Raw genomic sequence first — 118,594 nt, 5'->3', positions numbered from 1 at the left:
AATCCTCACGAGCCAGTGGATAGGTGCTGGGTACCCTTTTTAACCTTTGGTTACGAAAAAGGAGAACAAAGGAATTTAAATTTTCCTGTTCTTACTTCTGGCTAAACTACACCATAAACTTGGGTTTATTTCTGGTTACAGTAGTTTCTACCTGGAGCTCCAGAGAAGGGACAGGAAGCTGAAGCAACAACGTTTAAGAAAAACTGAGAGACTCGGGGGTCAAGCCAAGGGGTATCTTGTTTTGTCGTGTTGTATGAGGAGAGGGCCACTGTCCCTCCCTCCACAGGGAACCCCACGGGGCTCCGGCATGCTGGGAAAAGGGGCCTTGGCACCTAGTCCTGAAGACAGAGAGGGCCTTGGCATGGCCATGCCCAATGGAGCAGCTCCTTCTAGAGCAAGCTGGCGGCAAGGGCGGTTTCGCTCTTGGAGAATCCCGGAGCAACGTGTGAACCAGACAGCAGCACTCCGGGCCTCTCAGGAATACCGAGGCCCTTTAAGCCATGGCCAAGTTCCGGGTGGGTGGGCAGGTGCTCTGGAGCATCAGGTAGACTGCCCAAGGACTTGCCCTGGCTCTAAGGGTTTCCCTCTGCTGGTGCACCTGGTGGCCAACAGCTCATCTCAAGGGCCAACGTGGTTTCGCCTTGCCTCCTCGGCCATGCCGGTGCAGCACCTCACTCCCTCTCTTGCCTTCGTGGCAGGCTCCACACTGCGGATGGTGGTTTTCGAACTGTCAGCCCCTGTTTCTCTTGGGAAAATGTTCCACAACTTCTACCCCCACTGCTCGTGAGTTTCCCCAAGGTTCTCCCCCAGGAGCCAGCCGACAGGCGTGGCTCTGCCTGTTCCCAGCGGGCCTGGTGCCTTGCACACAGGAGGCACTCAGGCCAGTAAGGGAATCCAGGGCCCACCCCAGACCCTGCACTTGGAGTTGGGGTCAGAGCCAGAGGAGGAAGGCTACCCAAGGCCCCAAAGCAAACGTATTCTCTGAGGAGAGGTGTTTCTGAGCGGGAGGCACCAGGTGGAGCCTGAACCCTAGCTATGCCACTGACTGGCTGAGGGAGTCCCAGCAGATCACTTCTCCGAGGCACAGCTGTGAAACAGAGCTGCTGCGGAGACAAACGAGGTCATGCACAGGGCACTTAGCACCCAGGATGGCATGGGTGGAGCACGGAGCGAGCCCCCAGCAAACGTGCTTGCCGTCAACCACGACCACCCTCGTCTCATAGCTCACCTCACAGCCTGTGAAGAATGGAGAAAAAATAACAGTGGCCCCAAAAGACGAAGCAGTTCACTCGTGAGAAACGAGTGAGGAACGCCGGGCACCGTTTCTGAGCGGTGTGCAGGGCCGACGACATCTGAGGCAATGCCCCCCGAGCTGCTATCTCTGGGGGAAGACAGGCAGGGAGGCCAGCAATGGCGCAGGGTGGAGTGCTCCAGCACAGGCCCTGGGAAGCCCGGGGTGACACAGGAGGGCAGGAGCGTCTGCTCAGGGGACAGTCATAGAGAATGAGTACGGACTCTCCTGGGGGATCGGGACAAAAGGGCAGCCTAGGGGCTCTGCACCTTCTAGCTGGGACTTAGTTCAGTGGTCCTCCTGGAGCCTTGGGGGCAGCTGGCCTGGTGAGTACCACTGACACACGTGAGCACTTGCTTGGCCTGGCTCTGAGTGACCCTGTGGACCACTTCACGCTCACTGCCACCTTCATGGGACAGCATTACTGATCTCCACTCCACAGGTGGGGATGGAGGCACACAGTGGCCCAGGGAAGAGCCCACAGTCACCCCACTGTCTGGTGGGGGAGCTGGACTTCAGCACCTGTTCTCCAAGGCCCTGAGCAGGTTTCTCAGGTCAGTGTGAAGAGCCGAGTGGCCCGCAGAGTAAGCGCTGACCACCTGCTGGGATGGGGCGCAGGCTCAGGGAGCGCGAGCAGGGCAGTGTGGCAGACAGCAGCCCGGGGCCGAGGCCAAGCGAGGGGAGCAGCAGCTGTGGGACGCCCCTTCAGCTTGGAAGGGGCGCACTAAAGTCTCGAATCCCTTGACCAAATCACCACAACTGTACAATCTTTTTGATTTAACTGAGCCTAATAAGTGGATTTTAAAATATTCAAACAGCATGATGCTCAAAGTCAAATTTTTGCCATACCTCAAGGTGAGAACTTCAATTTTCAACCAAACTACAGGGGACATAAGTAACAATTTTACATGACTTTTATTTAATAAAACCACATATTTACAATTCAAAAAGTCCTAATTTGATACACTTTACTAAATAAAATTAAAGGTTAACTGTACAAGCAATTAAAACATGATATGTAGCAAGTGTTATCAGGAGTTTTCTATCAGCCAACTATTTAAAATAGTCAAAAACTGAGCAGTTAAAAAGTACCTTTTCAAGTGAAGATTGTTTCTAGATGAGATTTCAGGGATGGTGGGGACGCAGCTTTCAACTCTAAAGTGCCAGTTGCACAAAGGTCCCAAACCTGAAGTCCTAGATTCTGAAGTCAACGGCACGGGAAGTGGGAAGTGCAGACTTCCAAGGGGTGCAGCATTTCCACCTCTGATTCCAGTTTTCCTAGACGACAGCGTCAAATAGAGAAGCACAACCCTCTGCGGAAGGGGGCCAAGTGACGCTGGACAAGGACTTAGGACCTCTTGGCCTCTGAAGCGGAAGCGTCAAACCGGCCAGACCTCATGTGGTCCCTGAACAGGTCAGGAAAACCTCTTCTGCATTAAAGATTTGCTAAGTATTCCAGATTGGCATGGAATCCTGTTTAAAAAACCTAATGCATAAGTGGTACTATCCAAAAAGATTTACATCAAACTGTTTGACAAAAATATTAAGGGCTGGGTTTTAACTACACAAGTTCCAAAAATGCATTCTGAAGGACGTGCACACCGCCCCTTGTTGCATGGCTTTCTGTCATGACTTAAGGAACATCTGTATGTACAGTAAGAAAATATATACATCTTTCAAGAACAGAAAGCCCATTTCATGGGACAAGACGAAGTCCATCTGCGAGGAACGGTGTGACAGGGCCCGGCAGCCTGGTTCCCAGGCCTGGCTCAGTCTGGGTTACATTCAGCATCGTGATGTCAGGGAATGGCTGTGTCTGGAAGGTGCTGAGACCTCAGTGAAGACAGAGTGCCTCCTCCGAGAGGTGAGGCAAGTCAGCATTTAAAGGCTGAGGCAGGTGTTATCCATGATGTTCGCAACCTCCCTGGAGAATTCAGTTAAGAACATAAGGGAAAAAAGGCAATTCCAGGAATAACGACACACGGAACAGAGCTGGGATGGAGGGTATGAGGACAGCCACTGGCTTGGCAACTTGCTATTGCACCTAGAAGTGTCATCAGCAGATATGGCAGATAGAGAAAACCTATAAAAATAATGCCATTTTAGGCTTTATCTCCCACCCCACGTCTCCACGCTGCATGCTATATGCTCAGAGCCAAGGGCGCTCCCAACACCAGGTCAACAGTGGGATGCTCCCTGGGGTGAGAGGTATGGCTGGGAAGGGCTGGAGAGCACCAGACCACACGGCAGCACTTACCATACAGCTAACGGTGCCCCAGAGCCTGGTCTCCCCACCCACAGACCAACAGGCCACAAACTACACGTGGGAACCTGTCTCCACAGAGATCTGCCCGTCTTTTTGACTGTTCTGTGCAAAACTGTTCCTTTCTTTGAATTTGGATAACCAGAGTTCTTAATACAAAGTCATCAGAATCAGTCAAGGAAAAGTTAGAACAAAGTTGCTAATGAACTTGAGGAAAACTAGGCTAAAATGGGGAAAGGCTGATGGTACACATATTGAGAACTCCGACACATGGTCTGGGCTGTGGGGTGTGTGCTGCTCGGTCCTCAGTCCTTACAACAGGCTGTCTTTAAGCCAAATGCATGAGGAGGGAATCACTGCCACTCAGAACTGCTCCTGCCGTTCAGGCGACAAAGGAAAGAGGAGCGTTCTGTCAGAGCACAGGAGCAGCTTCCCCACAAGTGTGTTGTCCCCCAGCCTCCACAAACCAAGCAGGCTGCAGGAGAGGGTAGGTCTTAACATCCTTTTCCCCTCCCCTCTGACTTAAAGGGAGGCTGTTTCCATTCTGTGTTCCATCAGCTCTTAAGCCTGTCTCTGCTGTCACAGGCCTTCTGTGTGAACAGTTCCTCCTGCTCAACAGACGTAGGGAGCAATCTCTGGGAGAGCAGGGTTCCCACTGGAACATAAGCACACATTTTCAGCCCTCCTGCTATAATCTTGTCAGGACAACACGTAAAAACATCACCCTGAAGGTCAGGTCAAGTCCGGGGAACTCGTGAGCACTCATGAGCGACTATCCTCAGAGAGCCTGTTTTCCTTTAATGCTGTCTTTGGTAGGTGGGCTTTAAAAACACAACCTCAAGCTCCGGAAAGAAGTCTCATAACTAAATCAGCCATCCCTTTCTTATGTAAAATATGAAAATATGAGCCAATAACATCTGTGAGGTCTCCCAAATAACATTTCTCATGCACCTTGGCTAAGAAAGAGTGTAATGTTCTTTCCAGCAGTTGACATGAAAGCATTACGATTTAATTACCTTTTGCTGAGTTAAGGGGGTGGGGGATTAGCCACTGCCCAATTTTTAAACCATGCAGAATATGCAGTGGTCAGCCATGGTCAACACTAAGTCATCGTTCCACTGAGCTGCTTAAGGCTAAGCCTTGGTTTAAGTCTTTAAAAGTTTCTTTGTTTTGTTTAAGGCCAACTCCAGTGTTAGGAATCAAACATGAAAAGAGCCCCTGTTCTTCTCAGCGGCCAGCCCGTCCATCTGAAACCACACAGGTGCTCCTCGGAGATCTGCTCCGGTGCCTGGCACGAGTCCGCCTGCCGCCTCAGTGTCTGAGAGATGGGCTTCCTTTCTCCATTTCCCGGCTGTCCTTCTGCAGTGCAGTCAGTACCTGGGAACCACAGGGAAGATGTCTGTGGGTGATCTGCAGCACACACTGAACACAGATCCTGACAGGGGTGGTGACGGGACCGCGGCAGCCTCCTGACTGGCGCCTCCACCTCCCCACAGCTGCTGCTCCTGTGTTCCATCTTCCAGGCCTGCAGCCAGACTCATCGTCTATCATGGAAATCCGACCACGCCATCTCTGGGATAACGTCCTACGACCACCTCCCACCAGCCACAATACCAATGTCAAGACGTGGCACAGGGCTCTTCTCCTTCCACAATCTGGCTCCAGCCCACGCCCTTGCCAGCACCAAGCCAGGCTCCCCCTCCAGGAAGCTAACAAGCCCTCCTGGCCTTTACTGCAGCTGCACCCGCTGCCCTGCCCCTCCTCTTCACCAGCAAACCGTGCACCCTCTTCTCATGCCTTCCTGAGCTTTCCCGGAGTAACTCAACTCCCCTTTCTGTGCTCTCTCAGCTCTTGGTGAACACCTTTACTTTTTAAAATTTTACATTCTACTGCGATTGCTTACTAACAGTAGTGACAGTAATAAGAGGCTCCAAGCAGAGCAGTCCTCCAGGCACTTCACGCACAGCATCTACTCAACCCACACAAGCAGCTCAGGAAGGTTAACAACCCACTGTGAGACCCCTGAGCAACGCCGCCCGCTCACAGAAACGACCTGCTCTAAGTCAAACAGCTCATGCGGATTCAAACCCAGATCTGTCTGATTTCAAAAGCAAGAGAATCTTTGTGGAACCAGTGCTGATCTACTTGGGGCCAGGCACTATGCCACTTTAACTGAATCACAAATTACAAGGGGGAAGGCAGAAACATTTTATGCAGGTTTCAAATAAGTTGCACAGAAGGACTAATGGTAGATAAATGGGACTGCCAACCTAACTCAAACATTTACTTGTTGTGTATAGCTCACCAAGGTCTTAACCTTGAGCACAGCATTTAAGAGAAACGTGCGTGGACCACAACTCCCATGGGATCTGGAACTGCAAAAAACTCACTGATGCCCATGCCTCACGCCTACCGTCAGGCTAACTCCTTATCACTATCCCATTATTAGAAAATGTCCTACTATTCAATAACCTCTGACCTAGCTTTTTTTTAATTTTTAATTTTTTTCTGAGGAAGAGTCGCCCTGAGCTAACATTCGTTGCCAGTCCTCCTCTTTTTTTGCGTGAGGAAGATTAGCCCTGAGCTAACATCCGTGCCAACCCTCCTCTATTTTTTTTTTGTACGTGGGACACCTCCATAGTGTGGCTGGTGAGTAGAGTAGGTCCGTGCCCGGGATCCGAAACCATGAACAGGGCTGCTGAAATGGAGCATGCGGAAACTTCAACCATTTGGCCACAGGGCCGGGCCCCCTCTGACCTAATTTTTTTTTTTTTCCTGAGGAAGACTGGCCCTGAGCTAACATCCATGCCCATCTTCCTCTACTTTATATGTGGGATGCCTACCACAGCACAGCTTGACAAGCAGTGCCATGTCCGCACCCGGGATCTGAACCGGCGAAGCCTGGGCCGCTGAAGTGGAACATGTGCACTTAACCACTGCGCCACCGGGCCAGCCCCTATGACCTAGTTGTAACCAATAATTTTTACCTAGTCCCTAAAACATAAGAAGTAAAATGACAGATCTGGGCTTAATCCTTCCCTCTGTGTGTGTATGTGTGGATGGGGGAAGCACCAGTGAGACGGAAAGGAGGCTCAGCAGACCGGTGACTGTATTAGTCGTCCGTGTTGAATAAAGGCCACTGGGAAAGGCCCTGGCTTTCTGCAGCTGCTTCAGAAAACCGCTGTAAGCAACCAACTCACAGAAGATCCAAAGCACACCCTCACACACAGGCCAGCTTCACGCGCGTGCCACCTGGCAGTCACCCAGGGCCCCGCACTCAGAGGGCGCCACGCTTAGCTTAATGCTCCGCAGTCACCATCTTGAAGTTCTTAATAATTCTGAATGTGCGGCCCCACATTTTCACTAGGCACTGTCCATTTATTTACCAGAGAAAAGCTCCTCTCTCTTGCCAAATCCTTGATAATTATATAGCCAGTTCTGCTTACACATGAGCTGAATGTATTTTTTTAACGGCTTTATTGATATATAATTCACATACCACATAATTCACCCATTAAAAGTGTAAAACTCAAAGATTTTTAGCACATTCATACATATGTGCAACCATCACCACAGTCATTTTAGAACATTTTCGTCACCTCGAGAAGAAATCCCACATGCTCTAGCCCCCACCGCCCTGCCCCCATATCGTCCTGTTCCCTGGCAACCACTCATGTGCCTTCTGCTCTAGGCTGCCCTGTACTGGGCTTGCACAGGAATGGAGTCATAAGGTACGTAGTCTTGAGCATCGGGCTTTTTCACTTAGGATAATATTTTCAAGGTTCATCTGTATTGCAGCATGTATCAGTACTGCATTCCTTTTCACAAACTAAATGTATTTAATATTTCAAAAATGCACCTCATATCACCCTAGGCACAAAATAGTGCCCCCTCCCCATAAAATGAGGAGAGTATTTCATGGTATTACCCAAGGGCCCATCACAGCAATTGGGCTTCTTTCCAAAAGACCCCGACAGGAAGGGAGCATCACATAATGGGACAGGAAGAAGAGAAAGGACCAGCTGGGGAGGCAGGACAAAGTCCCAGATGAGAGGGAAACCTCCCTCTGGTTAATAAATAGGCACTTTTAAAAGGGTGAATTTTATGGTATGTAAATTACATTTCAATAAAGCTTTTATAAAAACAAATAAACCGCTAATTAAGATCAGAGAGAGAGAGAGAGCCTGATCACCCATGAAGTAATCTGGCCAAACATAAAAACTCGGAACCTGATCAAGCCTTTAGATCTGCCAATTTACAGGAAACAGAGAGGACCACGTTAAACACCAGCACAGGGATATGACCAGCAAACCAGACTGTGGGAAACACTGGAGGACAAACGACCTCGTTTTTCAATAAATAAAGAGGGGGAGGGATCAAAGGAAAGGTAGGGTAGCCTATCTATTTAAAGACGACTTAAAAGATCTTTCAACCAAACGCAATGTGTGGACCTTACGTGGATCATGATTCAAACAAAATATAAAGTCATTGATGACACTCGAAACAATCAGAAATTTGAAAACTGACTGGATATTTGACAAGTGCATGGAGGTTCGTTATTCTATGTTACTCTATTTTGTACGTATTTTAAATCTTCCACTAATAAAAAAGGTAAATCAGGAACAAGCATTGTTTGGCAAATATAGGAAGTATAAGCCTCCACATATATCAACCAATGAGGTCTGATGCTTAGGGAAATTTGGAGCATACGCAGGATCAAGAACTAGGGTTTTATTTTTTCCTTTTAGCATGGTAAGGACTTGGAACCAGACAACACTGGCCAATCCCACAGGAGACAAGCCCTAAGAGAGATGACCAGAGGAGACGAGAGCAATCTAGAAGCAGGCCCAGCTCAGCTGCTCCACTAACTTAGCCACTAGAGGGCCAGAGCAACACATCCCAGGGAAGGTGGGCAGGGCCTTTGCTCTGGAAGCCATCCTCCCACCTCCTCAAGTGAGGGCTGAGAGCGCACAGTTGCCTTTCTGGGCCTCCTGTGTTTATCAGTGAGATGAGGACAATCCCTGCCCCAGGGCACACCCGTGGTGGGGGGAGGGGGAGCTCCGTGAGTGGTACCCTTGCTTTCTGTGTCTGGAATTTAAAAAAGGGGTGGGGGGAGGGACTTGGCTTACAAAACACTTTCTAACACGTGGAGGGGACCTTGTCAGCAAACTAGAATTTCTCCCCTCTCAACGCCAGCAGAATGGGCGCGAAGGCCTTTATTACCCACTCCCTCCATGACAGAGACCCAAAGGTGAGATGACTGCCCGAGACCCCTGTGGCAGGGCCAAGCCCCAAACCCAGGTCTCCTCACTTCCAGCCCAAGAGCTACTTTAGAGATGGCTGTTTTCTCAAAGTGCGCTCTGAATAATGTACCTCCTAAATTACCCTGCTGAGCCAGCTGCTCTATGGAAAAAGAGAACAGAGAGACGCCTTTACCTGAGCCCACTTCTTGTTCCGACTCTGCATCTGAATTGTAGCAATGGAAGCAAAAAATCCTTCTGCAGCCAAGTCTTCAGGCAGCCTCGTTAGGAACTGTGCTATGTGAATGAAGTCCATCTTGGTCAGGATGTCTTCAAACAGCTTCAGGATGCCCAGGGCCGTGCGGAACAGGAACTCTTCCCCATCACGACAGAACACATCCCATATACGACAGGCCAGATCAAGGGGCAAAGACTTACTATATAAAGTAAAGATCCTGGGAAAAAAGTGTGATTTTTTCAGATTTTAGATGGCACAAAGAAAGAACTCTGAACTCAGATCTAATCCATTGAAAATGCTCCCCGAGTCAGTCACTTTCACACTTAGATACGTGGGGGGGGGGGGGGGGGGGGGGCACTACGCCCACATTCACGCTGAAGGTCAATTTAAACATTTTATAAAACAGCATTATCAGCTTTCACATAGAATCTCAATTTCTCCATTATTGATACCAATTACTTCTATATGCAACAGATATTTATCGGGCACCTACTGTGTGCGGACTCTGTGGCAGGCGCTAGATATGAGGTTAATAAGGCAGACAGAGCTTACTGTCTGGGGGGAATAAAAACATTAAACAGAAATTTACAATCCAGTGTACACCTGTACATGTCACTTCTAAAGAGTACTGTATATTTTTCTCCCAGTAGCGGTCAGCAAAGGAACAAAGTAAATCTTTACAGATAAATTTGATCATGGATTATAAGAAACTTACACTTAACAATGCAAACTATCATATGAAAAAGTGAAATACAAATACGTAATCCCTTAAAAAGAATGTGATAATCAAAATCCAAACTACCAAATGAATATAATCCTGAGTGATCAATTGTGTTACCAGGTATAATAATTTCTAAGCTGGAACGTGCCTATGTCACAAAGCAAGGTGAGTCCAGGTTAAGACATAGTCCAAACTGATTCTCTGTGAATCCTCCTTCCTCAGCTGTGAGACGCAGCCCGGGTGCCATCTCCAGGGTGTCTCCTGACCCCCAGACTCAGCTGGATGCTCCTTCCCGCTCTTGGTCCCTCTATCCTGGTTCTTGTCACAACGTGCTGTGTTTGCTTGTCTTCCCCACAGAGATGCTCAAGAGTAGGGACCCTGCCCAGGTCATCTCCATCCCCGGCATCTACGAAGTACCTGGCAGTCTTTGCTGAAGAAGTAAATGAGTGGACAGGTTCGCAATCTGCTCTAGATGTCAGAGGCGGTAATTTTCTCACTACCTTCTCATCAGTGCTAGAACTCATTACAAGTGGTGATTCTCAGCTGGTGAGGGACATTTCCTATCCTCCTGGAAAATCACTTGTCCACAATTTCAGTTATTTCCTTAGTGCCTGTGTCAGCCTGAGAGACATGGGGGCCCACGAAGGCACCTGAGCTCAGGTACTGGACTCAGACTGTGGGGCTGCCTTGGTCAGGAGGTAATATTATTTGCCATAATAGATTTCACCTGAAAAATTATCCCATCATGGCAAATCTGCTCCCAAGTCTCATGGGCAATTTACTCTAAACCTCCCCCCCTGCAGAGCGCTCTGGCCCAGAAAGAGCCTTTCCTCCAGGACCCAGAGGAACATGCACGCAGTTAAGGGCACGCACTCAACACAAATGCTAATTCAGACCAAAAACGTTCAAGGCTATATACTGTCAGTGCTTTAAACTCTAAAAAATTCAAGGAAGGCATTTTGTTGTTAGCGCCATTGAGTCAATTCTGACTCCTAGCAGGCCTGTGGACAGCAGAGTGGGACCCTGCCTGGTCTTTTTTTGCACCATTCTCTCACCTTGCGGCACTATGTCAGACAATGCTCTGATGCAACTCATAGGGTTTTCATGGCCAGTTTTTTGGGAAGCGGTGGCTTTTTTCTTAGTCTGCCTTAGTCTGGAAGCTGCAGTGAAACCTGTCCACCATGGGTGCCCTGCTGGATATCTGAACTCCCAGGGGCGCAGCTTTCAGCATCACAGCAACACACAGTCACCACAGTACGACAACTGACAGGGGGATGGTGTGGTTCCCTGACCAGGAAACAAGCCTAGGTCTCAGGGGTGAGAGCCTCAAATCTTAACCATTAGACTACCAGGACTGGCTAAGACAAGCATAACAATTTAAATTTCATTAAACTCAGATGATGGACTAGGGAGACAGATGTCACAGAAAAACTCTACACCATAAAAACAATGACAGCTAAGTTTAGACCGAGGACCTACTCTGTGCTGTGCACTACACTGGGCATTCCGGAACATAGCTCATTCAACAGTCAGGACCACCCTGTGAGATGGATTCTTTTATCTCATTCTACTTGAGGGAACCAAGGTTTAGGACGATAAGCTAAACCACCACAGGTCCTGCCGCCAGTAAGTGGCAAAGCTAGCCTCGGAGGCCGGCTCCAATCCCATGCCCTGACGCCCAGACTGCGGTGCATGCCCTCAGCAACACACCCCAGCAGCCCTGGCAGGACACGTCATTTTTAAGTCACAACAAGCCTTCACATGAGCTTCTCACTATCTCAAAAACAGAAAACCATTTGATCATTCGGTCTAGAAAACACAGTTAAAGAGAGATCCAAGAGATCTTCTGTTTCTAGTCTCAATCTAGAAAAGATTCTCAATTCCATCTGGAGGAGACGGTTATAACGATGGAAAAAAAAGTGAAAAACAACTGACCTCATCCATGATACTGCTTCCTATCTACCAGTTCACACGTGGAAATCAAGCTCTTACGTTTAAAAGCAGTCTTAAGTAAGAAACGATCGGTAAGCAGAGTAGCTAAGGGCAAAGAACAGGGAGAACAATAGCAAAAGAAAGTTCTTCAACGCAACAGTCCTGAGTGCAGATCTGTGTTTTGAACCCTATAAAATTAAGCCAACATCTGAATGACCAAGAGTGCGAGAGTCAGTGCCCTGATGCCCACCTGCTCGATCTTCCCAACCATCCTAGGCATTCCCATTTCTCCATGAGATAACTGCCTGAGATCTGAGCCCTTCTGAGTCCAAGCAGGTCAGTGCATTCATCATCATTATTTTTTGAGCCAACTACTATACGCTAGTCACTGCTCTTTGGTGATGAGGATACACAGCATCAAACAAAACAGGCAACACCCCCTGCCCGTGGGGATGGAGGGGATAATAACATGCACAGTATGTCAGACGCTGATTTAAATACAAGCAGGGCAGGAGACAGAGATTGCTAGCCTGGGTGTGCACATGTGTGAGTGCAGGCACATACACACACTTCTAAAAGGGACGGTCAAGAACACATCACTGAAAACTGACATTTCTGTAAAGCCCTGAAGAGAAAGCTGCAAGCATGAGGAAGGGTCCGGAAAGCATCCTGACAGAGGAAGCAGTGAGTTCACAAGCTCTGAGGCGAGAGCAAACCCGGCACATCCGAGGAAGAGCAGGAGGCCAGCGAGCTGAAGCCAAAAACAGCACAGGGGAGAACACAGGAAGATGCCCTCAGAGACCAGGGCCAGCACGGGCATGGCCTGGACTTTAGGTTTCATTCTATGTGAAACGCAACACTCTTGGAGGGTCCCACCAAAGGAGGGTCCTCATCCACTGTGCTGAGAAGCGCCCGTTGAGGAACACAGGTTTCACCAGCGGCCACTGAACAATCCACACCAGGTTGGAGCAGCATGGTATCAGAGGAGGTGGCCAGAAGTAGAGAGACTCTGGACAGGTTCTGCAAGGGATTTCCCTCGCAGAAAATGCAATAGAGGAGTCAGGGATGCTGGGTTTTTGGCCGAGCAATGCAAAGGACGGAGCTGTCATTTAAGGATACGGACTCTCTGGTTTGGGCAGGAAGGTCAAGAGCTGAGTTTGAAGACACGTTCAGTTTAAGCATCAGACATCCAAGTGGATAAATGAATTACAGTGGAGGTCAGGGGAGCGCTCTGGACTGGCGACAGTTTGTGTACAGGTGGTGCCAAATAAAGGAGGTACTCTAGGATCAGAGAGAAGAATGACAAATGCTGCTGAAAAGTCAAATAAGACTGAGAATTGATCACCAACCATGTATTTCATGTAGAAAAGTATAAGCTGTGCCATATTTTATATCATTTGCTATTTTTAATGTACTGAAATGGAATTATTAAGAACTTGAATGTTGTTCTATCTCAAATAAAACGTGGTTCTTAAAGAAAAAAAGACGTTTCCATTTTCACCTGGCAAACATCTACTCATTCGTCTCAGCCTAGAAGACCTCTGGGAGGGCTGCCTCCGGGCCTCAGGCTAGGCCAGGCTTCCTGTTCAGCGTGTGCACTGCACCTCACGCACCCCTTTCCTAACAGTTATCACATGGGGACACACAGCCCCAGCTACCTTCCCTCTGCCTCACTCACCCTTCCCTCCTCGGAGCCTTGCAGATTCCAGCAGGCCTTTCGGCAACCAGCTCCCAACCCCCCAGGCTCTAGTCCCGCTGGCCTCTCCAGCATGTGCTCCACCCTAAGAGCCCAGTGTCACTAAGCGCTGTCTCCTGCTCTGGACTGCCAGTGCCTCAGGGCAGACGCCCCTGGGGGCGGTGTGTGCAGTCTCTGAGCAGTGAGGGGATTCTCTGATCTCCTGCGAGTGGGACTGCTCAGATGTGCTACATGGTTCTCATGTTCCCTTCCTCCCTCCCTTTCCTGTCTCCTCTTTCACTTGAAAACCATTCATTACCAGCAGCTTTCAAATGCTTGACTGTATTTTAAACCACATTTAGATTCAAAAACCAGCTGTGAATAGGACATGAAAACAATCCTTCCTGGTTTCCGCTCAGAAAAGCGGGTAAGCAGCACCATTCACGCAGCTGAACAGCTCACTCAGCTCCCGTGGGGCTGAGGAGAGCCAGCCCCAGCCCTGGGCCCTGGAGGCTGACCCGAGGTTCTGTCCTGATCCCACAGAAGCCCTCCTTGGGATCGGGACCACTCCCATCACAGCAGCAGGAACAAGAGGGCTGCAGTCCACAGGGCCCTCCTCGGCTCAAGCCCTTCAAGTTTACTTGGCCCAGGACACAGGGCTTCATCCTGCTCCAACCAGCCTGAGTGTGGGAGAAGCAGGGACACTGGCCTTCCTGGGACTGCCGTGGTGTGCTTCCCATGGTAGGAAGAGAGGATTCAAGGACTTGTCTCCCCCAAGAGATGCTTATGTTTTTCTCCTCTGGACCAATGCATCTTATTGCACTGTATACGAAAAATGGTAATTTTAGGTACAAATTCAACTAATGCAAAATAATGTATTTCTATGTTGCTAAACTAATGAAGTGGCTACAGGCTTATAAAAGGCTTGCAGAAGACACCAAACACAAGCTGGGTGTATCTATTTCCCCCATAATGTGTGTGGGAGGAAGAAGACAGTTTTTTTCCTGTCAAACTTTCACAATCTCCAGAACACTCTCTTATCTGGCTGTGTCTATTCTAAGCGCGTGTCTGAGTTTACAGGAAAGCAAGGCAGCATGGTGGGGGAGGGGAGGTCACCACTTCTGAAGCCAGCTACGGAGGCAAAGGCTCACGCTCAGAACCCACAGGGAAGGACTGACAGCCACCCCGGACTATTCCTTGAAGCCCGGCGGGACACAAGTGACAGAGCTGACAGGGAGCACCTGTTCGTGCTGGGCGCTGCTTTGCATGCTTCTACCTGGACCGTCAATTTAATCCTTGCTACAACCCCATTGGGAAGTACAATCACCATCTCCGTGCCACAGATGAGGAAACTGCAAATGAGGGGAAGTTGTGGAAAAGCTGATTTTAACCTGAGGTGAAAGGGTAAAGGTCATCTAACAGTCTCACTTGTTGAGAAGCTACAACCAGAGACTTGGATCTTCAAGGCCTGATACCAGGCATTTCCAGCTGTGCCCAAATTTTCCCATCCTGACTCGTTCCTAAGATTATGAGCCCCCATAGCGGGCTTAGGATGTGGCCCTGAACCCCCCGTGTCCTGAAGAACTCAGACAAGCAGTTAGGATAGACACTGCTACAGAAGAATGGAGGTACTTCTTAGGCCCATTAGATTCTGTGAGGATTAAATAAAACAACATTAAACACCCAACATAAACTGCATTCACTAAACACTGGAGGCAGCTATTTAAAACTCAGTTCGAACTCAGTTAACAAATGCAACCTCCACCCCCAACCCGATCCTGGAGGCAATTAGATCCACCTCTGTGCCCCCAGAGCACCTTCTCATTTGAGCCCAAAGATACTCTCACCTTATGTCCCAGCGCCCAGCAGGGGCCAGCAGACACTAGGTAAAGAGTATGAAGCCCCACGTTAGACTGCAGGCTCCATCTCAGCCAGGGCGGGTGCAATGGTGATACACAGGCTGTGCAGGCCATTCCTGCAAGCAGGTTTCCCGCCTGCAGGCTCAGAATCCTCCTCCCTCCACATACACACTTGTGAAGGCCCCAGTGTAGGCCACGGGCTATCCCGGATGCTTGGGAACTCAGCAAGACAACTCCTGCTCTTGAGGGGTTCTTAGGCAGACTCGTAACCCAAAAGTTAAAAGCTATAAATGAATGTGTGCAAGATGCGATGGAAACTGAAACCTTCCAACAGTAATTCACCTTGAACTCTTCCTTTAAAGTGGAGATTCAGTGTAATGACAGTATCTCCAAGTATCACTAAAGATCATTTCAAGAAACATTAATCATGATCTGGAATGCACTGCTTGATTCTTCTATTAATTCAAGATTATTTATTACAAAACCCACTCATGCCTCCACAAACCCTGCCATTTGACAGCAATGGGAAATATTTTGATAAGTTAAGTGCCCGCATGTCAGTCCTCTCACAAAATGTGGATACTCAAAACTCTGTAGAAGGACAAACACAGTTGGTAAGACCCTATTCTGACCCTCACATCTCCATGTGAGCAGAGAAGAGTGACAGGCCATACTAAATAAGGTCTCTTGCCAGGAAGGCAGTATCAGCAAGTAAATCTAATTCTCAAGTGTGAAATCCCTGTAACCCACTGGGCAGACAACATCCACAAGTCCACATGAAGGAGTGCCAAGCACCGGAGTGGGCCTCAGGCTGGAGTCTGCATATTTTAAACCCAGGAAGGAAGCCCTCGGGAACAGGTGCATTGCTTGATCTAGGCAGGACTCTGAGCCAAGCACTAGGGACACAGAGGTGACAGGCAAAGCGAGGTCTATTACAGGAGCAGCAAGAAACAGACGATGTGCTCAGAGTGGGTCAGCACCGTGACGGAGAGAAGGATAAGCTGTCAGGGCAGAAGGGAGAGACAGCATCCTGGAAGAGTAACTCTCAAACTGTGCCAGGGAACGCCCTATAAATCTACAACGTGATAACCCATAGGGCAGAGAAACTGTCCTCGGAATGAAGATGGAACAATGCTTAGCTGGCCTCTGGTGGGCAGACAGGGTGGCAGGAAAGGAGATTTTGTCATCTTATTTGAGCACCCACACAGCTCACCCAGGACACTCAGCTGGCCAAACCCCACGGTCCCCTCAACTCTCTGACATGGAGCAGCAGAAAAAGGCTTTGCTGCCCAAACAGTTAGTTACTGGAACCCTAGAATGTACCATGTTTTACACACCACATGCACAGCACAGATCCACCATGCATATGCAGTTCGGAAGCAGGCCCAGCTCTCAGAGGTGTGAATGTGGCTTTTGGGGAGGGGATGTGACAGAGCAGAAAAAGCAAAGGTTCTGGAGTCATTCTGATCTGGACTGAGCACTCGGGGCGTGAGAGTGGGTAAGGGGCCTCAGTGGCTTCCTTTGTGCTAAGACATATATACACCCGCTCTAGACATTGTGAAGATGAAACAAAGCAATGAGTGTCTCTGAAATGTCAGCTTCTAGGGCAGGCCTTGAGGAAATCCTCTTCTTTCCCTTGCTTCCTCCCTATTGTCTACCCGACCCTATTTCTGATCTGAGCTTTTATCTAACATCAGCACCCAAACAAAAGCCTGAATCACTGCAGACCATCTATAAACATGAACCGCAGGGAATAAATCGTGAATGCATGGTTTTCCTGTGCTTAACTCAAGTTCAGAATTTACTAAGGACTTACAATGCGCCTAGCCCTGCGCTGGGACTGCAAGTAGAGACAATGTTCTACCTGGTCCTTACTCTAGAAAGCAGTCAAGCACTTCATCAAGGATAAGCCAACAACAACCTTTACACTCAGTATCAGATTTAAAAATAGGAAAGCTCAAGTAATACTACAATTAAAAACTCATGGTAAAAATAAAATAAAAAGCCCACCCCTGCAGAGGCCTCCTCAAAGCACAGTTGGCAGCATCCCCAAGGCCTCAAGCACCAACCACATCACGTCATCGGGGTCTCAGCAGTGGAAGCTTTGGAGCTTCCTTTTCATGCAGAAACCCTGTCCTCCGCTTCACTTTTCATCAAGGACAAGCCTGACCCATATTTTACACTCCCCAAGCATCATCAGCATGCTCATGCTACCTCTGGAGCCTGAGCTCTGGGACCCTGCCTCGTGGTTATGCTGCCTGATAACAAAATCCCTCAGAAAGGACTCCATGGGAAGTGCGCAAGCTTGGGAGCAGGCAACTTGAGTCTGAATACCAGCTCCGCCATTCAGCTAGTCGCATGCCCGTGGGCAAGTCACCCAGTCTCTCTGAGCATCTGTAAAACAGAGGTGCTCCGATTCATTCCCAGGAGTTGTTCTGAGGGGTGAATGAGATCATGTGTGAAAAGAACTGGAGTCCACAAATGCAGGCATTACCCTTGACCTTTGCCCCATCTGGATCATAACCATCTTCGGACTAGAACAGCCAAGAGTCGGGTATCTTCCAGGACAGAGCTTTTCACACTACCTGTTGTGACCCAGTCGATGGTTAGTGCACTGTGAAATCAATTAGAGTGGATTATGACCAGCATTTAAAAAAAACAGAAGAGGAAATTTCAGAATGCTTTCCACATAGTGAAAGCTAAGTACTGTTTCATGAAACTTGTTTCAGTCACATATACATATTTAGTTTCTGCACACACAGCCATACACTGGGTCACAACATAAAATTTATTTCCTTTGCGAGACAGGGTGAAAAAAGTTTGAAAGACTCTATTCTAGGACAGTGCTTTCCAAACTTCATTTTTAGCCTGGAATCCTAAGACTAACTGGGACGCCTAAAATAGGTAAAGTAGAAGACAAAGACTCTGGTCCTGCCTGATCCTCTCCTAACACCCTCCCCCCGTGGTTACAGACTCCAAGCCCGGGAAGCTTCGAGGTCAGAGTTCACAGTCAAATGAACAGTGTGGGTGCACGATGGGGGTGCGGAGGGGCAGCCTATGCAAGAGCTGCGTGTTCACAGTGTGGAGAAATCATTGTTTGTTAAATAATGGTGCTCTGTAAGGCAGGCCCCAAACACTTCCACCCAGACAGCCCAGCCTGGCATCCCCACCAGAGGCCAGGTCATGGCCTGATGTTTACTATTCTGCAGTGACACCAGGACTCGTGGCTTCAGCTATGAGTGCCAACCTCCAAACTCTTGTTCCCAGCAAGAATTCAGCCGAGTCTGAGAAGTCTCAGGGTTTAGGACAGAAGCAAAACATGCCAAGAATCCTAAAGGCTAGATCCCAAGGGTGCAGAAGTCTGCTTTACTTAAGGGACTGCACCTCGTTTCGGATGATACTCAGATGTTACTTTCTAGAAATAAGCCTTTGCCTCCTGAAGAAAGTGAGCAAAAAAAATCAAACCAGTTAACTGTTCCTAGCAGTTTTAGGTTTACTAAGCAGGTTAGTGTTGAAGCCTAGAGGGGCCTTTTTGGTCAAGTGACACCTTCTTTCCTCCTGCAGAGCCTGTCTGTGTTGGTGGGGGCAGGGGAAGGGGTGCTGGGGAGTCGCCTTACAATGCCTTGCAAGGTTGAGCATTGCAGTCGCAGATGAGGAAATGGGTTCAGAGACTTACCGCCTCACCAAAGCCATGAGGCAAGTAAGGGAGAGGGGCTGGGGCCTAGGCCGTACTGCAGGACTCCAGAAGCACACTCGTGCCACCACACTGACCTGAGAGACTGCTCACCGTATTCCTCCAGTCTACCAGCAGCCTCCTCACCGGGCCCTCAAATTCCAGTGCTCTCTGGGGTAACATCCCACTTCTTCCTCAGGTGACCACATCCACCTCTGGACGAAGACTGGTCTGGTCTACTGCTCCATCCCAGAACTCTCGGGAACCTCCTCCCTGTATGTCTGTTTGGATGTCCAGTAAGTACCTCGAAATCACCGTATCCAAAACCAAATCCATTAACGCCCTGACAAAGCTGGCCCCTCTGTGTTTCTGATCTGAGCTGGCGGCACCAGCAACCCCTTCACCAGCTGGACACTTGAGAGCAGACAATTCTCTGCCTTCTCTTGCACATCCACAAAATTTTCACTGGGACCCACATCTTTCCTCTCTCGAACATCCCTCCAGCCCCTATTTTCTACCGACTGCTGAACGCTCAGCTCAAGCCCTGGTCTCTTTTCCTTCATTTGTCTCCGCCTCCAGGCTCCCCTGCCTCCCAAGTGACCTAAACCTCACTTCTAGACAGAGCCCACCCCTCTCTTCACCCAAAGCAAAAGCCTTCAAGTGTTCCCTCTGGCCTCCGTAACCCTCCCCAAGCTCCTCGGCTTGGAATCCGAGACCCACCAGAGCCTGGCCTCCCAATCTCTCGCCTACCATTCTCTGCCCTTTTCCTCTTAGGCTCCAGGATCACCAAATGGACTACTCCAGCCCTAGTAATTCTGGACACCACACGCTGCTTCTCACCATCATGCCTTGGCTCAAATTCACATGTTACTTCTACGTGCTCCGACTTTTTCTTTTTTTAAAGATCGGCACCTGAGCTAACGACCGTTGCCAATCTTTTTTTTTCTTTCTTTTCCCTGCTTTTTTTCCTCCTCGAATCCCCAGAGTACATAGTTGTATATTTTAGTTGTGGGTCCTTCTAGTTGTGGCACGTGGGACGCTGCCTCAATGTGGCCTGAGGAGCGGTACCATGTCCGCGCCCAGGATCCGAACCGGTGAAACCCTGGGCCGCCAAAGCAGAGCGTGCGAACTTAACCACTCGGCCACGGGGCCGGCCCCCAGCGTGCTCTGACTTCTAAGCCCAAGTCCAGTTCCTCTGTCCTTCTTCCCCTCCTTCAGAGACAGCATTTATCAAACGCTGTCCAGCTGTCCATGGACATGTCTCTCCCTCTAGACAGGAGCTCCTGACAGGCAAGCACTGTATCTTGCGCACCACCCATCTCTGGATCCTAACAGAGAGCCTAGCACAAACCTGGTGCTTAGTGACATTTTGTTTAATGAATAGATAAATGGCACCTTGAAAACAAATAGGTACCAGATACCATTTGTTCTCTTAAGGGAATTCAGCAGTACCAGCTAGAGAGTCATAGATAGTAATAAAGAGAGCTAACAGCACTGGGCAGATGACGAGCAGTGCAGGAGCTAGAAAACAAAGGGCAGCTCGAGCGCAGGGCGGCCGGGTAAGCCTGTAAAGCAGGAGGTGGGAGCTCAGCTGAGCCCTGAAAGAAGGTGGCAGTGAAACATGGGGGCAGGAAGATGAGAAAACACTCTGAAAACACATGCAAATGCAGTCTTACCAATCAATTAGGTAGATGTCTGGAGTTAAGTTGTTTTTCTTGAAATGAGCAAATAATTTCGGCAAATTTTCTTCAAAGAATACCTCAAATGCAGCAAAATAAGTCAACATCTAGGGAGATAATATGAAATATACTAATAAACTAATTATCAGCACATGTTTCTAGTACATAAAAATGTCAATAAACTTAATACCTTTAGAATCTACCAATTTTCTTCTTACGTAAATTTGATTGGCAACTCGTTGCTAGGCAATTTCTAAATAAACACAATCTCTAATCATCACTCGCTACATCTTCTTATTTCTTCAATTTAAAGATAAGAGAACTGAAACTCAGCAGCGACATGACTTGCCACGTAAGGTCAATCACTAGTGTGTGGCAAGGCTGGGACCCGAACCCGCACCTCTCACTGCAAAGGCTGAGTCTTTAAGGGTCCATTCTTTTCTAAGAACCAGGAATGAATTAACTGTCTAAAATGATCTGAAAAACCACGCAGGCTTCACTCTCAACCCCTAGCACTCCCAGAGGGAATACAATACCAATATCTGAGGCACAGGCAACACCCTCTGGCTGAAAAGCCCAGCCCTTTTAAAGCAGTTAGGGAGAAAACATCAAAGGAAAACGAAGCAGTCACAGCCTGCATTTCACCAGCACATGCTTTTCAACTTCCTACAGAGTTTGTAGGAAACAAAATGCACAGAGCAGGGGAGCAGTGCTGACGGAGAAAGAACAGCTACAGCCGGATTCATCTGAGAGGTGGCCCAGTTGTCCCCCATTTGCCAGCTGCGTGCGTGTGGGCAGACAGTGCTCTCCGACGACGTCTGCTGTCGTACGGAGGGGATGGACTATAAACCAGTGGTTCCCGACACGGAGCACTTCGCCTCCCGGGGGACAGTTGGCAATTTCTGAGGACATTTTTGGTCATCACAACTAGGGGCGTGGTGCTACTGGTATCTAGTGGACAGAGGCCAGGGATGCTGCTTACACAGCCTCTGATGCGCAGGACAGCCACGACCCACAGCTGTCTGGCCCCAAACGTCAACAGTGCTGCTACTGAGAAACCCTGATGTAAATGAAGGTCCCATTCAACAACACGATTCTATAATTTTTCCCTAAAAATATAAGCTAAAATTATCAGATATGCTTCCAAAGAGGAAACAGGGGTCTTATCTTCAAAATTAGGAGATATTTAGATACAAATCATTTCATTATATATAAAAAGTTTTTCCTATGAAAGTAGCATCTGTGATGCTCACTGTAGAAACTTAAGAAGGACAGAAACAAACGAAGACCATCCAGAAACACGTCTGATGCTGCAGAATGCTTCCTTGTACTGTTAAACGTGACAGCTATTATGGCATATGTTCTATTTTATACACTTTTGAAAAATTAGCATTATAATCTTAAATGCTTTGCTACAGAACCGTTCTTCACAAACAGCACTTTCGCACTGGATAGATTACCAGATTTAAAAGAACCATTCCCCTAAACCTTTTTAAATGTTTTCATTTTCACAATGAAAAATAATTTTAGTTATTACATAGTTATAAATAATTGTGTAACAATGATCTTTGTGCATAATGCTCTGTCCCCATTTGTGACTTCTTTATAATCAATTCTTACACAATCACACACCAATACCATTTACTGATACTAATACTTAACACGAAATTGCCTTCAAAAAGGATTCTGCCAATTTACACTTCCCCTAACAGCCACCAGTTTAACAGCAGTTTTTTAAATACCTTTTTTTTTTTAAGGTATGTACTGCCTGAGCAAGAAATACTCAAAGTCCTTAGGATATTAAGGAAGAAACAAAGTCCTTAGGATATTAAGGAAGAAACATTCCCTACCTGATCTAAACTATTAGATCACTTTGGTCTTGAAATACCAAACGGTGATAATTATCAGCAAATCAAGACAACGTTAATTAAAAAGCTGACGGATTTGTTCAATTCTGGGCTATGGAAAGAACACAGGCTTAGGAAGGAGAACGGGTGCAGATCCCGGCTCTTCCACTTACCTTGACCGGTCACATTATTCTGAGCCTCGCTTCCTCATCTGTGCCATGCAGAGGACCCACGTCCAGGAGCAAGTGAGGGGCTTCCCCAGGGCAACTACTATCAACTCCTTCCATTTATCCAGTGTCTACAGCGTTATTCTGAACACACCGCTGCCTTTGGTCAAATGAAGGAGCTGGTCTTAAACACGTCTCCTCTCCCATGAGTGACGCTGCATGGAGCAGAGCCTCAGCATGACAGTGCGCAGCCAGAGAATCCAGCTACGCTGCGTTCTATTTGACAGACCCCAATGCGGAGACAGCTCTTAGCTTTTGCTTTGACACAAAGTACATATGTTTGTGCAGGAGCCTCCCCTCCTCCCTCGTCTAAAGACTATATTTTCATTAATACTTTCTGAAAGAATGTATTAAGAAATACACGCATATGGCTATTAAATACGTATTTAAAGTTCAACACAATGCCCAAATAATCCTCCACCTTATAGAGCGCTACTTATTCTAAACATCTCTTAGTGGAGGGAAATGTGTTCTTTTCCCCACCGCAAAGACAGAATGATCAGGCAACTCTTGCTGTGTGAAGACACAGCACCCAGGGTGCATACACAGGGCATACTCACAAGGCCATGGTCCACTCGGAAAAACGCCATTTGACAGGGTTTATTCAAAAGATTAGAAAAAGCAATGAAGGCATCTGCAGTGTCTAAGTTCAGGATCAACACTGCCGCAATGAAAGACATGCCCTGAACCTGAGAGGGGGAGAGACGGCGTTAAACAAACGGCAGCCACCGCGGTCAGAACTGCAAAAGAGGAACCCAAACGTCCTCATGCTAGACGGGCCCACACAGCTGCCCACCCACCCACCCACTGCCACCCCCCAAAGGCTGAACTGACAGTCTCGTTGACTCTGACCTGCCCTTCCTTGGAACCATCGCTCCGCCCCGTCAGCCACCTGTCTGTGCTCCTTCAGTCCCCCACTCCAACCACGTGGGAAACCATAAACCAACCCCTCCTTATGAATTTGGCATTTGAAATATACTGTCCTCTAGAATGCCTAATTTCCTGGTGCCATAGAAATGTATGCCTATAATGTGTTAAATCTAAAATCAGGCGCACACGCATCTATTAAGCCGCAGAAACATCAGCAGCACAATTTTTAAAATGCTTACTGCAAAAAGGCATTTTTGATTTAACACTGAAAAAAAATCACATGCAAAACATGAAAATCAAATCCAATTAAAATGTGATTAACGTTAGAGAGCAGCCGTGTCCGCTCAATTTCTTTACAAGGAAACTGAGGCAACTCATTTACCATGAGCCTTTTCATAATCCTCAACAAAAAAGGGAAGGCATTCAACCTGACTGCAGCTAAGATGTGCTGGGCAATATTTTGGCTTTCCTTTTAGATGGTAAGATTATAAGATATTGAAAACGTTCACTTACATAACCCACATCCGGTCGGTAACAAGTATAAGCGCCCAAAATACTGTGCAACATGTCATGATATGGACCACCCTAAAAGGATCAACACACCAAAAACAACACACGCGTAAGTTTGTTAGTGCTCAGAGTGACATCTGATACTGCTGCTGGCGCTGCCTGTCACACTGCTGCCCACAGGGGAGGAACTAGTCGCCAAGCATCATGCTAGCAGCTCTATGCGTATGACGTAATGTAACAAATTAACTACCAATCCACAGTTCAACAGGAGTCTGCAGCTCAACCTACAAAGCTGCTCTGCAAAATGCCACTGGGTCAAGCATGAGCACTACAGTAGAACAATATCCTTAGTTTGGCCCCTGCTATGTAACTATATTCACCTTCAAAGTTCAACAGGTGACCAGGTACCCCGGCTTCTTCAAAGCAGGTGAGTGTTAACTGTCCTTCTGACTCAGCCTCCCCGCTGCCTCCCGAAACTGACTAGTCTTCTTGCCTCCTTTCCCCTGCCCAGCATTATCTTTTGTTTCTTTTGTGTTTTTGGTATGGCAGGCTTTAACTCTAAGTCTTAAGTCCAAACGGATACTATCTTAATCCAAACAACCTCCCAGCTCTCCCCTCCCTCCGAGATTTGTGTTGGAATGTTTTTTTCCAATTGAGCATAACAGGGAGCGCAAAGGGGCCTCACGCTGCTGTTAGCATGTCTGAAGACACTGTGGAAGGGCTGGCTTGGTCCAAATCAAACACTTACTGTCCATATCTACCACGTGGCTTCAGTTAACACAACGAATAAAAAGCACACACGGTGTGTGACTAGCAAGTCACTCCACTGGTGACTACATGCGGCTTACAAAAGAATGCCATGGCCCAAACCATCACATTCTAACAGATAAAAAGAAGAGAGATTTTCAAATTAAGAAGGTACAAAAGAAGGAAATACAGCAATGGGAGGGTAAAAAAAGACAACATCCAGGACTAAGAGGGTAAGGGCAGACAGGGAGGGACCTCCATGGCAGCACCAAATGCCACCTGAGGAGGAGTGTTGACTACTACCAAACGGTATCTGGTCCAAGGCCAAATGAGAAAAACAAGAATGCCATACTCAGCTTTTCTTTTCTTTTTTTTGTGGTGAGGAAAATTGGCCCTGGGCTAACATCTCTTGCCCATCTTCCTCTTTTTGGTTGAGGAAGATTGTCCCTGAGCTAACATCTATGCTAATCTTCCTCTATTTTGTATGTGGGATGCTGCCACAGCATGGCTTGATGAACAGTGTGGACGTCCACGACTGGGATCCAAACCTGTGAACCCCAGGCTGCCAAAGCACAGCACACAAACTTAACCCTACACCACCACAGGCCCCACTCAACTGTTCTTAAAGCTAATTGTTTTTAACCTAAAAGAACTTTCACCACTGTGATGGTGTCCTCCTCACTTTGGTGCTAAATGTTCTTTCTTTGATGAAGAGATGGTGCTAGTAGATAATAGTTCCTTATTTTAAATGCCCTTAACTTGTTTTGGCTGTCTCAAAGTTCCCCACACTCTCCCCTCCCACTACCCTTTGTGTTTTTAACATCAGCCATTTATGAAATCCAGAACTTTGGGAACCACAGACTGAGGAAGACGCACCCAAAGGAACCCAGAGGGAGAGACCTTGGCTTCAGCAGGGCATTAGCACCCTCCCAGACCCTGTCCTGGGTTTCTGGCAGTCTTTCTTGGCTACACTGCGAGCACTTTTCAAAGCTATGCCCTCACACCCCGCCTCCTCCAGAGCAGGGACCATCCGCACCCAGTTCCTAGCTCAAACAGAGACGGCAAGAGTTAGTAAGGAGGGTCCATGGAAGTGAACTGTATCCTCTCTGGTCCCTCCTTTAGCAAGGTTCTCTCCCAAAAGGAACTGGGGACGCCCTGAACCATGAGCTGTTTGATGCCTCCATTGTAGTCCTCCTACTACCTGGAATGTCTTTCCCATTTTCTGGCCAGACTCATCCAAACCTGGTCCAAGCACAGCCCAGAAGCCACTACCCCAGTGACACCATTCTTGACCCCTCCTGACCCTCCCCCCATGGTACAACCAGGAGAGTGACCCATCCTCCTCTGTGCTGTCAGAGGACCTAGGACACACCCTCTTCTTTGCACAGCCCAGGGTGTCTGATCTCTACATCTCGTGGCTCCTTCCAGGCTGCCACGTAACCGATTTGTTCTAATTTATTCCACTGCCCTTTACTGATTACCTAATGTGTGCAAGCGCACAATGCTAGAAACACAGGCATGAAAGACCCAGACTGGGGATTCTGAGGTTACTCTGGAGGCAATGAAGTGACTAGATGGAGGTGCAGGAGGCCAGGAGAGATCTGCAGAGGCTGGTGCAGCGATCCACAAAAGATGAGACTCTGAACTAAGTAAAGGCAGTGGCAACAGAGAAGGGACAGACTGAGAGGGATTTCAGAAGCAGAACCAGCAGAAACCACGGTAGACTGGATAAAGCAGGGGGGGGGCTCAAAACGAGACTCCCGGGTAAATACACACCTGCTGGCTGATGAAGAGAAGGTCTTCAGATACCTCTGTTCCAATCTGGGGGCCCGGAGCCCTGCCTGCACTATACTCAGATGCCCATGAGGAAGCTCTCCTTTTCTCTTTACTGCCAGCCAAACGAGAATATTTCATCCTGTCACCCACAGCTGGCTTCTGTGCCCAGGGGAGTCACCATTCTCCTAGTCCAACTGCCCAGAAACCCCACCCTCACTATGACCAAAGGCTGCCAAGATTTCCCTCTCTCCCCCAGGATCAAGCACACCTTGATCATCTTCTGAGTGAGTGCTACTGTGTGTAATCCTGAAAACATAAGCAGCATCTAGGAAAGCTCTGACAGATAGAGTGGCACACACGGCCCTTCTTGTGCCAGACCTAAATACATTTGATACGTACATTTCAAAAGAATGACAGAATTGCCTTTAAAAGCAGAAATATGGCCATACTAAATATTTGTTGGAAAGGATCAGTTACCCTTATTTTTAAAAGTCTAAATGCATTAACATAAGACTTGGGGCCAGCCTTGTGGCCGAGTGGTTAACTTTGCACGTTACACTTCGTGGCCGAGGGTTTCACCAGTTCGGATCCTGGGCGTGGACCTACCACCACTCATCAAGCCATGCTGAGGCAGCATCCCACACAGAGCAGAACCAGAAGGACCTACAACTAGAATATGCAGCTATGTACCAGTGGGCTTTGGGGAGAAGGAGAAAGAAAAAGGAAAAAAGAAGAATGGCAACAGACGTTAGCTCAGGCCCAGTCTTAAAAAAAAAAAAAAAAAAAAGACTTGCCTCCACTTCCCAAAAATACCCAGGTACTTTTCAAACTTGATTACAAATATATGCAGTTTGGCATCCATGAATTTTAGACAAAACATACTCGAAAACAACAAATCACCACCACCTACCTGCTGGAAAATGCAGAGATTAGGAAAGGTTCTAGAAATGTCCAATTTAATAAGCTCCAGACTGGCTTCTCTGTCTGCTGCTGAAAAACCGGCATCTATTGAAAGACCAAGAGTCATCTCACCTCTCAGAGGCAAGCATGTGCAGTAACCACGAGGCTCTGAAGTTTCTAAGAAGGCAGTTCTTCGGAAGAACATGGACCTAATTACAACTTGAACCAACCAACAGGGTCCACTTTCAGAGTTCATACAGTTTGCAGAGTTCCTTCCTTTAAGAGCAAAAATCTCCTAACATCGTCTAATGCCAGGTCGTCATCAGATATTCTCTAGAGTCTGAACTCAGAATCTAATTTGACATTACCTTCCATCCACAACAGTCAGTGGAAGTAAGGACAAGTAAGGGAGTATACACTGATGAATTCCAGGCACAGAAAACAACAAAAAATCATTTGATCTAAAACATCACTGGTATAAACTTAGAATATGTGGGAGTTAATGCAATATAACACTCATGTACTATTTCTAATGAATATTTATGAAAACTCATTTTATATTTTTTTTGAATTCCAGTACCACAGACAGTACAAAAAAAGATCAGTAAAAAAGATACCACTTAACCAAAGAAGTAATCATTCTTATGTGTTATGGGAAATTCTAAAAGCATCCCCTAGCAAATATGCAGTGCTCCTGCCTCTTTGCAGGTTCTGATGCTCCTCTATAAGCCACCACTCAAGTAATCCTGGGGGCCAGGCTACTGTACATCATGTGAATAGTGGATAAAGGAAATGACATGGGTTACAAGTGGCCCTCCAGCACGTTAGGACACAGACACCTCTCAGGAACTGGGATGTTCTCTTTCTTATAAAAGTGTTTTTCTTTAACTTGTTTGCTCTTAAAAAATCCCTTTTCCCATGAAGCTTTTTATAAATTTGTACCAATCACTACTTCAGTTAAGCAAAGTTTCTTTGTTATGTAATAAATAATGATATACATAGTTGACCAAAGTATCCACTAGTTTTAGCATCATATCTACCTTCATTCTCCACTTCAGAGCCTCCCGTGCTGAAGGACCGCCACCTCTCCTTGGCTCGGGCAAGACAGATGTCAAAGAGCTCTGGAAGACAAGCCTCCGGGTAAGTACCAGGTGCACAGGTGAGTACATTTCTTCCAAACACCAGAGAACACACTAGCTTGCTCACATACTTAATGACAGACGGCATGCTTATTAAGGCTACTTAAACAATTCCCCCTACTTGGCCTGAAGGTATTTCTATTGTCTACAAACATCACCGTATACAAAGAAAGAACACACCAAATACCACTATGCCTGGTATTTACTTCTATTACACAACCCCCCCATAAACCATTTCGCTCGGATTTGTCTGTGAGTCTGTCGCCTCTACTAGCCTGTGAGGGTCTCCCATTTCCATCTGTATGCAGAGCCAACAACACTGGGACTGACACAGAGTAATACCATCAATGAGTATCTGCAGGGAAGGGAGGGAGAGACAAGCAGAAAACCCATCTGGTTCCAATTAAAGACGAGATGGAACTCCTACGCCATGGCCCAGTCTTCCCGATCGTGCTGCCTTCCTGGAAGCAGGGTAGGGTGCAAGCAAACAGGCAGAGGTTTCAAAAAGTAAGGATTCTTGCTGGGAGAGGCTGATCAAGATAGGTCTCCCACAAGACAGCCTCCAAACCTCCTCCTCATTTAGGACTTGTTTTTCCAATAATTCTCCTCTTTGAGTAGTGTGGTAATAGTGAAACGACGCATGAGCAGAAATTTTACAAGGCCAAGGCTACAATTATGGGATAAGATGAAAGTCTTATAAGATTTAAAAAAAACAGCCTGTAAAGATAAAAATAACAATAATAATACAAACCCTAGCTACACAGAGAAGATACAAATCCATCTCATAGGGCCTCCAACAACGTAAAAATTGTCAACATCGACTCCACAAGCATTTCCTGGGCACTAATATAAAGAAGACCAGGAAAGAGTTCCCGTCCTCTGCAGCTTAGACTGCAGACGGAGGAAAAAAGTAATGACTACAATTTATTAAGCACTGAATTGTAAGTCTGGGAGCTCCTGGCACTGAGTTCACTCTGACTCACAGCCTCACAGAGTGCTGGGCAGAGTGGGAAGTGAGGCCAGCGAATGCAGCTGGTAGAGGAGAAGCACACACAAACTGAATGAATGCACAGGGGAGACAGCCCTAAGAAAGGTGAGCACGGGTCTCACCTCCCTTTCAGACTGAAGCTACTAGAACCTCAAGGACCCAGTCCGAGCACAGTATGTTGTCCCTCTAAGATGCTTATATATAATAGCTGCCTGGGGAAAAAACGCCACAAAAACACCAAGAGTACCCCAGATACCTTCACATAAAGAAACGCCCGCCTCCCTTCCAGCTTCATGTCCTGATCAAGGCTTCCTTTCTACAGGACTTTGCGAAGAGATCCTAACATGACTCAGCCCACTGATGCTTTGAGACCCATGTGGGTTACCCTGTCGATTCAGGGAAGATGACACGCATCAGGAAGAAGGTAGGCGTTTGCTCCAAACTACTAGGTAAGTGAAGCGCCTAAGAGTGACCCCAGGCTTCCGCACTGTCTCTCCTCCTAGAGGACACACTCACCTGGCCTCTCAAAAGACAAAGCTTTACGGCAATGGGGTGCCTTTCTTCCTAATGGGGCAAACGGGACAGGAGAAGCTGCAGGATCCAAGGAGTACATTCCCCACGCAAGCCACTCACCATGGGTGATGTTTAGCTCGTTGCCAATGGCTAAGCTCCAGACTTTGCCTCTCACGCTGGGAGGGATTCCCTGCCACCACAGATCTCGAACTTTTCTAGAGCACCACCTGCACAAAAACGGAAACGTGAGCTTATCACTTCGTTTTTTTTTTTTTTTGAGGAAGATGAGCCCTGAACTAACATCCACCACCAATCCTCCTCTTTTTGCTGAGGAAGACTGGCCCTGAGCTAACATCCATGCCCATCTTCCTCTATTTTACATGTGGGATGCCCACCACAGCATAGCTTGATAAGTGATGTGTAGGTCTGCACCTGGGATCCGAACCAGCAAACCCCAGGCCACCAAAGTGGAGTATGCAAACTTAACCGCTGCATCACCAGGCCGGCCCCTATAACTGTTTTCAATGAAGAAATATCTGTCCACCCGTGTGCCTGGCCCCAAACCGCAGGAGTGGGGGATGCACAGTTGTGTGTCACAGTCTCCACCACAAGGAGCTTACAGTCCAGTGTTCCAGAGATCAGGAGATCAACAACCGCCTTCCACTGGGCAACTACTGTGACAGGTGTGCCAAAGGTGCTGCATACACAGGGAGGGGCACCACACACCAGAGGGCCCGGGGCACTATTCTGGAGCCAATTTAAGCAGACGAAGGACGGGAAGGACTTTCTCAGCAGGAAGCACAGCAACAAGAAATAACAATAACCTGGCCTGCTACAGGAACTGCAAATAGCTGGGGATCGTGCAGCAGGTGCCAGGAGCCCCCACGCAGAGCTGCAGGTGAAGGGTAGACACCGGGGGCCTCGGGAGGGAAGCCCCAAGAGCACAGCCACCCAGTGCACTGCTGCACAGAGGGGAAGCACTCAGATAAGGAGGGCCAAACTCGAGGGGCGGAGGAGAACTCTGATTGCGCAGAACATTCTGAACTGCACGAAGGTGATGAAGTCTGCTGGTCACAATGAACAGCCAACAGACTGGGACAGATGTAACGGTGCCACACACTCCCCTGGTGCTTCTCAGTGCCGCAGAGTGGGGAGAACACGGGCTGAGGCTGCAGAAACCAGCTCTGCACCCCGATTCCACCCTTCCCTGTGGAACCTGGAGCAAATTACTTCTCCTCTCTGAGCCGGGATCCTCCTCTCTAACTTCAAGACGATGAAACCTTCCCCTGAAGGGCCGCTGTGACAACTAAGTCGGATACAGCACAGGGGCAGCCGGCGCCCAGCTGCTGCATTCGGTGACAGCTGTCTTCTGCGTGGTGCATCTGGACCACACCAAGCATCAGCCAGCGCAGGAGCGACCAGGGGTGGGGGCTGCAGCCACACAGGAGGACAGCCCAAGGGTTCTGGGGACCTCGACCCTTGTAACTGGGTCCATTTTGAGGAGAAGTTTTTCCTCACCAGGTCCAGCCTATTAAGGACACTATCCAGAAAAGCAGGCTCTGGGAACAGCTTGTTTTCCTAGTGAAGATACTCAACAGGGCTGTCTGACCCCCCTGTAAGGAGCCTGAGGGACACCCAGGTAAGTGCCAGAAGCAAGTCTCCAACATCCTGACATACAGTTCAGGCGGAAAGGGACAAGGACAAAAGCAAAACTGGCATCCAAGCTCCCCAGCAAGTCGTGTGATGCAGGGAGGCCCGAAAGAGCTGTGGCCTCTGTGAAGGGCCTGGTGCTGACGCTGCCCACACGCTGCCCCTCCCCATTCTGCGGCCTCTGTGAAGGGCCTGGCGCTGACGCCTGCCCACACGCTGCCCCTCCCCTTTCTGCAGATGCAGCAAGAAAAGACCTACAGCTGCCCCTTAGATGGAAAGACGTCAGCAGCTGCCAGACTCTGCTGGACGTTGTCATCAAAGAAGACACAGTGCCCACCCTCAGGAAGAGGACAATGGAAGCCTGAGCAGATGGATGCAGTGCACCCGAGGGAGTCTTCCACAGGCACCTGGGCAGCACGTCTTCCCCAAGGAAGACTGCGCTTTAGAGAGCGAAGAGCTAGCTGGATGAGGAACTAGAGGGCAAGAGCATTCTAGGCAGAGGGAAAGGAACAAGCAAAGGCCCTGGGGCTCCCTAAGGAGAGAGCTCCACCCAAGTGAAGGAGAGACGAAAGGTGAGGCTGCCGAGAAAGAGACAGGCTATCTCATAAAGGCCGCGTCAGCTAAGCTAAGGAATTCAAATTTTACACTGAGAGTCACAAGAAGTTACTGAAATTTTAAGCAGGGAAGAGACGGACTCAGGCTTTAGGAGATCCCTCTGGCTGCTGAGAAGATGATTTGGAAGGGGTGAGAGAGGGCGGCTGTCACAGTACACAGGCAAGGAATGACGAGGGTGGAGCCAGAGCAGGGAGAAGGGAGACTGTGCAACTTTAACTTATTTGGTAATTTCACTGAAGGCTGTGATATGAGCTACAATTAAGACAGCTGCTTCCTACAGATACCAGAAATAAATGATTTACAGTCCAGCAGGGCCCCTTATGTCACAGCTTACATTGTTTCCCAGTTAGGCAAAATCTCGTTATTCCAAGTGAGGACAGCATTTCCAATGCTTTCTTCTAATCTGCATCTTTCTTCCAGCTGCTTTTTCCTCCGCTGGGCTTCTTTCAGCTCTAGAAATCGCAATTAAAAACAAGAAGAAAACATCTACTAACCGATATCTACCATTTTCAAGCTAGGTGACTTTTCTCAAAGAATCATGACGCACAAACACCAGGAAAATGGCACAGAGGTAGAGCAGTGAAACTTCACCTCCCAAGACGCGTTTCATACCTTACGGAGTTTAGAATGCATTACCCATCTGTCAGCAAGCTTTTAAAGTACAACATACATACAGAAAAGTATACAAAGAAAAACACAACTCAATTATCACAAAATAGACAAACCCAGGAAACTACCACCCCAGTCAAGAAACAGACCCTAACCAGAACAGCAGAAGCCCCACTTGTGCTCCCTCCACCCAGTTCCCTTCCCAGTGTAGCCTCTATCTTCATCTCTAACAGCCTGAGCATAACTCTTAGTGGACAAGTAGCAACTCTGCGAAATATCATGCATTTTCATTTACATATATTTTTGTATTTTTTTTATTGTGGTAAAATCCACAAAACACAAAATTTACCATTTTAACCATTATTAAATATACAATTCAGTGGCTTTAGCACATTCACATTGCAGGGCCGCCATCCCCACCATCCATCTCTAGAACTTTTTCATCTTCCCAACTGAAACTCTGTGCCTATTAACCACGACCTCCCCATCCCCCCTCCCCCAGCCCCTGGTCCCCACCATTCTACTGTCTGTCTCCATGAATCTGACTATTCTGGGGGCCTCATAAGTGGAATCATACAATATCGGTCCTTTTGTGACTGGCTTATTTCACTGAGCATAACGTCCTCAATGTTCATCCAGGTTGCAGCATGTGTTAGAATTTCCTTCCTTTTTAAGAGGCTGAATAATATTTCATTGCATGGAAATACCACATTTTGTTTATTACACATACTTTTTGAACATCCTAGAATCATAGAGTTTTTAGGCATTGCGAGGGAATTTTTATCAAACCGCAGGACATCTTCCTGTAACTAAGGAAGACCGAGCCCAGAAGGCTGACGCTTTCTCCAGGCTAGTAATTTTATCCTATAGTCTCTTTCCTCACGTAAATTCAAAGTGTTGTTACCCTGACTAAATTACCAGGAATGGATAGTAGAAGCATACATTTTTGATGGAAAATTATACATTTCAAAAGATTAAAGCATTCACCAAAGTTCACGTTCTACAGCTGCAAAAGGTAAAGAGAAAATATCCGGAAAGACAGAAAACATTGTGCTGCCTTACATAACCCAACACGTGTGGATTCCATTACCTCGTTTTTTGGCCTGAACCACCATTTCTTCATACTGCTGTCTGTGTTTCTGAGCTTCTTCGGCTGGCTTAGCCGGGAGATTTCTTGATACAAAACAAATGATTTTTCACCATTACAAATATCAAGTAAGTCTCTGAGAAACAAAACTTGAAGCATCATTTACTAAAAAATGAAAAGCTCAAAGACCAAAAACTATGTTTGTTAAGATGACAAAAACACAGTTCTTTCATAAACTAAAAGTATTTTCTTACAAAAGTAAAATAAACTCGTAAAAAATTTCAAGTATTAGTAGAAAGAAGAAAATAACAATTACACATTTACAACTACCCAATTACCCATAATTCCAATAGAGAGAAACACTTAATCTCTTGGTGTTTTTTCACCCCACTCTCCAAAGAAACTTTGATTTAACCACAATGCACTAATAATTGTCCACAGTTATCCTTAAAGCAGGGACCCTAATGGCACATATTACATACATGGATGAATACTTTTCCTGGCCAGTTCCTTTTTCGGTTGAGGAAGATTCACCCTGAGGTAACATCTGTTGGCAATCTTGCTTTTGGTTTAATGTGAGCCACCGCCACAGCATGGCCACCGACAGACAAGTGGTGTAGGTCCACACCTGGGAAGTGAACCCAGGCCACCAAAGCAGAGCACACGGAACTTAATCGCTCGGATACCAGGGCCGGCCCCGGCCAGTGTTCTTAAATGAGCAGCTTTCATGTTAGCTGTGCAGTTCAGCTGTTTTGTTTCTTCACACACAAATTTATACCGTAGTTCTAAGCATCTAAATATGGCATGCAACTTCAAATCTTGTTACAAAAATAAAATGCATGCTCTCTTTGAGAAACATGCTGGTGAATTTGCTGGCCCTTGAAAACTGGGAGGGTGGCAAGGTCTGGGTGCTTGTGCTCCTCACACAGTGTAACCCACCCTCCCCTGGATGCTCTGAATGACTGTCGTTCGCTACAGGAGAACAGGGCACAATTCCCCAGTCCACATTTCAGAGCGCATTACAAGGACTGGACCTCACAGGGTGGTCCAAATCTCCATCTACCTTTTTAACCCTCCATTTCAGGTTTCTCTCCTATCTACCCACTCATCTACAATTTCTAAGGACCAAGAATTAACAGCAGAAGACACATTTCTTCTTTAGATTTTACCAATTTTAAATTTCAGGGCTAGCAGGGACCTTTGGGATTCTAGCACAATGTTTTAGTCTTTTTTTCCCTAAAGCAGTGGAATCTTTTGATTCAAACACAATGTTTTATCGAAACTCAATACTTAAAAAGAGGTAAGCTTTCGTTTGGTATGAAGGAGCAATCTCTTTACCCCACTAAGGTCTCCAAACACAATCTGTAAATCAGCCATCTAAATCCACTTCCTCAGCACACAGAGGAGGGACTTGCTACGATCACCCAGACTGTTTCCTGCAGATCCCAATCCCCCCGGGAGGCTGGGCCAGGAACTGTTCCACAACACGGATGCCTCCAGAACGCCCAGTCTAGAGCAGACTTCCTGGTGTTGCTTGTAGTTGCAAGCCAGTCTATAAGTTACAATACCTACTTAAATATTTTTAAATGCTAAATTAAAATAAAAAATCATTAGTTGTTTACATCATTATGGAACACACACAGATACAGGGAATAAAGAGGAACTCAACATTTTTAGTAAGTGACGGCTTACTACACTGCTTCCCTCTTGTGACCCTAGTTGTTTTCTCATGACAAGGGGATTAGCAAATTGTACTCATCCACTAAAGCAAACATCTCTGTAGATCCTTCTCAAGACTCACGCTGGTCTGTCTTCCAGGATGAGTGCGGTGGTGGAAAGTGGCTCAAAATCAAGATTCTTCCTCACATTCTGCTTTGGAGACGGTGGCTTGCTGGGTCGTCCAGCCTTGTCTTCATATTCCTAGGACAAAGAAACGACGGATAACGCTGGGCCCGGCCAATTCTGATATTACGAAGCCCTTCTGAAAGCAATAAAGTTGTTTAGTCATAAAGTCTTTTAGGTTGATTTTGAAGATGATACACGGAAGATATTTCTTGCTATTCAGAAGGAAAAACTGCCAATGAAAGAAAGGGATCCCACAGCTCAGCAATTCATCACTTTATTATATGCCATCACTTTATTATATGAGGACTGGGGGCTGCCTATATTGGTGGGGAAGTCACTAAGGATCTCATCATCCTAGCTGCCCCTTTATAAGGGCCCAACAATACTATCTCAGGTCTCCTATGCTTCTCCTGGGGAAGTGGCAAAGGATGTTTTTCCTGTCCTCTGGACAACGTAAATTTTAACTGATTACTGCAGTGGCCACGAGGATGCTCAGAGCCAGAGCTTCAGCCAATTCTAGCATTCATCTGAGCCCCCCCAACTTCATCTCCTGTACCCACTCCCATCCTAAACTTCTAATCCGTTTCCTTTTATCCCATGGAATTTTATGTATTTTGTTAGCCCTTCAAATCTTTTCTGAAATGAGGAAGGGGTTAAAAACCTTTCCCATGAGGATGATTAAAGCTGTTTCATTTTCTTAAACCAGAAACATCAAAACAGAAATTCTTTAACATCTCTGTATGAAGCCATCGCTATAAGCTGTTGCATAAATAATTGTGCCATTCCCTGGAAAGCTAAGAGCAGCCTCCACACTACCAGGTCACTAATTTGTCCCATGGACGGCAATCAGGAAAGCTCAGTCACACCTGGTGACCCACATTCCAAAGACCCAAACAGAAGAGTTCAGGAGAGCCAAGCAAGTTGGTGCCAAAGAGTCCAGCTTCTGAAATTATGTGTGTGCGTGTGTGCATGTGCGTGTGTGCCCTGAGCCCCTCTGCAAATTAAAAAAATATATATATATTTTCTTGTTGCCTATTACAGACAAAGCTCTTGGGACCCTCCTTTAGGAGAAGATAACCTAATAGGGAAGACAGGACAAACAAACCAGTGGTTAACCTACGATTTAAACAACCTCTCCAGACAACAGAAGCAGCATCATGAGTAGAACGTGATTTGCTAAATGAATTTTACTGACACTTGCTGCCAAGAGGGGTGTTACTGGTAAAATCATTTAGCAAAAAATTACTTTCTCAGCCAGAAAAATCTATAGAGGTTTCTAAAAAGAGGAAAGGAAAGTTTATTTCCTAAAAAAACAAAGGCTATGAGAAGGGTGTGTGCCAAGAAGCACGTGGGTGGGGCAGTTTCTGTACATCTGGATGCACGAGGTTAGATGTCTTAACACCGTTTACCCTGACACTTAAATGGTTCCACTCAAATACTACAATGACCTCCACATACCCAAGACTGAGAGAACTGACTCGCATTTTCAATTCAAACATCTGAGCACCTGCATGTGCCAGGCACACAGCTGTGACTCAACACAGCACCGGCCCTCAGGAAGCTTCCAATCTAGCACCTGGATGGCAAAATCCTGAAGTTTACAGGAAATACACCAAAAGCTGTATGTGAGAAAGATTCTGAGGCATGCTGCATTTTAACAAGAATTAGTAATTACCACTACTCACTGCCTCTTACTGCTGACCTTGGTCTAGTGAACTATATGCCAAGGCCAGAGATGTTGACCCCCAAAGTTAGAAGCCCCAGAATCTGGACGCCCATTTTCCATTTTCTTTCATGTGCTTTACACATGTTGTCCCACTTCATCCCTGTAACAATCTCTATGGCAAGTGGCACCCCATTTTACAGATAGGGTAACTGAGATTCAAAGGGAAGTGACTTGCGCCTAAGTACACAGCCGGCAGGGGCTGAGCTTGCAGGACTCTCCACTCTGAGCTGGCCCAACCTCTTTTGTGGATATGCTCAAACAAACAGGTGTGGAGTTTGAGAGGGAAAAGGTTGAGTCCCACACCGGTTAAGTGGGGCCTCGGGAGCCAGACAGGTCTGGGAGCAAATTCAGATCCACCACGAACCAGCCATGACTTCCAGCAAAGCACTTACTTAGAATCCCTGAGCCTCATTTCCACATCTGCAAAAAGGGAAGCAGTACCCACCAGAGAGGGCTAAGGAATGGGGAGAGCCTGGTGAGGCAGGGCGCACAGGCCTGGGAGCAGAGGAAGCGTCAATAAAGGGTAGCCCTGGATGCCGATGCCATTCTCTTCTTTTTCCTAAGACCTGAAATAACTGTATAAGGAAAAAAAAAAAGACTCTAGGGCCAAGCTATCAAAGAGCCCTGCAAAGTCTGCAAAAGCTCAGATACGAAAAGGAGTAAAATGAATTAAATGCCTTGATTCATGACCAAAAAGGTCAGACCTCTTCAGTTAGAGCTCAGAAGCTCTACTACTAATAACAAGCGGCAGCAGCTGACATTAACAAGCCAAGCACTTCTTGATGCTTTAGACAGACCAAATTAACTCAATTTCACCTTCACACTAGCCCTCTGAGGGAGGAGATGCCATCGTCCCCATGTCACAGATGGAAAGGAGGAGGCCCAGCTGCGCAGTGGAGGAGCTGGGCTCAGAAGGCGAGCATTCTGGCTCTGTCGACACATTTTTCACCAGACTGCCGCCCTCTAGAATCCGTGCCAGCCGCTTGTGGACATGATGCAGAAGTAACAGCTACTCATATTCAGTCCACACAAAGCCTTCAACCACGACAGAAACTCGTAACACTGAAGGAGCTGCAGATGCAGGGCAAATACTTATACTTTAATCGCAGAGAGCACTACATGATTTAAAAAGAAAAAAAAAAAAGAAAAACAGAGGCGGCTTGGCCTGCCCATAGTACTTGAAATCTTAGGGAGAGCCTCTTCAAAACACGAACGGCAGTGGGAATTGTCACAGGTCCTGCTCTGAGCCTCGGTCTCCCACAGCTACGGAGAAATGTCAACAGTAAGCTCATCTTCCAAACCAGACAAACCGACCTTAGAAACAACAAAGAGGACTATTCACTCTAAGGATCCCCTTTTTCGGGGGGGTGGGTGGAAGCAGTGGTTAAAAAGTCCCTGGAAAAACAACTTTCAGCTCTGAATTATCAACATTGGGGTCAGCACGTGATGTGGCAATGGCTAGGGCTTTGGAAGGAAAAAGACCTGAGGCAAGTCATCTTGCATCTCAGTCTGCCTCAGTTTCCCATCTATAAAACGGTAACAGCTGTGAAGACTATTATCCTGATGAGATGAGGTGATCTATATTAAATGGCTGCCCACTAAAGCGTGAGCCCTTTCTATGTGCCAGGCAAACATCAGAGTCATCCCAGCCTCAGCCCAACTTGTCATTCCAAAGTTTCTTCTCTCCTTGGGACCCTTCTGGGATCAAGTTTTGAAGTCTCTGAGTCTAAACACAACGCCATTCATCAGAAGCCCTGCATGCTAATCGGTATAAATCACCCATTCAAGTGACCGCTACAGACTCCAACGCCCTGTACAACCGGAGAGGGAATTCAGAACAGGGTTCTTCAAAGTTCCAGTGGCAAATCCACTTAAGTGGTCATGGCAGCTTTTTAAACAAAATCAAACAATAAAAAATATCAGAGTGCACATGGCAAGGAGTTTGTTTCAGTTCTATACCTAGTTTTACCTCCGCACTGAGCCTCAAGTGTCTAACCAGGGAGTCATGTCAAAAGAGTCTGCAAGCCACTAATTTAGAAGCATAGTAGGTCAAAGTCCCTGCCCTGAGTAGTTTACCATGTTCCCTGCTGGGAAGACAAGACCAACATCAATGAGACAGCAGCATAGAAACCTGCTGCACCTAGGCAGGGGCTGAGCTGTGGGCTGTGGTCTGATGACCAGCAAAGGGTCAGGAAAAAAGCAGTAACCCAGGGCAGCTGAGCACAGCCTCGGCTCCATGCAGGGGCCACGAGCAAAACAGATTTAGCAGGCAGGAGGAAGAGGGAAAGGGACCACCTGAAAAAGAGGAAGCTCATTTGAGAAGGGACCACAAGGGGCCCAGCTCTGAAGGGCTCACTCTAGTAGGGGCGGTAAGATGCTAGCAGAGGCTAGGAAACCAGGGTAGATAAGGAAAAATGCCATGAGAGGGCAAACCACATGCTGTGAGAGCCCTGAGGACAGGACATCTGTGGCTGGGGGGAATCAAGGAAAGTGTCTCATAAAGGGTGTCACTTGAGTGGAAAAGGACAGGGGAGATCTGGGCTACAAGGCATGAGGGAAAGGCATCCTGACAGCACAAGCAGTGACCGAGAGACACACATGAGCACTTTAAATGGGAACTGATGCTGAGTCAAAGCTGTTTCGCTCTATATTTTATGGCCTCATCAACAAGCTACCTAGAGCTGGTGGGACAAGCCCAGAGAGAACAAAAGCGGGCAGGGGGAATGAGCTAGACTCAGTGCAGAGACAGAAAGTAAACAGTGAGGCGATGAGCCGCTTAGACGCACCTGACGGCAGGGTCTACCTTATGTGTACGATCTAAACAGTGGTAAGGGCAAGGATAAGGGCATTAGACTCTTGAATTAAGAGTATAATTTGCCAGTTAAAAAAGAAAAGAAAAAAAGCCTAATTCAACAGACATTTGTTTTAAGAGGAGGAAGAAGAAAAGATCAAGATTCTCAAACAATGAAAAGAAAGTATTCCTGCTACAGTGACAAGAGGGGTCATCAATGCCACTTACAGAACTGGAAGAGTACAGCAAAGATAGCCAGTTATGCCAACAATCTAGCCAGCAGAAGCCCCCTGGCTTCCTGGAAATGTTTGTTAGCTAGGAGAAGAAAGGGTCATCAGTGAAAACCAGCGCTCAAGTCTCTGACTCAACTGTATACAGTGTCAAGATGAGCCCTCTAAAATAAGCACTAAGGGTTTTGGAGGGATGTCGGGAATAAAGCATAGCAGGTTACCTCATGTGGTACCTATTAAAAGGGTGACATGAACCAACACCAGTGACAGCACAGCAACCACATCTGCACAGGCTGAGGACCCAGGCAGCCTGCAGGGGAAGCACCGGGGGGTGGCAGGCCTGGGTTTGAACCATCCCTGACCATCGCCACCAGCAGTGTGACCTTGAGCACATTCCTCCATCCTTCCAGGCCTGTTTCCTCATCTCTTAAATGAGGAGATTAAATAAGAATGAATTAACATACGACACGTAGCCACAGCAGTGCCCAGAAAATGACAAGGAGGATTACTATCATTGTACTGCTACACAATTACTTTTCACGGTATTTCCCATTAAGACGGGTATTAACAGGGTTGTGGTGAAGACTAAACGAAAGTGCAGAGCCCGGAATACTGCAGCTGGTTTCACACTTTGTCACTTATAACAAGCAATTCTGGAGGAGAGAGGAGCATTCCTTCAGAATTTGGAATGAGACTTGTTTTGCCATTTTTAGTGGGGATGCATGGCTTGTGCAGGTCTTACAAAGGCTCAGCCTTCCAAAAGACAGTCCTAGTGACCGCTCAGGCTTGATCTCACAGCAGGAGGGACCCCCTTAGAACCCCTGAGGCCTCCTCATACTTCAGTTCTCTAATCCACATTCCCCGCAGTATTTTCCCAGAAAGCATTGTCTAAGTTACAGGAAACGTTGGCATCTGGGAAAACTACTCTCAGGAGGCCTTTTCTAATTGTCCTATTCCTTACAAGACACCTAGAACACAAAAGTTAACCTGTGAACCGGTGAATGAAACGTATTAAAACTGAGCCGGGGGTGTAACACGCCTGGTTGCTGCTGCAATCTGACCACCCTATTTGGACCTAGAGGAACAGGGTGCAGGCTGATCTTCACACAAAGGCTTCCCCAGCACCGCGGGCGAGGCCGTTCTGGCCTCTAGAAGGGGGCCTGGCCTGGACTGACCTGAATCTGAAAAGAGGAGGCAATCACATTTTGGCGATAACAATTAGGACTCAAGGTCGCGCGGGCTCTCTCTGTCTCTCACTGTGCCGATCAACCTGAATGCTGTTAGAAAATCATACGGAATCACAGACACAAAGAATGGCAGGAGGAGAAAGGCGCAGCACGACGGCCACATGCAAGCTCCGGCTCGTCGGAACAGACGTATGTGACACACATGCACCCGGGCACACCCACGGAGGGCCCCCTCCAGGCCGGCGGCAGGCCCCTCGGAGGGCGCGGGCGGCGGCCCCACTCACCATGAACGCCGCGGGGCTCAGAGGCGCGCGGCCGGCGGCTCCATGCCCCAGCGAGCGAGCGGGGCTCCCGGCCGGGCCTCGGGCGGCGGCTGCGGCGGCTCCGGCGGCTCTGGCGCGGGCGGGGGCGACAGGCCGCTCAATCGCGCGCAGATGCCGCGCCGCCGATCCGCATGCTCCGGCTCGGCGCGTCAGGCCTGGCTCGCAAGGACCCTGGGCGGCGGGGAGGGGAGACCCCTGCTCCCCGAGGTCCTGGGCTTTGACTGGCCGGCAGCTAGAGGAGGTCGCGGCGCCCTCTCTACGTCGGAGCGTGGCGGTGGAATTCCACCCCCGGTTACACTGGGCCGGCCTGAGTGCTCACACTAAGCAAGTTATGCCGCGTCCTCAGCACGCAGACATCATGCTGGACAATGTGCATTCCAAGACGGAAGCAGCCAACACCAAACGTACGGCAAAGCTCTGCTTTGTAAGACTTTTTAAAATAAGAAATGTATATCACCAAAAGGAACTAGGTAAAAATGTTAACACTAGTAACCTCTGGGCAGTGGGGTGATTCTGAGCAATTTTTACTCTCTTCTTTATACTCTACTGTGGCTCGTGTTTTCTACAATAACATTAGTTCAAGCAAAATGTCAGGGTACACACAAAAATACACATTGATAGAAATAGGACTAGTGATTGCTTCAGGGGATTGACTGGGGAGGGGCAGTAGAAACTGCAGGGTGACGATGTTAGCTTGACGTGCATTCATCAAAACGAACTGAACAGTACATTTCAGATGAGAACACCCACTGTTTGTAAATTATACCTCAATTTAAAAAAAATCTTTAAAATCTGAATAGGGTCAAAATTATTCCTGGTCTGCCCATGGGTCCAACGTCCAAAGGCTAACACATCCAGCCTGAGACAATACAAGATTCTCCTTCCACGATGCAGAAGGCCCATGAGCACCAGGCTTTGCCCAGCTGGTTTTCTGGATGACAGCGTTACCAAATTACCACCAGAAACTTCTTCACTCAGAAGAAGCCTATCATGTCCATCAGGCTGTAATCAAAAAGACAGAAAATGACAGGTGACAGCAAGTATGTGAAGAAATTGGAATTTTCATAAGCCACTGATGGATGCAGCTATTTTGGAAAAGAGTTTGGCCGCTTCTTATATAGTTCACCTACCACACTTCTAGGAAGCGACCCAAGAGAAATAGAAAAACAGGTCCACAGAAACGCTTGCACGCAAATATTCATAGCAGTGCTATTCATAACAGTCCAACACCAAAACAGTCCAAAAGTCCATCAAACAAGGAATGGCGAACAGCACCGACACAGCGATGAGCAGGAAGAAACTAGTGATGTGCGCTACTCCAGGGGTGAATCTCAAAACACTACCCTACGTGGAAGATGCCAGACAAAAGATAATTTGCATGATTCCACTTAGACAAAATTTCTTTAAAAGGCAAATCTCTAGAGAGAAAGCCTGTCAGCGTTTGCCTGGAGCTGGAGGTGGGACCTGAGATCCACTGCAAAGTGTCATGAGGGAACTTTTTTGAGTGATGAAAATATTCTAAAACTGGATTGCAGTTATAGTTGCATAACTCTATAAATTTATTTTAAAAATCACTGAACACATGACTTTTATGAGTGAATTTTATGGTATAATAATTAAACCTCAATAAAGCTGTTTTTGAAAAGTAATAGGATAAAAGGGGAGAAGTCGATGCTGGCTGGAAGAATTAGGGAAAGCCTTATTAAGAAGAATTATTCAAAAATTTGGAAATAAGAGAAAAGCATGGGGGGATGTCCTTTCAATTCACACCTGGGCATTTTTAACATGCCTGCCTGAAGTTTATTTAATTCTCTAGGAGAACATGCCTATGCTATTTATTACTCGATTAGAGCCCAGAAACTGTGAAGTGACATATTAACTTGCGAATTTATGTCCAATAGGAAAGATTACTCTAAAGATTATGTTTTCTTGTCCCCACGAGTTTGTTTGTTTAAATCTAACCTAGCAATCTTATTCTAATTTTTTCTTGTTTTTATGTCTATAAAAACCTAGTTCTTCAAGTGCCCTTGGAATCAATTTTACCATTTAACTCATCTCAATGTGTTAAATGAATCTTTGACCCATGGTCGTTAAAAAAAGAAAAGGCAAATGTCATTTAAAAAATGGTAAAATAACTTTTATATTAAGAGAATAAAGGGACAAATAACTAAGGGCAATACACAAACCTGACGGGATCCTGGCTCACAAAGAACAGCTTGGTGCGACTGGGGAAAGGAGAGCATGGTCAGGTCACGGACACGGTCACGGTCAGACGCTATTCCGGAATTACTGGTAACATTCTTAGATGTGATAACGGCTCCATGGTTATGTAGGAGAATGTCTTTAGTCTGAAGAGCTGTATGCTGACATATTCAGGGATAAGATATCATGGTATCTGCAACTTACTTTCAAATGGTTCCATTTTTAAAAATCAGAAACAGGCACAATAAAATGAAAATGGCAAAATGGCAACAATTATTCAATCTAAGTGGAGCACATATGAGTGTTCATTAAATCATTCTTTGAATCTTTCTGTGGACTTGAAATGTTTCTTCACAAAGGGAAACACTAGTAAGAATGCTGGTGACAGATCTTTCAGGCCTCATCTTAAATAACCATCCCCACACCACTTCCTGCCCGTCTAAACTACAGCAAAGCCCAGTTATTCTCTCTCCTAGCATCAGGTCCTGTTTCCTCATAGCACTTAATCACCACTTGTAATTACAGGATTATTTGATTAATATTTATTTCCCTCAAGGGACTGTAAAACCTCTGAGAGAAGGGACTTGAGTGGTCTTCTCACCACTGAAGGCTAACAAGGCACATGGCACAGAGGAGACACTCGGCATTGTGGAATCCATCATTTTTCCTTCCTTCCACCCATCCATCCATCCAACAAGCACTTCCGGTGCTCGGCCTGGCCTTAGGAATGAAGATGAACAAAGTCCCTGCCAGAGTTGCTCACAGACCAGCAGACAGATAATTATACTACATGGGTGGTGCTTGGGTGCTATGACTGAGAGAAAACTCTGAGGTTTCCAGGAGCCCCAGGAGGCAGTTGACCCAGCCTGAGGGGTTACTGGTGACTTTCCGAAAGCAATTCCTGCAGCTAGCAGAGAGCTCACACTGTGAAGCTCCATTCTCACAGAGAGGAGTGGGTTCTTAGCCCCTTCACACCTCCTACCAACACCTACTGCCACACACACCAGAAGTCAGCCAACCTGAGCCTACGGGCTCACTAAATTTAAATGAGAGAGATACACATTAAGCATGTGTTAAATATGCATTAAGATATGCTTACCAAAACACATTGCTCATCTCTTCCAGCAGGTTGTAACCTGCAAGTTACTTTAACAGTAGTTTCTATCACGTATTTTAGAACTGAATACTGTTTACAAAGTTTTAACTATATATTATACCATGTGATGACTTGGTTAACTTTTACTAAATTTTGAAACTTAAAGCAAAAATTAACAGAGCCTTTTCTCCATCTCAGTCTGGCATTAGATTTCAAGTCTATCTTAATCTACCTGTAAAGAATTTTTCCTCTTGAAGTTTTCCTTTTTTTTTTAAAGACTGGTACCTGAGGGGGCTGGCCCCGTGGCCGAGTGGTTAAGTTCGTGTGCTCCGCTTTGGTGGCCCAGGGTTTCACCAGTTTGAATCCTGGGTGCGGACATGGTGCCGCTCACCAGGCCATGCTTAGGTGGCATCCCACAGGCCACAACTAGAAGGACCTACAAGTACAAATACACAACTTTTTACGGGGGGCCTTTGGGAGAAAAAGGAAAAATAAAAATTTTTTTTTAAAGTTAGCTCAAACAACTGTGCCAATCTTCTTTTTTTTTTTTCTGGTTTTTTTCTCCCCAAATCCCCCCAATACATAGTTGCATATTTTTTAGTTGTGGTTCCTTCTAGTTGTGGCATGTGGGATGCCACCTCAGCATGGCCTAGATGAGCGGTGCCATGTCTGCACCCAGGATCCAAACCAGTGAAAACCTGGGCCACGGAACCGGAGCACACGAACTTAACCACTCGGCAACGGGGCTGGTCCCCTCCCCAAGTTTTCTGAGTTAACCAGAGCTCATTCCATACAGGCTTCCTGTATTTCCACCAGCATACTAGATTTATATGCTCATCTGATTAATCTGTCACACCGCTGTCTCTACCCTTTGAGGTCAAGGAGGTAAGACTGGCTCATTCGTCCACTATAGCATCCTGGCAGACAGACTGACAAACCCAACCTCGCTACAGACCACTGGTTTCCATAGGGGTCAGAAGGTTACTGAAGGAACAACTTCAGTGCCCCGTCTAGGAGACCGGTTAATTAAATCATGACACAGCTGCACAAAAGACCATTACTTACTGAGTAAATGAGATCACAGAAAAGTATTTAAGGATATGGGATAATGCCTACATTGTCAAAGAAATAAGAAGAAAACAGTCCACAAAGTAGTATGTTTTGAAATTTCGACACTCATTTATCCTTTTAACAAATACGTATTAACCATCCACTAAGCTGGATACTATTCTAGGCGCTGGAGATAAAGCGATTGACAAGCAAACGAGGTCTGGGCCTTCCTCTCACGAATATACATTCTAGAAGCGGTTGAGAGGCAGTGATACAGAAGCAAACAAACAGGCAAGAATTTAAGGTGGAAAAAATACCCGAGAGTCCTGTGACAGAGTGATGACCAATGGGGGAATGGTGAGTGGTCTTTCAGACTGGATGGTCAGGGAGAAGCTCCTAGAAGACACCGTCTCAGAGAGAGCATCTGAGCTGAGACCTGACAACAAGCAGTGTCATTCAATCCTAACAATCCCACAAGGTAGGGACTGTGCTAGGCTGAATAATGGCCCCCCATGTCTTAATCCTGGGGAACTGTGGTTGTTGCCTTATGTGGCAGAAGGGACTTTGCAGATGTGATTAATGTTATGGACCTTGAGAGGAGGAGATTATCCTGGATTATCTGGGCAGCCCCAAAATAATCACAATTGTCCTTAAAAGATGGAAGCAGAGGGAGATGTGACTACAGAAAGGGAAGTCAATGTGTCAACGGAAACAGAGACCAGAGTGATGCAGTCACAAGCCAAGGAATGCCAGCAGCCTCTAGAAGCTGCAAGAGAAGGAACAGATTCTCTCCTGAAACCTCTCGAAAGACCAGCTCTGCCAACACCTTGATTTTAGTCTGGAGGACTTAGGAGAACAAACTTGTATTATTTTGAGCCACCAAGTTTGCGGTAACTTGTTACAGCAGCAACAGGAACTAATACAAGTATTATGAGCATCATCTCCCTCCACTTCTTTTTTCCCCAGATACAGCAACTGAGGCTGAGTAAGTTTCCTAGTTAAATTACAGATGGTAAGTGGGAGGGTGGGATTTGAACCCAGGCAGTCTGACTCCAGAGCCACTTTCTGTCAACTCTTCTGATACCTGGCCTCTGAATTAAGATTTCCATTTCCTAAATTAAAAGTTAAATAGTGCTCCCTTCATGGCCCTAAGGCCACATTATCTATCAGACACAAGCATAAGACCAAGGAACGAATGCAACGCTTGCCAATTAATACAGGAAATACCGTGGAGTTTCTAGTGCCTATGAGAAAACTCGATCCAAAGTGCTTCCATACACCGACGAGATGTTTTTAAGTTCTATTCCGAGTTCAACTTAGAAACGTAACTTAAAGGAAGGTGTGGAAATAGCCTTACTCTCCTCAGGTCTGATGTTTCTCAAAGTCCTATGCAGTTGCTTGGGAAGGGGAACAGGATATACTACCCCAAAATATGCCACTTCGGCATACTGATTATTTTGAATTAAAGTTACTTGAGAAACAGCCGGTGCAAGGGCATTCTGACCCTCCTTTACCCCTCTGAAAGCAGGAGATAACTCTCCCATGTGAAAGGTACCCTCCCTGCACTAGGAGGGTAGAAGGCATCCTTATCACCAGAGATAGAGAATTTAGGGCCAAGACGGCTATATAAAAAACCTTGTTACTTCATTAATTTACTACCCCAAACCCCCTTTGTCTTGTCAAATTTTCACATATTTATTGTTTCCTCTAAAAGGTATAAAAGCTTCCTGCTTTGGTCACTTCTTTGAGTCTCATATTTTTATGGGGATCCTGTACGTTCAAAATTCTTCAAGTTATGTGTTCAGCAAGTTTCCTGGGTATCTAGTGAGTACATACCAGAGAGAAGCTGCACAACTCACCTGGCCTATGATTCCACCATATAAACGTATTTATGCAGGTGAAATTGATATGTATGTGACCTGGCTCCCGCAAAGGCCTGGGAGAGTAAGCACCAAACTGTCAAAGATTCCAACCAGGAAGGGGCTGTGCAGTCTTGGGGTGAAGAGGGCTTTCCTGTTTTAATCTGCCCTCATCTATCATCTGAGTATTTTCCAGGTATTTTTTCATGAACTATTTTTATAACTTAAAAAAAATTTTTTTAAGCCATTTCAAATGGAATCCTAGATTCATGGTGTCAACTGCAATTTCCAAACCACACTAACCATTCCTGCAGCAGTTTTTTTGTTTTGTTTTGTTTTTTACTGTATCCACCCATGAGAGTGAAGGTGTGGCCACGAAGGGAGACCAGAACAAGAGAAGCCACGGGCCTTTACTGAGCTCCCACTGAACGCCGACTGCTATGGCAGGAGCGTCCCGCACTTTACCTTACTTGACCCTCACGAACACAGGCAAGGGGGACACTATCTTTGCAGAGGAGAAGACCGAAGTTCAGACAGGCGAAGTTGCTGGCCTCAGACCACAGAACGGCCTGTGAACGACAGAACCGAGAGGCACACTCAGGGCTCTCAGACCCCAAGGTCAGAGTCCCTCCCTGGCCCCCTGCCTTCCGAAGCCCAAGACCCCTCTGACCCAGCACTGCCAGAGGTCCCAGTGAAAATGTGTGAAAGAACAAACGTGTGTTTCCTGTTCGCAAATTCCTATTTCTTCCTGGGAGCCACACGTGTCAGACTGAAAGTGTGTCCCGAACACTGCCCTCTCAGACCGAGGGGGAATTTGTCACTTCCACATGAAGAATATAAGCAAACCTTAAGAAGCACTATGCATAGAATTTCAGTTTATATTGTTTACAAGCATCTGAGGCAGAAGAGTTACATTTCTCAGAATAAATTAACTGTTACCATGACAACAGTAGGAGACAATCTGTCCAGTGAATAAAAACAAAGTTCAAATTAAAACAACCACACTGTCACTTCCCCTGCAGAAACTTCAGATCACTTCCCTTTTCCCCTCTTTTCCAGAAAGGCATCAAGTAGAAGTTTGATATACAATTAACCTGCTGCCTCTCTACAACTCAAAATTAATGGGGCTCAGACACTTGGTGAAATAATCTCCTGACAGGCTCACCCTCCACCAAAAGGCCCCAGTCCCCCACACGTGCCGTCCACCACCCTGACAACCCAAAACTTCCAGAACAGGCTCAGCTTTCTACTCTGGGTCACCATCAGCTGTATAATGTTTCCCTTTTTGCTCTGGCCTCTAGGAAGCATTGTGTCAAATTTGTAGTGTCCCTCTAGGAGTTACAAGGGAACTGGTGAGTTGTATTTTGGGAGTATCCATTTACCTCTGGCTTCATTTTGCTGTCCTTTGCCCAAAATTCCTGGACAATTTTTTCTCTATCATTTGGCACATATTTTTAAAAATTACTTTTTAGAGCAGACACGCACACGGAACAAAATCCAAAAGGTACAAAAGGGTATACAGAGAAAATAGGTCTCCCTCCTATCTCCCACACACCTCTCCAAAGCAATTTTATCATTACCAATTTTGTGAGGATCCTTCCAGATATAGTCTCTGCATTTACAAGGACATGCATATATCTTATACACACAGAACACACTAATACAAGTGAATATTCATCCTGCTTTTTAAGGTCTGCACTGTATTTCATTTAGGGATTTAACCAATTCCCCACTGCTAGAATTTAGATAGCTTCCAGTCTTTGTGCTGCGGTCATTCTACCTACACACTCATTCATCTGGAAGATACAGTCCTTTAGAAGTGGAAAGCCTGGGTTAAAAGTACCCTAACTGATGGATTCATTCATTCATTCATTCATGTTAGTTTTATGTTTTATTATTTTATTATTATTTATTTTGTTATTTATTAACATGCAGTTCGCTTTTCTGGTGTATGCAGCTCTATGACTTTCAACACATGTTGTCTTGTTGCCACCACCATCACAATCAAGATACAGAAGAGCTCTATCATCCCCAAAACCTTCACGCTTTCCCTGGGTAGTCACACCCTACTCCAATTCTGGCACAAGAGCTTTGTCTTTTCAGGTACGTCTTATAAATGGAATCATACAGTATGTAGCCTTTTGAGACTGGATTCATACACTCAGATAATACCCCAGAGATTTGTCCAAGACTGTTAATATGATGAATTACACTGATTATTTTCAAATCCTAAACCAGCTTTGCATTCCTGGGATAAATGCCACTCGGTCATAAATGCCTCTCTTTTTCTTTGTCAGTTTTGCTAGAGTTTGATCAATTTTGTTGATCATTTCAAAGAAGCAGCTTTTGGTTTCACTGACTATTATTCCTCTGTTTTCAATTTCATTGATTTGTTTTCACATTTGTTATTTCCTTCCTTTTGCTTATTTTGGGTTTACCTGTTCCTTTTATAGTTTCTCAAGGTAGAAAATTGGATTATTGATTCGAGAACTTTCTTCCTTTCTAATATGAGCATTTTAACACTATAAGTTTCCCTCTAAGCACTGCATCCCACAAATTTTGATAGACTGTAATTTTGTTCAGTTCAAAATATTTTCTAATTTTCCTTGTGACTTCCTCATTGTCCCATTATTTATTGAGGAGTGTGTTACTTGTTTAATTTCCGAGTTTTTGAAGATGCCCTTGTTATCTTTCTGTCACTGTTTTCTAGTCTAATTCCACTGTGGTCACAGAACATATTTTGTATAAATACTTTCAAATTTTTACAGATTTCTTTTACAACGCAGGTTATGGTCTATCTTGCTGAATGTCCGTGCATGCTTGAAAAGAATGTGTTCTGCTCTTGTTGGAGGGTGGAGCGTTCTCTAAATGTCAATTAGTCCAGCTGTTGATGATCAGTTCTTCTATGTCCTGGCTGATTCCGTCGACAGCTCTAGATTACGGTCTAGAGAGGCGTACTGACACTCCAATTATAACTTCTTTCATATCTGTTACATCTGTCAGTTGTTGCATCATGCATTCTGGAGCTCTGTTATTAGGTACATATGCATTTAGAATCACGTCTTCATTAGGTAACATTCCACCTTATCCCTGGTAATTTCCTTTGCTCTGAAGTTTACTTTTTCTGATATTAATATATCCACTCCACCTTCATTTTGATTAGTTTTCATCATATATCTTTTCCCATCCTTTAATATTAACCCACATATTTTATATTTGAAGTGAGTTTCTTTTAGACAACACATAGCTGGATTGTTTTTTTAAGCCATTCTGACAATCTGTCGATGGATACTGAGACACACAATTGGTATGCTCAGATCGTTCATGTTAATATAATTATTGATATATTTCAATTTAGACCTATCATCTTACTTGTTTTGTTTTCCCTTCCTCTATTTCCTCCTTCCTGCTTTGATTTCAGTTTTTTAAACCTTTTTTAGAATTCCATTTTAATTTATTGTGTTTTTGACTCTTTCTATAGTTAAGTGGCTGATCTAAGGATTACAATATATATTTCATTTTTCACAGTCTAATGCAAATCAATATTTTACCACTTCAAGTGGAATGTAGAAATTTTACCACCTATCCCTTCCTCCTTTATGTTTTGTCTTACCTATTAAATCTACATACACTGAAAACCCAGACATTACAATTTTTGTTTTCAACCAAACATATTTTAAAGAATTCATTAAGAGAACAATGTATTTATCTGGCCACTTAGCCCTTCCGTTCCACTTCCTTGTTAACGTTTCAAGTTTCCTTCTAGTTTAATGTCCCTCTGCCTGAAAAACCTGCTTTAGCAATTCTTTTAGATCTGCTGGCAACAAATTCTCTCGGTTTTCCTTCACTGAGAATATCTTTATTATCTCACCTTCATTCCTGAAAGGTATTTTTGGTGGATATAGAATTTGGGGTTGATAGTTCTTTTCTTTCAGCACTTTAAAAATGCTGTTTCACTTCCTTCTGGCCTCCACGGTTTCTGATGAGAAAATCACAGTCATTCAAATGGTTGTTCCCCAATGAGTAATGCATTTTCTCTGGATGCCTCTAAGATTTTTTGTTTTGTTTTCAGTAACTGGTTGTGTGCCTGGGCATGGACTTCTTTGGCTTTCTCCTGTCTGAAGTTCACTGAGCTCCTTCCTCCTGAATCTGTAGGTTTATGTCTTTTGCCAGATTTAGGAAATATTCAGCCACTATTTATTCCAATATTTTTTTATGCATCACATTTTTCTCCCTTCCTTCTGAAATTCCCGTAACACCAATGTTAGACTTTTAGTATTTTTCCATGCCCCCAAGGCTCTGTTCATTTTTTTTTCCAATCTTTTTTCTCTGTATTGTTCAGACTGGATTATTTCTATTGATCTGTCAACTGAACCCAAGTTCCAACCAGCCTTCTATGAGCTGTGGTTCCAAAGTCAGTTGAGTTTTGAAAGCCTTCCTAGCACTTGTTGAATCTGTCCCACATGTGCGCCCCCCAGTGTCAGTCTGGGATTTGTGTGGGGTCTACCTCGGAGTTCAGTTCTGCAAGTCTGCGTATGCTGTTTAGGGTCAGATGCACGTACCCACAACTTGGGGGTAAGCCCAGGAGTTCTTAGCAACCTTAAAGGGTCACATTCCTAAGCTCCTCCTCTCCACAGTGCCCCCAGTACTTGCTGGTTCCCTGGGTCTCCCCTTTTCTGGTTCTCTAGCTACATACTTCTGACAACTATGTCTACCTTAGGGCCAAGTGGTGGGAGAAGAGAGAGAGAATCAAGCATCAGGGGTTTGCCCCACCTTCTTGGGAACAAAGCTCCTCTGATCAGCTCCCCTCCCTAAGAGTTTTAGGCTCCTGCCAACCCCTATTGCTGTGCCATGAGACTGCTTGGGGGCTGGAGTGCAAGAGAACACAGGGGGAAAAAAAGGAAAAGCAGGGTTTCTGCATTCTCTGAGTGATAGGAGACCCAATCCTCAAACCAGAACTAGAGAGCCTCTCCTAGTGCTCTCTCTATGTTAACATCAATTTTTGGGTTTTGGGCTACCTTGAGTTCAGGCTGGGGAATATCAGAGGGGAAAAAGACGGTAAACTCAATCAATCCAGAAGTACTTGAATTCTTGTCTTCTTCTCCAATCCACCTGCTACTACTTACTTTTCAGAATTCTCGAATAGCTGCTCCATGTATTATGTTCAAGTTTTATAGCTACATTCATTGGGAGAGACGGGTTCGAGTGTGCTTACTCCTTCTTACCAAGAATGGCTCTTTTTTGTAAACTAGTTCAAACTCACTTTCCAAAGGAATAAGGGATGATGAAAATGAAGGAAGTTTTCTTCTTCTTGTCTTAGAATTTACCTGTAGGCCTGCCACCAGTTACCAGCACTGACCATCCAGGCTTATCCTTTCTGCAGTCTGTGATGATTTATGATTTTCTGAGTACCTAGACTTCCTGGAACACAGAGTCGAGAAGAATGGATATCACTTTAAGCTGAGCTGAATTTGTCTTCTTCTGGGATTCTCCCTTTAACGTCTAAGAGCTGACCTGAAATTCCAGAAGGCCATCCAAGACATTCCAGGTTATACAAACCCAAACACATGTACTCACCTTTGCTCACATGATAGTGGTTTATCCAGGACAGTGAGATCCACAAGTCCCTTCCTGCAGCTATCCTTACCACAATCGGCAACTGCCTCAAAGCCCAACTAGGACTTAAACTTTCTGACAACAGTGGCAATTCTTCAAGTCTATACACGCAGTGTTCTAGCTAAAAGAGTCACACGCTGTTCTAAAGCACCCCCAGTCTTCAGCCCTGAGCCCTTCTCACACCTATTCAAATCATAAAGACTCACTTTCAACTTTTTAAATGGTTTTTTCTTTTGAAAAAAATAAAAAGTGCATGGAAAAATTACTGAAAGGAAAAATACCAAAATGCAAACAGTGGTTATTTTGGGGCAATAAGATTTCAGGTGTTTTCTTTTTCTTAATTTGCTAATATCTTATACATCTTCTACAAATTAATATAATCAGGAAGTAAGTATTGTTAATTTATCTAAAAGAATACATTCCCCATTTCCCAATAACTCAATCAACTGGGGGACCAGTAAGCCATAACCATCTCATGCCAGGCTATACCCATAATAAGATTTCATCCTCCTTAATATGATTTCATGCACACAACTTCACCGGAGTATCAAAATTTCCCAGCAAGTCACTGCTTCTCAAACCTGACTGCCCATCAGACTCACCGACAGAGCTCAAACACAAACAACACACCTGTCAGACTGGAAGAGGGATGTGAGAGGGGAGAAGCCAAGAGCAATCCTAAAGTTTTAGATCTGAAAAAGAAGGCTAAGGCTGGCCTTTACCAAAATGGGGAAAGCTGCAAAGGTAACAGGTCCGACAGAGTAAAGAAAAAATAAGAGTTTAGCCCTGTACTTGCTAAACAGGAAACGCCTATCAGACATCCAGGAGGAGATTTCCAGTTAGCAGCTGGATGCCTAAGTCTGGAGTTCAGGGGTGAGGTCCCGGCTGGAGACAAACGCGGGGGTTGTCAGTGTGGGCAGGACATTTAAAGCCTCAAGTCCAACTGAGATCTCCTAGAGGCTGACCACAGCCAGAGAAGTGCCAGAGAGGCGCTCTAATTTTGAGAGGGCTGGGAAGCTGAGGGTGCCTAGCAAAGGAAACTGAAAAGGAGGAAGAGCATGGTGGCCTAGAAGCCAAGTAAGAAAGCCTCCCAGGGAGCAGAGGAGAGCGGCCCACTGAGAGAAGGCCTGAGAAATGACCACTGGATCCGATAACTGGCAGTCACTTGAAATACTCGATTTCAGAGAAACGTGCTTAGCGGTGCAAAAACTTCTCTAGAATGGCTGCACTCTACTTTTCCGTTACGAGATTTATCTCAGCTGCAATTACCTGTCGAGTTATTTAAGTCTGTTTTTCCTTGATCCATGGTAAGTTCCAATGAAGACAGAGGCCAAGGAAGTCTTGCCCTTCATTGTAATCCCAGGATCGATCTGTTTTGTGGAACAAATGAAAGGACCATGGGATCCAAGAAACAAGGTCCCTCTTTATTCATAAGGCAAAAGACTGAACTTCCAAAGACAGCATTACCACCTGTACCAATCTGGCCAGAGCCCCAGTCCCCAAAACCCAACGACAGGAGACCTGAAGGCGGCTATCTTTAAATATTCTCCCACTTTACTCTCTAGAGCTTCTCCAGTCACCAGCAATCGCCAAATGTATATATAAAGTGCTCTGGGCCGTTTAACCTGCTGTTGGCAAAGATGGCTCTTTTCCTCCCAATATCTAATATTCCCTTCTCGCATAGCAGTGGTTCTTAAATTTCATCACGCATTAGAATTATCTGGAGCATCTGTTAAAACACGACCTGCTGTGCCCCCGACCGACTCTGTTTCAGTACGTCTGGGGTGAGGCCCAAGAATGTGTGTGTCTAATGACGCCCAATGTCAGTCTGGAGACTCCACTTTGAGAACCACTGTTCGAGTGTGATTCTCACTGCTATCTCTGGTCATTTTTGTTTCTCCTATTAAGAAAATGTCTCTGAAATCATAATGTAAGCTGATAGAAAATTCCTTAATTTTCAAAATTTTTATGAAATTCGAAAAGATAAAGTAATTTTTCAACATTTCCTAAAAATGGTAGCCATATATGTGTATGCGTGTGTGTGTGTGTGTGTGTAACTCAAGCCAAGAGAATGTGGCCCAGTTTGAATGAAGTCACATGTGCCCCAGAGGGCCCTGGGCAAACCACAAACAACACCTAGGCCACGTACTGAACCTGTTTATTAACTAAAAGTCACAACAGCCACTCCTTAAGTACGAACTCGGGCCACAGGCTGTGCTAAAGTGGGCAAAAAATATTTCACATACATTATCTCTTAACTTCTAACAATCCAGTGAGTAGGAATCATAATGTCTGTTTTGGAGATGAGGAAACTGAGAAGAAGGAACTGGCCTAAGGTGACGCAGACAAGAAGAGGTGAAGCTGGAAATCAGGTCCAAAGATCTCGGCTGGTGTGCACACTTGTCCCCTGGCTCAACCAGAGGCTCCTTGAGGCGTGCCGACCCAACTGGTCTTGCGCTCCCGGTGTCCAGAACAAGACCTGGCCCCAACACAGTGTAGTGTCTGCTGAACAAGCAAACGAAGGACCTACAGAGGGCTCAGACTCATTCTCTCACACTGTTCCATTTCCTATTGTTTAAGGTGGACTTGTCATAGGAAAGAAACAACATAACAGCAAACACCTTCCAGCATATTCAATACTGTTCTGAGCACGTAATATAGATTCACTCATTTAATCCTCATCATGTTTGAGGTAGGTGCTATTATTTTCCAAATTTTCGAAAGGAGGAAAATGAAGCTCAGAAAGTTTAAGTAACTTGCCCAAAGTCACACAGCCAAATTGTGGCAGAGCTGGGATACAAACCTACGCAGTCTGACTCCAAAGTCCATGTTCTTAAATCACTATGTGCTGCTGCTTCTCTCAAGTAATAAAAACATTCCAAAGAGAAAGGGAAAAGCAATTAGAGCTTCCTAAATATCTTATTTACACTCTAACTCTACCTGGAGTTGTCACCATTTGGAATCACAAGTCTTGACGCTCAGGCCCCAGCACCGGCCTCTCTAAAGTGTGTGAGCTGACATCTGTGACAGTGGCCAGATTGAGCCTGGGGCCCTGCTCCCCGCAGTGGCAGGTCCCTCTCAGGCCTTGCCAGCTTGGGGGAGGGAGGCACAGGATGAGAGATGAGAGGGCCAGAGAGACAAAGCACGGCAAACAGGACCGGGGCAGGATCGGATGCCGCATGCAGGTACAGTTACATCCTTTATTATCGATGGGTGAAGCCAGATGGTCCTCTTCTTTACAGTATTGTGTTACCACATAATTAGCTGACCTAGTCATTTCAGTTCATGAAAATCCTGTAAGTTCAAGAACATAATCCGTGTTTACTTTAAAAACAAAAACAAAACACAGGGTACAACAAAGATAACAAAGAAATTCAAACAGGGCACAAGTAATACTAAGAGCTGTGGGAAAACCTATTTAGTATAAAGGTCACTTTTTTGAAAGTGGAGATTTCTTTAAAAAATTTATAACAGCTTGGCTACTTAGTCTCCTAAGAAATTTATAGCTGAGTTTTGCATACAAACTCATCACATTTTAACTGTATGCTATTTTAATAAGCCTATACAATAAGTGATTCAAATTCCAAATAAAACAATCCAAAAAAATGAATTCCAACACTGATTTACTTTGTGAGTCTCCTGGGTCCAGACAACTGCTATAGGGAATGTTAGACAACACGCAAAACAAATTTCATTTGCTGAGACATAAAAACATGAAGTCTGTGCAAATCCACCTTGTTGCCCAAGCCAGAGCCCCAGTGTGCACTCCCCACCTAGCCCCAGACACTGCATGCCCGTTTCTAACATGTTTAATACTCAAAGGGGCTGTCCTCTGCAACCCCACGACTACAGCCACGTTGAACCAGACCCCACTTTCTCTCACCTGGACTAGTCCAAGAGCCACATTCTTGCCAGGGTGACCGCATCACTCCTTACATGAATAAAACCCTTCAGGGCTCCCCAGAGCCTTCGGGTTAAAGACAGGTTCCCAGCACATCAGATCACATCACATGACACAGGTCCCGTGGATAGCCCCCCTCACTGCTCCCCGGGCTCACGCTACACACTGTCCCTTACCACATGCCACCCCCACCACCTGCCAGCCACTTCCTGCAGAGGCAGAGGAGCAGTGAGGGCCCTGGCCCCGGACGCCGGGTGCCGAATTCCGGCTCTGCTTCTTACTGGCTGCACAGTCACGCAGCCTGGGTCTCAGCACGTCTTTGGTAAAACGAGGACAATAACAGCATCTTCTTCAAAAGGTTGCTGCAAGTTTTAAATGAACTAGAAACCCAAGTGCTGACTTACTTAAAACTAGCACACAGTAATCGCTCAGTGCATGATGGCCACTATTATGGACTCTCCGTCACACCTGTAAACTCAATTTGTGCGGCTGTGCCAGCAGGCCCTGCCTCCCTCCCACACGCCTGTGGCTCTTGAGAATACGTGCCGTGTCATTTCTCCAATGCCAGTGCCAGGCATGAGACCTGGCCCTTAGTCGGTCCTCAGAAGTGTGGAGTGGACAGTTGTCAGTGAATACAAAACTGAGGTCGGAGGGGTGAGGCTGCTGAGGGCAGTTTCACAGCCCCGGGCAAACAGCAGGCTGTTAGGACGGTGCGACTCAGGGCCAGAAGCAGAGGCACGTGCTGACACTCAGGGCTGCCAAGGCCACAGACACCCACTGGCCTTGCTGTGTCTGTACATGAGCGCCCTCTTTGAAAAGAGGAGCACGTGCCTCCAGCTGCTGGATCACTCCCTCCGTGGTGCGTGAGGCACCCGGCAGTGATGTGACACCACAGGCCTGCCTGGCCCTCCCCTCCAGAGAAGTGGGCAGCTTCAGAGCCGGGCGGGGGGTCCTAGTACAACCTAGGCAACAATGGCCCTAGCCTTCCTGGCCAAGGCAGCACTGGAAGGATTAAGTTCCAAGAAACGCATGGGATCAGAGAGGGAGAAAGCTTTGATATGAAACACAATTAATAAAAATATGAAAATAAACACATTTGCAACTATTATTGAAAAAAACTGATCTGGTTAAATCAAGTTATAAACATCTAAAGCCCAGCTCTCTCAACTGAACTTCCCTACGTGCATATTACAAGCTGTAAGAAACGAAAAAGCTTAAAGTCAGCGACATTCTGAAGATGATGTACATTTTAGGAATTGAGCATACAAATTAATACAAAGTTTCCCAATTTCAAAGCCTCAATAATGGTCATTTTTACAAAGTTCATAAACATATGCTGTACAGCATATTTCCGTGTTTGTGTCTCTATACCTTTTGTGTTTTCTTTGCATCTTTCTGAGCATTCTCTCGGAGTGGTACTTTTCCAAACAGCTTCCATCCCACGTCATTCTGTCTGTCAAGTCTTGCATTTTGTTTTCTAGCAAGCAAATTCCTATAAGAAGAAATAAAAGGGTTAGGGAGTTTCTGCGTATTTACAGAAACACCAGGACAACCAAGTTACTCTCTAATAAAAATAAGCAGACTTTCCTTTGAGAGAACAATGTGATGAACCACAAACTTTAATTCTTCAGATGATTTTTATATAGACACAGAAGCGTGCAGCAGGTGAAAAGACAGTGAACCAAATAAGCTTTCTGCTATTCAACTGTTAATGTACAAATTCCATAATTGACAGTAAGGAAAAGTCTTTTATCAAAACAAAGTATGTCAGAAAAAGTGAGCTTTAAAGTCAGACTAAACTGAATTGAAACCCTAGCTCAACCATTCATTAGCTGTGTGACTCTAACTAGTATATTAACTCTCTGAGCCTCTCAGTTCCCTTATGTTTAACAAGGGTCTTTTTTTTTTTAAAGATTGGCACCTGAGTTAACAACTGTTGTCAATTTTCTTCTTTTTCTTTCTGCTTTTTCTCCCCAAACCTCCCCTGCACATAGTTGTATATTATTTAGTTGTGGGTCCTTCTAGTTGTGGCATGTGGGACCCCGCCTCAGGCCTGACAAGCAGTGCCATGTCCACATCCAGGATCTGAACCAGCGAGATCCTGGGCCACCAAAGCAGAGAGCGTGAACTTAACCACTTGACCATGGGGCCAGCCCCTAACAAGGGTCCTTATACGAATTAAAATGACAAGTACACAATCAGTGCTTAAAGAATACAGCTACTTTAGTACTCAACCGCTAGCTTAGTTTAAATTATCTATAAGGTACATCTGTATTATCTATTTATAGTTTCCATGGATCAAAAAAAGAAAGCTACTCATGAGATAGTCACGAGGTCTTCTCTCCCAACAACATGTAAACCAAAGTCCCAAATAACACAAATAAATCCTAAATGGTAGTACAGAATAAACTATGTTTTGGAATGTACTGTCTTGGTGCATTTATTAAAAACAAATGGCTTGCAGAGCTCACTGGAAAGCATAAAGTGAGCCCGCAGGATCGGGTGTGCCAGAAAGTAAGAAAGTGTCAAAGAAATACAACACATGTCTAACAGAGCAGCAGCCAGCTTGAAGGGCTCCCACTGACTAAATCCAGAACAATTATTCATCAAAGCAAATAATGAGAACAAGGGATTATAATCCATCAAATAAGATGGAAATCCATGAGCCTGCTTGGACACAAATAAACAAATAAATGGAGGAAGAAGGAAAACTCTTAGAATGCCTGCTAATAAGTACAGAAAGACTGTTGGAATTAGGAAATGATGCTAAACCTAGTATGCAGGTGAAAGGTGAATGAGGAAAAGGATTTTTACATAGTTTGGAACTATCTCCCACAAATTACTTTTTAATTTACAAAGGCAAAAACAGTTAACTTTACAGTGGAGAAACTTCCTTAGGCAAGTGATCAAAGCTGGCATCCCAACAACGTCAGGAAAGACAGCACAGGCCCCCTGCTCTGACACACTGAGGACAATACCATGCAGATGGCAGTGACCCAAAAATGCATCACCCGTATCTAACCATGAGGAAACAAAGACACACCCAGACAGAGGGACAGTCTATGAAATAATGGATCTAGACTCTAAAAATCCAGAGTCAGGGTCAGGCCGTCCCGTGGTATAATGGTTAAGTTCGTACCCTCTGCTTCAGTGGCCCAGGGTTCACGGGTTCAGATCCCGGTCGGAGACCTACACACCACTTCTCAAGCCATGCTGTGACAGTATCCCACTCTACAAAAGACAGGAAGACTGGCACAGATGTTAGCTTAGGGAGAATCTTCCTCAACCAAAAAGAGGAAGACCGGCAAGAGATGTTAGCTCAGGGCCAATCTTCCTCACCAAAAATATAAAATAAATGAAGAAAGAAAGAAAAATGCCAGGGTCACAGAAGACAAATAAAGGCTGAAGAACTGTTCCAGATTTAGAGACCTGGGAATTAAATGAAATGGGTGATCCAGTACTGTCACGGACTGGTTGCCCCGAGGAACTCAAGGGTGGGTTTGCAAGCATTTAACTGTTTTTCCAAATTGGTATTTTCCTTTTGTCATGTTAAGGAGGTGCAGTCACCAACCACCCTGAACCAGACCAAGCCCCACCACGAGAGAGCCACGCCTGTCACTCCTGCCTTACTTTTAATGCTAAGACCTCTCCAGGAGGGCCTTATTAGGCCTTCTTACTGTGACCTGCAGTGAACAGGGAAGCACGGTTTCCCACTGAGCCTGCGCAAGCAAATACCCTCCTCTCCCTTTTGAATATTCATTCCTCATCCGGAATAAAAGGTCCCTGCATCCCTTTGTTCCTGGACCCTGTGACTTTGGAAATGATTCCACATGGCCTCCTGTTTGCTGCAGATACACGTTACTCTGTGAGACAGCTACTTCCGGTGGAGAGTTGGATTTAACTCGCCAGGAGGGAACCCACTTCAGTTTCTGTAACGGTACCACATCCTGGTCCATGCGGGTACAGTAAAAGAAGATTACTGGGATAGCTGATGAAATTTGAACATAGACCGTGGATTAGAAAACAGCATTAGATTAATGTTAAATTTCCTGATCTTGATAACTGTACTTTAGTTATGTAAGAGAATGCCGTTGTTCTTAAGAAACATTCCGATATATTTAGGGGAAAGGGGGCATGATATCTCCAATTGATTCTTCCAATGCTTCAAAAAAAGTACTTATCTACTTATATAGCATATATGCCACACTCAGACTGGATAAAACAAATCGAGTGAAATTAAACAGCTAGCGAATCTGGGTGAAGGCTATGGGAGTTCCCTCTATTTTTCTTGCGACTTTTTAATAAATTTGAAATTATATGAAATAAAGTTACAAAAACTTCCAAAATAGGAAACAAATGGTTTCATTATATTCTTCCTTGCTTTTCTGTTGTGGTTATAATGGGATCCATTTCAGAAATGGTTTCATAGCCCAAGGCAATTTCTTATTTACTTTTGTAAGAAATGAACTCTGAACTGTCTCCAGGCCCAACCTGTTTAACATCAAAGAGCTAGCCACGGGTGAAAGACTCGCGCAGTTAAAACCAGGCTAAAACCTCAGGCACCCACAAGGATAATAAGAACTTGGGCATCCAGAACTTGGTTCACTAACGCTTTACATTTTGCTAAAGAAGAGCTGCCTCTGGGAAAGTGAACTGGGTGTGAGGGACAAAATGTGAGGAAACAAAATGAACCCAGGAAGGGGAGGGGCTAGGAGTAAGGAGTACACCTCCTGATGAACTCTGACCCTACTTGGGAGGGCCAGAGTCGCTGAGGGTCTAGAGCAGTAAGGAATGGAGTAGAGAACCACACAGAAGCAACTGGGTGGGGGTACGTGAAAAAGAAGTCTGGGCTACTGATGCCCAGATTTGTGATCTGGGAGGCTGGATGTAAATGATGCTGCTATTCGCTGAGACCAGGCCAGCAGGAGAACCAAGAGGAACAGAAACCATGGTTTCTCTGTCCACTGCTAAGGCTACATAAGTTTGTACAAATGTAGCGCAAATAAAATTTATCAAAAATCAAAGTTTCATAATTATTTTTGGCATAAAAGCTTTAAGCTATACATAATGGGCCATGAGTTTTAAAAGGTTCATAAAAGGTATCTTCGGATATACTATTTTTTGTGGATAAGAGGTTGAAGTCACTACTAGTAATCAGGAGCTTTGAATGGAAAGGAATCCTTCCCTACCTTCTGGTGCTTGTGTCACTGGCAGCACCTGGTTTCAGCACAGGGCACAGGGAGCCGGCCATAAAAAGGTTCCGGCCCCTTGTTCCCCTTTCAGGTCAGCAGGTCCTAGGAAGCCCGGCATGGAGCTGGCTGCTAGGCCAAGAGGAGCCAAGGACCCGCCTCTGCTCATCACGTGACCAAATCCCATTCCTGGGGCCAGGCGCAGTGAGAACACGGATCGGGCAAGGTGAACCCTTTAGCTCAGACCAGTCCTTTAAACACTTGTGCTGTCTGCCTAACCGAGATCTCCGAGGAGCCCTCAGGGTCGTCATAAAAGGCGACATGTAGTGCCACTCCACCCCAGTCTAGAGGAAAGACAAGGCCATGGATCCCTTGGGCTGTCACTTCACAAGCCCTGTGCCACAGTGATTAGCCCAAACGTGGGCCTTCAGACGCCTTACGTGCTCTCGTGCCCCTGGAGAAGGCAGTGGCCACAGCCATCACTTGATTCAAGCTTCCTGTTTTATTAACTATTTCAAATTCACCTGTCCAACCGCCAGCTTCCAAGAGTCTTCACCTTTGTCCTGGGTTCTGCAGAAACCCTGGACTTGGTCTGCAAAGCCTTCCCTGACTGGCTGCTCCAGCCCAGCCCCTGTACCTGGACTCCCACAGCAGCTGTTTCCAGAGTGCTCACCATGTTATTTTGTGGTTTCTGGATACACCTTGTCCCCCTCTCCTCTCCGCACACCTTTCCCTTGGGGTGGGGTTGCCCAGAAGGCAGGGCAGGGTCACCTCCACATGGCTAGAATTCTCTCCGGCATGCAGCAGGTGCTCAATATGTGTTTGCTGGCAAATGCAGCAGCCACCATATGTGTTTGCAGGAGAGGCAGGTGCAGAGCAAAGAGGAGGCAGGGTGAGACCACAGCCCACCCCTCCACCCCAGGGCCAGTTTCCACGCTGGCTCCAGGTAAGAGAGACAAACCTGGAATCAAGGCCCAGGACTGAGAACTAAATGGAGGTGACCTCTGAGAGCACGGGTGGGCATCCCCCTGGAAAGAAGGGGCAATGGAAGATGCGGGCCTAGCAGAGACCAGGAGAGAAGGCAGCAGACCACCACAACCTGCTTCCCAGGCCACACTCCTCCTGGGGGAGGCAGCCAGCAGGGGTGAGTGATGGCGAAAGGGGAAGTGCCTGAGAACTTCTCCAAGGAGAACCAGTCATCAAGACTCCTGGGGATCAAGGGCATCGCCAGAAAAGGGCCCTTCAGCGAGAGGACTGAAATCCTCTGTTATAAGGGGAATAAGCACTTATTCTATTGGCAGCGTTAAGGACATCAGCTGTTAACCCCAATTCAGTCTCTGACTGAAGAACAGAAATAACACTGAAATGGATGACTCTTACTGGCACCTGAAGGGGATAAAACCACCAAGGGCCAATAAACCACTAGTGCTGTATCTGGGTAAGTACCTTGCCTCCAACCCACAGGGTACCCCACAGTTTGTCGACGAAAACAATCCATAACCAATCTATAAATGAAAATTTGAGTGAGTTTACTCTGAGCTGAAATCTGAGGACCATGGCCCGGGGCCTTTCTTCCCGAAGGAAGAAAGGGCACCAAAGAAGTGAGGTGCACAGAATGGTTATATACCCCCAAAGAGGATGTTTCACACAGGATTGAAATGTCCTTTTACAATAGTCGGGACACTGCTCTGTCGGCACAGCGATTGATAGAAACAGCAGGTAGGTCTGCTGTCTTGGTGGACACAGCAGGGCGGCAGGTCTGTTGAGCTGGGTGGTCACAGGTGAGCACAGCAATCAGTTCCTAGCCTAAGGAAAGATGCTTATCCTTAAGGAAATGCCAATGTGGGGGGAAGTTGCACCTTTATCTTAAGGCCATTTGTTCTTGCCATAGGAAATGTTTAAAGCAGATATACAAGGCATGCTCAACGGCCACGTCAGGCACTTTTAGAAAAACAAAGTCAGGCCAAATTAGGTTTACACCAAATGGCTTCCTCATATACTCCAATATATCCTATTGCTTGCCATTTCTATTTGTCAGTCTCACCAAAACTGTCCACATCAGGGCTCCCTGAGAGCCACCCAGGACTCTAGATGATGAATCCCACCCCACCCACCCGCACTGGCAAGCATACCAACTGGCGGCTCCCAGCCCTTCCTACACACGGACTCTACCTGGAGCGGGGGACGGCGAGGGGGGGGTGGTGATGGCTGAAGGTGGAGCACCTGAGGACTTTCCCAAGGACGAGATGACAACCATTTTTCCTATGAGACTGTGGCGTTAAAAGCCTTCATGGGCCTTGCTCCAGAAGCACCCCCTGCAGGCAGGAGACCAGAGTGGAGACGCTCTCTCAACAACCTACCAGGCCTCATTCATTCAATGACTTTTTTCTGAGGGCCTCAGCTGCATTGAACAACAACAAAAGAGCAGTCCATGTGCTCAGAAACCTTCAGTCTCTCCTCCACTTAACTCCAGACCTCTCAACCTGATCCGGCTAGGGTCTGGCCCCACTATCCAGCCCTCCTGCTCAGGTCATCTGGGGCCCACACACATCCCCACAGACAGACTGTGTGTGCTTGCCCCACCCTGTCCTCAGCCGTCCCTCAGGCACAGGTCTATGATCCATCAAGCCCTGGTCCCCTGCAGAACTCCAGCTGCACCTGCCATGTTGCTAAGGCAATCTCTTTTCCACACAGCGTTCAGGGCCATCTCCTCAAAGCACAGACGGATCACACCAGCCCTGTCCGAAGAATCCCTTCAACGGCTCCCACCTGCTTGTGGCACCACTGCCCATGCTGCTCCCTCCACCCTCAGAGTGCTCCTGGAAGAGGAGACACGAGTGCCTGCCTCACAGGGGATTTCGAGGATTAAAGGAGGTAAGGGACCTTCCAGGCCTGGCCTCGTGCCTTGTACACATACTCGGCCCAGTGAAACAACAGCTGCTGTCACCAAACGGGCGTTTCTCCACTCAGGGACTGAGAGCAGGGAGTGACTGTCCTCAAGCTGAATCCCCTTCAGCTGAGCCAGCACTCTGCAGCCTGAAGGCATCAGAGAGAGCTGAGAGGGGAGGCGAGGTTGATTAGAACGGTGGGCTGACGAAAGGTGACGGCCAGTAGGCGAGGCCCCACCAGGGATCTGCTGACAATGCCTATCTAGGTACATTTTACAATAATGCTGAAGAGGCCTCGGGAGATACACTTTGGGGTTGTCAATGATTAAGCCACACCAACTACAAGGGAAAAGACTAATCCTAACAGCCTGAGGGAGGCAAAAGAACTTTGGGCAGGAAAAAGGAGTCAGGGTGTTGCCATGGCATTTATCCCACGGCTTGGAAAATAATTATTTTCATCTCAGTAGGTAACAACTCAGAGGAAAAGATATGGAACACCAATGAGAATGTAATGTTAAAAATAATGGCATATTCGTTCCTGCCGGCCAGCTCTCCGGTGAGCCAGAAGCTCACAGGTACACTGTGGAGTGCCATGCCACAAGTAAACAGCATCATCAGAATCAGGGGCAAGGTCAGTCATTGACACATTTAACTGCAACAAAATGGACCATTAGGATCCTGGTCCTCACCAATAACAGTCAAGTATAAGTTTGCATGGATTATGCCCAAAGTGCTCCTTTCTCATCATCCTCCGCACTCCCGAGACCAGGATCTCTACTTTCTGGGCTTGTCTGGTGTACCCCACGGGCAGGCGTACAGAGAAGACTGATAACAGAAAAGACACAAAGGCGGGCTAAGTGTGAGGGGGGAAAACATAAAACCTAGAGATTTGAACACCTCTCTCCTTCTGACAAAAAGATTTAGACTTATGCTGTCCAATATGGAAGCCACTAGTCACATGTGGCTACTGAGCACTTGAAATGTGTACGTCATCATGTTGAAATATGTCGGCTTAAAAAAATTTGTTTTTAACATCACAAAAAGACTGAAAACAACCCAAGGGTTCATGACACCTTCAGCTGCAGCAGTAAGAAGGGTCAGGGGCACTTTTCTGAAAGACGCTGAACCGTCTATTGTTAAAGGTATGGTGCATAATAATATAAAGCATGCTGTGTAACGCCTGGCTCTGCACTGGCCTGGACGGGCACAGACTGTCTCTGGGAGAATACAGAAACCAGGAATATTCGCTGCCTCTGGGACGGGCTACTGAGCGGCAAAAGGCACAGGGCAGAAAGGAAACTTTCCACCATATACTCTTTTGTACTTTCTAGATTTTGAAGCATGCAAATGTATCACCTATTGAAAAACAAGGTAAGAAATAAAAAAGCCATTGCTAAATTAGGAATGTCTGCTAATAAAAAATGAAATGCCTTTGCACCACTCCCACCTCCATCTTTCAAATCAGTAAGGCTTCATCAAACTCCAAAACAGCGCCGGATTTTTCTCCGAGTACCTAGTGGCATGAGGCAGTGAGTGGAGGGAGCTCCTGCTGTGTTAGGTGGCAAGTGCCTTAACTGGCAAAAAGCTGAAGAGAAAATGAAAATGTTCAGTGGCGCACTACTGGTGTAAAAAAATAAAGACTTTTGGCAGAGAGAAGTGAAAATATGTGTTTATTTGGCTGTTTAAGTACAGTCACTGTACCTTTCACGGCTCAGCGGCAGATCCTGAGAGGATTACTGAGCTGGGTGCGTGGAGAGCCGCACCTGGGAGGGCATCTGGTCAACGCAGCTGCATGGGGTGCACTCAGTCCACAGCTCTGCTGAGGGAACGCCTGCCGCACTGTGCCTCAGAGGCCAAGCCAAGCCGGAAACAGTAGCAGTGTAGACTGGTGACAGTATCCCAGGGAAAATGGTCTAAAAGTTAGGAAAGTTCCTGACGTCACCCACTGGGGACTCAAACCCAGGCCTTCGAGGCCTCCCAGTCCATTGCTAGCGGACAAACGGAGTCTGCTCCACTAGACACAGCACGCAAGTTTCTCCAACTTTCTCCCAATACAAATGAAGAACAGCGGTCTGCTACCCGCAGAGGAACAGAGCCAGCGCTGTGGTTACCAGGGCAGTGTAAACATGTTCCTGCCCCACTCCCAACCTTTCCTACGAAAGAGCAAAGCTCTGAGGGCATGAGAGGGCCACGAAAGAATGGTGAAAAGCAAAGAAGACCAAGTGGCCACAGGCTTACTTGCTGTTCCATCACACTGCCGTGGCTACCTTTTGCAGCGAACTGCTGGCTGAGGCAGAAGTGCAGCATTCCTGGTGAGGGCCCCCAAACCTGAACCCGAGCATTCTCAGCAGAGGCAGCTCAGGTAGCCTCGTTATCACCTGTTTGTCGCTGACAAGTGAAGCCCAGGAGGCTACAAGAGGCCTAGCTCCTGCTGGCCCTCCACAGAGAAGCAGCAACTGTTGCTGCTGGGCCTCGTGGTCCCCATCTGTAAACATGCATGACGCAAACTTCTCCTGGGGCCACTGTGAGAATTAGGTGAAATAATACACAAGTCATTGGGGCAAGTGTGTGTGCATGGGCCACCAGCAGAGAAGACACACTGAGAGCCTGTGTTTTCTGTCTACACAGTGTTTTTCAGTTTGAAGTATTTGTCAACATTTTTAAACATCAAGAAATCACAGAAAAGTCTAGGTTTCTGGCTTCTCCTGAAGTACTAAAGGATCTGGCCACAGGGGGCCCGTGTTCCTACAGGACAACAAGCCAGAGCTGAGCAGAGGCCTTTGGTCAGGCCGTGCTCCGTGTGGTCCCTCCACTACCCCCACTCCATTCCACCTGCTGCTTCAGCATTCCCATCGCCTGTTTGCAGGGGCAGGTCCAGCTTTTGGGGGGCCTTGAAGCTTACGTAATTTAGAGAATCTTCTTTAAAAAAAAAAAACTTAACCATGTTTAATTACAAACACAAAATTAGGTACAAGTGAGGGGTCCTGAAGGTGAAGTGTCATTAACATCATAAACCCAACTCTGTCTCTCTGGCTTTTGAAACCTGGGACCGGGTCAGCAGCTGCTGCCACGTGCCTACAGGTGATGAAACTCCAGGAAAGACTTAGATCCAAAGTTCCATCTCTCCGTTTTTTGACAAGAGACTCCACGTTTTTTGACAAGAGACTGTGCAGTCGAAGGACCGATCGATCCCCTTTCTTCTTAGGTGTTGTGGGGCTGAGGATGTTACTTTCACCCCCGGCCCCCGACTAACTTGAGTTTCTGACATTACTGAAGTCAAAAGAAGGTGATTGCAGGAGTAATTTAAAATGCTCGCTGATAACAAAAGGTTATGAGGTGCCAGATCCGGGTCCCTGGGCTAATGTATTTCAAAGCACTTACAGTGTTTGCTGAGAGCAGCGTTTACCCTACAGCAGGCACTCAAATATATTCCTAGATAATATCAACTTGTTATTTTATTTGTCTTGATCACCAGAATGTCAAGTCCATGAGAGTGAATACTGTCTCTTCTATTTACTGTGGAGCCTCTAATGTCTAGAACAGTTCCTGGCATACAGGAAAACACTCACATTTAATGAATGCATGCTTTTTCTGGGAATTTTCATAAAGACTATATGAGAATTATTCCTGCCCATTTAGACTCGAGGAAGCTAGAATTCAGAGAGGTTGGAGAGTCCTCTCCAGAGACACACAGCTAAGCAACCAGAACCAAGACTCAAACCTAAGTATCTGAGGCCACTACCTGGCAAGTCTGGAGTCAACACTGTCCCAGAAAGCAGAGGACAGCTGCAGTGGAAGGATGCAATACTCCCTGACCTGGTGGAGCAGGTTCCACAAGCCATGGACACTCATCAGAGATTTCTCAAAACTTCTCGGAGTCTTGAGAAATAAGCCTCCCGAGTCCTCCTCCTTTAAGATACTGTGCATTTGAACTCCTATTTGTAATTCAACAATTCCTTGGGGCTTCTTGCTCTTTTCCTCCTTTGTCTCATTAACGGAAACTCTCAGCTATTTTTGATTCCAAAGCAATCAGAAATAAGCTGAAACACGTAGCATTCAGTTCCCACGAGAACAGATGGGTATCTCCTCCACCATTTCCTGAATCACAGTTACCTTTTACAGGTCACCTGTCAGTTGCCTCGAACTGCACCAGGCACTTCCCATATATTGTATGTGTGAAACAACCCTACAAAAAAGGTATTACAGTCACCACTGTACGGATGGGAAACTGAGGCTCAGAAAGGTTAAGAAATTTGCTCCTGAAGGGACATATAAATCCTGGTACTCATCTGGGGCAGAGAAGGCAAAAATCTCAAAGGATTCCTCTAAAGCCCAATTCATAGGTCTTTTTTGCATATCTCCACCCCTCAAAAACTGACATGCTCCACTGCCACATATATTTGCACTGGGTCTCCGATTCTGCTCTGAAAATGCAAGGGGAAAAGGCCAGCCCACTTCAACTGTCACAGGAACACAAAAAACAAAACAGCATTCTGCAAAGCAAACCTCCTGTGTGATAAAACTCTACCTACCCCAGGGGAAATATGAAGAAAGTAAGAAACAGGTGTTATTACTGCGATCAATCATTGTGCCAAAAATTCCCAAGTAGCATCTGATGCTAAAAAGTTGATCCCTAAAAATGGAAATAACAGTCAACTCAAGGGGGTGTAACAAGCATCAGATACCACATGTGTGTAAACAGCCCCCAAGAGCTCCTGGCACACAACAGACCCTCACTAGAGATACAGGCTCACATCCATTTTAAATTGAGGATACCCAAGGAAACAACCCTGCCCAACGGGGGGGCGGGCCTCAATTATATTAAAACCTACAAACATGCTAAAAACCTTGCTCTAGTTAAGTCTCCAATTACAAAAGCAAAAAAGGCAAGACTGAAAGCACAAACCTGTCCATTAACAGGAGCGTCGGGGAGACGGCCATCGCGCCTCCTGCAACCACACAGCTCTGAGAGGCCAGCCACAGAGGCACTGACTCTCCCCACACGACATTCCTGGCAAGCCGGAGCCACAGTCCTAGGGAAGCACCATGGGCGCCCTTCGGAGCCCTGCTCCACAAAGTCTGGAAGGTTAATGCAGGACAGGACAGAGCAGACCAGCTGGAAAGGCGGGGGCGGGGGCAGGGCGGGCAGGCCTCTGACTCCCAGCTGGTCACAGGGAGGGCGGAGTGCAGTCTGCGAAGCAAACCCTGAGCGACCCGGCTCCCAGAGCCCCAGCACAGCTCCACTCTCGCATCTCTGCAGACTCAGAGCCACACCATGCCAGGACAGGCTAACCAGCCACAAAATGCACAGGCACTTCCGACTGGCAAGCGAGGCAAAATCCCGTCTGGAACAATCTTGAGCGTCTCCTGTGTGCCAGACACTGTGCTTTGTGAAGACACGATCAGGTGCTTAGGGGAATCACAAACATGGTCACACAAATCCCTGTCTAAATACCTGCCTTAGAACCACCACTGGAGGATTCTCCCTCCTTCATGACTTCGAATACTGTTAAACCCACAAGAAGTTACCACAGGTTGGCTTGCCCAGGGACAGGCACCATTCAATCACGTGTCAACAATGAGCCCACAGTAAAACGATCCTCCATGCACGCAGCCAGGGTCCCCTTTCTAATAACCAGCTCCAGCAGCCCTTTAAAAAAGAAAACCATCTGTCTGTGTGTTTGTATGTTTGCAACTGCACAAAACAGTCTGACTGCAGACAGTCACGAGATGGCTCTCTCTGGCAAGAGAAGATAGTGAGGAGCAAAGAGGGAAATTTCACATCTACTTTACCAATTTCTGTACTGCTAAATATAGATATAGATCTCAAATGAGCATGTGTTACTTTTGCAATTAAAAACAGTAAGACAATCACATATGGGAGACAACATGGCACAGGAGTGGTCCTGAGCACCTAGTCTGTGGCAGGCCCCGGGACTAGTGAACGAAACCCCTGCCCCAGGGCAGCTGACGTGGTGCGGGGGCTGACTGACGAATATACTCTCATACCACGAATCCCAACGTGGGATGTCCGGACTAGAGGCAGCATCACCTGGGAACTGGCTAGAAACACAAGTTTTTGAGTCCCAGCCAGACTGACTGAATCAGAAACTCTGGGGTGAGGCCCACAATCTGTTTCAAGGCGCCCTCTAGGCGGCCTTGATGCTCACTCAAGCTTGAGAAGCACTATTCTGTCTGTATTGATACACCTAAAATTGCTGCTATCCTGTGTCAAACTTCTTGCCAAGTCCTCACCGCACCAGGAGTCAAATCCGCACTTCTTGGGCTGGCACATGAGCAGTTCAGGGTGAGGGGCAGAGTAATTGTTCATAAAGCGGCCACAAAACAAACCAGTCAAAGCCCTCCCACCCCGACTCCTTCAGCCTCGTTCCAGTCTCTTCCTCAGGATACTGCGTCTCCTGCACTAGAGAACCTGCAGCTCCACGTTCCCACATCCCTCCAAATGCTTCCCCGACCCGCAACGCTCATGTTTCACATACTACACCTCAGCAAAAAAATTTCCACAAATATCTGCACAAAGAAAACTCAGGTCCAGATGGCCTCACTGGTGAATTCTTCCAAACATTTAGGAAAAAAATACACAAACTCTTTCAGAGAACAAACCTTTACTCCTCTACCACTTCCCCCAGAGGAAATTTATTAGGTCATTCAATAAATACATTTCTAAGTGTTATTCACCAAGAAAAACAATATTCAACCAGGACTTTCTGATGCCCCTTCGAGGATCAGTTGACAGAGTCTGTATGTGTGTATGTGTGTGTGTGTGTGTGTGTGTGTGTGTGATGTGTAACACATTTTAAAAATTCCCCTGTGAAGGCTTTTTGTTTTTCTAATTCACATAAAATAAAACTGACTTTTTGGTGTACAGCTCTATGAGTTTTAACACACTGGGAGGTTCTTTTAACCGCCAGAAAAATATCTTACAGAAACTCTGAGAAAATAGAAAGCAGGAACACTCTTCAACCCACTTTATAAGCCCAGCATAATCTTGACATCAAAACCTGACAAGCATATTATAAGAAAAGAAAATTACAGGCTGTACTCTGATGAATATAGACAGAAAAATCATAAACAAAATATGAGCAAATCAAATCCAACGACAGACATAAAGTGCGGCCTATCACGAACAAGTTGGGATTGTTCTAAGAATGTGAACTTAGCTTACTCAACATTAGAAAAATACATTATTCACCAAATCAACAAAATAAAGGAGAAAACACATATAACCTTCAATAGACACAGAAAAAAAGCATTTGATAAAATGCAACACATTCCTGATTGTTTTTTAATCATAAAACTAAGAATAAAAGGGAACTTCCTTAATCTGATAAAATGTGTTCAACAAAGAGTAAGGTATCTGATAAAAGGCACCCTACAGCAGACATCACACCTACTGGGGAAATGGTGAAAGCTCTCCCAGAGACCAGGACCCAGACCAGGATTTCTGCCAGCACCACCTCAGTTCAACATCATAGGGGAGCTCCTAGTCATGCAGTAATGCAAGAAAACTAAACGAAAGGTATAAGGATTGGAAAGAAACAAAACCCATCCACAGACAGCACGATTTTCTACAGAGAAAATCCAAGAGTCCACAGATAAGCTATTAGCAAGATCACAGGCTGCAAGGTCTATAAACAAAAATTAACTGCATTTCCAACAAACATTCATAAAATGGCATTTGTAAAACTACCAAAAAATAACAAATATCTTGGAATAAATTTAATGAAAGAAACACAAGAACCTATATAAAAAACAATAAAATATTATGGATAAACTACAGAAAACCTAAATAAATGGAAGGACACACCATATTCAGAGATCAGAAGTCTTATATAGTAAAAAATGATCAATAGATTCAATGCAATCCCAAACAAAACTGCAATTTTTTTGTTGTAATTGCCAAACTGATTTTATTTTTTATTTATTTATTTATTTATTTATTGAGCAAGATTAGCCCTGAGCTAACTGCTACTAATCCTCCTCTTTTTGCTGAGGAAGACTGGCCCTGAGCTAACATCCGTGCCCATCTTCCTCTACTTTATATGTGGGACGCCTACCACAGCATGGCTGCCAAGCGGTGCCATGTTCGCACCTGGGATCTGAACTAGCAAACCAGGGGCTGCCAAGAAGCGGAACGTGCGCACTTAACTGCTGCGCCACCAGGCCAGCCCCATGATTTTAAAATCTATATGGAAATGAAAAGTACCTAGAATAGCCAAAATAATCTTAAAGAACAAAGTAGAAGGGCTTACTCTATCATATATCAAGACCCATTATATAGCTATAGTAATTAAAAGAATATTAGTGAAATTAGTGATATTAGTGAAAGGACAAATCGACAATGGAACATATATGGTCACCTGATTTATTTCAAAGGTTCAGAGGGAAGGTTGATCTTCACAATAAATAAACAGCAACCGCTATCTCACACCATACAGAAAACTATGGATCTACCACCATGTGCCGCATAACAGCATTTTGGTCAACAACGAACCGCATATACGTCGGCAGTCCCATAAGATTAGAACCACGTAGCCTAGGTGTGTAGTAGGCTATACCATCTAGGTTTGTGAAGTGCACTCTATAATGTTCACAGAGTGACGGAACTGCCTAACAACACACTTCTCAGGATGTATCCCCACCATTAAACGACACATGACTGTACTTAGTAATGGCAAAACAAAGCTTCTAGAAGATAACATAGAATTTCTTAAACAGGACATAAAAGGCACTAACCATAAAAAAAAATTCTATAAACTAGAATTCATTACAATTGAGAACTTCTGTTTGTTAAGAACACAAAACTTTAGGGGCTGGTCCCGTGGCCGAGTGGTTAAGTTCGCGCACTCCGCTGCAGGCGGCCCAGTGTTTCGTCGGTTCGAATCCTGGGCGCGGACATGGCACTGCTCGTCAGACCACGCTGAGGCAGCGTCCCACATGCCACAACTAGAGGAACCCACAACGAAGAATACACAACTATGTACCGGGGGGCTTTGGGGAGAAAAAGGAAAAAATAAAATCTTTAAAAAAAAAAAAAATTAAAAAAAAAAAAAAAAAAAAAAAAAAAGAACACAAAACTTTAAGAGAATGAAAAGGTAAGCCACAGCACAGGAGAAGATATTTGCAATACACATATCTCACAAAAGACTCTTATCCTGAATATATAAAGTATGCACACGAATCAGTAAGACAACCCCAGGTAGGTACTTCACAAAAGAAGATTCCCAACGGCCAATAAACTATGAAAAGGTGCATCCTATCACTCCACAGCAGGGAAATGCAAATTCACACCAAACACCCTTACTCTATCACCAGAACGGCAATAAGAAACAAAAACAAAACCTGACAATACCAAACTGTGGAGAGGACGCAGAGCACCCAGAATCCCCACACATTGATGGTAGAAGTGTAAACTAGCACAAGCACCTCGGAAAAACGCTTAGCAGTGTCCACTAAAGCAGACTCAGCAATTCCACCCCTACATGTATGTGCGCCAAAACACGTGTACAAGAATATTATGATTACCATTTTCCCCACTTGTCAGAAACTGAACGAATCAAACGTCCATCTATAGGAGAACATACAGTAATATGTTTGTACAATTGAGAAGTACACAGAACGAAAGCCAACGAATACTGCTCCCACACAGTAACAACCCGGGTGAACCTCAGACTAAGATGAGCGAAGAAAGCCAGACACAAAAGTATATGGTGTGTGATTCCATTTATCTAAAGTTCAAAAACAAAAGCAAAACTAATCTATGGTGACACAAGTCAGAACCGCAGTTGCCCTTGGGGAGCAAGGTACTGACAGAGAAAGGACACGACTGAGATTTCTGAGGGTACTGGAAATACTCTCTACAGGGCACACGTGTGTGTGTTCACTTTGTACCCGTTACCATACATTACGCTTCAGTAAACACTAGGTCAGCTCAAACCATCCCCTCTGGAGCCTTTCCAGCTGATGGGCCTCCTCCCCACCTAGTGCCTCCCCAAGGCCTGGCATAAACCCTGCTGGATGGGGCCGCATTAACAAGTAATTCATTAACCAACCCTGAAACACTCTAGCCTGCATGCCTCTCACCGATAAATTGCTGAGTCCAAAACAAGACCCAGTGTTCTCCTTTGTCACAACCTCCTTGAAATCTCCTTTAAACATTCTCCAACATTTAAATACAAGAAGGAAAAATTAAATAGGGATGCATTCTCTAACATCAACTTGGGTTTATACAAGGAGAGAGAGAAGGCAGGGCAGAAATGCCTATGTAATTTAGTATAGAATGTTACTTTACTAAGAAAAAAACATAAATTTAATCTTATTGAATACTAAGGAAAAGACAGAAAGAAGAGTGGTTATACCTGAAATTTATATGTTATAAACCAATGTTACTGCAATAAATTAAAAAAAAGAAAGAACAGTTGCTAGTTAATAATAGCCTGTAAGCATCGCAAACCATGAGTGGTCTGGGGATCACTAGACAGTTGAGAGAATGGATGAAATGACTATGTTCTTTCAATTTTAGGAAACTTAAGGAATAAGATCTCACTTAAGGTAGAAATAGCATACACGGGATTTAGCGTCAGGCAGATCTGGGCTCAAATCCCAGCTTCATAACAAGCCACCTGACTTTGCCTAAGAAACGACCCCCTCAGTTTTCACATCTGTAGAACAGAGGAACCACCACTCAGTTACCAGGTGTGTGACTGGTAAGTGCTTCTTAGTAACTCTAAGGGGAGTTTATTTACTATATAGGGCCAAGCATCTCATCTCATTTAATCCTACCCTTACTCATACATGTTATTGTTTTCATTCAACAAACACATATTGAGCACCGTGCCAAGTACAGGGAATGCAATCCTTGAGGACACAGGTCCCCATCCTCGAGGGGCTTATGTATGATTTTCTTCAACTTAAAGATGAGGAAATTCAGAGACATACCCTTGCCCCAGGTGATGCAGTAAACGGAAGGGCTTGGATCTGCACTTGAACCCACACTTCCCACGGGGGGCTCTTGATCCTGGCCGCATGCTAGAATCACTAACGGAGCTCTTTAAAAAATTCTAATGCCGAGGCCTCCCCTCAAACCAATTAAAACTGATCTCTAAGGGTGGGGCTTGGACATCAATTTTTTAACTTTTCCAGACAATTCTATTGTGTGGCTAGGGCTGAGAACTTTGTTCCTTAAACAATAAATGTTTCCCTTCCCATGCTATCTCGTTTCTTTAATGGATGCTTTAATCTACATGAATTTAAGATTAACTCCTTTCCAACAGTTCCCGTGAACAGTGAATTACTCTCTTTTAGATTTTGCTTTAAACTACTCCGACAATTCTACTCATTAAAGCAAAACCAAACTGAACACCTGCCTTACAATGTAAACTTTTCTAGTGCCTACCAGTCTGCTGTTTCCACTGATCCAGGCTACGTGCACATTCCTATCCCAGGTGGCTTTTAGAGCTCAATGAGGGTGCCCTCTCCCTCCACTGCAGCACATCTAAGCCATGCCCCTGGAATTCAGCAGCTCCCTGTCTTCTCTCATATGGAAAATGCCTAGCCCAGAGCACAGCACAAAGCAGGCCCTGCCAAGTGGATTAAAACAAACCACTCTTACATGTGGCTCCAGGAATAAGAGTCCATACTATACAAGTGGACAGAACCAAGACACCAGGGCTAATCAGGAACATTAGCTGGGCATCAGTTGGGGATCAGGGATGACTAACACCCAGGTCCTGTCCTTGAGTGGCTGACAATAAGAGCAAGACATACAAAATGAAATCAAACTAAAGTGGGGCTGCAGAAAAGTAGGAGCAGCCTGGAGCAGCCTGGAGGAGGCCACCTCTGGCCTGGGGATGCCCAGAAGGCTTCACAGAAGAGGTGTCAGCTGAGTTGGGGCTTAAAGATGTGCAGAAATCAGCCAAGGCGACATGGGACAGAGGGGAAGGGAGCATCTCAGGCAAAGGCAGGGAAGTGTGAACTAGCATTGCTGGGCTCAGAGTCAACTCCCATGAGCCAGAGCAAGGGCCCAGGAGGAGGAGGAGGAGAGGAGAAAACCAAAGGCACCTCTGTATTCTGTAGACCGTAGGACCCTGGAGGACAAATCCCCCTAAACTTCAATTTACAGGTGACTTGAGGCTGGAGTAATGCGAATTCTAACAGCCCATCAACCCTCACTGAGAGAGCATCTTCATCCACAAAACAGAGGCTGGATTTTCACGGCCAGTAAACTTGCACCAAGGACAGAGGGCTTCTGGAGGTTCACCATCATCACCCTGGGAGAGGGCAGATTAGAGCTGACCAGGGGTCGGGGGACAGTGGTCATTACACAGGAGGCACTTCTGGGATTCTGTCCCAGGAAATCATCTGAAATGCAGACAAGGCACACTGACGTGCACACAGGTAATTTTATCATCAAAAAGCAGGAACAAAAACCATTTCCTTATTGTTGGACAAGTAAATGATTCACAGGATGGGATACTATAAAGACATTAACAAGTCCATGAACAATTTTTAATTATGTGGGGAAATTTCTACAGGTAAAAAAAGTAGGATACCAAACTAGAGAAACAGCACGCATTTTTAATATTTAAAATTCATAAAAAGTCTGTGAGGAAATACAATAAGGAGGAAAAATCAGTAGTAGGTATACAAGTGGAAAGGACAAAAACAGAATGATGAACATAAAATGCCAAAACTTTTCTGTATATTTTTACACAAAGAGAAACTAAGAAAATCATGTTAAAAAAAAACCCCAAAACCCTCTAAGAAGAACGTGCCAGCTTTGCAGACACCAGAGGTGTAGATGCCACACGTGCAATCTGAAATCTAAACAGCTGTGTGACCTGATATGGGAGACCAACTGCTGGCGAGGGTCTTTGCCCAATATCCAGAACAATAAAATAATCAAAAAGGAAAACATTTAGATTTAAAAAGTGTTCCAGGGGGTGGCCCCGTGGCAGAGTGGTTAAGTTTGCGTGCTCAGCTTCAGCCGCCCAGGGTCTCACCGGTTCGGATCCTGGGCACAGACATGGCACCGCTTGTCAAGCCATGCTGAGGCAGCGTCCCACGTAGCAGAGCCAGAAGGACCTGCAACTAGAATACGCCACTATGTACTTAGGGGTGATTGGGGAGAAGAAGAATAAAAATAAATAAATAAAAAAGATTGGCAACAGACATTAGCTCAGGTGCTAATCTTTAAAAAAAAATTAAGAAGTGTTCCAGATCTCTTTGCTACTTTTTTAGATTTATATCCTAGCTCTCATTCACTTAAGGCTACTTACCGAACATCTACTCAGTGCCTGCACTGGTTAGGAAAACAGACACTGAATAAGGTGTGGCCCCTGCCTTCAAGAAGCTCAGGTTGAGGGGGAGTGGGGAAGGTGTCAGTGCTGTCTCTAAAGAAGCCCAGGGACTGTGGGATCCAAAGGAGGGCTCTGGAAGGGGCTGGGCTAATCAGAGAAGACTTCTAGAGGAGGTGTGACTTAAGCTGAATCCTAAAGGTCAACAGGAGTTGGCCAGGCAGAGGGGGCAGAACGGGCAAAGGTGCAGAGATAAGACGGGAAACTCTAAGCAACGAGTTCAGTTCTTGTGGCTACAGCAGAGAATGGGAGCCGGAGGCCTGAGATGCAGGCAGGGACTGGGTCCAGAATGCTCCCTATGCCACGCCAAGTAGTCTGGAGTTTATCCTGCAGGTGGTGAGAACGACCGTTTAGGCAAGAGAATGACAAAGCATTCAATTCATCCGCACCAGGCATTTAATTTTCATGAGGAAGGAGACGCGGGAAGGGGAATCAAGAAAAATGATCATAAAAAATGGCCAAGGCTCCTAGCTACTCGCCAAAACCATTTCCTCATTGTCCTGGGCAGTGGTCCTGTTTCCCAACTTCCCTTACAGGCACATGTGGCCACATGACTGAGTTCCAGCCAACAAACTGCAATTGGAGCGATGTGTGCCACTTGGAGTGATGCGTGCCACTTCAAGTGTACCTGGTCCAGAAAATCTCGCACACCCAGCCCCTTCAGGCTCGTCCCCCTTCTTTGGCCTGATGCAAGGGGCCCAGAGATTTCATGTTGAAAATCGACAGAGACACATGATGGAAAGAACCTGGGAGAACATGAGCTGGAAATAAACTTGCATTGTGTCTGAGCCATTATATATATTTCAAGTTTGTTAGAGCAGCTAGCACACACCTAATTAAATATATATTCATGTGTTTTCCCCACAAATTTTGACTACCAGTCAATTTCTTTTGCTTTAAAAATAACTGTTCTCAAAAGAATTTCTAAAAGGAAAGAAATCTGTTCATTTCGGGGTAAAGACTTACAGTAAGGAGCAGCCAGGTGCTGGGGCACGGGCTGATCCAGGAAATGTTCTCCCTCGTCTGACTGGCCTCCCGCCCTTCTCTTTTCCCTCATGCCGGGCCCCCTTCCACCTCTGCAGGACGTGGATTTGGGGGCAGAGCCCATGCCCTCTTGACCTCCTTCCCTGTATCTGCCCTCCTGGTAGGAAATGTGTTTAACACCCAAATCTGAAACCTAAAGGAAATTAGGACTTAAATCCAAACCCTAATTTTCAAACTCTTGCAATCATTTAATATTCCCTCTAACATTTTGTAAACAGAACCTAGATTTGAAAAGCCCCTGGCTGGAAGAAAAGGGGAATTAACAGGAAAACTGGACTGCTGTGGGGCCCAAAAAGGCAATTAGGCAAATCTGGATGACACATCATTCTGCCATATATAGACCTTACAGGAATCCTGAGATAAACCACAACTATTCACAACAAAGAATCAGCAAAATTGGAATTGAAACTCTCAGTTACAAACTCAGCTCACTTTAACATAAACAGGAACTAGCTGATTTGATGTGGCAATCTAGTAAGATGTGTGTGCACACGAAAAATACAGAAGACATAAAATAACTTAATGTTAGCTATACCAAATATTCAGTGTTCTATAAACAAAACAAATATGTAAACATTTTAGAACAGGCACTATACAAGGTAGAAATAGAATAAGAAGGTTTAATTGTTGTATTATTCCACTAACATTTTTTTAAGTAGAACAGATTTTATACCCACCTGAGTAGAAAGTAGCTAATGGCTGAAGAACGGCTTTGCAGGAATAGATTTGCCTGTGAGTTTCTCAAAACCCCACAAACTCCTATGGGTCCCATAAAGTATCCTGCACTTCACACTTATCACCCCTCCCAGGCTTACCATAACCTCAGCAAGGACAGCTGAAGGCAAGGGACCCAAACACAGATACCTGGGTATTTCCATAAAGATACAGTGTATGATTTCCCGATGGTGCCAGTACACTCAGGGTGTTCCATATACTCAGGAAGCCAAATGAATCTTGCAAAGAATAAACACATTCTCCTCTTCCCCAACTCCCCAAAAAACTACCTTGCTTATTTGAAATTTCTAAAGACAGCAACACCTTCCAGAAGCCAGGGCAGAAACGCTGCAGAGAAATCAGCGTAGCCTGAGAGGTTTCTCAGGAACACGCTCCGGCTATTGAAGGGGACATCAATAGATGCACAGCCTAAAGAAGTGCTTTCTTGGTTCACTTCATGCCACGGCTGAATGTTATCCACTCTAACACTCCACAGTCAAAGGCCCTGCCCTCCCACCTGAGACAAACAGGAATTTCAAGGTCAGCACACAACAAAAAGTGGCTGAACTTAGGTTTCTTTCCTCAGATTCAAAGGTTTCCTAACCTACCCAAAGGAAGGAAAACAAATCATCAAACCCAGCTGGGATACAGAACAATTTCCTGTTTCCCTAAGTTCAACACCAAGTAGAGAACTGGCAACATCAGAGAAAAACCACCCAGTAGCCCGCTTTTAATCAAGTCACTACTAATGCCAAAGAAATCGATTGTGTTCACCCTTCAGGACTGATTAAATTCTTTGTTTCTCTGTTTTCCCTTTTGTGCAGCTCATCTCTTGGGCAAGTCGGCATTACTAGCATTCATTCATTCACTCCCTCACTCATTCAAGCAATAAGCAAGGAAGAGATCCCTAATAAGTTCTAGTGAGAGCACAGCAACCACCTCTGTGTCAAGCACTTTACATGCACTGCCTCGTGACCGCCATTTCCGAGATAAGGGAACCAAGGTTCAGGAAAATAAAGCAACTTGCCAGCCACCCAGCCAGAAGAGCAGAACAGATATTCACATCTTTGGCTCGACAATTGCACTCTCTGAATCACCACCAAGTTCTCTGTCCCCACGCTGGAGGCACAATAGACACCTCCAGGACACACCTCTGCGAGGGGCAGGCTCCTCCACTTTCGTGGCATTAAATATCCCCGGATATTTAAATGTGCACTCGAGTTCACAGGCAGTGTCAACAGGACCTCACGTGAGATTCTCAACACCCTGCTAGGTGGCCATCACCCCCAATTCCAGAGGAGAAAGCAGGTCGGCCCTCTCCACCATGCCTGCCTTATGAGCAGACCACCTTGCCTCAGTTTCCTTCCCCTCCCCCGGGGGCCCAGTGGATGGTTCTTGCTGCAGGTTTCCCTTGGCTTCATACACTTCATTACTGATTTGCTTGCTTCACAACCACCATGTGCTGCTTTCTATACATCAAGGAGAACAAAGGTTAAAAATAAAGTCACAGATTGTCATCTAAACTATCTAGACCAGTGCTGAATGACAGAACTTCCTGCAATGATGGAAATGTACAAATCTGCGCTAATGAGGTAGCCACTCACCACACGAGGCTACTGAGCACTGGAATGTGGCTAGTGTGACTGATGAATTCAATTTTCAATTCTAATTGGATTTAAATAGCTACATGTCACTAGTGGCTACCATATTGGACAGCACAGGTCCAGACTCTAGCTTAAGCACCAACTGTGCCCCAATATAAGACCTCAGAAAATCAGGGCTGGCCCTGTGGCACAGTGGTTAAGTTCACACGTTCCGCTTTGGTGGCCCGGGGTTCGCCGGTTCAGATCCCGGTTGTGGACCTATGTACGGCATGTCAAGCCATGCTATGGCAGGCATGGCACATATAAAGGAGAGGAAGATGGGCACGGCTGTTAGCTCAGGGCCAGTCTTCCTCAGCAAAAAAGAGGAGGATTGGCAGCAGATGTTAGCTCAGGGCTAATCTTCCTCCAAAAAAAGAAAGAAAGAAAATCAAATGGGGCGACTTTTCTGAAGCAAGTGCGAGATGCTGTGGGTCCAGGGACACAGAGCCCATTGATTTCTGCTTCTCAAGGAGAGTGGTATAGGTCGGTAGAGGCCATAAGACACAGACATCTAAAAAAACAAGACAAGTCCCCTCCAGCCTTAGAACCCCTCACCCCTCTATCTGCTACATCCTTCAACCAGAACACTCTTCTCCCCCACCTCATCAGATCTCTGCTCAGATGTCACTTGCTCAGTGAGACCCTCCCTGACCAGCCTATTTAAAATGGAACCTCCCCTATCCCACAACCCCACCCACCAAATGGGAACTCTGAATTTTCTGCTTAATTTTGCCATGAACCTAAAACTCCTCTAAAAAATAAAGTTTATTTTTTAAAAAGTAAATATGTTAAAATTAAAAATCCATATTCACACACACAAACAACACAGCATTAAAAACAATAAAGTAGTCTATACGCACTGAAAAAAAAGAAAGAGGACTTCACAGACTCCTATGGCCACATCTGTTCTCTGGCACCTGTGCCGACATCCTCTTCTTTACCACCTGGTAACCTATGACTCCACCAGCTAGCACCAATTTCTCTACTTGAGTGCCAGACCCCACTCCTCCGGATGCAACTCAAGGACAATGACCCAGAATTCACTCCTCTCTCTAATATGTCTAATTTCTACTCTTTTACTAGGTTGTCCTTATCAATAAACGAAACACATATTCCTCCAATCTTAAAAAAAGAAAAAAATCTCAGACCACTTCTTCCTCCAGCCGTCACCTTATTTCTTTGCTCCCCCCTGCAGCAAACTCACCAAAACAACTGTCTGTGCTCGCTGTTTCCAACTTCTCCTGTTCTCTCAAATTCACTCCAGTTACACTTCCCCCTGCACCGCTTCACTAAAACAGCTCTAGCCAAGGTCACCGATGACCTCCTTTCACTAAATGGTCACTTCTCAGCCCTCACCTTCCCTCACACATCAGCACCCTCCGCTCAGTGGGGCACCCCCTCCCTGACACCCGTCTTCACCTGACTTCAGGATACCACCTCACGGGCCCGCCACTTGGTCTCTGTGAGGTTCCTCCCCTCCTCCAGACCTCTCAGCGCTGTGTGCCTCAGGCTCACTCCTTGGTCCTCTTCTCTGTCCACACTCACTTCATGGTGACTTCACCTAGTTCCAAACCATCAACAAGGCCGACAACTCCAAACTTCTACCTCCCCAACTCCCTGAGTCCAGACTCCTATATAACTGCCTACTCCATCACCTTCTCGCACACGGCGACGACATCTCACACTCATCTTCTCTCCCAAACCCGTCTCAGCTGATGACAACTCTATCTTTCCACTGGTTCAGGCCAAAATCTTAGAGTCATCTTCAACTCCTTTCTTTTCTCCACAGCCATGTGCATTCTTCACATTACAACTGTTTCCCACCTTCTCCACGGCTATCACCCAGATGCAGCCATCATCATCTCTTGTCCGGACTCCCGCAGCACCTTCTAAGGTCTCCCTGCTTTGCCCCTTCCCCCATGCCCAACAGCCTACTCGCAACACAGCAACTTAAGTCATTCTGTTTACACCTAGCTGAAATCAGTACTCCAGTGGGAGGCAGGATTCTAAGATGGCCAGTCCCCAAGACTCTTGCCCCTTGGTGTTCACACCCTATAGAATCCCCTCCCCCCGAGCGTGGGCATGAACTATGAAGATGCTGGGAGAGTCACTCCCATGGTCAGGTTATGTCACATGGCACAGATCACTTTAAGAAAGTGACGTTATTCTCGGTAGGCCTTACCTAATCAGTGAGCCCTTAAAAACAACTGGGGCTTTTCCTGCAAGAGATTAGAACAGTGAGAGGGATTCAACACAAGGGGGATTCTCTGTTGCTGCCTTTGAAGATGGAGGGGACACATGGCAAGGAATGCAAGAGGCCTCAAGCACCTGAAAGTGGCCCCCAGCTGACAGCCATCAAGGAACTGAGGACTCAGTCCTATAACTGCAAGGAACTGAGCTCGACAGACAGCCTGAATGAGCTGGGAAGCAGACATTTCCTTAGTTAAACCTCCAGAGAGGGATGCAGCCAATCAATAATTTGGTTTCATCCTCTTAAGATCCCGAGAGAGAACCCATAGCATGATGGAACAGCAACGTTTTAAGCCGCTAAATTTGCGGTTATTGTTACACAGCAGTACACAACTAGTCCAACTCCTTCGCTCAAAATTCTGCAGTTGCTCCCCACACACCTTACCATGACCTACAGGCCCATCCAGGACCCAGTCCCACCTTAGCTCTCTGCCCTCCTTATGGATCCCTCAGTCCATCACATGGGCTCCTTGCTGTTCCTGAGGCACCCGGCCCACCTGTGCCCTTCTCCTGCCCGAGGCACTCCTCTCCCAGGTATCTGCTTGGTTCACTTCCTTCTGTCCTTCAAGTCTTTGCTGAAATCTCTCCACCTCCTGAATAAGCCCAGCTGCTCTTTCTGAGCTCAGCCGTATACCGACAGACAGGCTCTCCAAACGGTGCCTGCAGCGGTAACCAGACAACCTGATGGGCACTGCTTTGGTGGGCTACCCTCACCAGCCCATTCTGTAACCTGCCTTCTCCATTCCTCCCAGGCCCTCCTCCGGCCTCTGCTTTCTCATTTTCTCCATTGCTCTTATCACTGCCAATATATACGCCCCATTTATCTATTGTGGTTATTATCTGCCTTCTCCCACTAGAACACAAGCTCTCTGTGGACAAGGGTCTTTGCTTTGTACAAATGAATCCCAAGCACCTAGAACAGTGCCTTGGCATATGGTAGATGCTCAGTAAATATTCCTTGAAAGACAGTATGATAAGAAGCATATTTAATGACCTAGTTCAATGCGTGGTACATGGCAGGCACTCAATAAATAAATTATTATGGCTGTGATTTACTGCCAAAGGAAAACAAAGCCCAGCAAAGCACAGGGAGGCAACACACCCTGAATAAGCCCAGCTGCTCTTTCTGAGCTCAGCCGTATACCGACAGACAGGCTCTCCAAACGGTGCCTGCAGCAGTAACCAGACAACCTAACCAGACGACCTCCCACGTGTGTCCAGCACATGGACAGCTGGCCTCCTGTGGCTCCTGTCAGCCAGGTTTGCAGAGGGACACTCTCTGCCGCATCCTCTCCAAACCGGAAGGACAACCTCAAGTGAAGCTCCCCCGGAGTTAGAGAAACAGCTCCAGTCAAGGTCTCTAGTGACCTCCCAGGTGCGAAACAATAGTTGGTAAGAGCTCAGCTGTGTAAAGCAGTGGTTGGAAGAGACGTGCAGGCACTCCATAGTCAAGGGGGTTGAGCTGCTGAAAATCCACTTGGTACAAGCATTCACAGCAGAGGAACTTAAAACCTAGGTGTGGGGAGATCAAAACAGGGTCAGAGGACCCAGGGTCTGTGTGTGCCTGTGAAAACACCTCAGTGAAACAGAAAGGACAGTACTCTGAACAATCGAGACACCTCCCAGATCTTCAGTTAGTAATGGGAACCATCCATCAGCTTCCTCGCTTGCAGGTGCCTGTCATGACTCCGCTCTGCCAGTCTTCCCTCCCTGTAGCCAGCCCGTGAGGCCAACCACGCAGCCAGCAGGCCTCAGAGGCCACCCCAGCCTCACTCACACACTTTCAAATGCCTGGATAACTCCAACACTCTGGGATGAAGCAGCATTCTTAAGCTGCTTGCCCATAAAGCCCTCTTCCCACTACGGAGCGTCCGTGGCCTGAGGAAGACCCACAGCGCTGACGCCCTGACCTGCATGAGTCTCCTCACGCCTTCCACGCACCCCTTCACAGAGCACCGTTCACTCCACCAACACTGGCCTGCAGAGTCTCCACTGCACCTCAGGTTTCGGTTCATCTCCTCTTGCTCTCCCACCTCGAGTTCCCCTCTTTCTGATCATGTTACAACGGGCAGTGCAGTATCTTTTGTAGAAAGACCAGACTGTGGAGGTGGGCAAGTGAATGTTCAAATCACAGCTCTGCCACTCGGAGTCTATGCAGCTAGCCTCTCTGAGCTGGTCTCCGGTGGGGAGACAATTCCTACTTCAAGGCTGTGAAATGCCTTAGTGACAGAATGCAAAGTGCATGGCCCAGAACATATGCTCAGAACGAATGGTTACTGCCTGCCCCAGGGGGAGCTATTCAGAAGGCAACCTGGAGCCCCTCTAGCTAACCAGCTTTAATCCCCCTCTCATCAAGGCGCTTCATCACCTCCTGTGTAGACCTTTCTCTCACTGTCTGGCTCTTACGCGCTTTGAGTCTTGGGTCTAGAAGTGGTCCTAACAGCCTCACCCAATGTGGGCTCCTATCCACCTTTCCATCACCTCTCCTACCTCTCCTCCATCCTGAGCACCTCAGGCTGTGGCATTTTCCCAGAAACGCTGAGTTTTTCCTCCTCCCATGACTTCACACATGCTGATCCCTCTACCAAAGAAACACTGTCTCAACCTTGCGCACAGGAAGACACTTTCAAAGGCCTGCTGGCATCTCACCCCCTGTATTTCCTTCTGGATTTCCAGGCTGTTCCCCGCTGTGCTTGTCTCTCTTCAAACCCTAACATCACACTGAACAGGGATTTACACAGTGGCCTCCAGCACTTGTCTCCCATCTTTGTATCTTCTTGTTTCCCTTGTTGCCTGGCACTTAGAGCTCAACACCTTGATTAGATCACTTCTCTCCTTTTCACAACTCTGTCAAGTGGGTACCTCAGCTCATTGTGCAACCGAGGACACTAAGCCTCAGGGAGGTTGAGTGCCTGCCTTACCCAAGACCACACGCCAGTAAATAGCTAGTTTAAGAAAACACCAGGGGCCGGCCTAGTGGCGTAGTGGTTCAGTTTGTGCGTTCTGCTTCAGCGGCCCAGGGTTTGCAGGTTTGGATCCTGGGCATCTACCTACACACCACTCATCATGCCATGCTGTGTCAGCATCCCACATACAAAACAGAGGAGGACTGGCACAGATGTTAGGCGAGGGCCAATCATCCTCACCAAAAAAAAAAAGAAAAAAAGAAAACACCAACCAGTGCTCCTTCCCAGGTATCACAGTAGTATGTACACATACACACACCCACACACACACCAGCAGCTCTTTTGTAGCAGGTGTTTTCTGTATATCCCTAAAGCCAGGTCAAAGTCACCAGGAACACTGGTGAGCAGATTTTGTAGAAAAGTCATAGTTACAATGTTATACATCAATTCACTGATGCTAATTCTAAAACAGTCAAAGCAGTAGAAAACTACAATCAGGCATAAAAAGAAAACTGAGCAGACATTAACACGCCTGCCAGGTGCTTGGTGCCTCACATCCACGTACATTCCTTCCCCCTTTAATCCCAACAATACTTTGAAGCATGAGCTTATTTCTATTTTCCACATAAGAAACCTAAGTTCAGAGACCTAAATCCTGCATTGTCTTTGGATCCCTTGCAAGCTACTGAACTAGCTCTTGCCTCAGTTTCCTCACCTATAAATGAGAATTATTTACAGTACTTACCTGAACTCATCAGCTTTCAGTGTAGGATATAGAAGACACTCTAGGAATTTTAAGCAGAAAGGCAACTCAAGAACGAGATGGGGGGCTGGCCCCGTGGCCGAGTGGTTAAGTTCGCGTGCTCCGCTGCAGGCGGCCCAGTGTTTCGCTGGTTCGAATCCTGGGTGCGGACACGGCACTGCTCAACAAACCACGCTGAGGCAGCGTCCCACATGCCACAACTAGAAGGACCCACAACGAAGAATATACAACTATGTACCAGGGGGCTTTGGGGAGAAAAAAAGACAAAATAAAATCTTTAAAAAAAAAAAAAGAACGAGATGATTTCAAAACTGCTGTAAGGGCTAAAGTAGTGGGCTCTAAACTGGGCCCCTAGGAACAGCTCCCCGAATAATGCAGAACTGACACCCCAGGGGAGCTGCCACATCTGAGCTGCCACTGGAATTATGAATTCGAGAATGCAACAGGATCAGGAAGCCACCACGACTGCCTCGACACTGCAACGCAGGATGCAGACACCTCCTCCACTGCAACTGCCTCTAAGCATGCAGGAAACGGACACAGGGACGATGCCGCAGGAGAGCCGCACGTGTCTACGACATCGCTAACAGCAGAAAACGGCCAAAAGGGCAAGGAAAAATGATCTCTGCCTAACTTCTGCCTCAAATCTCTCCTAAGTGGGAGAATTTGATGGTACTCGACTCCTATCTAGACCCCTGGCTGCAAGAGACTCTGGAAACACATTTTTAACTCTCCAGCTTCCACAGCACAGGAAGGCACCCCAGAAGGAAGGTGGCCTAGAGGATGAACAAGTCAGCCGACAGAATCTACCCCAGCACACTCTCCCATGTGGTTACTGAAGATGAAACAAGGCAACCGCCTGAAAGGGCTGAGAGCGGCAGCCCGCAAGCCCTAGACAGTGCCTGGTAGTCCCGGTGTCGGGCGCGCTGGCTGTCACGTGTCTCCGAAGCACATTCTCGATAGGTCAACTAACTCACCTGCCCAAAAGGAAACATCCAGCACATTTCTTCCTTAGCCTGCCCATGCCACCTTCTAAATAATCAAGTCCCAAAAGCCCAGATCAGTACAGGCACTAAAATTTTGTTTGAGCACTTTCACACCAAGTCAAAGTGCCCATTTAAAGACTTATTTTTCTTAGGGCAGTGGTTTCAAACTTTTTCACTTTTTTTAAAAAAAGTGAAATCTTCTGTGAAACCCCAACAAAAGTAGAGAGCAGGGTCAGAAATCCAACATGCACACTGCGTATGTGCTCTGCCCAGAGCTCTGCTGTGTTAGCTCGTTTAACCCTCACATGGACTCTTCACAAGAAGCAGAATTAACCCCCTGTCACCCAGTATACACTGGAATCACGGAGACGAAGTGAGTTTCCTGAGGTCATACAAGGTCAAAAATGGCAGAGCTGAGGTTCGAACTCAGGCCTGAGCAGCCCCAGCTCTCAACCACCACACTCCTTGGCTCTGTCTTTGAATTACAAGTCGGTGCCAGGGTGAACCAAACGCAGACTGTGCCCCCAAAGGGCTCTCAGCCAGGTTAGGAAGCAGAGCGGAAAAATGCATCATTACAGTTCTTTAAACACAGCCAGGTGCACCACACCTCCCAGCCTTCCACAAGCTGCTCCCTCTGCTCCCACAGCTTCATTTGGCAAGCTCCTTCTCACCCTTCAAATGCAGTTCAAGCATCTCTCTTCAGCAAAGGACACTCAGATCACCTCTTCTGAGAGCTTAGTAAAGGGCTGCACAAAAGCAGTAACTGGTCAAAGCTAATTATTCCCTTCCAGACCAATCCAGATTAGCTCCCTTAAGCCTCAGAAACCAATCCTATCCTGTGGAAAACAAGCATGTTACTGAATTCCTCTCATATTTACTGTCGGTGTTTCTACATAAATACTGTTAAACTACTGGGCTCACAGGATCCCTTCCTTAACACAGCCCCTGTCTCTTCTACACAAGATGAGGATTCTGCTCAAATTACATTTACATTACATTAGCAAATTTCCTTCAAGGAAGCAATTAAATACCAACATTTACAACCTATTAGCTCAGTGGTTCTCAAAGGCTGGATTCTGCCCACCCCTTCCATCCTACCACACACACAACCCCACCCCATCACACACCCTGGGACATTTGGCAATGTCTCAGGACATTTTTGGTTGTCATAACTGAGCAGTGCTATTGGCATCTAGTGGGTAGAGGCCAGGGACACTGTAAACAGCCTCCAATGTAGAGGATACCCCCCACCACAAAGATTCATCCATCTCAAAATGTCGACAGTGCCAAATGGAGAAATCCTGATCTAACTTTTTCAGTAACGGGTTGATTGAAGTAGTAAGCACAATACAGAGATAAGAACTAGGGAAAGCTTTAGAAACGATAATATTATGTTAGAATCATAGACAGCTACTACTTACGGAGTACCACGAAGCATTCTAGATGCTTTATCTCTTTGATTGCTAGGCTTGCACAATATTTTTCTGCCCATTTAAGGCTCAGCGAGGTGAAGTAACTTGCCGAAGTTCCCAAAGCTATGAAGTAGGAGAGCTCACACTGAACCCAGCCAGCCTGACTCCCGACCCGGCACTCCTGACTTTGGTGCCACACACACTCACACTCCCATGACAGCACTTGTGCCCCCACACCCCCAGTGTCTGGTCCATCTCCCCCACCAGCTGTGAGCAGCTTAAGGGCAGAGACTATCTCTAAGCTCAGGGTGGAGTCTGCAAGAGAAGTGCTTATTACAGTCTGGACGAAGAAAGGAACGAAGAACAAATGGGAGCGGAGCCTGCAGCTTCCGTGGGGCAGTGGTCAGGCCAGCCAGCCCTCCTGTCACTCTTCAGCTCCTGTCTCACCCAGGCCACCTTCATCAAGCAGTGAGGGTCACCAACAGATCTACTCCTCAGACCACAAGTTCCCTGACCATCTCCACTCCTTCTGAGCCCCATTCTTCAAGCCTAGCCTTCCACTATACTGCCCATGCTTCTTTCTACAACCCAGAAATCGACTCAGTGAGGACAAGGAAAACAGAAGGGCACCCAGGGTGAGGGGCGTCAGCCCCTGGACTCAGGGGGTAAAGTGGAGAAAGAGTGACTCAGAAGCCTGGTCTGGGAACCCCAAAGGACCAGCTCTAGCCCCAGCCCTGCCCTCAAAAACTCACAGTCCACAGTCCTCTGAGTATCTGCTGTGTGCCAGGCCCTCTCCGTAACTCATCAAGAAATTTACCCACCTGTAAACTGTTCAGCGGGTTCCAAACATTTTTTGGCACAGAACCCTTTTCTCCTCAAAGGAATTCTAAACTGAAACTTTTCTCTAACACTTTACGACTCAAGGACAAAAAACTCACTAGACTTGGCCCATGATATCACATATTTTGACTCATTTATCATTAATATTCCACCTGCTTCCCAAAAGTACTGAATAATGGTTCACAATAATAATGTCACAGCCATCAAAACAAGAGAAAGCAGACAAGAACCAAGGAATAAAACAAAGAGGAGACATCTGTTTTCTGTGGCACAAGCTGAGAAAGATTTTCAAGAAACAGTAGCTTTAGAAATGATGCGCAGTAATTGATGGTGTTTCATTTCAAAGGGGAAGAGGCGCCAACACAGACAGATGAAGGCGGCAGAGGACGCGAGACGGAGTCCTGATCACCATGAGTAACTGAGACTTGCAAGCTTACTCTGCCTGGGTCTGCACTAAGTTTCACAGATGTGAGCCCACTTCATCCCCAGGAGCACCATATGAATAGGTCACATTATCCCCATTTTGCAGATGAGGAAGCTGAGACAGAGAGTACAGTGATGATGAGGATGACAAAGGTGAGGGGACATTGTACATTACCAACATAATAGGCATCACGTGCTAGGCACTTACTAATGCTATTTTAGAGAGGAGAAAACTGACTCAGAGAGGTGAAGTAACTTGTTCAAGGTCACACAGCTAGGATGGGGGTGCAGTTCTGTTGAATTCCACAGCTAAGTTCTTCCCTCTATGCTGCTTCCCAGCCACCCGCAAGGTCTCCCAAATGTGCCAAGAACCCCAGGTGATTCTGAAAACCTGTCTCCCAGGCCCTTCCCGGAGACTCCGATCCCAGAGTTCTGGGGTGGATCTTGAGGAGCCGTATTTAACAGGCACCCAGGTAGTACACATCAACAGGAACAGCTGAGAACCCCGATCTGAGTAAAGACAATGGTTCAGCTACACAAATCTGAACCACAACCACAACAGTTTAGGGCTACAGTCTCAGAAGGGATATGACAAAGTCCCCCACAAAGATCCTGGGTTCCTCCCACTGAAGGCAAACGCTGAGTTACCGAGTTCTGGGCCCAGGAACTCTCCTCATGCTAGCATGATACCTGTCTGTCAGCACCAAAGAGAAAAGGTGTCCCAGCAAACCACAGCCCTCGTCAGAGATCTTCTCACTCAGGACTGCTCTTAGGTTCATCTGAAATGATGGCCACATTCAGCTGATAAAGCAACGGTAAGTTAATGGGCATGCCCACAGTCACAGAAGTCTCCGGCTGACTCCAGCCAGCGCATCGCACCATCTCAAAGGGACACCCAGAACTGCAGAGTGTGCAAGGTGGCCTTAGCTGGGGGCACACACACATGGGGCAGCCAGGGTCAAGCACAGAAATGCTGCCGCCTGCCAAGCGTTTGGCCCAGAGCCCTCCAAAGAGCAGCTGGGGAGCAGACGGCCAACCTCCTGCACATCCTCTCCACCGCCCCTGTGCCCTTCCCACTGCACTCCACAGCGTGGGAGCTCACGTTTGCCTGTGTGACTGACTGATGTGTCTACTCCCACCGCCCCCGGCCTGTAAGCCCACCCAAAGTCATTCCCTAGGACCATTTCTATCACCGCATCACTCCCAATTACCTGCAAAGAGCACAGCCTAGGACACAAACACTTGGAGGAGGAAAACATGAGAGCACAAATGAGAGGGGGGACACAGCAGGAGCTGTCCCCACAGGGCTTGAGGTGAGACACAGGGACCCCAGCAGGCAAGGTATGGCACCTGGGTAACAGGGCACCATGGGGAGTGGGGTGCATGGCCTCGGCCCAACACAGGTAGGAATGCGTGCGGCTGCAGAGCGGTGGTAACACACACCGCAGCAGCAGGGCGAGGCCTGGAACATGAACACAAGAGCACAGCCACGCAGGAGCACCAGGAATACAACTGGGGCGCCCAGAACTGCCAGCCCTAGGTAATGCCAGTCGGGGCGGGAGTTAGAAATGTGGGTTACTAACTCTGAGATCACCCTCATCAGCATCCTCTGCTTGGCCCAAGAAACTCAAGACATGAGCATAAGGGGCCCTTCAGAGGATAAAGCTGACAAAGTAAAGCTGCCAATTTGGTAACTCTGACCACTTGTGAGTCACTCTCAGCCACACCAGGTCAGAGGCCAAGAAGTGACAACAGACTGTGCAAGTGGGCCAGGGACACAGAAGTGACAGGTAGCAGTGAGGAATCAAACAGCAGAAACAGCACGAGACCAGTCCTACACACAACCCCACAGCAGTCTGTGCTGTTGGGAATAGGTACGGTTATCTCCGTGACATAGTGCCTGCTCAACAAGGCAGGAAACACACAACACATTTTAGATAAGACAACAATTCCACTGGTCTGAATTCACTAACCTAGCTTTTCTAGAGAGACAAAGATGGCATTACCTTGTAAAGAAGTTACTAAATGGTCCCAATATTTTCAGTTTACTCCCCTCCTCAGTTTCATCAACATAGTCCTGCTGGTGTAGGTCAAGGGTTTCCTTGATGGAACTCAAGGTGACGTCGGTAAACCGTGGGTCATCATCATTCTCTAGGGTCACAATGGCACTGGAGCTGCTTGTGACCATGAGGTCCAAGATGTCCTCATTGCTGACAGACAGCGTGGCTGACAGCTCTGTGCCAAGACTGGACACACTGCAGACAGAGACATCGTCGCTGCGGCTCAGGGCTTTGGAGGTGGGGCTGTAGAGCTTCACTGAGTCATAGCCCGTCCTGGGAAACGTGGAGGACTTCCGCACGCTCTGCTCGCGCTCAGTGCTGGTGGGAGCCGGCGGGGCGTAGGATGGCAGCGGGCACGCGCTCTGGCAGGCCCGCTCAGGGACTATCTCTGACTCAGACTGCTTCCTCTTCACATGGACCACGCTGCAGGGGACAGGCTCCGGGTTGCCAATCTCTAGGGTAGGAATGCCTGAGTCCACCGACTTAAGGCTGTGCTGGTCTTCTAGAGCACCAAGTTTCAGCCTGGGCCCACACTCAGGCAACGAGAGGGATCTGGGCGCCTTGAGATTCAAGTGTTGCAGGTTCTGAATGTGGTTTCCTGGTCGACGGTCCAGAATGCCCATCAAGGCTACGCCATTTGTAGAGGTGGAAAGGTTTCCATCAGTCATCTTGGTCCAAGGAGAAACTAGAAAACACACAAAAATGGGAATTAAGGCAGTGAGAAAAAAACCAAAGACGCCACTCCTCTGATGCACAGCTCAAATATTCTGACGCCCCTTTTAAAGGAGGAATCCTTGAAACAAGTCCCACACACCCAAGTTTTAATTCAGGACCAGACGCTGGAGTTTTAACATATTATCATAATATAAAATAACAGGAAGATAACTCAAACAAAGCACACATCTAGGGTAAAAATAGATAAAATCATCATCTTCATCATCATCACCACCCCAGCAGTCACATCTCTGCTCCCCAGAACAGCACTGGGGGCGTGAGGACCGTGCTAGGCAGAAACAGGGACTTTTTTGTTTTTCATGTTTTTTTAAATGATAAACAGGACACCTCTGTTGAAAAGTATGTGAATGCATAACCCCTGCATAAGTCATGGTTCCACTTGTTCTGAGACAGCATAAAAATCAAGATGTCTTCATTGAGAGAGAAAACAAGATAAATTGTGTATGCCATGTGCAGGGAGATTACCCCAACCACATCAAGTGAGCCGTGGCCCTCCACAAACGTTCCAGTCACCTCACTCAGGTCTACAAGGTAGGGCATATTATCCCCTTTACTATGGAAGAAACTGAGGCTCGGAGAGGTTAAGAAACGGGTCCAACATCATACTGTTACTTAGCGGCAGAGCTGGGATCTATGGACTGACCCCAAAGTAGGCCAGACCTGTTGGATGAATGGCTTAGTTTGGGGTTATAAAAACCCAGGTCAGAAGGCTGGCTCAGTGAAGACAGATAATTAATAAAGGAAAAATAAAGACCGTGAACCTATAATGAAGTTTTGAGTGACAGGAGCCAAAGCTGTCAGTGACACACATACATCTAGGGCTCTGCCTACAGTTCTTTGGCCTAAGGTGGGGGTGGAGACAAGGGGCTGAGGTGTACCAGCCGGGACAGCAGAGTCCCCAGCAGACCAAGAACCCTGGCATATGCAACGTTATCTTCTATTGTCCTTTAAAATGTCAAGACTAAAGGAATCTGGTGGTGCATTTAAATCTGATCCATGGAGTAGAACAACATAAAGAAGGGGACTTTGGACTCAGACACTGCAGCTTCTAATCCCAGCTCCACCACGGTGCCTTGGGAGAATGAGACAAAGTACCACCAGAAGAGCACCCACTAGGCACCGGCCCCCGAGCAGGCACTCTGCTGGTAGCAAACAGCAAGCAGTCGACGGGTGTGAAGCGTGGCAGCGACAATGAGAACCACTCCCATTTGGGTGTTATTTTAGCTTGTGCAAAGAGCCTTCCCACTCCCCTTCAGGAAGCCTGGCCTACCTCTCAATGTCAACACAGCAAAAGCAAATTCATTAAAAGCAGAAAAGGGGGGAGGGAGTAATCTCCCTCCTCCCAGAAATTAAAGGAGCCAGTGAGACAGTGCAGCCCTAGAGCAAAAATAGAAATATGAAGGAAGGACTCGAAATGCAGAATTCAGAAATAGACTGAACTATATATAAAAACTTGAAATATGACCCAATGAGTAAGCAAGGATTATTTAATCATGGTGTCGTACAAATCAGATATCAGTTTTTCTTAGAAGGCAGAACCACATTGTACTACACCAAAACAAAAATACAGGCAAAATCAGAATTTAACACAGAAATGAAGTTATAAAGGTGTTGCATCAAATGAAGTGCTTGCCTAACCTACTGAGCAAACTGCAGTTCACCCTCCAAAAGGGTCTGGACATCGACAGCTCACCACACGTGAACACATTTTAAACGTTTCCCGGTTCACGCTGCCCAGAATTTCCTGGGCTAGAGCCTCCACCCTGAGTCCCCAGCCCAAACTATGTCTGGGACCCTGCTCTGGGAAAACCCCTGAACCGAACCACGCTGTGAAAAGCCAGGATTCACAACAGGAAGACACAGGGAGAGTCAACGGTACACAAATTTGAGAGTTCTACATTTTTCTAATTAAAAGGAAAATACACTAAGAAACATTTTAGCACATAGTTAAGAGCTCATCTTTGGCAATGTCAAAGGTAATTAGAATTATGAAAACACCATCAACACTCCAACAGGTCAAACTGCAAAAAGCCATAAACACAAGAGGAAACCCTCACAGTAAACAGAGCCCAGAGCCCAACAGGCCTAAGTGAAACTCTGGCTCTGCCACTCACCAGCTGGATCGACCTCAGGGGAGGCCTAACCTTTCTGAGCCTCAACGTCCCTCCCCATAGCAGTAAAATGGGGCAATACCATCTAACTCAGGGGCTGGGAGAATAAAAGAAATGAGAAGGTTTGGTGAAAGCACCAGGACATCCCGCATCTGACACAGTGGTACACAATAAACATGAATTCCCTCTACTTTAGCCACATAAAGACCTGAAGTACCTGCAAAAAGTGAATTTTTAAACTGAAATTTTGACACTAGAATAGACACATAATAAGTGTGTCAAGTGAAACAACACTATTTCACTCATGGCAACCCAAGGACCCCTTCTCTGGATCACCCAGACGAGAGCAGAGGAAGAACGATGCAAGGTCTGACAGAGCCCAAAGCCAGTGCACAGTGGCCTCGTTCTCTGTTCTCTCCTCTGCCTTGGGAGCCATGGAGAGGAGGCTGAGGGCCTCTTCTAAGGAGAAGCTGAACAACCTTTGAGGCCCCACTGGTTCCAAGCCCAGTCTAAGTTCCTTAAACCTCAGGAACAGCGTGTCAGCCTTTAGGGAAATAAACCTAAAAGAGAAAAAGTACTTCTGCTTACAATACACTCTAAAACCAAACTCTGCAAGCGCCAAGGCAACCTGCTCTCAAACCCTTTCACCTGGTGCCACCAGTGCCATAAAACCAGAAGCCGCACTCTAGAGCACCTGCCTCCCGACGGTGCCCTGAAGGGGGAGGCTGCACAAAGTGCATGCTTTGGGGCCAGACTGCAGGGGGGACTTCAGAAGCCCGCCAGGAGGCCAGCTGCCAATGGCCTGCCTCCAAGTCACACGGTTTTTAAAGAGAGATAAGCCTAAATTCCCCGAGCTGGCACAGACGGTCTCTCCAGTGTGTCCCTGTCACCCTCACCTTTGGCAGCACCCGAGCAGACTGCACCACTGCCTGGGGTGCTCTCCCCAGCCCGGCTACCAGCGTCCCTAGGGAGCCGGCAGCCTGTGCAACAAGGAGACAGCACACTTCCAAGGCCACTTCCTCGGAGAAACCTCCCCCATCTCTCCCAGAAAGCTACTGGTCCTCCTTCCTCCTAGGCTCCTTTTGGCCACACCCCTCCTAAAACAACTCTATTTACAGCTGTCCCCATGTCTCTGTGCCCAGGCTTCTAAGCTTTAGGCAGACATAGTGCTAATAATGTCAGGATCTACTGCCTGGCCAAATGCCTGGCATGGATTAAGGATTTAAAAGTCTATTTGCTGAATTAATCATTACTAACAACAAAGTTCTAAATAGGCACGTTTCAGGGACAGCCCATCCAAGAAACATCTGCCGAGAGCTGAGTTCTGTTCCAAGAACAAGGTGAGCAGTGGAGGTAACAAGAGGAGGGAGAATCCCCCCCATTGAGTTCCCGCAGCATGTGCAGACAACAGACACAGCAGGTAAGCCATGACCACCCTGTGCATCGTATCAGCTACTAGACTAGACAGCAAGGTACGCTGTCAACAATCGATGGGTTCAGGAAAGTAAAACAAAATCCTGCCCTCTACAGTTGTTTCCCAAAGTCCACCACAACCCCTGCAGCAGCGGCCATGGCTGTGTGCATCCTCAGGCTGTGGGCGTCCTGCAGCCACAGCCCGGCAGCAGACATGGGAGGCGCTCAATCCAAGTTTAGTTACTAGCCATCGCCTCCCAGACGAGTGAAAGACATACGGACAAGACATCAGGTACGGATAAGAGGAAGACTGTTTTTATCCCAGGCAGCAAGACCATCTGACTTTTATTTACCTGTCACAAAACTGAGTTCTACAGGAAGAAAGAGGACAAATGCCCTGAGAGATTCGAAAACCTTCCCTCCACAGGAGCCACATCGTTAGTTTAATACAAGTCAGGAAGCAGACAGCAGCTCTGCCAGTGACTCCGAACAAGGCTTTGGAAAACAATTCCATCTTGAAGCAACAGTTTAGTTCTCTCCTCCCTAAAAAGTAATGGGACTAGGGTCTTGACTAAGTCTTCATAAATAAATGAAACAGTTTATGAAACCAAAACCACATGACTTAGTTATGTCCCCAGGGAAGAAAATTCACTCTCTGGTGGCTTCAGGGAGAAACAATGCTGCCCACCCACGCGGACATCCTCCAGCACCCCTCTTCCTGTGGCTCCTTCCCCATCCGTGGGGCATGTGCCACACGCAGCCCTCCTTGTCCCAGCTCCTCTCTGGACACTGCAGAGGAGAGCTGCCTCCTCACACTCTCGATAGCACGGGGGACATCCCTGCTGTCCCTGATCCTCCAAGGAGGGTGCCCTCACCTTCAACGTCCAGCATCCATCAACCCAACTCTCCATGATTTCTGTATCCTTACTCTGACGAGTCAAGTGTTCACAGCTCATTTCTATCAGCCATGGCACATCTGTCACAGAGCCAAGTTTCAAGAGGGCAGAACCAGGTCTGCAACACCTGACACCAGACCATCCCCAGGGAACTACAATTTAATGAGTACCAGGCAACTATTCTAAGCACTTCATACACCACTCTGTTTTACAGCCCTCAACAGCCCTGTATGCTAGGAATTAACCCCAGTGCAAAGAGGAGGAAACTGAGGCACGTGGCTCACCAAAGGGCTCCACTTTTATGTGGCAGCAGCTGGAGCTCGACCCCAAGTCTGTGACTCCACGGCCTCTTGGTAAGCTGTGCTGCTTACACAGCCCGAATGCAGACACCCAGCACCCCTCTAACCCTCAGCCCCCCTGTGAAGGAGCAGACTGCATCCTACCACGTCACAGACGGGAACAATTCTGGGCTGAGCCGGATGCAGGGACCTGCCCAAGATTTGCAGGCAGGGCCCCACCTGAGTCTTCTCTCTCCAACATCCACTCATTCTCCACAAGGCCTCCGAGGGTCCTTCAGGTTTCCTGGTGAGGATTCTGGTGGGACTACCAGCCTCCCCACAGGAGCGGCGGCTCCACCAGGCCTTTACCTCAACCCTAGAGAACAAAACTGCTCAGGAGAAACAGGCCAGTCGAGTCTCTGAAATGAGGTTCTCACACCAAGGAGAACCCACTGTGTATGTAACACCTCTCATGTGAATTCGCCTGCTCGGCAGAAGGCTCCACAAGCACCAACCACTGTGAGTTTCTTTCTCTTTTTAACTCAAGTCCTGGCTTAGGCGGAAAAGACCTTGGAAAGAAAGGCACAGGACATTCTGGATCTCAAGTGCCTCAGCATTAACAATTAACGTGAGCAGCCACTCCCGCTCACCAAGTGTGCATTACATGTTGGGCACTGTGTTCCATGTTCACACCCCACCATCTGCATAACCTCCCCAATGGCCCCAAGAGCTCAGGGTACCATCACTACCATGTCACAGACGAGAAGACTGAGGATGAAAGACGTGTACAAAATAGCAGGGGCCGGCCTGGTGCTGCAGTGGTTAGGGGTGCACATTCCACCTCAGGGGCCCGGGGTTCGCCAGTTCAGATCCCAGGTGCGGACATGGCACTGCTTGGCACGCCATGCTGTGGCAGGCGTCCCACATATAAAGTAGAGGAAGATGGGCACGGGTGTTAGCTCAGGGCCAGCCTTCCTCAGCAAAAAGAGGAGGTTTGGCAGCAGTTAGCTCAGGGCTAATCTTCCTCAAAAACAAAACAAAAAAAGCAGTTGTGCTAGGGCTGACCCGGATCTGACTCTACAGAGCTTACTCTTTCCACTGCTGCACAAGTGGACTAAAGTAATGGGTTAATTTTTGTTATATAGAATGGAAAATTCAACTATAAAAGTAGTTTGGTTTTAAATGGGTTATTCTTTCGGATAAAAATAATCCAAAAGAAGAATTTCTTAGAAGCTCAATATATTCCTCTGGAGGGTGAATGGGGTTAAACTGTTGAGGGTCCCCAAAGGCTCCTTCACAACCCTAAGGAACAGACATTTAACTTGCACTGCCCAAAGGAGGTTATGTTTAAAAGGCACAGACAGGACACTCTAAATTAAGGACTTCCCATGCAAGGCTGGGTGGTGGGGAGGCACCAGATAGGGCCGGCCAGCTCAGCCAGCAGGGTTCCCCACTACCCCAAAATGTTTCAGCTACATAAAGTGATTTACCAGAAACAATCATTATAAGCACCTGTAAAGTGACTTGAGAGGCAGGCAACAGGTTAGGAAGACATTCCAATCACTTAAGAAAGCCAACACAATTTACAATCTTAATTATTAAGAGAAACCATTTACTGAACATTTACTGTGCACCAAAAATGCTGGGTGCTATTACACGCTCTAATCACCACAACCCTCCCAAGTACACTGAAGAAACTGTGAGATTCAGAGAGACTGAGTAACTCACCCAAGGTCACAGAGCAACAGAAACTGGATTCAAACCAGGTCTGAATCGAAGCCCAGACATGGCTTGCTGGAATGCTTAATACAGACCGTACACTTTGTGATAATCAATAAACTAAACACAACAATTTTTACACTTCTCTGTATGTATGTTATACTTCAAGAGAAAAGTGTTAAAAATAAAATACACAGGGGGAAAAAATAATGAAGGCTCTGGAGGTAACCTGCCTGGTTCAAATCCCAGCTCCTCCGCTTGTGTGACTTCAGAAGAATTTCTTAACCTCCCTCTGCCTAAATTTCCATGTCAAAAATGGGGACGATAATAGACCTTCTGTCACTAGGCAGCTGACGAGATTAGGGGAGGAACCCTCATAAAGCCTTTAGAATGGTGCCTGGCAGGAGTTAAGCCTTAGAAGATGCTGGCTGGTGTTACCCTTTCCTGGGCACCAGCTAGGGCCAGCCAGCTCAGGCCCACTATTTTAGCAACTCATTTGCATAAGCAAGCCCAGACACAGCCAGCCTGTTTCTGCACAGCCTCACCTACACCCTTCTGTCACTAGTATCTCTCCTCACACCTGCTCTGTGGCACTGAGGGCTGGGCCTCAACTTCCCCACCTGTAGAATGAGGTGATTAGCCCAGCTGATCTACCTGAGTTCCTTCCAGCTTGCCAATCTAGAATTCTAACCAACCCAGGACCTAGAAACTTTACATACGCCCTAAAACAAACATTATCAGACAATGCATAGTCATTTTCCTAAAATCCTCTTCTACACACTATGTATAAATGTCTATTTTGACGACAAATCTTCTCCAAGTTCTCAAAGCTCCACAGCACCCACAGCATGCTGGGCAGGCAGCCCCTGTGCTGAGGCTGGGGACAGGATGGTCAGAAGCTCTGATCAATAGGGAGGACAGATTCTAAAACAAGTTGCTCTGATAAGCTGTGTCCTAACTGTTACATAGCCTTCAACAGAGCACAAGCGAGGGGAAGTGGAGGGTGAAGGCTGGGAACTCACCCACTGGACAGAGGGGAGAAGGGCAGTGGGCTGGAAGGATGGAGAGGTGGAGGGGTGGAGGGGAATTGCAGGGGATCAGAAGCCAGGTGAGGCAGCACCGATGCTAACCTGAGAGGGTGGGCTGGGGGCAGACTGTGAAAACAGCTTCCAGCACCAAGCAAGCCCAGCTCAGCACAAAGCAAAGTGCTGAATGGGGACATGCCAGGACTTGCTGGACCGTGGAGGACACTAAGGTGGGCAGAGCCTGGCCCAGTGACCTGCCTCTCTCCAGCTGGGTGACTGTGAGCCAGAGACTTTACCTCCCTTAATGCTTCCCAAAGGATGTATTCACTCAGAAACTCTGAGCCCAAAGTACATGCCAGGTTCTCATTAGGGCTGGAGATCAGATGGAGCCCACAATCTCAAGGGGTTAAACATACACGACAACGAAGACAGCCTTGGAGGTGAGGAGGGAGGAGAGGGAAACAGGTGAGGCAGGGGGTGAGAGGAAGTTGGGAAGAAGTCATACCCAAACTTGAAACACGGCTTGGTAGTGCCCAGATAAACTGGGCAAGAGGAAATGTTCCGGGATTGCTGTAAGGACTAGCCGGGTCCTTGCAAAGCACCTGCCAGTGTGCGGCAGCAACCCATCCTCCATGAAGGCAGCCAGACGACAAGGAGATGCTAACATCCTGCAGACGCCAGCCCCAAGACACCACCCCGTCAGCGAGCCTCAGTAAATAAAACAAGTCCACGCCCAGGAGCCTCTGGCGCAAAGACCCTTCCAAAGCTAGGCTTCCAATTCTACTGGAGAAAAGTGTGCCCTGTGCAACTTGAAGGCAGAAATGGACTCAGTGGTCAGGCAAGGAGCCGGCCATTACAACGCCCTCGGCCGCTCCTCGGTCTGGACTCTGCAGGCCAGCCCTCTGGCTTCCTGATGCGCCTTCCTCATCACAGCCTCACCCCTACAGCTTTGAGCCACCCGCCATTCCTTCCTTCTTCCTCGTGGCAGCTCCCTGCCCAGCCAGGGCCACCTGGGAGGGCCCCACCACCACCAAACACAATCACTCTCTCTCTCACACATGCTCCGGCCTCTCAGCCCCTCAGTGGGAAGGACCCCCAGGCCGGGGTCTCTGAAGCAGAGGGGGTCTGTTGCCCAGGAATGGAGGTCTCTGAGGCAAACGGGAATCCTTGGCCCAGGGGATCGGAGGAGCCAGGTCTGCAACCCAGGGAAACGGACTCTGAGAGGGAAGAGGATTGGGAGCTCCAAAGTGGAGGACCCTCAAGGTAGTGGGGGTCACAGGGGTCAGAGGCTCCAACGTGGGGAAGGCTCCAGGGTGGAGCAGTTCCCATCGGTCAGGACTCCGAAATGGAGGGGTCCTGGGGGTCGGGGACCTCGAGCTGGAGGGAGTCCCTGCAGGTCCAGGGCTCCTGGGGGTTAGGAGGCTCCACTGTGGAGGAGGCTCTGAGGTGGAGAGGGTTCCGTGAGTCAAGGACTCTGAGGTGGCCAAGTCCGGGGCCGCTTGGTGGAGAGAACCTCTGGGGTCAGGGCTCGAGGTGGAGGGTGTCCGGGGGTTCGGGGGCTCCGAGGTGGTGGGGGTCCCGGGGTTCGGGGGCTCCGAGGAGGAGGGCGTCCCGGGGATAGGGGGTTCCGCGGTGAAGGGGGTTCAGGGGGTCGGGGGCCCGAGGTGGAGGGAGTCCCGGAGGTCAGGGGCTCCGAGGTGGACAGAGTCCCTCGGATTGGGGGCTCCGAGGTGAAGAGGATCTCGGGGATCGGGGGCTCCGAGGTGGAGGGCATCCCGGGGATGGGGGCTCGGAGGTGGTGGGATCCCGGGGATAGGGGGCTCCGAGGTGGAAGGCGTCCCGGGGATGGGGGCTCCGAGGTGGTGGGATCCCGGGGTTCGGGGGCTCCGAGGTGGAGGAGATCCCGCGGATCGGGGCTCCGAGGTGGTGGGATCCCGGGATTCGGGAGCTCCGAGGTGGAGGGGATCCCGCGGATCGGGGCTCCGAGGTGGAGGAGGTCCCGGGGCCCCGGGGCTCCGAGGTGGGGGCGGGGGGGGCCTGGGGATGGGGGACTCCGCGGTGGAGAGGCTCCTGGGAGTCGGGGGCCCGAGGTGGAGGGGGTCCCGGAGGTCGGGGTCTCCGAGGTGGCGGGGCCGGGGTGCGGCTCCGGCGCCGAGCGGGGGTCCTTTCCGGGCCTAAGAGCCCCGCGCGTCTGAGGGGGAAAACTTTTCGTCAAGTTCCGGAAAAGGAGCGTGTCAGGGAGCGTCCCTCCGCGGAGCGCACGAGCCGAGTGCCGCCCGAGCCCCGCGACGCTCCCCGGCCCCCTCGCGTTCCCCGGGCGCGGGTGAAAGCGGCGGCCGCGCGGCGAGGGGCGCCCAGTCAGGACCCGCACCCGCGCGGCTGCCCCGCCCCGCCCCAGGCCGCCTCCCTGCTCCGGCCGACGCGGCAGCAGGTGGCAGCAGCCCGCGCCCCGGCCGCCTCCCTGCCTCGCGGCCCAGCCCCCGCCGGAGGCCCTCAGTACCCGAGTCAGCGCGGCTCCGACGCCATCCCGGGGCCCGCGGGCCCGCAGCCCAGGCGCCGCCGGACCCGCAACTCGCGCGGCGAGGACGCCTGGCACGCAGCAGGTGGCGGACAGGGCCGGCAGGTGCGCGCGAGCAGCCTGCGGCCAACAGCGGCGCGCGCCCTCGCCCCGCCCCGCCCACGCCCCGCCCCGCGCCCCGCCCCCTACCCGCCCCGGCCGCTCTTCCGCCCGGGCTGCCGTCCCCCGCCGCACCGCAGCCGCTCCTCGAGCTCGGCGCTCGCCCCACCGCCACTCCCCTGGCCGGCCTAGCCTCCCGCCGCGGGCCCCGGAGCGGCGTCGCCGGCCCTTTTCTCTCCCAAAGGCCAAGCAGAGCCGCGAGAGGAGGTCTGAGGGGCTCTTCGTGCCCGCAGAGCCCCCGTGGACACCCTCCAGGGGCCTCCTTACCTGGTCGGCTCCACCCGCGGCCATCTTGGAAGTGGGAAGCGGCTGGGAGGGGGAAGGGGCACGAGCGGGCCGGGACCAGGCGTGGGGAGCCGAGCGGCGGAGCGCATCGATGAGCGCCCGTGCCCGGGCAGGTGTGCGGAGGAAGAAGGGCCCGGCCTCCACCGGGGGGCAGGCGGAGGTCGGTGTGGGCGAGCCCCGAGCTCGGCCCGGGACGTGAGGCCTCGGGAACTTCTCTTTGGCATCCTCCCGGCCAGCCCTAATCTTTTAATCTGTAAAAACGGTCTTTTCTGGTAGCTCTCTTTTCTTGAGCTCTTACACAGTTTCTAGCGGTGTAGTTCCCGACCTTTTGTGCACTTTAGTATCGCCTGGGGATCTTAGAAAGTTACAAAGCCCCGGCCACGCCCCAGGCCAATTAAATCATAGTCTCTGCAGGTGAGATATATGCCAGCTTGTTTCGGAAGCTGTGCAGACAGGTTTGGGAACTGCTGGCCTAGCGTTTATGTGCATTATTTGACGTCAACATTGCGGAGACAGGGTCTGTGATCAAAGCCGTTGTACAGAGTAGGAGATGAAATCTTGTGCCCAAGGTCCTAGGACAGGTCAGTAGCTGAGAGAGGTCAGAAGCCAAATACCCCGCCCCAGACCGCCTTCCAAGACCTTGCAAGGCCCTGAATTCTTAAGAAAGCTCTTGTTAGCTGGTAATTGACCCTCTTTCATCTCCCTTCAAGAATGTAGGCTCCCTGAGCCAAACTCGCCTTATCATGTTTACTGCTGTGTTCCCTGGGCCTGGCAAATAGTAGGCACTTAAATATTCGTGGAATTATTATATTCTGGGGACATCAAGGCAAGCAGAAAGACTCCAGCGAAGGCCTCCATTCTACAGTAGACTTGGCTCCTACAGATCAGGAGCCCCAAGGTCTGTCACAGGCAGAATTACCAGAGAGGAAACCTCAGAGAGCCAGACCAGCTGACTCTGAGGGGACTTGATAGCAGAGTGGCCAGGGCCAGGAAGGGTACCCTCTCCATCACAGAAAGCATCTGGAAGCATGCATGCAAGATTAATTTGTCTGGGCTGTGGTTGTTGTTGGGGTTGGGCCAAAGAACCCCTGACTGTTTCTCCTGTCTCATAGCTCTGAAAACTCTTAGCAGTTTTTAGTTATGATGGCAGGAGGGGCGAGAACTTCAAAAAAGCAGTCTCTTGATAGAATACATTAACACCCCTCACAGAGCATGGTGCATAGGAGAAGCTTTATAAATGCTTACATTTCTGGGTGGTTTTAAGGAAAAGTAATACCAGATCTCCTTCAATCCTGAAGTGCCCTCCCAGCTTATTTTAAGAAAACACTAACAGGAAAGTACTGACTTGCTTCGGTCCTGACTTAATTAGCAATTTATTACATCAGATTAATAAATCTCCTTTTACACTGTTCCTTGTGACTCACCAAATCCCTTCCAGCCCCCATTCTGAGTCTTAAGGTTTTCAAACCCCACCATGACAAAGAACCGTTGTTCTGAATCCAGAACCAAAAAGGGCGAGTTCCACGGGTTTGCATTTGGCGCCCTCTGTCTTCCTTTTCTTCACCCTCTCCCCATCTGGCTCCCACCCACCCCACCCCCAGCCCAGAGCCCCTCCCTGGAGGCCGTCAGTCAGTCAGTTATCCCCTCAGTGTGTTTTGACCCGTTTCTTACCCCTTGTCATCAGCACCCAAAAGTGTTCTAGATAAATCCTCATTGCAACTTAAGTCTACCAAAATTAAAATTACAGTAAACGGGATTAGCTGCGAGGACGTGTGCACTCAGGTGCCCTCTCAGAACCTCAGTTGCCTCCCGGCCCCCAGCTATGTGTGGAAACAACTCTCTCACCCATTCAGAAGATATTTATGGAGCTCACATTTAGGGGCTGGGGAAGAGTTGGGGGCAAAATGCATGTTTGGAGCCTAGATCCCCAAGTCTCCCGAGAAGAGACGCTAAGGGGGCTTGGCAGAGCAGGAGGCTTCTGGCCTGGGCCCTGTGCCCACCTCCTACCCCACCTGACCTCCAGCTTTTCCCCATCTCCTTTTCTGGGCCCCCGTTTCCCCTCTGGATAATGAGAGGGGTGGGCTTAAGGATCTGTGAGGGTCCTGCCAGCTCTGACACTCTGCATCCAGTCGGGTAACCATTTTCCTTGCAAGGGGATGTGGCTGCATTTCTGAGATGCTACATCTGTCTGCCCCTCGAGGTGGAGGCTCCATGAGGGTAAGAATTGTGGGCAGTCAGTCACTCTGGTGTTCCCAGAGCCCGGGACGGGGCTGGCACATGGTGGGCTCAGAAGTGTTTTCCGTGGATCTCAGACATCCTGGGAAGGGCATTCCTGCTCTTGCTCAGCAAGCTTAGAGAGGCTCAGAGGTCAGGCCTGAAGAGGTCCCTGTCTGGGGTATCTGAGGAGTCGCGGGGCCTCTCCTCTCCTTGGTGGCCTGACCAACACACTTTCTCTACATTATATCGCTGGAGAGGCTCCAAGCAAATACGCCAGAAACAGACAAAGCCAGTTTTTCACATGTACCCGTCACTGCCATTTACTCTGACTCATTTAATCCTCACACGACTCCAGAGCTGGAAGGTGCTGTGAGCCTCCTAGGGATGGGGAACACTGAGTGGGAGACGGAAGGTTTCTGGACACACCTGAGCGGGGGTTAGCCAGGCCCAGGGGCTGCCGTGCACCAGACCTGTGCCTGGAACCGAGGAGAGGGAGCTCAAGGCCTGGTGCCTGTCTACATGGAGCAACAGCTCTGTGTTCCTCGAAGGAACGATGACGTGGGTGAGAATCACTCTGGGAACCTGGGGGTTACGTCGGCACGGGGGAACGGGAGCAGAATGTTTGGAGCTTTATTAATTTAGATTTATCACACAGCCAACATCACAGCCCAACTCCTTATCCTCCAGATGGAGAAACTGAGGCCCAGGGAGGAGAGGCTTACAGAGTGAGGGAAAACCGGAGCCAGGACAAGAACCCCGCCTTTTCCTCTGCTGCCCAGGACCCCCACAGCGGGCGTGCCTTGGAACGGGGAACCTCTAAAACCACCCGTTCTGTGGCCCTGGTGGCAGGAAGTAGAGGCTCTTGAAGGGCATTTGTTTGTGCGTAAATGCTAGTGGTTCTGGAGCGCCACAGGGAGACACCTGGACTGTCCATTCGAAGGCACGGCTGCGCGACGGGCCTCCCACGCCGGCAGAAGCAGCTCTGGGTGGGAGGTTTTAGAACTTCGTCACGGCACGAGGAGGCATTTACTCTGCGAACTTACCTGAAAAGGGCTGGGTGCAAAATTGAGCCTACAGGATGACGTTAACTCTGAAAAACGTCCATATAAAATAGCCTGTGAAAGGGTTTTCCCATGTGTGCTCTATAGTTTTGTTAATTTTCCATTTTTCTACAATAATCTTATTTTATCTTTATCTTTATATTTTATGTTTATAATCAGATAGAAGATCTTTACTAAAATAAGGTGATGCAAGGGAACAGGATGACAGGTCTGCAGGGAGAATACGCTCACCCTTCGTTCCCACGCTCTTCTGGAGCACCCATTGTGTGAGGGGCCTGTGCTCAGGGCTGGGTGTGAGTAGGTGCAGGCGGAGTCCCAGTCTTCCTGAAGGCTGTGGTTTTAGTGGGAAAAGGAGACACTGATTAAACATTCACATAAACTAGATATACTGCAACTGTGACCCATGTTACAAACGTATACTGGGAGGGTAGGGGTGGGCAGGGTTGGCATGGTCAGCGAGGCTGAGACCTGAAGGCTGACGGGAATAATTCAGGGGAAGAGGGGAGGAAAGAGCATCCCAACAGAACAAATGGCAAGTGCAAAGGCCCTGTGGAGGGGGTGGGAGCAACAGGGGGAAGGACCCACTGGCAAGGCTGGAGCTGAGATGGGGGTAGATATGAGGGGATGAAGTCAGATTTGCATTTTGCAATGATTGTCCTTTCTGCGGTGCAGAGAATAGCTGGGCACCTTGAAAACACAGTTCAGAAAGGCCAGCAGGAAGGCACCTATGAAGAAGGGATACAGGCAGGCGTAGGGAAATGAGACTCCAGAGGCTAGAGGAGGCCTACACAGATCTGTGGAGCCCATAGATGCTTCTCAGGAGCTCGGGAGTCTAGGAGGAGGCCCAGGGTCTGAAAGGGCGGGAAAGCTCCTTCACCTCCACCGCATCAGCCGGCCCGTAAGTAAAGCTCAGCAAGGCTTGGGCATGGGCAAAGGGGCATGGATGCTGATTTTACACTCCACCGTCAAGGGGCGGCTCCTCTTCCTTAAAAGTGCTCATGGTGAACTGGACAGGGCTGAGCGGCTGCTGACCCTCCGCCTCTAGGTGAGTGGCCCTGCATGCCCATGCCGGGCAGAGGCTGGGGCTGCTGTGGGCCTGGGAGAATGCGTGTGGGCTTCCAGGCAGTGCGGTACCAGCAGAGGTCCCGTCTCTGCCTCCACCCTGAGCCTGGCCTAGGGGCCCAGGCTGTGCAGGCAGAGACAGAGGCCCACACATCTGCTGCCACCTTCCGTTCGGATTCCACCCAGACTCCTTGGAATTAGGCTCCACTGCTAACCGAAACCTCACTCTTTCCACTTCTAACTTATTTTTTAAAAATCCTTAGGGGGTCGGCCCAGTGGCGCAGCAGTTAAGTTTGCACGTTCGGCTTCGGCAGCCCAGGGTTCGCCGGTTCGGATCCCGGGTGCGGACATGGCACCGCTTGTCAAGCTATGCTGTGGTAGGTGTCCCACATATATAGTAGAGCAAGATGGGCACAGATGTTAGCTCAGGGCCAGTCTTCCTCAGCGAAAAAGAAGATTGGCAGCAAATGTTAGCTCAGCGCTAATCTTCCTTTAAAAAAAATCCTTAGAACCGTTTTTATTGTAGAAAATTTCAAATATTTGCAAAGTAGAGTGAACGGTGTAATGAACCCCAGGTACCCATCTCAACACTGGTCAATATTCTGCTCTTCCTATCGCCTCCCCATATTCTCATTGTTTTCATTTTTCCTGGATTCATTCAGAGTGTGTCTCAGATATCGCAGATCACATGAAAATAGTTCAGCTTGTTCTGTGCACCTCTCTAGTAGGAAGTCTTTTTTTTTGAGGCATAATCACAATACCACCAGCATAATAAAATTAACAATAATTCCTCAATATATTCTAATACTCCAATTATCTTTAAAAAATGACTTCTTATGGTTTGTTCAAATCAGTTTCCAAAGGCCACACACTGCCTCTTCTGTCTCTTTTGATCTCAAATAGTTCCCGCTTCCTTGGTTTGCTTTCCCTCGGCCATGTGTTTGTTGATGACGCCAGGTCATTTGTCCTGTAGAATTTCCCGCATTATGGGTTTGGCGGATTATATCCTTGTGGTGGTGCTGGACAAGGTCCTCTGTCTCCAGGATCTCCTATAAACTCAGTTTCATCTCAAGCAGAGGTTCCAACCAGGGGCAGTTTTCCCCCGGGGGACATTTGGCAATGTCCTCTGAAAAGGGCCCCTTAGGAAGCGCTGAGCTGAGGGATGGGAGCAGGGACCAGTAGAGGCACATCTAGGTGTCACTCCCAGCATCCACACAAGTGTCCTTCCTATGCATCCCATGAGGAGTGGACGGCTCCTCCCACTTTTATCGACGTCCTCTTGGACCAGTGGTTCCGGTGCTGTGGGCCCATCACCTGATGGCTTAGCAGCCATTCGTGATCATCGTTTAGACCCAACCATTAGGGTTGCAGAATGTGAGCCCTATTATTTTTTTTAGCATAATGCAATTATGACTTTCATACTTCCTCATGTACAGTTTACAAAGGGCTTTCCCATCCAGGATGGAATAACCAAACTCACTGCCAAGCTGGAGGTGGGACAGATAACCTAATAACTTTCTCCAGACGAGGAGACTGAGATCAGAGGAGGGCAGTGGTTTTCGGAAGACCCCATAGCTCAATAATATCTGCAGGCTAAGCCTGGGCATGGTCACCACCCAGAGCTCCATTCACAGGAGTATACTGAGCTCATTCAACTATAGAGAAGGAAGGAATTGCCATGGTGAGCTTGTTTTAAAAGCTACAAAAGTTCTAGAAGATTCTCTGATGTGTGTCTGCTGATTCTAAACTCTCTATCCAACCTTGGAGACCATGGCTCACCCACGACACACATGGTGGCCCTGCTCATACCCCTTCATGCTCCCTGCTGCTTCCAGGATGAAATCCACATCCTTTCAAGAGGGGTTCATGGCGAACAAGGCATTCACGAATGCCCTCCCATCTCTCTATTCTCATCTTTCCCACAGCACTGACCTCCCCCCGTCCTAGTCACACCCAACTGGGACACCAAAGATCAGAGTCTGATAAACTAACCTTCTGGTATGGCTTGGCCAGTTGATTTCGGTGGGCGCTAATAAGGGAATTAGCCCGTCCAGCACCCATATGTGCAGGCGTGTTATTCCCTTCTTTTTTTCTCCCCAAATCCCCCCAGTACATAGTTGTATATTTTAGTTATAGGTCCTTCTAGTTGTGGCATGCAGGACACCGCCTCACCGTGGCCTGATGAACAGTGCCATGCCTGCACCCAGGATCCGAACCAGCGAAACCCTGGGCCGCTGAAGTGGAGCATGTGAACTTAACCACTTGGCCAGGGGGCCGGCCCCCACACGTTATTCCTTTTAATTCTGGAAAGTAACTTTCACCTTCCCAATTTTACAGATGAGGTAACTGAGGCCCAGAGAGGGCGAATGGCTTGCCGAAGGCCCCACAGTGGGAGCCAGGACTAATTAAGAGCCAGGCCGTCTGGCCCCAATGCTGGGCTCATCATGCTGCCCCATGCAGCCTCTCTCCATAGGGCTGGGAGGTGGTCTTGGCCCTGGAAAGAGAGAGAGGAGGCCCCCACTCCACACTCTGTCCAGGCTTCCCGTTTCAGGGAGGCTGTGCCCCGGCTTTGGTTTCCCCTGCTTTCTGTTATCTGCAGCCACGCGGGACAGCAGGAAGCTGCCAGAAAGGAAACCATCTTGTCAACGGCCAACCTGCAGTCAAGGGGTAGAAACAGATCCTCGTATGTCCCTTCTGGATGAAATGTGTGACTCATTCCGCAGGAAGGGCCACACTCCCTTTGAGTGTGTAAAGTCGGTGACTGTGCCTCTGCCCCCTGCCCTGCCTAGAGAAGCCACGTTGCCCGTCGGAGCAGAGCTGGGCCTGCATGCTCCCCTCTGCACCAGCAGCCTACCAACTCCCGAGGTCCTGGAGTGGGACGGGGCTGAGGGGCTGCGAGGCAGGGCAATTTGGGAGCAAGATAAGGAGGAGCCTTCTGATGAAGACGGCTGCCCAGGCTTGGAGGGGTCTCACCCACTTCCTTTGAAGTCCTGAAAAATTCAGAACAGTCATAGCGCAGGCAGGCTGGAGAGCCCTCTGAAGTTTATCTGGGAGAGATGAGAGAGGACACTGTGATATCTTTATTGCCAGAGAACTAGGACTGAGGGAGGTTTACTGATTTAGAAAAAACATAATTTATTACCAGCATCAGGTTTAGGGCCTAGCACATAGTGGGCTGTTGATACATGTTTGCTGATTGAATGAATGTTTCCAAACCCTATTTGCAACCAAGGCCCAGGGGACCTCTTTTTCTTCCTAATTAGCAGCTTGATGCCAACATGAAGATACCCTGGCCTCCAAAAGACCCCAACCTGCTGTCCCCATTTCCACGGTGACAACTTGGTAAGGTCAAGTCATAGAAGGGCAGCAGGCAATGATGCTCCACTGCTCACCAGCCTCATTCAGCTCACCCAGGTAACATAACGCCCTTCCACTTGCGATGCCATTAAGCCTGGGAGAAGCATTTGCAAGCCGGGGACCTGAGTTCAGTGTGAGGAAGTCACACAGAGGCCCAGGTCTCCCCGCTTCCTCCCCAGCTCGGGAAGGGGAGGCATGGGGGAGTGGGTCTGGGGAACTGAGGAGCCCCGAAGGTCACCTGAGATTCTATAAACACCTGCTCCACACGGAAGAGGCCAGGCTCCCCCCACCTCCCTGGTGGGGCCTGATGGGGGAGGGGGGAGGGGAAGGGCTGCCTGCAGGACCGGCTGGCCAGCAAAACTGAGACTTTCAAGGAGGGCATCGAGAGGGGCGCAGGTGTGAGGGGCTGTGCACCGGAGCTAAGAGCCAGGGTCTGCCACTATGAGCCTGTCACCTGGCAGGGTCCCTAACCTCTCTGAGCAGTTCCCAGGGCTGTGATCACTATGGGCTGGAGTGAGGCCCGAGGAGCAAGCACAGGCCAGCCTCCAGCGTGTGAGGCCGCCTGGAGCAGGCCCAGCTGCTGCGCTGCTCCTGTTATCACTGGCTTGCAGCTTGCAGTTTGTGGGAGGATGCTGTGGTCATGCCTGACATTCTTGACCAGCAGGAACTGGGTCCTGAGCAGACCCAGCAGGTGTCCCCAGGCCCATGATGGGAGGAGCTGAGAGTCAGGCCAGAAGGGGGCCAGGACTTGCTCAAGGCCCTCTGTGAGCCGGGGGTTTATGGCGCACAGTCCAGGGTTCTTTCAATGCTGCTTCCTCTTCAGCAAAGGGTGAAAGCTCCATAAAGCTGGCCCCCAGGCTGGGCCACTGCCTCCTCCTCCAAGCTTCCCCGGCCAGCACTGGGTGCCCCTGCGGTCATCCTTGGGTTCCTAGCCTGTGGCTTCCAGGCCAGGCTCACGGTAGGACTCTGAGTCCCGGAGGACTCCAAGCCCACAGTTCTGCAGTCAGTTCAGGTTCCTGTGGAGGCTCCTCCTCTGCCTGAATGTCTGAAGGCGGAGGGGCAGGGGTGGTGGGGGAGTGGAGGCCACTGTGGCATGAAGGTGGGCCCTGGACTTGGGAGCAATGAGCTAACAGCAGGCCCAGCTTACCACTGCTGGCAGGTGCTCCTAAGCAAGCCCCTTGGACTCTCCAAGCGAGTGTCAGTGATGGACACCGCTGGATTGCTGGGGAAGAGCCAGAGGTGGTGGGCACGTGGTAGATATGCTCTGGCATGGCTCCAAGCAGGAGCTCCTGGTGGGGGTGGGGAGGGCCTGACCTGGCCTCCTTGGCCCACCCCAGGACATGGGGGTGCGTGGGGACAGAGAGAAACATGTGCAGAGGGAAAGGAGCAGGAAGAGGAAGGCAAGGTGCTTGTCCTCCGTGTGGGTGAGGAAGTGGAAGCTTTACCTGCCTGTCACCAGTTGGCCTGGCCTGGCCCGGCCCTGGAGGGAGCAGGCGGTGTCCCCATGCCAGTTGGGAAGAGAGTGACCGACTCAGTCAGTCACATAGCTGGAGGGGGGCTCTTCACTCCACACCTTCTCAGGTGGGAAACAAGAAGGCAGGAGGAGCGCCCAGGCTCCAGGCAGGCCTGGCCCCTCACTTCCAAGGCACACCCAGGGGCACAGGGCTGTGGGACGGTGCCAAGGGCAACATTCAGTGTGCCCTCTGCTAGTCTCTCCACAGGGTGGAAGCTGAGCGCTGTCATCCCCATCTGTGACTGCAGGCTCGGGCTCGGGGAAGCCAGGGCCTGCATCCCCCCAAAAAGGCCTCCCCAGCCCTGGGGCCCTGAATGGTCCCCTGGACTATGACATGAAGTGGCAGGCCCAGTGCCTGACTGAGCTGCAGCAGGCCTCCTGCCCGCCCCTTGAGAAGACAAAGGGTGGCCAGGTCCCAGCCTGCCCCTTCGTCACAGCCAGAGCCCTCCTGCCACCTCAAGGAGCCTGCCCCCTTGGCTCGGCTCCAATGGCACACTTGGTTCTGCTGCTGCCCCTGGCCCCTGCCCTCTGCCCCAGCCTCCACCAGGAGGGGTAGTGTGACCTCGCTTTACAATGAGAGGGTAGGACTGAGCCAGCCACATGCCCGCTGTCAGCACCCAGTGGGGCAGGCCTCTGCAGGGCCTGACCCAGAGGCGAGGGCGTTACCAGGCTTTGCTACCACCTGGGGCGGGGGGGCAGGGAAGGAAGCGAGGGGCAGCCTGCAGAAGATGTGATTTTCTTCTGAGTTCCTGGACTGGGCTGTTGCAACTTCTTCTGGCTCTGCTCTCTTCCCGTCCAGTTGCCACACGGGAGCACAGGGTTCCGATGCTCAGTGTGTGGACAGGACTGCGTGTCACTGCTTTCACATCTTAGTGTCTGTATGGCTGTACTATTTTTCCTTTACAACTGACCCTTACGAGAGGTCCTGTTATGATCTCCATTTATACCTGAGGATACCGAGGTGGAGATGAACCGAATTGCCCAAGAGCAAGCGGCCAGGGGTGGCAGAGCCAGGATTCGCACCCAGGACTCCTGACTCAGTCTGGACTCCTGTGAGTGACATCCTTACAAATACGTAACTCACAAGGATTAGAAAAAGATCGCTTGGCAGAAGCAGCTGACGCACAGCCCCCTCTACACACCCTTTTTATTGTTAGTGGGATTTTGGCAAGATGGAGGTTTGGGAGTCAAACGGGCGCTGCAGTCCTGGTGCCCGGTTCGAATCCTGACTCCACCATTCACCAGGTATGAGATGTTAGCAAGTGCTGAACTTCTGGCTGTGCCTCAGGTTTCTCATCTGTAAAATGGGGCAATTATACTCACCCCAGAGCATTGTCAGTTACCACCACATAATGCTCAGAACACTAGGCACTTGGGGAGCTCCCAGTGTTAGCTGTTACTGTTACTGGCACAGACAATACCACCACCACCCAGATGTTAGGTGGTGGTGTCATTACGAGTCGTCGCTAGTCCAGTAAAGTGAGGCAACTGTCCCTGAAAATGCTATTAACCAACTACCCACCCTGTGACGCAAGGCCAGCGGCGGGCTCCGAAGCAGATCACTTCCTGGCCTCTGTGCACGAAACAGTACCCAGCCTGTCATGCCACCCGCCCACCTGCTTTCAAAAGAAACCAGGGATCAGCCCTCCTTTCCGTTCCTGGACTGCTGCGCAGACGCAGGCCTCCCCGGGCACCACCACAGCCACTTATCCCATGTGCCCAGAGCGTGTCGAGTGGCATCTGCGGTGGCAGAAGCAGCAGCATCAACTGCAACAGCAGCAGTCTGAGCACTTCGGATACTTCATTTAAAGACAGGCCTTCAGGGCCAGCCTGGTGGTGCAGTGGTTAAGTGCGCACATTCCGCTTCAGTGGCCTGGGGTTCACCAGTTCGAACCCCAGGTGCAGACATGGCACCACGTGGCAAGCCATGCTGTGGTAGGCGTACCACATATAAAGTAGAGGAAGATGGGCACAGATGTTAGCTCAGGGCCAGTCTTCCTCAGCAAAAAGAGGATTGGTGGCAGATGTTAGCTCAGGGCTAATGTTCCTCAAAAAAATAAATAAATAAAAATAGAGAGAGGCCTTCAGGTCCCTTGGTTGTTCGAAAAGCACTTAGGAGTGACGTCAGAATTCCTGGGCACAGTAACAGGCCAGAGCGCCATCTCCGGGTGACTAGCTAACGTGCACAGAGCAACCCCATTTAACATTAGCTTGGCACCCCCATCTTGCTCTTGCAGGTGTGGGTACGTGTGGAACAATTATGCTGACGGTACTTAAAGAACCACAGGTAAAGGTGGAGCAAATGGTCAGCAGGGCCACCAGGCACACATCTAGGCAAAGAGGGAAACCGACAGGAAGGCTACTGGATGGACCCAAGCATGCTCTGCACCCACCACAGGCACACGGCCCGCCTGCTGAATGATCTCACACCTGCGCAGGGGCCCGCCCTGTGGTAACAACGCCCTCCAGTCCCGCCGCAGGCGCCTGTGCCGCCTCACTGCCCACCTGGGCACTGCTGCCATACAAGGAAGACTCAGCTCACACGATCTAGGCAGGGATTAGCCAGATCACCCCGCAGTGAGGCCCACCGACTGGTCAAAGGCCGACACTCAAGAGGGCTTACTAGGCAGGAGGCACTGTTCCAAGCACTGGTCACAAAGCCAGCGAGCAGGCGGCCCGGGACTCCACATTAAGAGATGTCGCTTCACATCAGGGCAGGGAAGGACTGTGTGACAAACAGAGATGCATGGCTGGGAAGACACGAGGCTGAATCTTTAAGCCGCACTCCTTGTATACGTTACACACACTTCAAAGATTAACTTTCCGTAAGTATATGGGTTTTAGAAAAACATGGGAGTTTTTTGTACTCTTAAGGTGGAGACAGCATTTAAAAACATGCCCATACATCCCAGAAACCATAAAGAAAAAAATGGATAAAACAAAATCGAAATCCTGCTGTCCAGAAGCCCCTCTGCTCTGCCCAGATGAAAGGCGAATGCTAACCTGAGAAGGACACTTGCCTCAGACAACCGAAGCTGCGCATCCGCTCAGACGGCGAAGACGTCCACCTCCCAACGCAGGCCTGCAGGCCCTTGTGTTCTCTGTGATGCTGGCAACAGCCCCACATGCAGGAGCAGGCACTTCACAGGTTGGCAGTTCCCTTCAGGAGCGATTGCACAAGGAGATACGAGTTTAAGGGGCCCACAGAAAGGCCATTCAAAACACTGAATACAGATAAAAGGAACATTCCAAATGTGGACCAATGAGGAAGCTGTTAAATCTTTATCACGGAATAACACAGCTATAAAAATTATGTAGATCTGTCAGGAAAAGACATCTGAGTAAAAGCCTCTTTCTGAAGTTACAGAAGAGCAGGTCTAGAAGGTGTTTTGCACAAATGTTAGAAGCTACCATCTCAGGCTGATGGAAGTATGGATGAGTTTGCCTTTACACTTCTTTAAGAATACACTGATTTCAGGGCTGGCCCAGTGGCGTAGTGGTTACTGCGCTTCGGTGGCCCGGGTTCATGGGTTCGGATCCCGGGTGCAGACCCTACACACCACTCATCAAGCCACGCTGTGGCAGGCGTCCCACATACGAAATAGAGGAAGACTGGCATAGATGTTAGCTCAGGGACGATCTTCCTCAAGCAAAAAGAGGAAGATTGGTAACAGATTTTAGCTCAGGGCAAATCTTCCTCACCAAAAACAGAGAAAAAGAAAGGCTGTAAAAAAAAAAAAAAAAGGAATACATTGATTTCTTTTTTACAATGAACACTGATCATGTTGATATATGTACACAGTTACTTTTTTCAGAACAAGCTCTATCACTTGTGGACAAAAATGCTGTGTTCTTGGCAAGACTCAGGTAATCGAG

At 47.9% G+C, this 118,594-nt stretch overlaps 1 protein-coding gene across 10 annotated transcripts; it reads right to left on the bottom strand.

Moving 5' to 3' along the window:
• Positions 1–2,187: 2,187 nt before the first annotated feature.
• TBC1D14 (TBC1 domain family member 14) lies at positions 2,188–105,615 on the bottom strand. Of its 10 annotated transcripts, none has more exons than XR_011538347.1 (14): positions 105,491–105,615; positions 94,316–95,054; positions 59,247–59,367; positions 35,851–35,969; positions 34,053–34,135; positions 32,688–32,805; positions 30,209–30,315; positions 28,489–28,569; positions 27,459–27,553; positions 24,029–24,100; positions 23,206–23,334; positions 20,569–20,678; positions 8,991–10,183; positions 2,188–4,931 (listed from the first exon to the last, which is right to left on the bottom strand). XR_011538347.1 is itself a non-coding variant. In XM_008524648.2 (14 exons), the coding sequence occupies exons 2-14, from the start codon at positions 95,035–95,037 to the stop codon at positions 4,866–4,868; spliced, it is 2,082 nt and encodes a 693-aa protein (XP_008522870.1). In that variant the 5' UTR covers positions 95,038–95,054; positions 105,491–105,615; the 3' UTR covers positions 2,188–4,865. The 10 variants fall into 10 exon arrangements, 7 of the variants coding, with proteins under 7 accessions (XP_008522870.1, XP_070469445.1, XP_008522871.1 ...); XR_011538346.1 differs by lacking the exon at positions 105,491–105,615 and adding an exon at positions 105,047–105,231; XM_008524648.2 differs by having other exon boundaries at positions 8,991–9,249.
• Between the last annotated feature and the right edge of the window lie 12,979 nt (positions 105,616–118,594).

Source organism: Equus przewalskii, chromosome 3 (assembly GCF_037783145.1).
Source record: "Equus przewalskii isolate Varuska chromosome 3, EquPr2, whole genome shotgun sequence".
In the NCBI taxonomy this organism is placed as follows: domain Eukaryota; kingdom Metazoa; phylum Chordata; class Mammalia; order Perissodactyla; family Equidae; genus Equus; species Equus przewalskii.
Note: the sequence above shows the minus strand (reverse complement) of the source record. Positions and strands in the feature narration are given on the sequence as shown.

What these genes read in the sequence shown, in the direction of transcription:
- TBC1D14 (XM_008524648.2), bottom strand. Translation starts at nt 95,037, where the DNA reads ATGACTGATGGAAACCTTTCCACCTCTACAAATGGCGTAGCCTTGATG. An exon ending in CGAGCTAAACATCACCCATG is followed by an intron (nt 28,570 to 30,208) that starts GTGAGTGGCTTG and finishes CTTGTCTTCCAG; the next exon opens with AGCTCTTTGACATCTGTCTT. An exon ending in TCCGAGTGGACCATGGCCTT is followed by an intron (nt 20,679 to 23,205) that starts GTGAGTATGCCC and finishes TTATCTCCCTAG; the next exon opens with ATGTTGACTTATTTTGCTGC.